This window comes from Bos taurus, chromosome 26, assembly GCF_002263795.3.
Source record: "Bos taurus isolate L1 Dominette 01449 registration number 42190680 breed Hereford chromosome 26, ARS-UCD2.0, whole genome shotgun sequence".
In the NCBI taxonomy this organism is placed as follows: domain Eukaryota; kingdom Metazoa; phylum Chordata; class Mammalia; order Artiodactyla; family Bovidae; genus Bos; species Bos taurus.
In genome coordinates, this window is record NC_037353.1 from 31,973,665 (window position 1) to 32,117,843 (window position 144,179).

A 144,179-nucleotide genomic window follows, 5' to 3' on the forward strand; every position below is an offset into this window, starting at 1 on the left:
AATCCTTGAATTTGGATCCCACCACAATTATGTACCAATTTCCTTTTTTGGTTTTGGTCATCTAGACCTATGCCATGAAAATGTTCCATTTTAGCTTAAGGACTCATGTCCAGGGAGGCCTGATGTGTTGTAGTCCATGGGGTTGCAAAGAGTTGGACTTGACATGACTTAGTGATTGAACAACAACAGTTCATGTCTTGCACTAATAATTAAGAGCACTTTTTGTCAAATCTCAGCTCCCCATATAATAGCAACTTCACCATCTTGGATAAGTTCCTCTGCCTCCTGACCATCCATCCCTTCCTCTGGAAACTGAGAATGATAGTAAGGTGGATCTCATAAAGTCATTGTAAGGAATGCATGCAGATTACCAATAGGCCCAGTCTGTCCAGGGAGAAGGCAATGGCAACCCACTCCAGTACTCTTGCCTGGAAAATCCCATGGACTGAGGACCCTGGTAGGCTGCAGTCCATGGGATCGCTAGGAGTCGGACATGACTGAGTGACTTCACTTTCACTTTCCACTTTCATGCATTGGAGAAGGAAATGGCAACCCACTCCTGTGTTCTTGCCTAGAGAATCCCGGGGACAGGGGAGCCTGGTGGGTTGCCGTCTATGCGGTCGCACAGAGTCGGACACGACTGCAGCGACTTAGCAGCAGCAGCAGCAGTCCAGGTCTAAGAGGCATCCTAGTATGCAGGACTCAGGGCTCAGACAGGAAAGAAAAATGCCCCCCACCCCACTAGGATGAGTTGGTCATTTTATACAATGCATTGCATGTGAAACCTTTAGCACCACGTTTGGCACTTAATAAATGTGATGCTAGTGTTAGGTAGGTAGAATAGGGAAAAGGAGTCCAAAATGGCGGTGGCTAAACGACAAGGAAGGTCAAAGGAAGGTCCGAGGACCAGAGTGAAGACTTCAGGCAGAACAAACTGCACTCCTGGCTAAGCCCAATTTGCATAGGGCAGGCCCAGGTGGAGGAAAAGACGTATAAAAGGAGGAGCCAAAGTGCTCTCTCTCTCTCTCACTCTCTCTCTCCTGCATGCATGGGCTCTATCGCTCTCTCTCTCCCCTGCCCCCCACCCCCCGCCACGTGCATGCGCGAGCTCTCTCTCTCCTCTCTCTCTCTCACTCTCTCTCTCCAACCCTCCCCCCCACCCCACTCTCACTCTCTCTCTCCTCTCTCTCTCTCCCCGCACACTCCTCCACTCTCTTCAAGTCTTTAGGTTGGCATGTCCTCACATTTCGAGGATGGATTCTCCTGCTATCTTCTAAATAAAATAGAGCTGTAACACTGATTTGCCTAAGAGCTATAACACGGTTTGTCCAAGACCCAAGAGCTGTGACGCGCCAAGGGCTTTGATGTCCGTTGCTCCAATTTTTGTTGTGACAAGACAAAGAACCAAGGAACATACACTCCGGTGAGACTAGCAATCATTATTTATATTTACTTCTTCTTTTCTAGGGCTTCCCTTGCGGCTCAGTTGGTAAAGTATCCTCCTGCAATACAGGAAACCCTGGTTCGATCCCTGGGTTAGGAAGATCCCCTGGAGAAGGGAAAGGCTACCCACTCCACAATTCTGCCCTGGAGAATTCCATGGACGGTATGGTCCATGGGGTTGCAAAGAGTCAGATATGACAGAGACTCACTTTCACTTCTAAACATGCCTATATTCCTACTCTCCAAGCCTTTGTCTTATTGACTAAAAAAAGATGTAAAACTTGAGAGTTGTGAGTTAAGTTTTATTTGGGGCAAAATGAGGACTGCAGCCCAGGAGGCAACATCTCAGATAGCTCTCAGAGACTGCTCCAAAGTGGCAGTGGGGGAAAGATAATATATAAGGTTTTGGTGAAGGGGGAGTTCAATACCATGAAGCACTCATTTTACAAAAGGCTTTTTGTTAGTCATGAGGATCTGATATCACCATGAAGGAATTCAGTGCTTCTCTAGATATGAGGAGATGCAAGGATTGAGATCATAAAATCTGTTCCTAGAAACATCGAACTATCTAAAGACCTGTCCCACCAGATTCCCTGGAGCACAAAGAGCCTCACTCCACCCTGAACTCCCTCGGGGGTTGTTGAAGTTCAACAGCTATGGCAGCATGGGGTTCAGAGGCAGATGGCGAATGCCTTTGTTGTTCAGTCATTGGCAATGTTCTTGGTAAGTGTCAATTTGTAGTTGACAGTCCCCTCCTTCCCCCTATAGTCCCATTGTCCTCCACTGGAATCTCTTATTCCCCCTCCTTTTGCTTGTCTAAGTCTTATTCATCTCATTCCCTGATCAGACTGGATACTAGTGAGGGTGGGGCTTGTGTTTCAGACTTGTGTCTCCTGCAGCACTTGGCCGAGTGCCTGTCACCTGGTCGAGGGGTGACTGATACATGTTTGTTGGTTTATTAATTAATGTCCACTTTTCACCTTGGGAAAGAATTTACATAGGTAACTCTATCAAATGATCAGAAAACATACTTTTCCTGCAGGTATTTGTTGCCTAAGAAATAAACTCATGCCATGGTGGCAAGATCTCAAGTCAAAGTATAAAGTACTAAAAATTATACTTGCTGTATAACAATTGTTGTTGAGTTGTTTGAATATTTCCTCAAGGATCACACTTAAAAGGGGCAGGGCGTATCATTCAGAGGAATCAGACTTTCTCTTTAGTTCTTTGTAAAATAGCTCAAGGAGTTTTTGTTGGCATTGCCAGAAGAAATTCTGACACTGCAGGGTCATTCTTTTGTACTCACTGGAATGTTTTAGAATGTTCTTTTTGGAAGAGCTTGTATTTCACTATTTCCTTTGTGTAAATATAACACTTAATTATAAACACAAAGAAACTATTCTCTGAGAACCAAATTGCTTATTAAAAGATTTGAAATGGACTTGAGTTTCGAAAGGAAACAGAAGAAATTGAAGACATGTATCTTTAAACAGTAATTACACAGTTGAAAATCATATACTGGACATAATTTTGCAGATTCAATTTACTTGTCATTAGAGGAAAGATCGAAGCTTAATCTTATAAATTTAAAAGTGTCTGGATGTATTTTTTTTTTCAAAACTTGACTTAAAATGTGATACTTCAAATTGGGGAGTTGTGTTCCTTATTCCATAGCTCAACTGGCAGCTCTTTGGAGAGAGAAGCCCACTTTTATGGTGGCAGTCTCAGAAAAGTTTAAGAGCAAACAATCCTTTTATTTTACTTTTGTCTTGCCATCCATCACAATTGGATCCCTGTGGAATGCCGATTATTCAATTTTCAGAATCATGCTTATTATATTTTTCATCTCATTCCAGAGTTCATTGAATCTGAGACCCAGCCATAATATGCAGAAGCAATTGCTATTGTTTTCTCCCATTAATACAAGCATATGTTATTTTCCTCTGTTCCAATTCTTAAAATAAAATTTGCATTAATAAGATCTCCAAAACTGAATCCAGAATGACTGACAGGGTCTGAATCTGATTTACAGGGCTGATAATTCTTATCAGGTCAGGCTTAGGGGAAGAAGGGTTTAAGGTCATCATGGTCTTTGTCCCTTTAGGGCAAAACAACCAGGTCAAACAGCCTTGCAAGGATGCTTTAATACCAAATCTTTCCTCAAAGGAGGCAGGTAGCCACAGGCTCCCTGGTCCCAGAAATCTTGATTACAGAATCTGTAGTAATCATCAGCCACAGAAGATCTAAATACCAGGGCCTTCTATGATCTGGAAACTCTCCCATCTCCTAGGCCATTCCCATCTCCGTCCGGCCACATACACTTGCATGCATGCTCTATTTCAAGATAAAGAGGTAAAGCAAAGCAAATCAAACAAAAAAACAAAAACAAAAAAAAACCCAAGAAAACCCCACATAATAAAAAAACAAATTTTTGGTACGCTGAATTAAACACATTTTGTGTAACTGACACATTTTTCAATAACATATGGCAGGACTGAGTATTCGACTGATAGCAAAAAGGTATTACAGATTAGTGGTTAAGAATATAGGCTTTAGCACCATTTACAAGAGCCAGGATAATGGAAGCAACCTAGCTGTCAATCTGTAGACAGATGAATGCATAAAGGAGTTGTGGTACATATACACAATGGAATATTAGTCATAAAAAAGAATGAATTTGAGTTGATTATAGTGAGATGGATGATCCTAGAGCCTGTTATACAGAGTGCAGTAAATCAGAAAAAGAAAAATAAGTATCACATATTAACATATATATATGAAATCCAGAAAACAGTACTGATGAACCTATTTGCAGGGCAGGAATAGAGACACAGACAGAGAAAACAGACTGGACACAGTGGGGGAAGGAGAGGGTGGGACGAATTGAGAGAGCCGCGCTGACATTTATGTCACATATACACATATATGCTACTGACACTTATACACTACCCTGTGTAAAATTAGACAGCTAGTGAGAAGCTTTATATAAAACAGGGAGCTCAGCTGGGTGCTCTGTGATGACCTAGAGATAGGGGTTATGGGAAGGAGGCTCAAGAGAGAAGGGAAATATGCACACTTATAGCTGATTCACATTGCTGTACAGCAGAAACTAACACCATGTAAAGCAATTACCCTTCAATAAAAATTTTTTGAAAGAGAATATGGGCTTTACAATTGGACAAACCTGGTTTTTAGACCAGGGCCTGCCACTAATTAGGTCAGTGGTCTCATGAACTAAGAAGACGTAGTCTCTGCATTTAAAGATTGAAGCTCATTGCACATTTCTGCCATTGCTTTTTAAAAAATCATTATTTTAAAAATAATTTATAGCTTTTCAAAATTATTTCTTAAAATGGTAACTAATTACCTTTAACGAACTCTATGCAACTATTATTTTCATTTTTGCCTCCTCTTTCAATTTGTATTCATCTACATTGTCATACTGATATGGTTGCAATCACAATTCCCATATTATTTTCTCACTTTATACTTTAGTTTAAACATCTTCCATGTATCCAAATCTTTCTAATTATCATTTCAATGAATGAATTACTTTCATCATGGTTCATACACCATAATTTACTTAACAATTTCCAGAGTGCTGCACATAGACATTGCTTCCAATTTTTTTCTTGCTGGTATTGATAATGCTGTTAATTAACATGCTTATGCATACTGCTTTTTTCCCCCTCTAATGAGTTATTGACTCTTACGGGAGGAAAAGGAGCCATCATATGTTTTGAAACTGACTGCTGGAGTCCATGAAACAATATTTACATCCTTTGAAATATGGCCATGTGTAAGCTGCAGAGTTCTCTCTGGTTTCCAGCTAGAAAGGAAGACTTGGGACCCAGTTCTTATCTGCTGTCCCTTTTGGAGAGACCTGTGAAAACTGTCCAGTGGCACTTGCTGTTCAGTTGCTAAGTCATGCCCGACTCTTCATGACTCCATGAACTGCAGCACCAGGCTTCCTTATCCTTCACTATCTCCCACAGTTTGCTCAAAATGTCCATTGAGTCGGTGATGCCATCCGACCATCTCATCCTCAGTGCACAGTGGCACTTGGGCAAGCCCATATATTAGCGTTCCTCTTTATTTTCTTTTAAACATTGTTACAGGAGTTTGAGGGCAAAGTAGCTAGCTTTTATATAATTAAGTCCTTATAATGCCAGATTCTGGAGGCAAGATAGAGTGACCCCCCCTTTCCCACATCAATCCTTTACAAGCCAGTGTTTTCCTATAATAGTGCTGCTTAAATAACCACCCATTCAATTTAAAACTCAATTGCAAACCAGAGAGCGCCATTTCTGTTTAAATGCAGAACATCAGGCAGCAAATAGGACACCAAATCAGAAAGGACTATGAACAACTTCAACCGCATTTAGAAACATCATTTTTAACACTGTGGCAAGTGTTGCCAATTTCAGGCCCAGGGTAGATAAGTCCTTAAAGTCTGTATTGTTTTAAACTAAACTTCATAAAGGGTTCAGTGGTTTTCATCTTTTACGGGAAATGAGAGTTATTACAAATGCAAAAAAATTCAATTTAAATTAAATTTCAGCCACACCTGCAATAATGCTTTAAAAGGGAAGATGGAGTCTGATGCTATTTACCAAAGACATCACCAGGCTTGGGCAACTGAGCAAGTACAGCCTGAAAATGTCTCACGAAACACAATTTAGGTCATTTTTATTCATTGTGCTATGCAGAGTCACAGACTTCAGAAAAACACACTAATAAAACATCATACTCTGCTTAATGGTCTCCCCTCATTCGGCACCATAATGATAAATGAAATGCCATTAGCATAAGGCAAGTCCATTTCTTGTAGTCTGTGGAGCCCAGGACTGTGACAGAATTGGAATGCAGAGAATTGATTGTTCACAGTTCAAAGAAAAAATGTACTGTGTTTCCTAACTCCATGCCGAAGCCTACACTGAAGTCCAAGCTCTGAGAAGGCTCGTGATCCCCAGGCTGTGAACACGGAGCGCTCAGACTGAGGTACGTGGACTGGAATGTTGCTTCAGAAGATTTTTTTCAAAAGTAGCATTTGAGAAAGACCAGAAAAGCAGAAAGCTGGATGCTTCCAATAGCCTCTCCCTTGCTCTGCAAGGATCCCTTATTCAGTTATTCTAAAAACATCTTCAGTTACGTTCCATTCTTACCATGGGCCATGTACTCTGCTGAGCCCTGGCAATACAGATAGATAAAAGATAGACAAGGTTCTGCTCTCCTGGAGCTTACATCCTAATGAGAAAGACATTAGGATAAACAAGTTTAAAATGACACTTTTAAAATACTTTTCACTGCCTGGAATTATTTAGCAAGATAAGGGAGAGCGACTTCACTTTGACTTTTCACTTTCATGCATTGGAGAAGGAAATGGCAACCCACTCCAGTGTTCTTGCCTGGAGAATCCCAGGGATGGGGGAGCCTGGTGGGCTGCCGTCTATGGGGTCGCACAGAGTCGGACACAACTGAAGCAACTTAGCAGCAGCAGGTTTATTAGATTTACCAAATAAAAATATAGGATACCAGTCAAATTTGAATTTCAGATAAACAGAAAATTTTTTTCAGTAAAAGTATATCCCAAATATTGCATGGGATATACTTGCACTAAAAATGATTCATTATCTATCTGAAATTTTAATTTAACTAAGCATCTTATATTTTATCTGGTAACCCACAGAGTGGGTAGTGAGTGAGTGCAACATGAAATAGGATTGTCTGGGAAAGTCTGTCTTCCAAGACCTTTTCAAGTTGGGAGCGACTTGCATTTTAAATGTCTGTGTGATAATAACAAATAACAAACCAGATATAGAACTTGCTTGTGTCAGGCACTGCTCTAGGTATTTACATATTATTACCTTAGCTAATTTTCACACCACCATTTAACAGATAAGAAAACTGAGGAACAGACAGGGTAACCAACTCACCCAAAATCACTTTAGTAAGTCCACCATTGAGAGCATGTCTTTCTTTCTTTTTGTGACAATTTAGCTATAATGCTATTGTCTCTGAAAAATTTTTTAGTATAGTTGATTATAGTATTATGTAAGTTTCCGGTATGCAACATAGTGATTCATGATTTTTAAACTCTATATATACTCATTATAAAGTATTGGCTATAGTGCCTATGCTGTGCAATAATACATCCTTATAACTTGTTTATTTTATACATAATAGATTGCACTTTATCTGCTACCACCAACCTTTCCTCCCCTTGCCCCTGTCCCCACTGGTAACCATTAGTTTGTGAATCTGATTCCTTTCTGCTATATTCACTAGTTTGTTTTATCTTTTAGGTTCCACATATAAGTTATGTCACACAGTATTTGTCTTTCTCTCCCTGACTTATTTCACTAAGCCTAATAGCCTTAAAGTTCATATATAGGTCATTCATATATATGTCATATGTCCATTCATCTGTTGCTGGGCGCTTCTATATATTGGCTATTGTAAATAATGCTCCTATGAACATGGGGTGTGTGGATCTTTAAAAAATTAGTGTTTTCTTTTTCTGTGGCTATATACCCAGGAGTAGTATTGCTATATCTTTTGAGTGTTTTATTTTTAGTTTTTTGAAGAACCTCCATACTGTTTTCCACAGTGGTTGTACCAATTTACATTCCCACCAACAGAAGTCGCCCTTTCTTTCACATTCTCACTGACAATTGTGATCTTTTTGATGATGGCCATCCTGACAAATATAAGATATTATGTGGTTTTGATTTGCATATCTCTGATTTTTTTTTTTTTTTTTTTGAGTATGTAATCACTCAGTCATATATGACTGTTGGTGATTTTTTGGACTGTAGCCCTTCAAGCTCCTCTGTCCATGGGACCTTTCAGGCAAGAATACTGGAGCAGGTTGCCATTTTCCTCTTCCAGGGCATCTTTCAGACCCAGGGGTTGAGCCCACATCTCCTGTGTCTCCTGCATTGCTGGCAGATTCTTTACAGGCTGAGCCATCAGGGAAGCCCTACTCTCTGATGATTAGTGATGTCAAACTTTTTCATATACTTGTAGGTCATTTGTAAGTCTTCATCACAAAAATGTCTGTGCAGGTCTTCTGCCCATTTTTTAATCTGGTGTTTGTTTTTTGGATGTTGAGTTGTATGAGCTGTTTATGTATTTTTGATATTTATCAGTCATATCATTTGTGAATATTTTTTCCCTTCAGTAAGTAGTCTTTTTGCTTTGTCAATCATTTCCTTGGTTGTGCAAGAGCTTTCAGTTTAATTAGGTCCCTCTTGCTTATTTTTGCTTTTGTTTCTTTTTTGCCTTAGAAGGCAGATCCAAAAAAATAATGCTACAATTCATGTCAAGGAGTGTTCTGCCTATCTTTTCTTTTAAGGTATTTATGTTTTCTGGGCTTATATTTAGGCCTTTAATCCATTTTGAATTTATTTTTATATAGGGTATTAGAAAACATTTTAGGAATTAACCTGCCTAATGAGGTATAATACCTATACTTGGAAAACTATAAGACACTGATGAAAGAAACCGAAGATGACACAAAGAGATGGAAAGATATACTGTACTCTTGCACTGGAAGAATTCATACTGTTAAAATAACCATATTACCCAAGGCATATTACAGATTCAATGCAATCTCTATCATAATACCAATGTTATTTTTCACAGAAGTAGAACAAATAATTTCAAAATTATATGGAAATACGTGTATGCATAAGGCTTTCCATATGGCACTAGTGGTAAAAATCTGCCTGCAATACAGGGACATAGGAGATTCTGGTTTGATCCCTGGATCAGGAAGATCCCCTGGAGGAGGGCATGGCAACACACTCCAGTGTTCTTGCCTGGAGAAGCCCATGGACAGGGGAGCCTGGTGGCCTACAGTCCATAGCATCGTAAAGAATTGAACATTGTGTCACTTCAGTCATGTTTGACTCTTTCCAACCCAATGGACAGTATCCCATCAGGCTCCTCTGTCCATGGGATTCTCCAGGCAAGAATACTGGCATGGGTTGCCATGCCTTCCTCCTGGTGAATCTTCCTTACCCAGGGATTGAACATACAACTCCTGCTTTGCAGGTGGATTCTTTACCACTGAGTCTTCAGGGAAGCCTGTGTAGAAAAACAAATGACTCCAAATAGGCCAAACAATCTTGAGGGAAAAAATAGAGCTGGAAGTATCAGACTCCCTAACTTCAGACTATCCTTCAAAGCTACAGTAAGCAAAGCTATGATACCAGCAAAAAGCAGACATGCAGATCAATGGAACAAAATAGAAAGCCTAGAAATAGAGTAACACATTTATCATCAATTAATCTGTGACAAAGGAGGCAAGAATATACAATGGATAAAAAGACAGTCTCTTTAATCAGCGGTGCTGGGAAAAACTAGACAGCTACATGTAAAAGAATGAAATTGGAAGCATTTAATTTTACTGATATCATGGAGGTTTCTCAAGACACTCTGTCATTCTGGCCAGCTGAGGAAGAGACTGTCTTCTCCCCTATCAATATACTCTTCCAACTCCTGCTGCTGACATATATGGGGTTATTTAACAAACTAATGCATTTTTATTTAAAGTCACTTTCATACACATTTTTCTTGGAACGCCATCTAAATCCTATGAATTAAATGTTATCATTTTCTTCATTTTACAGATGAAGAAGCTAAGGCTTGGAGAAGTTAAGTCACATACATGATCGTGATCCCGTGCTAGTATAATAGGCAACAGAACAAACTCTTGACCACAGATCTGTAAGATCATCCTCCTAGCATCAAGCCTGCATCTAGTAGGTACTCAATAAATACATGTTGAATTGCATTGAATATAGTGTACTTGTGGTGTAAACACCTAATAATTAGCTTTTTCTATTGTAATGTAAGTGCCTGATATCAAGCCTTTGATTGCTAAGCAACCACTCAAAGACATCCATCTGGAAAAAATATATTTGCATCTATACAACTAAATAAAAAGCCAAGCTGCCCCATCTCTGAAGTTCCCCTTTTAGAGACCTACATAAGTGACCTTTTGACCACCTGCTTTTCCCTTCCTGTGCTTCAATTCCCACTCTCACATTTTAAATTCACCAACAGAGTGAACACACAAAATCCTAGGCACCCCACCTTTGACTTCAATAAAAGTAGGACCACAGGTCCACACCTTTTCTCTCTCTACCTACAACCTCCCTGTGTGGCCCTGGGCATGTCATGTACCCTCCAGGCCTAGAAAACCTTATCTTTTCAAAGTTTCCCAATGGTTGTTGCTGAGCTGTATCTTACAATCATAATAAGATCCACAAAGGCTGGTCTAGCCACAATGCTGGCTCTGGCTGGAGAAGGGTCTTTAGGGGCTCCCTCAAGTAGTATGGAGCCCTGGTGAGCACCCACAGGCATTTCTAGCTGATTGCATCACTTATCAATAGGCTGTTACTGTTGTTCAATTGCTAAGTCGTGTCTGACTCTTTGCAACTCCATGAGCTGCAGCACACCAGGCTCCTTTGTCCCCCTCCACTATCTCCCAGAGTTTGATCAAGTTCATGCCATCGAGTTGGTGATGCTACCTAACCATCTCATCCTCTGCCTCCCTCTTCTTTTGCCTTCAATCTTTCCCAACATCAAGTTCTTTTCCAATGAGTCGTCTTTTTGCATCAGGATGAGACTGACATAAAAGAGTGCTTTAACAGCCCTTCACTGGGTGTTTTCTTTGCAGAGAAGCTGGTGTTGGCCCCGTGAAGACCAGTTGCTCAAATGACTTCACAAACTCAGGTGCAGGTGGTCCAGAGGGCTGCATGCCCAGACCTCCCACAGAGGTTTAAACATGTTAGTCAGGGCAGAAGTGTTACTGTTACTAGTTTTATAACTATATGAATAATGTAAGCCCTTGCCCTTTCTCAACCAAATCACTTGAGGACTGTGAAGTATAATGCCAAGAAAATCACCCAGATGCGAGCCTGGATTTATATCCATCATTAGCCCAGCTCCTAAGGCGATGAGATGTGTGATGATGGTGGTCTTCTCCCGTTTGCCTCCACAGACGTCAGCCTTGGTTTCACGTGGGATGGGTTAGCCTTTTGGTCATTGAGAAAAATGCACCTGATTTGTGTGGCCTTTCTGGGTAGACGCGTTTTTTCCTTTTGCAGAAGAGCCATTTTCATTGCTTCCATACTGGATTGATTTCTGGCCTCTGTGATTTCAGCAGCCCAAGGAGGTCTTCTCCCCTGAGGAACAGTACTGTAATTATCCAGATTCCAGATGAATGAAGAGGCTGAGGGACGTTTGTAGAACGGGTGGGGCAGAAGGTAAGGCCCAGGGCCTTTAGAGGATGAGTGATAGAAAGTCATGAACAGTGAGATGGTGTTGAAAATCCAAAGTCCCCATCTTTGCCGGCTCCCCCTCTGCCTACCTGTTCTCTGCATCCTATGGGTTGAATTGCAATGTGTGGTATACTTTAAGAATCACAATAACAATTGGTTTCTCTTGCACAGATCCTGTTCTATCAACCACAAAAGCTCTGGGGTGAGCAGGGTTGGGGTGCTGAGCCCACAACCACATGAGATGAAGATTCCGAAGGACAGGACCTTTCAGCAAGCAAACCGCAGACAAGGCTCAAAGGTAAGTACTCGAACTCCCGGTTCAGTGCTATTCATTTCTACGTCGAAAAGGTGAGTATGGTTTGTATACATGTGCCGATTGTCTCAAGTCACACACTCAGTCTGCACTACAGAGACACCGGGCACTCCTCACAGGCATGTTCATCTCCCCTTCAGGAGTTCTCTGTGCAAAGGGCACCAGGCTCTCACCCCAAATCAGGCCCCCGTTTCTAGCTCCTAGCCCCACTCATGGACTTTGAAGCTGTTTTGGTGCCTCCATTCCAGACAGTTTGGTCAACCAGCCCTGGGTGGCAATCTTCGCTGAATCTTTCTTGGAGAGAAATTCCCCACCCATGTTCTAATCTATAGTGCATCAGACACCACTTTTCTGCACGGATGGTGGACAGAAATGCCAGATGCTTGATGAGCGATGGGCATCTCTTATAAAAGATAAAGGATGATGGCTGGATCTGCTTTGAATAAGTGTTTCCTATTGATTTAGAAGAGGCTTCTGAGGTGGCTCAGTGGTAAAGAATCCAACTGCCAGTGCAGGAGATGCAGGTTGGATCCCTGGCTCGGGAAGATCCCCTGGAGGAGGAAGTGGGAACCCACTCCAGTATTCTCACCTGGAGAAACCCACGGGCAGAGAAGCCTGGCAGGCTGCAGTCCATGGGGTTGCAAAGTGTTGGACACGCTCAGCGACTAAGCACGCGTAAGTGTTAGTTTAGAAAAGCAGCAGTGAAGGGGGGACTTCCCTGGTGGTCCAGGGGCTGAGACTCTGCACTCCTAATGCAAGATCCAGGGTTCAATCCCTAGTCAGGGAACTAGATCCCACATGCTGCAACTGAGCTCATATGCTGCGACTAAAGATCTCACATGCCGCAACGAAGATCGAGATCCCACGTGCTGCAACAAAGACCCGGCACAGCCTAAATAAATAAATAAATACTTTTTAAAAAAAGGAAAAGGAAATAAAAAAGCAGCAGGGGCTGAAAATGCAAATATTTGGGGTGTGATCAATAAACCTCTGAAGAAAAAAGGAGGCTAAGGCTTGAGGTCATATCCAGGCATTTATCACAAACATGCAATGTCAAGTAAGACTGCATTAACTGCTGAGGGCAGAGGGAGGGAAAAAGCAATGAATCATGACTATGAGGGTAGAAAAAGCATTCGCTTTAGAGTAGCAGAGTCTAAGGTTTGAGTTGAGGCTCTGTGGCACATTGGCTATCATTCAAGTCACTTGAAAAAAACAATCCGGAAGAACTGATGTTGAAGCTGATGCTCCAAAACTTTGGTTGCCTGATGTGAAGAGCTGACTCATTGGAAAAGACCCTGATGCTGGGAAAGATTGAGGGCAGGAGGAGAAGGAGGTGACAGAGGGTGAGATGGTAGGATGGCATCACCGATTCAGTGAACATGAGTTTGAGCAAACTCTGGGAGATAATGAAGGCAAGCCTGGTGTGCTGCAGTCCATGGGGTCACAGAGGGTCAGAAACGACTGAGCAACTGAACAGCAACAACAACAAGTCACCTGACCTTTCTTGGTTTATTCTTGTTTTACAGATAATTGTTATGAATCACTCAACAAATACATTGAGCGTCCATAACGTGCCAAACTCTGCTCCAAGAAGTGAAATACAGAGAAGATACCTCCTTCAGAGAGCTTCTATTCTAGGCAGGAGAGACAGACTAAAGAAACACAGGAAATTATCAGACATTGATGGGATACTAAAGTTAAAAAGCTGATGTGATAGAGAACGGCTGAGAGGAGCTTGGGTTATATTGGTCAAGAAAGGCTTTTCTGAAGAGCTGACATTAAGAAAGCTTCTAGTCATGCTGAGAGCTATGGAGTAGGTGCTAGGCAGAGTCCACAGCTAATGCAAAAGCCCTGAAGCCCTGGGGCTTCAGAAGGGGGTGTGGGGCGGGGGGCGGCATAAGCAGGACGTTGGAACATGAGGTCAGAGCAAGGGGTTTGGACTAGATTCTAAATGTGAGGGGAGCTGTTGGAGTGTCTTGACTAGGAGAGTAACCTGATCTCATTTGTGTTTTTTAAAAGATCTCTTTGACCCCTGTGTGGACAACAGATCAGAAGAAGCAGAGAGCCTGGCTGGGAGGCGACTGCAAGGTGAGTTGGTTGTGATTGTGAAGACAGATGGACAGATCATGTTTTGAAGGTGAAGTCCCCAGGACATGCTGATGGATTGCGTGTGATGGCTGAAGGCAGAGAAATCAAAGATGGAATCTGAGGTTTCTTTTCAGTTTAAACAATCAACAGTTGACAATTTCATGTGTTGAGGAGGAACCAAAATAATGTATGTAAAAGCCGTCCTGAGAATGTGTGACATAGTGCCTCAGTTAATATGGACTGAGTGAGTGGGGTGAGTATTGGGGTAGGGAGGAGACTAGACAAACCTGAAAGGAAAAGGTACCCAGGTGCATGAAAATACATGGAGAGATGCTGCCTTCGGCTAGCTGAAGATGTCCACTTATTTCTGCAGCCTGGCTTGATTCCCTGCAGCACAGGACACTGGGCAAAATTCTATGGGGAATCAGGAGATGCCCTAATCAGTGAAAAGCAGGACAGGCAGGGGGATTTCTGGAGCTAAGGGTGCAGTGGAACATAGCTATGCACATAAATAATGTCAGGTGGAGGTTTTTCCAGTACAAAGCAGACATCTGCCCCTGTACGGCCAACTCCACACCCTTTTAGTGGGGACAGAAAAATGCTGAGTTCCAAATGGAAGAGAGCAGTCACGTGACTCTGGCTCATAGCTCTAGGTCCTTTTTTCATCTTTACCCTGCTTTGAGATGCAATAGAGCTGTCAGTGGGGGCAGATTAGAATCAGGGGCTGGACTCATCTGGAGAGACTGACTTTCCAGTCCCAGCTCAGCTCTGTGCTGGGCAAAAGTAGTAGATGTTTATGTCTTTTCTCACATTTAATCTTCACCACAACACTGTGAGATTGTTATTCCCATTTTATTAATAAATGCTCTAAGCCTCAGAGAGGTCAACTCATTTATCCAAGGTCACACAGCTTGAGTGCATGGTTTCTGCTCTCATGGAGTTTAGAGCAGATCATCCTGTCTCATTCCTTATTGAATCCCCACTGGCTTACACACAGCAGGGGCTCAGTGAACATTTGTTGATTGGATAAATAGTGGCCCCAAAGCTGGTGTTTAATCACAAAGCCACACTGTTCCCTTTGAAGTGTAGATCGAAAAACTGCCTTCACCCCAAGTTTCTCTCTGTGGTAATGAGATAAAATCTGCTCTCTAGAAATCCAGTGCACAAGTCTTAGGAAACTTTGGAAAGAGCCTACCTTGGGGCTCATTCTCACTGGCCCCACCAAGTGAGTCACTCTGGAGTGACGAGGTCTTATGAGAAAGGCAGGCTGGGCTCCCTAGTTCCCCGAACTCACCAGGGGATTGGCACCTACAGTCCTGGTGTTTGTATTTGGATTACATTTGATGGCACACTGAATTGGTGACTAATTACAGCATGCCCAAATAAGGTACTTTAATTATAGCTTCTTTAATTCCAAGGAGAGCTCCGCTTGGAAAACAGAGGGACAAATTGGATGCAGATCTGCTTGTTCTGATACCTAAGCATGGCTTGGAAAATGAATTACCAGGCAAGTCAGTGGTTCATTCCATTAGCTCTTCATAAGACATTGCTTCGTAACTGCCTGCTGGGGAAGCCTCCCAAGGGAGGGGCTTTGCAGTCTTCGCAGTCTGATTACCAGAGTTGGTGGCCTGGCCAACCCTGGGGACATACGTGGGTGTTCCAGGAGGCTGACTTCTGGCCTGGGTTCAGCCTCCTGTTTCTTCTCTCTGGGAACATTTACCCAGCTGTCATGGACATTTTAGGAGGACTTTGCTCAGTCAGCTTAAAAGGCGGACTCTGATGTCTTCTGTTGGAAATCATTTACTTATCTCCGTTACCTCTTGAACTGTATAAATCCAATTCAGAGCTTTTTAAAAATTTATTTTCAAAATTTTTAATTGGAAGATAATTGCTTTACAATATTGCATTAGTTTCTGCCCACCACGAATTAGCCATAGGTATACATATGCGGAGAAAGCAATGGCACCCCACTCCAGTACTCTTGCCTGGAAAATCCCATGGATAGAGGAGCCTGGTAGGCTGTAGTCCATGGGGTCGCTAAGAGTTGGACACGACTGAGAGACTTCCCTTTCAGTTTTCATTTTCATGCATTGGAGAAGGAAATGGCAACCCACTGCAGTGTTCTTGCCTGGAGAATCCCAGGGACGGGGGAGCCTGGTGGGCTGCCGTCTATGGGGTCGCACAGAGTCGGACACGACTGAAGCGACTTAGCAGCAGCAGCAGCAGCAGCATACATATGTCTCCTCCCTCTTGAACCTCCCTCCCACCTTCCACCCCATCCCACCCCTCTAGGTTGTCACAGAGCTCTAGGTTTGAGCTTCCTGTATCATATGGCAAATTCCCACTGGTTATCTATTTTACATATGATAGTGTATATATGTAATGTTACTTTTTCAATTTGTCTCTCCCTTTCCTTCCCCCATTGTGTCTAAAAGTCTATTCTCTATGCTAGACTACAAATGCTGTAAGGAAAACTAGGTCAGTTTGATGGTTAAAGGTAAATGTTGGTAAGTATATTATTTAAATCACTTTTAATTCTTCCTACAAGATGAATTTGGAAAGGCCAATATTTTAGTCACTTCTTTTTTCTTTCTCCCACAGTAGCCTTAAGACCTAAAATCGGTTAATTTTAGATTTTCATTGAAGACAAAAAGTCATTCCATAGCCCCAGCTCCTTCTTGTCCCATGCTCTTTCCTCCAAAGCAGAATTATTTGGAGTTCTCTTGGGTCTTTTCTACCTGTCACTATGACTGTGATACCAATGATGAGAAAACCTTGGTATGTACCACGACTACAGTGTCAGACAGGTTCATGTAAGTGATCTCACTGACTCCTTATAGCCAGCTCTGAAAGGCACACAAGGCAGCTATTGATACTCTTCTATTGCAGCTGAGCTCAGAGAGGTGAAATCACAGCCATATCAACTAGTTTAAGACAGGGTTTGCAAGATCAGATGCCATCCCCAGATTTTTTTACTGCTATACCAGTCAACACCTTGGTTTGAAAACAGCGCGTTGTTTCGTAGCAGCCCACAGTGTGTGTGCCTCAAGCCAATATTCATAGAAGGCCTCCAGCTAATTCTTCGTGTTTAGATTAGGTTAGAAACCTAGGCCAATTTAAATGAACAAATATCTAAGTGCCTTATGTGTGTCTAGCCTGGCTATATGGTGGCATTCAGGGTTCAGAGAGTAGAATGCATATCACCTATGGATTTAGATTCTGGATGGACCTGACTCAAATCACAGCTCTTCTGGGGACTTTGAACAAGCTACTTAAACATTCAAAACCTTACTATTCAATGAGATAATGTAAAGTGGCCTGAACCTTGAAAGTGCTTAATTTATGGTAGCAATGTTTTATGTACATCATCTCTTTCATCCTTACAGCACTCTTTATGCGGTAAATACTATTCTCATCCCCACTTTATAGACTGATAAGCTGAATTGATTGGCCAATGGTTATACCACTGCATTTTGCCTCCAAACACAGCTGGGGCTGTTGAGGCTTCTTGTGATTAAGACAGGGGCTGTCCTCCTGTGCTTTTTATAGGTGTACAACTCTGTGGCGTGATTTGGGCTAGAGAGAGGGATCTTTGACATTGAGACTCATTCCTGCCCAATTAAAGTATACTGGTTGGGAATAGAGGGTGAAGGAAAAGAGCAATATTTGCCACATTCACTTACTCCTATTTACCAAAAGCATGCTGATGCTGGTACAATTGGTCCGTCGTATCTGCAGGGTTCTGAATCCACGGATTCAATGAACCGTGGATTGGAAATATTAAAAAACAAAAGTCCAGAAAGTTCCAAAAAGCTGAACTTGAATTTACTGCACTTTGGCAACTATTTACATAGTATTTACATTATATTTACAATTATTTACATAGCATTTACATTGTATTAGGTATTATAAGTAATCAAGGGATAAAGTATATTGTAGGTTATATGCAAATGCTAGACTTTTTATATAAGAGACTTGAACATCAGCAGATTTTGGTGTCTGGGCTGGGTCCTGGGACCTGTCTCCCATGGCTGTGGAGGGAAGACTGTATAATGATTAAAATACAGATTCACTTGAAAACAGGCCTGAATTCAGAGTTCCTTTTGTTGTTATGTGTTTTTCAAGTAATAGACTCTGAAACCCCAACTATCTCATGAGGGGATGGTTGAAAATTTTGACATTAAAACCTAAAAAAGGCTGAGAACCACTGCCCCAGGGCACTTCTTTTTCAGGTGAAGGATCTAGCCGGGGAGCTGTTACCTTCTGGGAGAATCACAGGGGCCTTTGAGAAGCTGAGGAAATATAGTTATTCTCTCCACACACAAAAAGGCTATATGCACACACCCACGCACAGCTTTGTATACGATTTCAGTAAATTCACAGATATCCTCTCTCCTCACATTCCCCAGGCCATTTCCAGATCAGGATTTGGACACAGGCATGTGGTTGACTCTGAGTTATCGCCTGCTTAACTTGTCTGAGGTGCAGCAACCTCTTCTATCAACCTGGGTAGAAGGAGGTGACCCCCGAGAAGATGTGCCTAGCTGCTCAGTGTGCACCAGCCCAGCACCAGGACAGCCAGACAGGAAAACAACCGAAGAACTAAGCCAAGGGGAGTGAGACGCCCATGCCCAAATGAGCTCCCAGGCCCTGAGTAAGTGCCATTTAACTGCTCATTTTATAGGCTTTTTCATTACCCTCAATAACACACACTTTGTGGTGCCCTTGAGTGAGTGTGGGAAGGGCTATTGGAGCGACTTGTAAATGTTAATGGCTCCTCAGACCAGCTTGCCTCTGGCTAATTGCTGGTGGGGATGGATGAGCCAGCAGGTTCCCCACCCTCCTATTAGGACAGAGCTGAAGCTCCCAGCTGAAGCTGGGCTTTCAACCCTATGCGGTCTTGCCCATTTCCCCTCAGGCAGGGAGGCTGCCCACCCTGTTGCGTGGACCACACCTTGATTTAGAGCCTAAGAGGGCACTTTGCATGGGAGGATGGGGGATAGACTCACCCCCCACCCCCAGCCGTGAGCTCTGAGAGCTCTAATACCTTGCTAGAAAAACTGTGGTCTGTGAGTTAGCAGGGCTTCACTTGTGGCTCAGCTGATAAAGAATTGCCTGCAATGCAGGGGACCTGGCTTTGATTCCTGGGGGGTGCTTATTAAAAATGCAGAATCTTGGGTCCCCCTCCAGACTTAGAATTTGCATTTAAGAAGATCCCTGGGGTGATTCCTGTGTGCGGGAAAGCTTGGGAAGGGTGGAGAAGCAATGTTCTAATAATGGAAGTCCCCCACACGCTTGCCCGTGGAATTCAGAGAACTTCAAATGTCCCTTGGGGAAGATTTGACTCTAAAAATAATGCAGTAGGAATAATGAGGACCAACGCATTTCGCGTATTAATGCTTCGCTATCCACAAAGTGCTCGGGCGGAAGCAGGACAGAGTCTGTTACATGATTCTATTGCAGCTCCATCCTCCTTGCTAAAATCCATCCCACCTCTATTTTCCTGGATGACATCTGTTTTAAGAAGAAAACAGTTGTGGGTTTGAATCCCAGCTCTATCATTCACCAATTTCATAACCTTTTGTAAGCTCCTTATCCTGCTAAGTTTCCAGATTCTTATCTATAATGGGAATGATGATAACTATCTTCTTTCTCTTGGAACTATTGTTAGGATGAAATTGGATAATGCATATCAAGAAAATTAGAGATACCAAGGGAACATTTCATGCAAAGATGGGCTCGATAAAGGACAGAAATGGTATGGACCTAACAGAAGCAGAAGATATTAAGAAGAGGTGGCAAGAATACACAGAAGAACTGTGCAAAAAAAGAGCTTCATGACCCAGATAATCAGAATGGTGTGATTACTCACCTAGAGCCAGACATTCTGGAATGTGAAGTCAAGTGGGCCTTAGAAAGCATCACTACGAACAAAGCTAGTGGAGGTGATGGAATTCCAGCTGAGCTATTTCAAATCCTGAAAGATGATGCTGTGAAAGTGCTGCATTCAATATGCCAGCAAATTTGGAAAATGCAGCAGTGGCCACAGGACTGGAAAAGGTCAGTTTTCTTCCAATCCCAAAGAAAGACAATGCCAAAGAATGCTCAAACTACCACACAATTGCACTCATGTCACACGCTAGTAAAGTAATGCTCAAAATTCTCCAAGCCAGGCTTCAGCAATACGTGAACCGTGAACTTCCTGATGTTCAAGCTGGTTTTAAAGGCAGAGGAACCAGAGATCAAATTGCCAACATCTGCTGGATCATCGAAAAAGCAAGAGAGTTCCAGAAAAACATGTATTTCTGCTTTATTGACTATGCCAAACCTTTGACTGTGTGGATCACAATAAACTGTGGAAAATTCTGAAAGAGATGGGAATATCAGACCATCTGACCTGCCTCTTGAGAAACCTGTATGCAGGTCAGGAAGCAACAGTTAGAACTGGACATGGAACAACAGACTGGTTCCAAATAGGAAAAGGAGTACATCAAGGCTGTATATTGTCACCCTGCTTATTTAACTTCTATGCAGAGTATATAATGAGAAACACTGGGCTGGAAGAAGCACAAGCTGGAATCAGGATTGCCAGGAGAAATATCAATAACCTCAGATATGCAGATGACACCATCCTTATGGCAAAAAGTGAAGAGGAACTAAAAAGCCTCTTGATGAAACTGGAAGAGGAGAGTGAAAAAGTTGGCTTAAAGCTCAACATTCAGAAAACGAAGATCATGGCATCTGGTCCCATCACTTCATGGGAAATAGATGGGGAAACAGTGTCAGACTTTATTTTTCTGGGCTTGAAAATCACTGCAGATGGTGACTGCAGCCGTGAAATTAAAAGATACTTACTCCTTGGAAGGAAAGTTATGACCAACCTAGATAGCATATTGAAAAGCAGAGACATTACTTTGCCAACAAAGATCTATCTAGTCAAGGCTATGGTTTTTCCAGTGGTCATGTAGGGATGTGAGAGCTGGACTATGAAGAAAGCTGAGTGCCGAAGAATTGATGCTTTTGAACTGTGGTGTTGGAGAAGACTCTTGAGAGTCCCTTGGACTGCAAGGAGATCCAACCAGTCCATTCTAAAGGAGATTAGTCCTGGGTGTTCATTGGAAGGACTGATGCTAAAGCTGAAACTCCAATACTTTGGCCACCTCATTCGAAGAGTTGACTCATTGGAAAAAACCCTGATGCTGGGAGGGATTGGGGACAGGAGGAGAAGGGGATGACAGAGAATGAGATGGCTGGATGGCGTCACTGACTCGATGGACGTGAGTCTGAGTGAACTCCAGGAGTTGGTGATGGACAGGGAGGCCTGGCGTGCTGCAATTCATGGGGTCGCAAAGAGTTGGACATGACTGAGCCACTGAACTGAACTGAACTGAACACTTAGCTCAACACCTGGCCTTGGGTGAATCCTTGATAAATGGCAGTTCCATGATTTTGTTTCTCTTGCTATTTTTTGTGTAAATTCTCACAAGACCAAACTCTGCAAGGGTGAAAGCTGAGGTTTTCTTCTAACTGCCCACCAGTTTCTTACCAGCAGTAGTAGATTTCTTAAAACAGAATGAAAGTTTGATCTTCACAACACCTAGGAAGGTAAGCCAAGCACTATTTTCCCCAGGATATGCCTTAATAATCACAAGAACTCTGAGAGCCAGGTTTTTTTTCTCCTAGCTTGTGGATGATGGAGACTGGGATGGAAGGAAATTTGCCCGCGGTCACACAGCTAGTTACCATCTTAGGCCACTTGTTCCCCTGAATTCTTTAAGGAAAGTGAAAGTCACTCAGTTGTGTCTGACTCTGCGACTCCATGAACTGTAACCCACCAGACTCCTCTCACAGACTGTATCCCGCCAGGCTCCTTGTCCATGGAATTCTCCAGCCAAGAATACTGGAGTGAGTTGCCATTTTTTTTCTCCAGGGGATCTTCCTGATCCAGGGATCAAATCCAGATCTCCCACATTGTGGGCAGATTCTATACTGGCTGAGCTACCAGGGAAACCCCAGTTCTTTAAGAAAAATAATTTATCATCAATCCATGTCCCACTTGCTACCTTGAAAACTTATCTGCATAGACTATTGTTTCCCAAATTCTAGTCTTTGACCCACTGCTTGCACCCATTTGAATACCACCCAGGCTATTTTCTATTTTACCACATCAACTCACTTTTTTACTTGAATGTATTTTAAAAATAAAACAATGGAAATCTAGCATTACTTTGACTATGTAGTCTGTGCAATTCTCCAGGGCAGAATACTGGAGTGGGTAGCCTTTCCCTTCTCCAGGGGATCTTCTCAACCCAGGGATCAAACTCAGGTCTCCCACATTGCAGGTGGATTCTTTACCAGCTGATCCATAAAGGAAGCCCAAGAATACTGAAGTGTGTAGCCTATCCCTTCTCCAGCAATCTTCCCGACTCAGGAATTGAACCAGGGTCTTCTGCATTGCAGGCAGATTCTTTACCAACTGACCTATCAGGTAAGCCTTTTCAATCATAGAAAATAACAATAATACATACAAGGCAAACAAAACAGGGTTCTTTAAATTCTAGGCAGATGCTGTTGCTCGCAGAAGACTGTGCCCAAGGGAGACCTTTGCTGTTTGCCTCCAAAGTGAGATTAACAAGTGATGGTTGGTGCCAGCATGTCCTCGACATCTGAGTCTGCTTTTTGACATAATTAGGAGGACTGGGAAACAAAGAACAAAGCCATGAAAGAGAAATGCACTTATAACCATGTGATTCAGTGCATTTTAATGCTCTCAGTGCATGAGTGAAGTCGCTCAGTCGTGTCCCACTCTTTGCGACCCCATGGACTGTAGCCTACTAGGCTCCTCTGTCCATGGGATTTTCCAGGCAATAGTACTGAAGTGGATTGCCATTTCCTTCTCCAGGGGATCTTCCCAACCCAGGGATCGAACCCTGGTCTCCCGCATTGTAGACAGACGCTTTACCGTCTGAGCCACCAGGGAAGTCCCTTAATGCTCTCAAGGTATCAGTAAATCATTTCATATGCCCCCAGGAGTTCCATTACCTGGGAACACCATTTTATTACATGTTATGCCATTAGATGCTATGGTTACTCAATAGCAAGGGACATCCAGATGGCTCGGTGGTAAAGAATTTGCTGCCAATACGGGGGATGCGGGTTTGATCCCTGGGTCAGGAAGATCCCCTGGAGGAGGAAATGACAACCCATTCCAGTATTCTTGCCTGAAAAATCCCATGGACAGAGGAGCCTGCTGGGCTACAGCCCATGGAGTTGCAAAGAGTCGGACACAACTGTGTGACGACAGAGACCCAACAGCATCTCTTGTTATCCAGTAGCATCCAATGGGATCTAGAGAGGAATGTCTTGATTCCCCAGTCAGTTAGTCTAGATACAAGTAAAGGACCATGGACTCTGGAGCAAACTGCCTGGTTTTGCATCCCTCGGACTTCCCTAGTACCTCAGATGGTATAGCATCTGCCTGCAATGCGGGAGACCCAGGTTCAATCCCTGGGTCGGGAAGTTCTCCTGGAGAAGGAAACAGCAACCCACTCCAGCATTCTTGCTTGGAGAATTCCACGGACAGAGGAGCTGGGTGGGGTAAAATCCACGGGGTCATAAGAGTTGAACGTGACTGAGTGACTGACACACAACCACCACTGACCTTGGGGATGTGACTTTACCACTTTAGCCACAGTTTTCTCATCATAAAAAAAAAGGACATTCAAAGTGTACCTTAAATAACTGTTGTGAGGATTAAATACGTCATGAAGCCCTTTCAACAGTACCTGGCCCTTAGTAAATGTCATGTAAGTAAACACTAGTTCCCCTGCAGCTACTTCTTCAGCCACGGCTGATGTTTGATGTACTGGGTCCAGAATGTAGCAAGCCAGTCCTTGCCCATGATTCATGTTATACTTCTTCACCTGTTTGAGGACTACTGTTCAGGTTTATTCCCCTCCTGAGTCCCCAGGCTAAACAGTCTCCAGTGCTGGAGTCTTCTGGAAAGGAAAGAACAATGGAGCTGGGAGGGAAGGACTTCAAAAGAAGGTGACATTTCTCTGGGGGGAGCTGGCATATGCAAGGCTTCTGCTATGTACCAAGCACTTGGACATGCCGGCTATGGGCTCCCTTCCAGAAACCTGTAGTTGGTGCTATTCTCCAGATAGTTCTTTGTCCCTGCCTTCCATGAACAAGGTAAGAAATTAGGTGTATCCATAAGAAATCAGGTGGAGCCATGTGAATGTGATTTTCTGTGGCCAATGAAATGTAAGTAGAAGTAATGAGTGTCAGAGCAGGAAGAAACTTTCAGAGCTAGTGAGTGAGTCACCATATCCCCCTTTTCCTGCTTCAACGATCTTGGGAGTTCTAGAGTAAGTATGACATGAGTGAGCTCCCAGCCAATACATGATGTAAAGTGTGGCAGAGGAAAAAAAAAACAAACAAACAACTTTGTTGTTTTAAGTCATGACAATTTTAATACTCCAGCAAAACCTACCTTATCCTGATTGAGACAAATCTCTAGGTGCTGACACATAGAGCAAGAATTTTCTGTCCTTCAGTCCAAACTAGAGACTGAGTCCAGGTTTCAGTTGGCAGAGAGGGAAGGCATGCAGTACCTATAACCACACTGACTTTTTCCTCTGTCTCACTTCTCCCCTGATCAGGGTGTAATAAAGTAAGTGAGGAACTTGTGCTTAGAACCCTTCCTCAGCTGCCATCTCCTTGCAGAAACCTGAGAAACCATTTTCCCTCTGAGCATATTTCTTGCTAAACCTCTGATTCTTGCTGAATTTCAGGCAAAGAAAGAACCCCTTAATCATTATCTTAGGCTCCTGCTTGCCCTCTGAATCTCCTTTACCTCATCTCCTTATCCGGCTTGTGCCTGAAAAGTTTTAGAGACAAGAAATTTACCAGCCTCATCATTAGTGATAATCATAAATCTGGGCTATATGAGACTTCCTGTGTTATTGGACTGAGTGCTTGGCTTACCTGAAAGGTGACCTTTTAGGTCACCATTTTAAAGATCCTTATTTTGTTGACCATATAATTTATCATCCTAACCAGGAAATGTTAAGAGTGAAAGGGAGAAATAGTAACAATTATGCTGGACAATAGTTTTAAAAGCAACTCTTGGACAGACCAGGATGGATGGTCTCTCTTGGCTTCTATGATTCAGAAAATGGTGCACATTAAATTCCATGGGTAAGACTGGATCCTATCTTTGGTGACTAACCTTGACTTTTGGTCTACCCCTCTCCAAAACTGTTGACTATCAATCTCTTTGGAATAATCTCTAGTTCTCTAATCAACTCTCCTGTGAGAATTTTAGTCCCAGAGTCATTTCAGAGGGAAAGCATGTACATATGGCCATCATTTCCAGCAATTTCCCCCACAGGCACTTCATATTCCTAACTACTGTCTTGATCAGATGCATATTTAATGCCTTGTGATGGAGACACAGATGCAAACTGCTCAAGCCTTCCTGGAGCTTTCGAATGCTGCCAGGTCCCAGTACAGTTGCTGTGAGAACTACCGGACTGCCTGAAGCTACACTCTCCATGTCCCCATAAGACCCGGACTCTCAGGAAACTTACTCACAAGGTAATAGAGGGAGAGGCAGGGCTTATTAAGTTTCCTTCCGCAGGCTGTTTGATTGCAATTCTGCCCTGGGCATAGGCTCATTTGCATAGTTGATTTATAGCTTTCATTTGAATATTACAGTTACTTCACATAAACCATTACTTTGGTCTCTCTGGATTTTTATTTTAACAACCCACTCAGTACCACATGGAACTCATCGAGGCCAGGAGCCTCTGATATGAGAAAATTTACCTTCCTCTTTCCCCTGGAACAGAGGGATATGGAAGGTGGAGAATGAGCAACCCAATAAGTTTCAGAAAGGCTTGATTCCTGCTCCAGGGCAGTCTGACAGTGACACACAAGTCAAGCACATTCAGCTTCCAGAATCTTTGATAATTGTGGTTTGTTTTTTGCTGTTGCTTCTCTACGGGGTGCTTTCTCTAAAAGGTGCCTCTTCTCTTCTTTCCTTTGTTTCCAAAAAACTAGCTAAAATTTGCTGAATGCCTACTCTATGCTAAGCACTTAACTATTAATATTTAAGCAGATTACGGTAGTGCAAAAGGCAACCTTGTCCCAGCCCTCAGGGAGGTTATATTATTGTCAGACAAATTGATAGCAAGAAAGAATCACACATTTAATTCATTGTGCTAATGTGCTGTGTTCTAAGTGGCTTCAGTAATGTCCGGCTCAGTGTGACCCCATGAAGTGTAGCTCTCTAGGCTCCTCTGTCCCTGGGATTCTCCAGGCAAACATACAGGAGTGGGTTGCCATTTCCTCCTCCAGGGGATCTTCCCAACCCAGGGATAGAACCCCTTTCTCTTATGTCTCCTGCATTGGCAGGTGGGTTCTTTACCACTAGCGCCACTTGGGAAGCCCTTTATGCTAAACATCTACTTTTCTGACCATCAGAAATCAGAGCCTCAGGATATAGTGTGAACCATTTCGCTGTGCCATACAGCCTGTGGGACGTGCCCTGAGCCCTCCGCAGTGAAAGTGAGGAGTCTTAACCACTGGACCACCAGGGAATTCCCAGAGAGGTTTTGATATTACATCTCTTCTGTGCGGTGCACATGAAAGTTGTTGTTCTTTTTAACATAAGAAATTGTGCTTGGTTTCTCCCATGTCTGTTGTGTGACCCTGAGGATGAGATGGCTGGATGGCATCACTGACTCGATGGATGTGAGTCTGTGTGAACTCCGGGAGTTGGTGATGGACAGGGAGGCCTGGTGTGCTGCGATTCATGGGGTCGTAAAGAGTTGGACATGACTGAGTGACTGAACTGAACTGAACTTAGAACTTTGGAGAAATACCTCCTCAATAGGAGGCTATGCCCTCTTCAAATGTACTGGAGACCACAGTATCCTTTAGCTTTGTTGCTCAGTCTTTTAAATCTTCTAGTTTACATAGGTATGGAATTTTTACTGAAGATTTTGCTGAACATCTACTTTTTAGATGATTTAAAAAATGTGGTATGATGGCTATTTATATGACTTGTGACAGATCAATACTCTCACCAAGAATGGTGGGGAAAGTTGTATAATATTTTAAAATATAATCTATTTGAAAGCACTGGGGATATTCTAAGGTTATAAGAACTTGAGAGGTCAAGATGTAGGAATGTGAATCTGACATAGTTTTTCCCCTGAGGCACTTCCCTTTTTGTTTTTTTAAAGCTGGAGAGAGAGTGCTTTAGGGACACAGCGCAGTGCAGTTGAAAAGTGAAGTGGCACTTTCAACAATCTAACACTACAAAAGAGATTTTAAAAAATGAAGTTCAGGACCCTCTAAAGGTGAGGCATCATGCAAAGTACCCAAGGTCTTTAGGTAGGACTCTTCAAGAACTGCAAGATAAAAGTAGCACTTAATTAAAGCTAGACCAAGCCTTACAAAGTCTAAAACAGCCTTACAGAAGTGTTAATAAATTCCCCTCACTGGATTGAGGTTTTATGCCACCGCTCCAGTTACCTGCCAAGAGGAAAGGGTGAATATATTAGTAATTAGTGAACTGGAAGGAATTTTAATAGAAAGCATCCTTTCAGGCCATAGAAAAATAAAACATAGAGCATAAAAATGGAATAAGAGACATCAAGGGCATGGCATATAGTCTAACACTCATGTAACTCAAGGCACCAAAAGGCAGAAAGGAGGAAATGGGGGCAGAAGCCTTATTTAAAGAGAGAATGAAGGATAATTGATCAAAGTTGATGACAGACAGCAAGCCATAGTTTCAAGAATCTCTACTAACCCCAAGCAGGATAAAATTAAGTGAAACCACATGTTATAGATAAAAGACAGTGAAAAACCACTGAAGACTAAAGGAAACAGAAAATATTAAATGTGATCAGGAAAAAGTCACCGTTTAGGATCAACAAAGCATGACAGCAAATGTGTCTACTGAAACAATGAAAGTCCCCCCAAAACAGAATAATATTTTCATCTTGATCATTCTTCTGAAACATATTCTTCTGCTGTGTTATCTTTTTTCTAATTTATGTATTTTTATGTACATAGAAGGTTATTTATGTTTCTTGACCCTGGAGAACTGGCTCTCTGTGGGGGATGACCTATGTGTCCCAGCTGTACACTCCCCAGGAAGGTTCTGGTCTGCTTTTGTAGACTCAGTTCATTGGGCTGCCCAGATTGTAATTTCCTTCCTGCTGATGTAGGCCCCCTGGTTGGGAAGGCTGGTCTAGAGGCTTGTGTGGGCTTCCCGGTGGGAGTGACCAATACCACTCATTGGTGGGTGGAGCGGTGTCTTGGCTATCTGGTGAGCAGGGCCAGCCAGGTCAAGGGGCATTTCTAGAGGGCTATCTCAGAGAGTCTTTGGGCAAGCTGTCTGCTGCTGGGTGAGGCTGTATTCCTGTCTTGTTTGTTGTTTGGCCCAAGGTGTCCCAGCACTGGAGCCTCCTGGAAAGCTAAAGCTGATGACTATCACCCAGGACCTCTGCTGCCAGTGTCACTGTCCCCACAGTGAGCCACAGCCACCCTGCCTTCCAGAAGACGCTCCAAGACCAGCAGGTAGGTCTGGCCCAGGCTTTCCTGAGGTCAGTGCTTTTGCTGTGGGTCTCAGTGCACCCAAGACCTGGCATACACCCTCCAAGAGTAGAGTCTGTTTCCCCCAGTCCAGTGGAGCTCCTGTGCTCAAGCCCCATTGGCTTCAGAGCCACATGTTCTGGGGGTTCCTCTTCCTGATATCAGACCCTCCAGGTTGGGGAACCTGCTGTGAGGTTCAGAACTCTCTTGTGGGAGAACTTCTGTGATGTAATTGTTTTCCAGTATGTGGGTTGCCCACCTGGGGAGCATAAGGTTTGATTATATCCTGCGTGCATTCCTCTTACCATTTCATTGGGTTTCTTCTTTATGTCTTTGGATGTAGAATATATTTTTGGTAGGTTCTGGTCTTTTTATTGATGGTTGTTCAGCAATTAGTTGTACTTTTGGTGTGCTCACGAGGATTGAGCTCAATCCTTCTACTTTGCCATCTTGTCCCTATGGAGGAACCCGAGGTTAAGGTACGGGACAGGCAGAGTGCAGGTGAAACTGCCTAACTCAGGTTGGGACTTGAACTCACTGTCTTTTAATTGAAATCACACACCTGAATCCAGGACTTAATGAAGCTCAGGTTCTGTATGTCTTGTTGCAGAAAGAAGTCTGTAAGAAAAAAAGTAATGGGTAAGAAGTGGATTTATTTAGAGTGGTATACTCTCCAGAGACAGAATGCAGTCTGTCTCAAAAGACAAGAGGGCTTGGAGAGGAACACACTCCACAGACAGAGTGTGGGCTATCTCAAAATGTGAGAGTCCTCAAAATACAGGGCGGATAGTTTTTGTGGGCTGGGTAATTTCATAGGTTAATGAGGGGGAGGATTATTCCAACTACCTTGGGGAAGGGATGGGGATTTCCAGGAATTGGGCTACTGCCTGCTTCTTGGCCTTTTTTGGTTAGCCTTGAAGCTATCATGGCCCCTGTGAGTGTGTTGTTTAGCATGCTAATCTATTACAATGTGTGTATAATGAGGCTTGGACTTCCCAGGTGGTAAAGAACCTGCCTGCCAATACAGGAGATGCAAGAGAGGCAGGTTTGAGCCCTGGGTAAGGAAGATTCCCTGGAATAGGAAATGGAACCCCATTCCAGTATTTTTGCCTGGAAAATTCCATGGGCAGTGGAGTCTTGCGGGCTACAGTCCATGGAACCACAAAGAGTTAGACATGACTGAGCGACTGAGTACAGAGCATAATGAGGCTTAAATTAAGGTCTACTGGAAGATGAATCTTTCACCATTTTGAGCCTAATTCATTCTAACCCGTTATGTCATATCCTCAATGCTATGCCACTCTTTTAAAGGTTGTGCCCTCCCCCTTCTGTCCTGTTTCACAGGTAATCTGGATATCGCTTGATACTCTACAGACTGTTCTCAATGGATTGCCCTTCTTTGCTGGGCTGCAAAGCTTCCAGGATCTTGGCAGCTGGGAAATGAAAGGCAGAGGATGAGAGCAAGGGGCAGGAACAACACATGGGTGTGTGCCCATGGTGGGGGTAGTGGGGGAGCCTGCTTGAGGGACCTAGTGATGCTGGGCAGGCTAAATCTAAATTAAAGGTCAAAGTTCTTGCTCTACACAAAGGAGTAAGATACAGAGAGGAAGGCATAGAGAGAAACAAGCAGTTTATTAAAAGGCCAAAACTTCTCAAAGAATGCACTCAGAGAAGAGTGAGGATCTTTCTCAGTGAGACACATCCTTATGTGTTTTCTGAGCCCCTTTTTATTTCAATTCCTTGATTGGGTGGGGGTTTCTTAGATTAGGGGTAGAATATTCCTTAATTGGAAAGTGGAGGCAAGACTATGATTTCACCTGTTTATATCAGCCTTCTTTCTTGAGCATTGGGCTCCTGAAACCATAGTACATGTGCTCTAAAAGCCATTTTCCCTTCAGTTTTCCTCTCCTAGTCAAGTACCAGGTACGGAAGTTGTTCAGCAGGCATCCGCAGCCTGGTTGCTTCTACTGCCGTGCTCTGCCGTGCTCAGCAGTGCTATGCGGGGGTTTAATGGGTAGGGTTCCCCTTTTCAGGTGTCACAAAGTTTAACCAGAGTTTAATTTATGTTCTTGTTGCTGATGCCTTTTCTCCGCGTTCACGATCTCATTAAGTGCAAAACAGGAAGGTGCCTTTTGCATAATGTCTATGTATGAGGAAGTGGTCTTTGGGTCTGCGCTGTGTTTCCTGCCTCATTGAGACCAGAATAATATTTTCATAGTGCTAAGGGATAATAACTGCCAACCTAAAATTCAACAACCAGAAAAAATATCCCTAAAAATGGTTGGTGACATGAAGTGAAATTTGCTCAGTTGTATCCGACTCTTTGTGACCCCATGGATTATACTGTCCATGGAATTCTCCAGGCCAGAATACTGGAGTGGGGAGCCTTTCCCTTCTCCAGGGGATCTTCCCAACCCAGGGATCAAACCCAAGTCTCCAGCATTGCAGGCAGATTCTTTACCAACTGAGCTATCAGGAAAGTAGTAAATCTAAATGAGTGCTAACTACAATACAATAATAATGTATTGTGGAGATTTTACACACACACACACACCATATATATATACATCATCACCTAGAAAGTGATAAAAAGAACAACTTGGAATGTAAGAAGCCAAGGATAATTAGAATATCTGGACAGAATAACCACTCAAAATTGACAAAAGAAGCACAACTAAGAAGCTAATAAAGAAGGGAAACAGAATTGTGAATAAACACTTGGTTAATCCTAAACAATGTAAGATAGGAAAGGAAAAGAGACTTGAAATAGGTGGGAAAGGTAAATATAAATCCAGAAATATCAGTAATTATATACTTACTGTATCATGTAACTTTTTTTTTTTTTAGAGTTGACATATAAGTGAGATCATACAGTGTTTGGCTTCCTGTGTCTGACTTATTTCACTTAGCATAATGCTGTCAAGGTCCATATTGTCTCAAATGGCAGAATTCCTTTTCTTTTTAATGGCTCAGTAATATTCAATTGTATATGAATGCCAAATTGTCTTTATCCATTCATCTGTTGATGGACATTTATGTTGTTTTCACGTCAGTATTGTAAACAAGGCCGCAGTGATCATGGTGGTGCAGGTATCTGTTCACGATAGAGTTTTTGTTTTTTCCGATAGCTAGAAGTAGAATTGCTGGGTGACATAATAGTTCTATTTTAATTTTTTGAGGTACTTCCATACTATTTTCTATAGTGACTGTGCTAATTTATATTCTCGCTGTATCTGCTGAGTTCTTAATTTCAGTTATTGTATTTTCCAGTTTCAGAATTTCCATCTGATTCTTTAAAAATTTTCTAGTTCTTTATAGATTAGAAATTATAAAATTTTATCTTTTCATCTAAGTTTTGAACATATTAATCAGGATTGTTCAAATACTATGATAATTCTAATATTTGGATCTCATGGTAAACTTATATTATTTTTTTTCTCTTAGGTTTTGGTCATTTGGGCTTTTTTTTTTTTTTTTTGGTCATTTGGTTTAGTCTCTTGGTGTTAGTAATTTTTTTTGTCAGACATTTTGTGTGAAAAATTGTAGGGATGTTCTGCGACTCTAGATATCTTCCTCCAGAAAGAATTTGATTTCCCTCAGACTGATAGTTAACATCAGAGCAGATCATCTTAATTCAGTCAGAAATTAGGTTGATTCGAAGCTGGATTTTGTGACTGCCGTTCTGTTTTCAGTTTTGATAATAGATTTTCCTGGCTTGTTGATGGCTACCTTCTTGCTGTGTCCTCACAGGGTGGAGAGAGAACTTGGCTATCTCTTGCTCTTCATATAATGGCACCAGTTCTATCAGAACACATCTTATAAACTCACTTAACCTTAATTAGCTCTTTAATGGCTGCATCTTCAGTACAGTAGCTTCAACACATGAATTTGAGGGGCACACATTTTAGTTCACAGCATCTGCCTATTTCATGATTTAGCAATTCCACTGCTCAAACGTACTCCGTGTAAATGTGGCACCAAAAGACACAGTTAAGTGTGTTCATGGCAGTAATTTGCATATTAACTACAAGCTGGAAGCAACCAAAAAAAAAAAATCTATGGTAGTAGAAGTCAGGATTATTATCATCATGTTTCAGAACTTTAAACATATTATTCAATTGAATCATGATTTCCATAGTTGCCATTACATAGGCAGCTGTAAAATTTAATACTCCTTTGGAGGTAATGCTTTTTTCTCTTTCTACGTTCAAGATTTTCTCTTTGTCTTTCACTTTTGTCAATCTGACTTTGAGGTTCCTCACATGTCCACTATGCTTGGTATTTGTCCTGTTTTTTTCTTTCTTCCAGTTAAATGAGTCTATCTTCTCTGGATCCAGTATTCTGTTAAATCTATTCCTCAAGTTTCCAATTTTATGTACACTTGGTTCTTTTTTTAATTGATTCCTATTCTCTGATGAAATTATATTCCTTTTCTGTTCTTTTTTTCTTTATACTTTTGAACATATTAATGATAGTTATTTTGAAGTCTTTGCTCACACCCAGAAAGTACATCTCATTATTTGTGGATTTCTTCTGTGAACCTGCTTACTTTCTAAACTTTATTTGTAACCCACCAATCAATACTCACAGCACTTTCATAGTCATTTGTGGATATGTGCAGAGGGGTGAAATGTTTGAGTCATTTGGTGCACATACTCCCAGATAAAGTAGAAAAAGGTAGTGCTCTGACTTTTTGTTTTATCTCTCATACTGTAAGCAAGTGTACTTTTTGTGATTTACTTGCTACATTTATTTTTGTGCTTTTGTGCTTTATTTGGTGACTTAGCAGTTTCAAATGATCCCCAAGCATAATGCTAAGGTGCTGTCCTGTGTTTCTAAGTGAAAAAAGGCTGTGATGTACCTCATGGAAAAAATAGGTGTGTGGTACAAACTTTGGGCATAATATGTGTAGTACATGATGGAAAAGCAGCTAAAATTGTGTATTCAAAAGTGTAGTGAAAAAGTATAGCACTATTGTGATGCTAGATACCAATGAAATTTACCATCATGTTACTCAGGGTGTAACAATTAGCTAGATATGAAACACTTGGCTGCTCCTGGTGGCTCACACCTTTCAAAAGGCAATGTGGCATGAAAAATGTCAAATTTGTAGGCGAAGAAGTTCTGTAGATAATGAGGCTGTGAAAGAATTTTAAGACACTTGCTAAATCTTATACAGGAAAAGAGTTCCATGGAAGAGCAAGTTTTCAATGCCCCTGAGGCTGGCTCTTTTTATAGGACTATTGTCCATCAAACCAAATAATGTAAAAGGCATTTTTGATTGAAAAAAATTACCAGAGGCTGGAAAAGAACCTATCTGCATGTTTTCACTTGGAGAAACAGTTTAGTATTCAGCACTCAGTGTTCATGGCAGATTTATAGAACAGAACTATGACAAATAATGAGGATTGAGTGATTCTGAATCATCTATGGATCTACTTTTATAATTTATTTTTCCCCTTTGCTATTGGTTACATGATTCTATTTCTACATCCACAGTAAATTTTAATTAAATATCTTAAAATACTGTATAATTCTAGATGACATTGTCTTTGACAGGTAAATTTACCCTTTCCTTTGATAGGCAAATAGCGGGGTGCTAATCTACTTAATTTAGCCACAGGTCACAGAGTTCAAGCTGGGTTAGTTTTGTTAAGTCTAAGCCTCAGTCTGATTTCTTCCTATCAGGAATTTCAATCAAGAGCCTAACTTTTCTTCAACTCATTAATGGCAGAAAATTTTACTCCACTCTCTGGAGATTTGTGTCTTGGCATTTTGATTCCCCACCTTTGAAGCTTCAGACTTGGCATGTCTACTAACAAGTAGACTGGTAGTAGTTTGAGGCTCCTTGAGTCTTAGACTTTGTCACTTTGGCCTAATAATAACCACCAAGACTTATTCTACTAGTTTATCTGTCCCACAGAAGTGTCCCTCTGCCAGATACCAAGGCTGGATTTGCAGACTGTAGAGGTGTCCAGATAAGTAAGTACTCTGGGAAAAGCAGTTGCAGATAATCAGTGTTGCCTTGCCAAGGCTGCCATAATAGAGTACCGCAGACTGGGTGACTTAAATAAGAAATCACTTTTTTGGTCACAATTCTGGAGTCTGTGAGTCTCAGATGAATGTGTTAGCAGTGTTGGTTTCTTCTGAGGCCACTCTCCTTGGCACATAAATGGCTGCTTTCTCACTGTTTCTTCACATGGTCTTCCCTCTGAATATGTCTGTCTCCTAATTTCCTCTACTTATAAAAACACCAGTTACAGGACTTTCCTGGTAGCCCAGTGGTTAAGATTCCACACTTCCAATGCAGGGGGCATGGGTTCGATCCCTGGTTGGGGAATGAAGATCCCCCTTGCTTCAAGGCATGGCAAAAAAAAGAAAAAAAAATTAAACACCAGTCACATTCAATTAGGGCTCCCCAAATGACCTTATTTTAACTTAATTACCTATTCAAAGACCCCATATCCAAATACAGTTGCATTCTATGGTACTAGAGGCTACAACTTGAACATATGAATTTTAGGAGGGTGTAATTCAGCCCATGGGGTTTTCCAGATTACACTGGTGGTAGAGAATCTACCTGCCAATACAGGAGATGAAAGAGACTCATGTTCGATCACTGGGTCAGGAAGATCCCCTGGAGCAGGAGGTGGCAACCCAGTCCACTCTATCATTGATGACAGAGGAACCTGACGGGCTATAGGCCATGGGATTGCAAAGAGTCAGACATGACTGAACGGCTGAGAGTAATTCAGCCCATAACAAGGACTTTCTACTCCTGTCCATATTTCTCAGGACCCTTCCCCAGAGTGACTTTTTGTCTCCCAGGCAGTGACAGGCTACGGCGAATTCCACTGTGCTTTTCTGATTTGAGGTTCAGGTCTTTCTATCCCTGCTTTATTCATCTTCAAAATTCAGTAGATATTTCAGTAGAAAAATGTCATGTGTTTGAAGCCCCTCGGTGTTCCATTTCTGTCACTCCCTCCTTGTATGTCTGCCCCAGGCTCTGTCCCACCAGTTTTCCTGCACTTGTCTCAGCATCAGCCCTCTTCCTGGGTCAAATCCAAGTTACCAGCCTCTGGCCAACACCCAGAATTTGCCAGTGTCCTCAGGGGCAGCTGCAAAACCTAGCTCAACTCTGCCATGTATGACCCCTTTGAATTTCACTCCTTCCAGTCTTCATGGTTTCTGCAGTTCTTGAATGCCTTTAAATGTATGACTTTTGCAACAAGCCTGTCAAGTTTTTCTTATTTTCCATGGGATTGAGGGCTTGTATGAATTCTTCTATGCTTTCAGGAGGCCAGATCAGTGGTTACTTTCAAGGGGAGGGATGGGTTGTGACTGATAGGTGATATGGGAAGAGTGTCTGACTTTAACACGGGAGTTGGAGTTACAGAGGTATATTCATTGTAATAAAATTAATTGTGTTGTATAATTAGGGAAATATGTTCTGGCATGTATATTTCCAATAAAATATGTATTTAAAACAAAACAAAAACAATACACAGAAGGAAAAAAATAAGTTATGTGCTGAATAGGTTTTCAAAACTCCAATGAAAAGTAGCTTTAAAGGCAAGTGAAGTGAAAGTGTTAGTCACTCAGTCATGTCCAACTCTTTGTGACCCCATGGACCACCAGGCTCCTCTGTCCAAGGAATTCTCCAGGCAAGAATACTGGAGTGGGTCACTATTTCCTCCTCCAGGGGATCTTCCTGATCCAGGGATTGAAACAAGTCTCCTGCATTGCAGGTGGATTCTTTACTGTCTGAGCCACTAGGGAAGCCCCTTCCTAAAGGGGTTCCAGTTCTTCCCTCTGTTTCTCTGCTCTTGGATTCCTACTCTTTCCCTATCTTTTCCTATGAGGAACTCCACTCCTCTTAATGTTAGGTGATTGGCAACTTAGTTGCCTCTGTCTTATGGTAGAATTTCCAAAGCCTGAGTCCTTGTATCAGGAATGGTTTGCTAGAAACTTGGTGGGACAAATGGAGATACCTGCTGGCATTCCAGGATGGAATGGGAAGGGAAGGAAACTAGAGGCTCTTGGACTCACAGGCTTGGGTGGGGACAGATGATATCTTCCTTCATGCTTTTCCTGGCAGGATGGTTTGCAAATACATCTGCTTAATTAACTTCATAGGTGTGGATCCACATGCATACCTCCATCTCTGAGGACATTATTTGTTCTCAAGGACTGTACATTCTCAAGTTATGAAAGGAAAAAAGTAACTTCTAAAGTACCTGTAAGCTGCACAGTCCTTCCTTTCCGGCAGTTAGTAAATCCAATTATGATTCTTTCCTCCTTTCAGATGGAAACCTTTGGGGCCTGCTGGAATAAGGAAAATAACAAATGCCTCTGCATAAAGGCTTTCTCAGTTGCACAAAGAAACACTGTGAAATGTCTAGTCCAGAAGGGGATCCTCCACCCCAGTCTCCATTTGGGGACGGTTTAGTTATGACTGTGGTAAGTGCAGCACAGGCGACATATGAAGTGTCATGGGAGTGGATTAAAAGGGCTACACTGGAACTTCCCTGGTTGTCCACTGGTTAGAACTCCGTGCTTCCGCTGCAGGGGGCATGGCTTCCATCCCTGGCTGGGGAGCTAAGACCCTGCATGCTGATGCCAATCCTGCATACCCCAGCCAAAGAAAAAGTTACAAAAAAGGGATGCCTTAGTGGGAGACTCTCATGTTGGGCCCATGTGTGACCTCTACCTCTGCTCTCAAGGCCACTCTGTTCATGTGCCCATCATCCCAGGTCTGGGGTGGTTGGAGTGGAGGTCTGGCTGATGTCAATGGCTGAGTCATTTGTCTACTTGGATGCTCGGTGCCTCTTCCATGGTGAATGCTTTCTATTTGGCTTCAATGTGACATGCAGGTTTCTTTGGTTCCACACCAAGAGGTCCATCCACATATCTCTACTATGGATATCCTTATTATCAATCTTTCCAATTTTTTCCCTTCTGTGTTTCTGAGCAGCCATCCAAGAAATATGTCCTAATCTTGAGCTGCTTCTTTTTCCACACAAAGTGGATAACCAAGTACATTGATCACAGTTTCACCCAATGAGAAAATTTTCACTCTTTTCTGTCTGTCAAGGCCACTCCTGTAGTGTAGCAATTGCCCGTTGTTAGCACGCACCCACATACCAAGTTGACCCACTTAGAATCTAAGCTTGGGTTTTTGCTGGCTATATAGGACCTTCTCTGTGGCCATATGTGCAACTAGAGGTGCCACTTATCCAATTGTGGTAGGTAACGTGGGACTTTGGACTACCTGCCTATGCAGATTATTTGTGCTGCTTGTCCTGCTCTGTCTGATTTAGTCCAAGACGTATCACTCCTGTATTATGGATGGGCTGCTGCTGCATCTATCTGACTCTATGACTTATTGGACTAGCATAATAAGCTCATAGTGGGCAGTTATGGACACATGGTCATTTGGTGCCCCATGGTCAAACATTCCATCTCTACCAGGACCCAGTAATGTGAGAATAGTTTATCCTAATGTGTATGTTTCCCTGTGGATGTCATGTTCCCAAACCCCAGGGCCTGGATTGTGGTTTTCCCACTGATACCTTCTATAAAATCCACACAGCATGTTTCCCTCTACATAGATACATCTGATTCCCTCAGGGTCCATGGGGCCATATGGTTCAATTTACAGGGATGTTTTTATTGCAGCCTAGATGTGCTGCAGGGCTCTTTCCTGTTTTGGCTGTACTTAAAGTTGGCATCTTTCCATGTCATCCAGTCTACAGGTGGAGCAATATGCTTGGTGTGGAATGTACTTTCTCTAGAAATCAAAGAGGTCTACCAGATGCTGTGCTTCTTTGTGGTCGGGGATGCAAGATGAAGCCATTTGTCTTTTACTTTGAGGGGAAATCCAAAAGTATACTTTCGATCATTAGACACCTAGAAACCTTTCTGAAAAGGAAGACCTTTGAAATTCATAGGGTTTATCTCCCATCATCCCTAGCAATATATCTTGCCACCACCTCTAGCACTGCTATCACTTCTTGCTTGTACTGCTCAGTCAATGTGATGACATCAATGTAATGGATCAGCGTAACATTCAGTAGGATATCCCCAGAGTCCAGCTCTCCTTAGACTGTATTATTACAGAGGGAAAGAGTTAATATAGGCTTAGGGCAAAACTCTGAGTATCATTGTCCGTTTTTCCTCTGCATATAGTCCCTCTGACTCTCACACTCAACTTTAGCTATTTGTTGGCCGCTTTTAGTTTCTCTTCATCCCCAGCAGGATATCAGTACAACTTGTTGGTATCTAGCCAACTCTGCTGTCCTTATAGGTATTGGTTCCCCCATATCTTTGAAGTGCCTGGATTATTACACTAGCAAGGGCATCCTTCTCCATCAAGACATTTTCTCAGGTTACCACGATGAATCTTCAACAGTTGGGCCACCAGCTTCTGCCAGGGACTATTCACATCTCATGTCCCACTCAGGATGAGATTCCCATTATCAGCTAGGTAGTGATTGTGCCCATCCCCAGCTTTCTCAGATCACTTCCGGCACCACCTGGGTCAGTTCAGGTTCTCTGAGAATAAGACACCAAGATGGGATTAGATGTACACAAGAGATTTGTTGGAAGAAACAACTGGGAAGGATAAAGAAGGAAGGAGCAGCAGAGAGCAGATTGAGACCTCAGACCTCAATACAGGGCTGACACCTGAGAAAGAAGAGGGTAGAAAAGAGGATTAAGGCTAAAGAGTACCAACAGTGAAGTTCTGGCCAGACCATTAAGGAGTCCCTGAGCAAGGTTACCCATTGGAAGAATCCTTGCCTAAGGCCATGCAGCCAATGACCTTGAAGTTGAGATTTGAACTTGGAGTATCCAGAGTGCATGCTGTTCTCATTCCACCATAGCTGCTGTAAGTTTTCTTCCACTAGTTAGAACCGGCAGTCCCCTGCCATTTGGGGCTTCTCTCTGTGGTTTCCATAGAACTAGACTCAAGGTTGTATTTTTTTTCAAGTTCACAACTCCTGGATCTTGTGTCTTAACCAACTCTCATCACATATTCAGCTCTTCTGTTCCCCTGCTGTCAGGAGACTCTAGAAAACTTGGATAAAAAAGACTGAGGAGCATGTTGTTTAGTTGCTAAGTCCTAGCCAACACTTTGTGACCCCATGGATTGCAGGATGCCAGCCTCCCCGGTCCTGCACTATCTCCCTGAGTTTGCTCAAATTCATGTCCATTGAGTCGGTGATGGTATCTAATCACTTCATCCTCTGCTGCCCTCTTCTTCTGACTTCAATCTTCCACAACATCAGGTTCTTTTCCAATGAGTTATTTCTTCTTACCAGGTGGCTGACGTATTGGAGCTTCAGCATCAGCCCCTCCAATGAATATTGAGGGTTGATTTCCTTTGGGATTGACTGATTTGATCTCCTTGCTGTCCAAGGGATTCTCAAGGGTCTTCCCAGCACCACAGTTCAAAAGCATCAGTTCTTTGGTGCTTGGCCTTCTTTATGGTCCAACTCTCATGTCCATACAAAACTGCCAGAAAAACCATAGCTTTGACTATATGGACCTTTGTAAGTGGGGTGGTGTCTTTGCTTTTTAATATGCTTTCTAGGTTTGTCATAGCTTTCCTTCCAAGGAACAAGCGTCTTTTAATTTCATGGCTGCAGTCAGCATCTGCAGTGACTTTGGAGCCCAAGAAAATAAAATCTGTCACTGCTTCCACTGGTTTAACTCAGATTAGTGATGAGGACTGAGTTGACACTAAGGAGAGGAAGTAATATAGAACTTGAGTTTTATACTGTCTGTTCCAACACACACATATCCATCCTATAGACATCTCTGCTCATTCTTGACTCAGTGAAGGTAAGATCTGGCAGCATCATGGATAAAGATAGGTGGTTCTATAGGGTCTATTGGTTCTAAATCTCTCAGCAACCCTGTAGGATGGAAATGATGTTTTCAGAATCACAAAAATAGTTACAGATGGAGAAACTGAAGTACACATTAGACACATTAAGTAACTTGCCATTCACTGAACTACTCAATCAGTGGTGGTTCTAAAATTTAGCACAATTGAAATAACATTAAAAAAGTCACCCTAGCACCTACTGTCATAAGCCTGCCTCCCTTCACATCCCCTTCACTTCACGGAATGCAGTCTTATAGAGAGGAAAAAGCATAAGCTCTGGAGTTAGGCAGACTTGGGTTCTAAATGTCAATTTCCACACATGTGTCCTTAGGCAAGTTAAGCTCTCTGAATATCAGTAAAGAGAGTTAATTATACCTAATCTATAAAATTGACAAAATATTTAAATTTGTGCATGCAAAGGGAGCTAGTACAGGCTGAATGGGTGTTAGGGGCTTAGAAATATTCATTCCCATCTTTGGGAGAGTTTGTTATGATGGACAGATCTACCTCCTCCATCTCCCAAGGCAGTGAGCAGCTTATCAACAGAGGCCTTCCATGACAAAGTGCTTCTGTGAATCTGAGAAATTGAGGCCTCACCGTGTGTCAGCTTTGAGGTTGCCACTTGGAAGGCAGTTGTATCAATGTGTGTGAGTTGGTCAATCGTGTCTGACTCTTTGCAGCCCCATGGACTGTAGCCCACAAGGCTTCACTGTCCATGGCATTCTCCAGCCAAGGATATTGGAGTGGGTTGCCATTCCCTTCTCTGGGGGATCTTCCCAACCCACGGATCAAATCCAGGTCTCTTGCATTGTAGGCAGATTCTTTACCAGTTTAGCCACCAGGGAAGGAAGCCTCAGTTGTATCAACAGCAATTAATTTCCTCAGTCCTGGCTTTCCTGTTAATTATTCTGAAAATGTACTCACATTCTGTCAACAAGACTGTTTTCAAAATCGCAGCCATTTTTCATCCTTAATAAAGTCTCCTTCCTGTCTTCTCCCTTCTGTTTCACAGTTGCTAACATCTTAATCCTGGAGAATTGAAAGAATATGGAAAAATAGAAAGTAGAGAGCTCCTTTCTCCACATTCTCTAATCAAAATTACTTCCTAAATGAGGAACTGACCTCTCCTTTATCCTCAGATGCAGCAACTTCACATTCTCTGCCTTGTTCCATCTTCACACCAAGGTTCCAAGTCAGCTGTGATGAGGGTATTCCCACTTTAGATGTGAAGAAGTTGGTGCTGAGAGAGGTTACTTACTTTGGCCAAGATCACACAGTAAATTTTACCAGAGTTAATCTTTGAGTCCAGTCTGTCTGATATAAAAATCCAGCCTAAAATCACACACACACACAGGTCTGAACCCACAATTTACTACATCCTGTGTCTGATCTATTGTGTGGAGAAGAAAGAACCTCTTTTCTCTGTCAGCTCACGTCCTCCATGTCCACCATCTCCCACTAATTCTAGTAAATGCTCAGGAAGCAGTAGTTGTGAATTAATTTTATTTCTTTGTAGACAAGAAAGGTTTTGTGTTCAACACAGTCTAAAGAGATCAGGTCAGTGGCCTATCTCAAAAACAGTAATGACATTAATTTAGTATGATTAGAAGAATCAAAAGCTATTTCTATTTGTGAATGGGGACCATGCCATTTACTTTCTCTGGATCCCCAAAGAGCTGTGCCCTCACAAATTAATGAGATAAAATGCAACGAATTAGGGAGCACACTGGTGCTGAGAAGGTTCTTCGCAGCAGGTTAGGGACTCATCTCAGCACTACCATTGAGTACTTATGTGACTTAGCTTTACTGAGCCCCAGTTTCCTCACCTCTAGAATGAGAAGTTGACCAGGACAGCCCTCCAGGTCTTGCAGTCTCTGGGTCTATGGCCTTCAGCCATGCCTTTGAGACTATGGTATCTTCTAGCATGTCTCCATGCTTGGGGACAGGCTCTTGGCATTAGTATGCCTCTCTCATTAGACATCCCCATTGCAGGGCAAAAGCACCTTTTCTTTTCTGCCATTTCTGATAGTGCAGATTTTAAAATCTAAAGGAGTCTCTTCTCCCGGAGTCTCTTCTCCCATTTATTCTTTTTGCAAAGAAATAGGTTCTTCTATACAAAGAAGATGAAGTCTCCTTGCCGGGGTCCAGCCCCGGTGGATCCAGGGAATTCGAAGCGGGGACGGCGTTGGTGAGGATCAGGAAACAACTGCTTAATTAAACGTTAATTAAGGATATAAAGAGTAATAGAATAAGGATAGCTCAGTGAGGAAATTCAGTGGAAAAAAGAGGCTGAAATAAGGATAGCTCAGTGAGGAAATTCAGTGGAAGAGAGAGGCTGAATAATTCAGCCAGAAGGTGAGAGAAAGAACAACATGGGGAGACCAAGTTTCCGTTAACAAGGCCCGCACTTTATTTTTCAAAGTAGTTTTTATACCTTAAGTTATGCATAGAGGATAATGGGGGAAGGGGTAGAGTCATGCAGTAAGCCAGGCTTTCTTCCTGCAAACTTATCATATGCAAAAGTTTAGGTGATTTGCATCATCTTCTGGCCCAGAGGCCTGTTAACATTTTAAGACCCTTTCTTCAGAAAACTTATTTTTCTCTAAAGGTGATTAGGCAGGCGCCACCCTCCGAAAGCATTAAAGTTGATTTCCTATAGGGCAAAGGTGTGGTGGGCTACAATAAAAAAGAATTAACTCAAGGGTCCCAGGTTACAAACATTAACGCTACTACTTACACCAATTATATTAATCAATACACTGCCAGGGACACAGTAGGTAAGGGATATGGAGACTTAGCAGCAAACATTGGCCCAACAAGTGAAAAACCTTTCACCAATACAATTTCTAATCAATCTTTTAACTACTCAAAGAAATCTGTGTTTAGACAGTTTAGAACATCTCCTGCCTCTCACAGTTGGGAGGCTCTGAACAATCACATGTGGCTGGAAAAACCTATTCAGGCAGGCTAGAGGATTTCCAAAGGAGTTTGTAGGTTGAAGCACTGTCACACCCAGGAATTATTAACTGGAGCTGTAAGCTAACTCTTTTTCAGAGAGAGGTAGTGGGGGACAGCGCCCCCCTAAAGTCAGAGGTGTAGGTGAAAGCACAAAGCAGAAAGTAGGCAGACTCTGGTTTTGGGGGTAGATGCTCAAGAATTTCCAGGGGGACTCCTGAGGCTTGATCCCGCCTTTGCGTATGCCGAGCCTCCTTCCTCATGACCTTTGCCATCTTCCCCAAAGATAGTAATACATATTACTTTTCCTAAATTTTTCAGAATCCTATTTCTGAGTGAGATTCTGAAGGTTACTGCCAAGTAACCCTTCCTTCAAAGAACTCTAATGGGCAAGATGGAGCCAATACTACTTCAGTCAGAATGAAGTCTGTTCTGGGGTTCAACTGTGATGGAAATGATGTTCAGAGGCAACCTTTAGTTTTCCTCTAAAGGAAAGGTAAAGGATTTTATTTTATTTCTGAGGGTGAAGGAAGTTATTGTTGGTATCTTGAAGCCATCTTTGTCCCAGATGAGAGTCAACTCCCTGACCAGTTAAATGAGCTTTAATTACTAGGAATGTATGCAAACATTTCTTAAGTGCATCTGTTTCAAGAGCTTTTGATCAGAGATGGAGCCAAACTCTGGAAAAGACTAATATATTAAATGCCTCTTTTTCCTGAAGGGAGAGAATAACCGATGATTCCTGATGCACATCATGAAGGTTGTTCTCTAAATGGTAATGAGGCATCACTAGGTAAATGTTGGCTGGGAATCATTGGGAAATAAAACATTTCCATGCAGTCCAATCCAAGGGCGTGGGTGACTTCAGGGAAGAGAGACTCATCTGAAGAAAGGGAGGAACCAGACATAGCAGTAGAGACAAAGTGCTGGGGAAGAAATTCCAGACTTGGTCAGATCTGGTGAGCCTCAGGCTGGGTAGAGGCCAAGGATATCATGCACTTCCCAGAACAAGCAGAGAAAGATGCTCGACTCTCCTGCTTTACTGGTCTTGTCCCAATCTTTTGCCAGCATATCATGGAGAAGAGTAACAGTGGAAGAATCTGGCATGCCGTTTCTGTCAATATAGGAGACAAACACAGGAGGCTCACTGTGAGAAAGAAAGGTCCTTGCTCCAGGGTGGCTCTGGGACCTGGTGTCCTGTGCAGAATGCAACCTGCACAACCACGCATGGCAGTCCTGGCTCCTCACATCCCCTCAGGGATGCTATTTCTTTGCTTATTTATTTGACTGTGTTAGGTCTTAGTTTTAGCACTTGGGATCTAGTTCCCTGACCAGGGATTGAACTGGGGCGCCCTGCTTTGGGAATACAGAATCTTAGGCCCTGGACCACCAGGGAAGTCCCTGACATGTTTCTCTTGAATCAGGAACTTATCCTAGCCTGGAGCGCTCTCCACCCCCCCCCCCCCCCCACTCCTGCACTTTGCTACCCTGCTGCACATTCACCTCCCTAATGTCTGCTCAGACATTAAGGAAATGGCAACTCACTCCAGTACTCTTGCCTGGAAAATCCCATGGACGGAGGAGCATGGTAGGCTATAACCCACAGGGTTGCAGAGTCAGACACGACTGAGCGACTTCACTTTCACTTCAATGTCTGCTCAGACACCACTTTCTTAAGTTGCAGCCTGGATAGGTGCCTGGTTTAGGTGTCCCTGCCTTACCACTTATAACTGAACACATTTGCCTATTCTTTGGATCTTCCCTGTGAGCTGGGAGCTTTTAGAGACCCCTGATGGTGTGGTTGCATCACTTCAGGGCTATCCACAGGGCTGCTCACAGAGGGAGCACCTGGTAAATGTTTGCTGAAAATTGAAGGGAAAGGGAAGGGGGGGAGAGACAAGAAGAGAGAAGTAAAAAGAGAAGAGGGCAAAGGAAAGGGGGAGAAAGAGAAGGGAGAAGTGGAGAGACAGAAAGACTCAACAGAGCTGGGTTGCCCAGGAAGTGGATCAGGGCAGCCCCGCTGGCTGCCTGTCTCAATGTCCTTCTCTTCCTTCACCCCTTCTTCCCCCCATCACGACACGACACCCCGTTTAATTAAATTCTGTCTCCAACAGAACTAGCTTGGGCCAAACCTCCTCATCTACAAGAAATGTGCCAAGCCTGGGCCCTGCTTCTCTCCTCTCGCAGAACTGTGACCTAGGATTTCCAGCAACAGTGTCAACGTCCAGACTGATGGCAGTGGGTTTAAACCAGCTAAGACCCCAGGTCGTGGTGGGGGGCTCCTTATTTGAGTTTCGCAAGATCCTTTTAATCCACGGAGAGCTAGGAGACTCCTGCAGGCTGTGTGGGCTGCAAAGTAAATTGTTTTTCAAGCTTATTGAAGGCACCTCCTTGGGGAAATATCCTCTTTCTGCCTAAGTTGAGCCTCACAGTCTTGCTCTGGGGCCTCCTATTTAGTGGAAAAGGGAGGGGTTTTTGGAAAAGGGTTTGGGGTCAGGGGTCTCCTTTCAGGCTGATAAGAGAGAAATTCACTTGGTTGCTGGGAGGGTTGAGAATTTCATTTAAGTTTTCATTTAAACTTGTGACTATTAACTGGCAACAGCATTACCTGGGGAGCTGGTTTAAAAATGAGCAGGTCAAGGTCCTGGCTCCATGGACTCTGATTCACTGGGTTTGGAGGGGTCTCTGCGATTCTGCCTATTGAACAGCCCTCTTCCTCCTGCTTAATTCTCCTTCAGAGCCTCAGGGAGGGCCTGGCCTGGGGAAGGCTGTGGGCTGGCAGCTCTCAGTGCAGGGAAAACTTGGTGGCTGACTTGGATCCTGTAGGAGCAGGAAAAGGGTTGGTGGAATCTCCAGCCACATAGCTTCTGGGGAGTGGGGGGACACTGACCATTTTTCACTTAGTGGGTTAAAATTCTGTTTGCACCTGAGTTTTCTTTTCCCTGGGACTCTTCCTTCTTGCTGGAAACACTGACACTGGCCACACCACATCCCCCTTACATTTTTTTTTTTTTTCTTCATATCATCTATTTACTCATTGGCTGTGCTGAGTCTTTGTTGCTGTGAGCGAGCTTTCTCTAGTTGTGGTGCACAGCATTTTCATTTTGTTGGCTTCTGTTGCTGCAAACATGGGCTCTAGAGTGTGTGGGCTCCACTGGTTGTAACACATAGGCTTAGTTGCCCTGAGCCATTTGGGGTCTTCCTGGACCAGGGGCCAAGCCCATGTCCCCTGTATTGGCAGGGGGATTCTTCACCACTGGACCACCAGGGAAGTTTCCCCTTATGTCCTAAGGTGGCTCCACGGTGGGGTCAGATGCAGCTGTCTCCTGTACAGACACATGGAGGTGTGTGAAGTAACAACTCCACACTAAGCCGGTTTCTCCCAAGGACTCGTAGCTACTTAGATGCTTTATTGGAGAAGAGGGTGGAGGTAAGAGGCTGAAGACCCCTCTGGTGGTTCCTAAATGTGCACCAGCCAGGACAGACTGAGAGGAAGGGGAGTGGCAAGCAAGGACAGAGGAGGAAAGCAGGATCTGGGACCCCGTGTCCTTATCTCTCTCAGCTCTTAATCAGCTGTGGGACTTGGGACCACGGCTGTCATTTACTCCTGCAAATGAAGAACCTGCTGCCGGTGAGTGCTCACTGTTGAGTTCCTTTATTCCCCACACTTGTCTTCTCTGAAGCAATGCTTTTTGTGTGTGTGTGGTTGTTTTCTCCCATCCCACATTCCCTACCTCTCCAGCTTTGTTTCCTATTTTCCTAAAAACTGCAGGAGAATTAGTGAGTTCTTTTTAAAAAAGACTTTTTAAAAGTTGTGTGCCCTTCTGTAAGCAGAATATTCAATCAGTTATTTATTGCTTTGCCTCTCTACAAAACCCAAGCGAGATGACAGATAAACCAGATCAACCGTAAGACCTTGACTCTGGGAAAGTGAACAGAACATTCTTTCCAGGCACTGCCTGCATGGTCTGGACCATTCCTGCAATGTGTCTTCCTCCACATCTGCTCCTGCCACTACAGCCTCCTCCCTGCCTCTGGCCTCAAGAGTCTTTTCACTTGCTTCCCTCTCCTGTTTAAATGGCACCAAGGTTCAGGGGCTTTTCTTGATTCAGTTGGGTCTTAGCTCGGTTTCCTCTTTAGAGAGAGTCTTTCCTCAGTGTCTACATCTTAACCATTCTCTCACTGCTCTAGGTTCCTCTTGTCATTCATTCACTAAGTCGTGTCTGGCTCTTTGAGACCCCATGAACTGCCGCACACCAGGCTTCCCTGTCCTTCACTATCTCCCAGAGATCACTCAAATTCATGTGCATTGAGTCGGTGATGCCGTCCAACCATCTTATCCTCTGTCAGCCCCTTCTCTTCCTGCCCTCAATCTTTCCCAGCATCAGAGTCTTTTCCAATGATTTGGCACTGCACATCAGGTGACCAAAGTATTGGAGCTTCAGCTTTAGCATCAGTCCTCCCAATGAATATTCAGTGTTGATTTCCTTTGGGATTGGCTGGTTTGATCTTCTTGCAGTCCAAGGGACTCTGAAGAGTCTTCTCCAGCACCACAGTTTGAAAGCATCAATTCTTCAGTGCTCAGCCTTCTTTATAGTCTAACTCTCATTTGGGAAGCTGGCTAATCATGTGGAATCCCAAGTTTTAATCCTTGACTTAATGGGTCTATGCTGGAGGGTCTGGTAGTTTTTTGAAAAGCTCTCCAGGTAATTCTTATGTGGAGACAGCATTGAGAACTTCTAAGCACTGTGGGTTCTTGTTATTATTATTTTTAGATATAGTTGACAGCTTCAGGTGTACAACATAATGTTTTGATATTTGTATATATTGTGAAATGACCACAGAGTGTCTATTATGATGAGCATTGTTATATATTGTCTCACCCATTCCAGTACCCAGTAGATTGCAATAAAATGGCCACACATTCTTCCTCAAACTGTATCCACGCCATTGTATCTTTGAAGCATCTTCCATCCAGAGATGGAGTAATCCTTATCTCTGGGCTGGCCTTGTGACTGACTTCGATCCACAGATGTTACAGACACCACACTGTGGACCTTCAAAGGCTAGTCTAGTGGAGGAAGAGTGGACAGGTAGAACAGACAGAAGTCATTCCCACTGAAGCCCTCTAGACAAAGCAGCTGGTAACTAGCACCACCTTCCAGATGGGAGTCAAGCCAGCTTAGTCCTAATTGAGGTCCCTAATGATTACAGTTGTATGAGTGACCCCAGATGAGAAAGGCAGAACAGGCCAAGTGAGCCCTACCCAAATTGCTAACCTGCAGAATTTAGGGAAAATGGTTATTGCTTTAAGCCATGAAGTTTTGGTGCCACTTGTTATGAAGCAATAAACAACACAGAATGTAAAGCTTCATAAGGGCAGAGACTTTGTGGTCTTATTGTTGTTCTGGTCATTTTTTCAGTACCCTCTCCCTGTTACCTAGTTCAGAGCCTGTCCAGGCTTGTGGTAGGTGCTCAATAAATATTTTCTAAATGGGTCAGTGATATGTGATAGGACTTTACAAAGAGCTGTTTTGCACTTTACTTAGAGTCCAGCTGGCAGCTTGGGACACTTTCCTCAGTATTTAGAGTCAGCTAATGAGACAGAATATGACTCTTCTCTCCTCCCTCAAGAAACCTCTTAAAGTGCTACAGGGAGACTCCTTTCTTGGTAGGTCATTTCATAAAAAGGTTGTTTAGCATAAATCTTTGCTGATTCAGGAAATCCATTTTCTTTTCACATCCTCAGATTAAACATTCCTTAGTTCAGAGTTATTAGAGAAATTGACTGCTTCCTTCAGTCTTCTGCTGAGAAGAGCATCCAGGTAACTGAGGGTGTGAGGACACCGACCTGAGCAGGTGGTCAGGTTGATGGTGGAGCTGGGACCAGTGGAGAACAAGGTGATGCTGAAAAACCAGTGAACTGGCTGGTGATGCTGATGTAGCTCCAGTCCCTGTTATCAGCAGACTGGGGGTTTGAGTAACAAGCTGCTCAGTTGCTAAGTCATGTCTGATTCTTTGTAACTCTGTGGACTGCAGCATGCCAGGCTTCCCTGTCCTTCACCATCTCCTGGAGTTTGCTCCAAGTCACGTCCATTGAATCACTGATGCGATCCAACCATCTCATCCTCTGTGCCCCCTTCTCCTCCTGCCCTCAATCTTTCCCATCATCAGGGTCTTTTCCAACAATTCCACTCTTCGCATTAGGTGGGCAAAGTGTTGGAGCTTCAGCATCAGTCCTTCCAATGAATATTCAGCATTGAGTTCCTTTAGGATTGACTGGGTTGATCTCCTTGCTGTCCAAGGGACTCTCAAGAGTTCAAAAGTAACAGTTGTTAGCACTCAGCCTAAAAAAAGATAGAAACTAGCATCATGTCAGGTCCTTTAAACATCCAAAGTATTTTGAACCTCACAATGGTGAAGAGGGCAATACCAATTCCACTTTCTAGATGGGGAAATGAAGAAAAAAAAAAAAAAAGTCCCAGGGCTGTCATTATAAGACTAAGAGATGGATAATGTGGTGACCTAACCTAGATATGTGTGCTGAGCTAGTGAGCTGGGTTCCCACTGAAGCAGACCTGGAAACTGGGATTCACGTGATCTCAGGAAGCACAAGTAGGAAAGTGGGGGTGTGAGAGAGGAAAGGGAATAAGGAAGGACATGTTAGCTGATTACCTGTGGGCACCTGGAATTCAGTCCTGCGGAGACCTCTGGTGCATAGTAGAGGCCATCCGTGCTTCAGACCTGCCCTGCTCCAGGAAGCGAGGAAGCTGGAGGCGACATCTACCTGCTTCAGGCTCCTCAGTGTAGGAGCCTCCCCTGCCCCTCCAGCCAGAATAAGCCCTTAGGCAGAGCATGATGGGGCTGAACATGGTGAGCTCGGCTATAAGGACAGTTGTTTCTAAGAGTCCATTCTGAGCAGGGAAACCGACAAGCTGGTGGGTGGGATGTGCTGGCCCTGGGAAGTGTTCGTCCAAGCTTTTGCCCCAATCTCCCCCCTGCCCCCAAGGCCACTAAGCCTACCTTCTCAGGTGCCGCTTTGGCCTCAGGATTCTAGTCTTCAGGTCTCAGAGCTGTCTTAAGGTGGCAGCGCAGAGGAGAGTACCCTGGCATGAAGGGGGATGCCCTGGCATCATCATATTCAATATCATGGCCAACACTTATGAGTGCCACCTGTGTGCTAAGCAAGGATTAGGTCATTTAATTCTCAAAACATCATGAGACAGATGTTGTCATGAGACATATTAGTGTCTGTGTGTTCCAATAAGACTTTATTTACAGACACAGGTAGTGGGCCAGATTTGGCTGTAGTTTGCTAACCCCCAGTCTACACACTTCAAATCACCCTTCAACCCACTATAATGTGATATTCAACACCTCTTCTCCATTACAAGGGCTCTGGAAATGTTACCAATGGCTTCCGTCAGGAGATATATTTTGTATCTGAGAAAACAGGCATAAGAAGATAAAATAATTTGCACAAATCACACATTTAGATGAACTAAAATCCCAGCTCTGTCTGCAGACCCCTCCACATTCTCAGTGCTACCATATATGGCCTCCTGTAATAGGGAGAATAACAAAAAGTTATAGGTCAGATGCGAACTGGTATCCTGGGGCACTCTCTGAGTATCTGATGACTTTGATCCAGTCATTCAACTTCTCTGAAACTTAGTTTTCTCATCTCTAAAAGGGACTGAAGAAAGTATCCCAATGGGGCATGTGCGTTTTGGTGGCTGGCACTTAGGAGGCACTCCGCAAAAGTATCCTCTCTTCTTCTTGTTATGGCCCAGTCTTCTCTTGAGGAAACAGCTTTCTTAATTTCCTCCGTGATGCTTAGGGCTTCCCTCATAGCTCAGTCAGTAAAGAATCTGCCTGCAATGCAGGAGACCCAGGTTCAATTCCTGGGTCGGGAAGATCCCCTGGATAAGGAAATGGTAACCCACTCCAGTATTCTCACCTGGAGAATCCCATGGACAGAAGAGCCTGGTAGGCTACAGTCCATGGGATTGCAATAGTTGGACATGACTTAGCAACTAAACCCCCGGTGGTGCTTAAAGGGGGACCCAAGGCTCGCCCTGATTCTGTGCTGCTTTGGGATTTTTGACCTAAGAGTTCATATAGATCTCATTTCCTATCTAAGAGGTGAGCATCTTGAAGCAGGAAGCAGAGTTTAGCCTTTTGTTATTGTTGTCCTTGCATTCTCTAGAACATGGGGTTGGTGCTGGCAACTGGTTAGTGTTTGATAATGACTTCTGATGTTTTCTGTTAGTAAGAAAATTAAACGAGAAGCATTTTGAATATAGAGAAATGTACAGACAACCCAATTCTGGTATCTTTAGAGGACATTTTCTATCAGTGCCTGTATAAGCTGAGCTCCGTACAAACCCCCAACCTAAGTGTTTGGGGCTTGTGATCAGCAGGAAGGACCACTGTCACCAAGCTGGACTTTTGTCATAAGTGTTAGCCAGTCTTTGCCATCAAATCAATGAGTTTCCATGATTCTCCTAGAGGCAGTAGCCTCATCAGTAGGGACACAATAAGACTGATAGCAAGCAACATTGGCTCACCATGGTAAATATTTTATAGTATCTTTTTTTTTTTTTAACCACCCTGTCCTCTTAAAAAAATTTTTTTTTTTTTTTTGGCTGCACTGGGTCTTCATTTCTTTGTTGAGGCATGCAGGCTTCTATAGTTGTGATGTGTGGGCTTCGTTGCCCCCTGGTATGTGGGATCTTAGGTCTCCAATGAGGGTTTGAACCTGTGTCCCCAGCATTGGAAGGCAGATTCTTAACCACTGGATCACCAAGGATGTCCCAACAGTGCCTTGCTTAATGCAGACCCAAATTCTAAGATACAGGTGGAATGATTATAGTTGAGGTAGCTGAGGTACAGAGAGGGTAAATACCTGGCCCCAAAATCACACAGCTAGGAGGGGGTAGAACTTGAAATATGTTTCATTTGCAGGTTTCTTTCTTTCTTTCTTTGTTGGCTCTGTTCATATTGGGCTTTTATAACTTTCCATTCTTCTATAGCTCTCCAACCTCCTCCCTTCCTGTTGGATGACACATTACATCCTATAGGTGAAAATGTGAGCTTGTGGAGCTGGTTTATATCCAGTCTTCATAGGATGACCTTGCAGATCTTGGCTCAGAACCACTGGGTCAGCTACTAATTGACTTTATGGTAAATCAGATCAGATCAGATCAGTTGCTCAGTCGTGTCCAACTCTTCGTGACCCCATGAATCACAGCACGCCAAGCCTCCCTGTCCATCACCAACTCCCGGAGTTCACTGAGACTCACGTCCATTGAGTCAGTGATGCCATCCAGCCATCTCATCCTCTGTCGTCCTCTTCTCCTCCTGCCCCCAATCCCTCCCAGCATCAGAGTCTTTTCCAATGAGTCAACTCTTCGCATGAGGTGGACAAAGTACTGGAGTTTCAGCTTTAGCATCATTCCTTCCAAAGAAATCCCAGGGCTGATCTCCTTCAGAATGGACTGGTTGGATCTCCTTGCAGTCCAAGGGACTCTCAAGAGTCTTCTCCAACACCACAGTTCAAAAGTATCAATTCTTTGGTGCTCAGCCTTCTTCACAGTCCAACTCTCACATCCATACATGACCACAGGAAAAACCATAGTCTTGACTAGACGGACCTTTGTTGGCAAAGTAATGTCTCTGCTTGTCAATATGCTATCTAGGTTGGTCATAACTTTCCTTCCAAGGAGTAAACATCTTTTAATTTCATAGCTGCAGTCACCATTTGTAGTGATTTTGGAGCCCCCCAAAATAAAGCCTGACACTGTTTCCACTGTTTCCCCATCTATTTCCCATGAAGTGGTGGGACCGGATTCTATGATCTTTGTTTTCTGAATGTTGAGCTTTAAGCCAACTTTTTCACTCTCCACTTTCACTTTCCTCAAGAGGCTTTTGAGTTCCTCTTCACTTTCTGCCATAAGGGTGGTGTCATCTGCATATCTGAGGTTATTGAGATTTCTCCAAGCAATCTTGATTCCAGCTTGTGCTTCCTCCAGCCCAGGATTTCTCATGATGTACTCTGCATATAATTAAATAAACAGGGTGACAATATACAGCCTTGACCAACTCCTTTTCCTATTTGGAACCAGTCTGTTGTTTCATGTCCAGTTCTAACTGTTGCTTCCTGACCTGCATACAAATTTCTCAAGCTCTCCTTACTAGAATGTATGCTCCAGAAAATGTTTATAGCATTCACTACTATATCCCTTGTGTAGAACAGTTGCTGCTACACAGTAGGCGCTCCATAAATATTTGCTCAATGAATAAATTCACTGTTGATTTCATAGCTTAATTATCAGAGATACCATCTTGTTTCTAAGCTAACTGGAAGCACCTCCCTCCTCCCTCTTCTCTTCCTGCAAATATACATTACTATACTTTATCCTCATGAGATTATTGTGCTTAACTGGTTAGGTCTCATACGTGAAGCCATAAAGCACTTTAGATGTGTAATCCTTATAAAAGTGGAGTCCTTATATGTTCCATGCTCTATGTAGCTGTGATCTGAGAACCCAGTCCAAAGCACTGAGTATTATAAAAGAAAGCTCAATTTTTACTTGTGTCCCTTGAAGAACATTAAATTTGATCCAATTAATAATCTATAACAATGTTTCTGGAAAGTATCTTCTCTTTCTTTAATTCCTTCCCACTTGCTATTTCTCTGGTTATACCAAAGTCTTTCTTAATGTTTAACCCATCTGGCTTTTTTTTTTCTTCCTTATGGTTACAAAGGGTAAAAGGCAGGAGGGATAAATTGAGAGTTTGGGACTAACAGACACACTACTAAATATAAAGTAGATAAACAACAAGGTTCTACTTTATAGCACTGCTGCTGCTGCTGCTAAGTCGCTTCAGTCGTGTCTGACTCCGTGTGACCCCATAGACGGCAGCCCACCAGGCTCCCCTGTCCCTGGGATTCTCCAGGCAAGAACACTGGAGTGGGTTGCCATTTCCTTCTCCAATGCATGAAAGTGAAAAGGGAAAGTGAAGTCGCTCAGTCGTGTCCGACTCCTAGCGACCCCATGGACTGCAGCCTACCAGGCTCCTCCATCCATGGGATTTTCCAGGCAAGAGTACTGGTGTGGGGTGCCATCGCCTTCTCCGACTTTATAGTACAAGGAACTGTATTTGATATCTTGTAATAACCTATAATGGGAAAGAATCTGAGAAGAAAAAATTTATCTAACTATATATATGAATCACTTTGCTGTACACCTGAAACATAGCATCGGAAACCAACTATGCTTCAAACAAGATGAGAGACCAAAAAAAAAAACAAAAAAAAACAGTGCGTGGTACACAGTAAACACTCAATATTCTTAGTTGCTTCTGTTGTTATTATGGGCAGCAATAGTAGTAACATCATCTAATTCCTAATTGTATGCAGTAAGTATCTGAGAATCAAGAGACTAGAAAGGAAACTCTAGAGATAGCAAAGGGAAGGAATGAATTTTAGTAGACAAGATCAAGCCTCTCTCTATTTCATAGGCATACAGGAGAGTGATGAACTGGGGGAGGTGGGGAAAGGTAGAAATTTCATTACAGAACCCTGCACCTGTCAATGACACACGAAGTATTATAAACATGTATTTATTAGAGAATTCTCTTCTCTTTGCAATGCAGTCCCGGTACATATTTTCAGTATATTCTTACAATGATGCTGCTTTTTTGGACCAGCCACGTTCAAGTGTTTTAAAATTTCATCTAACACCACCTTGAGACTCCCTGCTTGTACTGTCTGACCTTCTCTTTTGATTTTCTTCTTCCATTTTTATAGCTTTCCCACTGATCAGTGTTAAGTCTCTCAGAGACTCTTCTGAAGGTCTCCTCTTGGCAATTTTCTTGCTACATGGTACCAAAAACATCTTTTTTAAGCCCTCTTTGGCATTGAGGAGAGGCAGGTTGAGGCCAGTTCAGTCTTTTCTTTTTACAAACTCCAGTTTCACAAACTCCAGCAATGACAGGGCATGGGGTAAACTGCGCAGAGATAATTGCTGCTCCTGGGGTAACTGCCCAGGTGCAGTATCCTCCGACCACAGCCGTGAAGCCCACCAGAGAACTGGAGTGAATGCTGTGAGCATGGGGGGACGGGGGTGGGGGCAGGGCTAAGAGACCTAATTTCATCTGAGCCCAGGGTGACTAGATGAATCCTAATTTGGAAAGGACTATAATTGAGTCTGTCTGGACTCTGTTTCCAATGTATAAAATGGAAGCAATTTAATAAAATTTAGCATTTCAGGGATATAAGATACAGTCTGGAGAGGGACTAGGGTTTTTGCATTATAAGCCTGGAATATCCTTTTTCTTTACCTATAGGATCTCTTTTTCCAATTATATTTTTCTCATAACACAAATGTGATCTGATTTCTAAAGGAGTCCCGAGTTAAGAAAATCCAAACTTACAAATAAGATGCAATCAGAAAGTGTTGATTTGCTTCTTCATTTTATTCTCGATTTTTAAAAGTAGCTTTTAAAGTTGTGAATTTTCCTGGGTGCCCTGCGTATCCGTCTCGGAGCATTAACTTTCTGCTCAAGTCTTACAGGAGTTGGGGTGATGTGAACAGAGAAAGAACAGAGAAACTGAAAGCTAAGGCAGTGGGAACCACTGCCAGTAAAGCTCAAGGTGAAATGAAGATGAAAATGTGTCTGCATTTTAACTTAATGCAAAAGGGAAACATAGTGAGCTCCTCGGGAGGAATTTAACATGCATCCTTGTTAATTCTGCAAGGAGAGGCCCAACCTTAAGGCTGGTCTCTGCTAATCTGGTGAACTTAGAGAGGTACATTTTCTAGAGGTCTGGCAAGTAGGTAGGAGCAGATGGAGGGGATGAAGATAGAGAAATAGTTCTTGGTAAAGTGATCTAAGGACACCAAACTAATCCCTATCCAGGGTCCTTAATGTAAAGGGCAATACCATCCATCTTTAACTTGACAATTTCCCAGGGATCTACTGACCCTTTCATGGCAAGAGGCAGTACAAGGATGTGGTTAAAACTCAGGTTATGTAGGCCATCAACCAGGATTTGAGTTCTGCATATAGATTACAGGTCATATCAGCTTGGGTGAGTCGTTGGAAAAATGGAGCTTTTAAATTGTGCGCACCATTCTTCTGAGAATATAAAGCACTTAGTATAGAGCCTGGTACTGGGTAACTGCTGCCATTATTATTTTCATTATTATTGTTAATTTTCCCTGGGACACATAAGAGGATTTCTCTTCGAAGAGTGGAAGTTTCCATGACTATTTCTAAGTATGGACTTGGCTTGCATTTCCATTTACCTCAGCTGGTGCTCATGCATCACTGGAAATCTGAGCTGCAAAACCCCAGTGCCTCAGTCTGCATCTGCCTTTTGCAGGAAGAGGATCTCTGCTGAGATAATAGTGCCACCGGATGAGAGGCAGGTGATTCACCACCAAGCATCCGCTACTTACTCACTTTCACTACAGAGGAGCCAGGCATCCCACACACAGTGGGCTCTGAGCACGGAGCCATGGGGCCTCGCTGGGGAGGGAGGTTAGAGTGGGGTTAGAGCTGAACGCTGAAGCCCAGCCTAGGAAGAGCCACTCCCTACCTTCCGGCTGGGTTCTCGGAGTGACGTCCTGCCCCTCCTTGTGTCTACCCTAGAGTCAGACAGTCAGCCAAAGCCAGGAGTCTACTTCCTAGATCTTTGGAAGTCATGAGCTCGTCTGTGAAATGAAGGTAATAATGGCATTTACCTTAATGGCTTGTAATGAATAGCAAATAAGATCTTGGCCCAATGTAAAACTTCAGTTAATAATAATAATTATTGTGTTGTTCCTTTGACTTAGAACTCCCCCTCGCCTCCCCTCTCCCCATCCTCCTTGCCTGGCTGATCCTCCCTGGATGGCCCTGGTCACAGTGAACACCTCTCCCCTCACTTCATTCCATTTTCTTTATGTTTCTCATCAGCATGTGCAGACCTTATGGCAAAAGTGCTCTTGTCTACGAACTTTATTATGTCAAACATTATTAAAATTTGCATCGTGAAAATATTCATTAAGTAATGAATTTATTCATTTATTCAAAGATATGTATTTAAATATCAGCTGTATATGAACACTTCCATATATGCTGATGATCTGGCAATAGACAAAAGAGGTAACAGGTAAAACACTGCCTTCATGGTACTTGCTATAGAGGATGAGGTAGATACATGTACACACATAAAAATGTGTGCAAAAATAGGTGTGAAGTTTAAAGAATAAGGCAGACCACTAACTTGAAAAGATACCTGCACCCCCCTGTTCACTGTTCTATTTACAATAGCCAAGATATGGAAGCAACCCACATGTCCATCAACAGACGAACGGGTAAAGATGTGGTATATTTACACAATGGACTATTAGTCATAAAAATGACTGAGATCATGCCTTTTGCAGCAACATGGATAGACCTAGAGAATATTATGTTTTGTGAAATAAGTCAGAAGAAATACACATGTGATATCACTTACATGCAGAGTCTAAAACACAGTACAAATTAATGTATATAGCAGAATAGAAACACATTCAGATATAGAAAATGAACTAGTGGTTACCAGAGGTGGAGGGCAGTGTGGAGGGGCAGGATAGGGGTATAGGATTAAGAGATACAAACTGCTAGGCATAGAAGGATCTGTAACAAGAATGTATTATGCAGCAATGGGAATTATATCCGTTACCTGAAACTTTTACTGGAATATACTTTATAAAAATACTGAGTCACTGCTGCACACCTGAAACTAACATAATACTGTAAATCAACTATACTTCAATAAACAGAGAGAGAGAGAATATGACAGACAACTTGGTACCTACCTCTCAAGTGAAGAGAGGTAGAACGTTTTTCCCTTAGAAGGACCTCAGTGTGCCTTCTCAGTCACACCTGCTCCAGTTCCCCCAAGCCCAGAGGGACCAGTCATCCTAGCCAGTATGCTAATCATGTGTCTGCTTTTCCTTACAGTTTTACCATCTACATATTGGACTTGATCCTATTTCAATTCAGTTGTCTATTTCAACACCATACTTTCAATGTAATATGGATGTATTATCTATATATTTTCTCTGACTCCTTGCACTCGACATTATGGCTTCAGAGATGATCTTCACTGATCCCTAGGGTTGTAGTTAACTCAGCTGTCACAGTTGGGTCATGTTACATGTATTGTTTTCTTGCACTGAATGTGTACATTCTATTATTGGTATATTTGGGCTATTTCATTTAAAAACATCACTTTCATGCTCCACTGGCAATTCTTGAAATTGTCTCCTGCTTCCCACATGTAAGAGTTCCTACGGGAGTGGAAATTCTGGGTGTTTTTTCAGCTACTTGAAAACGTCTAGAGGATGTAGCCTCTTCCTTTGGGTCCTTATTGCTGCCTCTCACAGACAGGATGGTCAGAGTTGGCTTAAAGGACATGGATAAGTGGATCCATGTAGTTCAAACCTGGAATTGTTCAAGGGTCAACTAGAATTTGAGTAGCCTGGTGCTGAAGTTTACAGATGAAATTAAGTCCCCAAATATCTCAAAGTCACTGTCGTTGGGAGGAAGCTGTGGGAATCAGCCAAAGAGCTGAAAGAAAATCTTTTTCTCGCTTCCACATCAGTGCAGGCTATCAGGCGCCAGTATATATATTGATACATCAACTGATTCCTTACTGTTGGGCTATTCAAAAAGATCTTCATTTTTCTCTAGGTCAAGAAGGGCAATGCCAGGAATCTCTTTCCCATCCTGGCATGCAGATGGAGAGCCTCAGAGTCTCTCATCCCCTGGGTACTAGACTGAGGCTTCTGGCACCAGTTCTGGAAGCAGACTGCAGGCTTCAGGCAGCTCAGAGGCAACCGAAGCCATCCGTGCAGCCAGGCAACAAGGGAGGGATTACAGGGCTTGATGAGCTGTGCAGAGAAGGCCTCTGGCAGAACAAAGTGGGATCTAGAGGCCTTGCCAGGTCATGCAGAGCATTTCACATCTGTGATCCAGGTCAGACAGGGCTGCCAAGGTTCGCTGTTGTCCTGGCTGTGCCAGCACAGAGGAAATGAGCCTGGCTTGCTGGCTGCCTGCGCCCAGTGGAGTACCCACTCCCAACGTGCGGGGCTGATCAACTCTAAGGTCTTCGTTGCCCTTTCAGGGAGGCCAGTAAATCCTTTCCTCCCTGGAATGAGATTTCTTCAGGGGAATTGTGTCCCTGGTGTCTCACAGAAGGTGATGTTCACTGACCAGGCTAGCAAGAAGGCTGCATATTGGCATGTTGAACAGAGGGATTGTTCCCACTTCAGAGCTTAGAGGATAGGTCAGAAGAGCCCTTCTTGGTCTCAAAGTGTCTTGGGACCAGATGGGACATCTTGGCCCACAGTTGCTGTTTAAGCATTCTCCCCATTTGGAATAAACAATAGAGCAGCTTGGCTTTCAAAGGGCAGCCAGACCTGGTGGAGAGGCTCTCCAGATGGTGGAAAAAAAGCCAGGAGTGCTCCAGGCATGGGACTCTGGTCGTTCAAGAAGCTTGGACACGCCAGATCACAGGGCACCAAGAACCCCAACCTTCTGCTGCCTCTGCTCTCTTGAAAGTCTGGATGAGTTTTCCCTTCAGGATAGAGGAGCTTCTCCTCTGGAGCCTTCTGAGGCTACTACAGAGAGGATGGGGTGATCATGTTCAATGAGAGAGGGAGCACTCCTGCTCAGCTTCAAGGCCTTCTTGGCCTTTGAGTCTACTGTCTGTGGTGTCTGTCTTACCCTCAGAACTCTTCTCAGGACTTGACTCCCTTAGTCCAAATTTTCCATTCCCTAACCTTTCCCACACTATGAGGCACAGGTGAGAACCTCAGCACCCAAACTCTCAAGCCTTCTCACTCTTAGACAAAGCCCTCTCATGATGCCCTGGTCCTGTAAGAGCAGTTAATAATAAAAGAGCTTGTTGACATCCTTAACCATGTGCGTCTGACCTCAGGTGAGAGGGTGGGGCATGATCTTGGTGTTTAGAGAGCATGGTGAGAATCCCTGCTCTGCCACTTCCTAACTGGGTGTCTTGGGCAAATCGCTCAATGATACAATAGAAAAAGAGTCTTGAATTTCCTAGGCTGTTGTGAGGTCAATGAGATTTTTCTAAAGAGAGAGTGGGAGAAAGAATGAACAAACTGAGCACAACACCTGAGTGCCTAATTGATAGTGTTTTTCTAGTGGAAAATGTTCATATGCACAGTTTTTTCAAAAATTTTACATAATTTCATGAAAACTCCAGGTTAAGATGCTTACGTACAGGTCATTATATCCAATGACTTATTTATTTTTTTTTTTTTTTAGCTTAGGAAAATGGGACTAAGCCCCAAGAGAAGTTACCCCCTTATGGTCACTTAGTCACTTAGGAGCAGAGCCAGAGCTGGGAACTGGGACTCCCATCTCCAGAGCTCTCTGCCTGGCTGTTTGCCTTACAAGGAGCCAAACAGGCCTCACGGTATCACCTACCATCTGCTAAATAAGAGTGGTTGGCAAGAGATTCTCCTTATGCTGCAGGGAACAGAAAATTGCTCAATTCATTTCCTCATAGACAGTGGTGAAAATCTCATTCAGGAGAAAAATGGGAGTGTGTGGGTGATCAATCTGGTGCCACCCTGATGTTAGTCCTCGTAGAGGACAGCCTCAGTGTAATGAGCTTTCAACTCCTTTGGGCTCCATTTGTGCTGGTCATCTTCTCTTTGTCCCTCCAGATCTGGTATCTTTCATCCCCACTCTGCTCTTTGACTTGGAAGCTGAAGTGTAGACCACACCAGTAGGCTTCCTTGCCCTTTGGCTTATGGTTCAGTTCAACCAATCAAGAGCCCCAGGGGGAAATCAGAGAGAAGAAGGAAAAGTGGAAATAGTGAATGGTTTCTCTCTATGTGAGGTCGCCTCCATCTAGCCATGTGGCTCAACACAAGGTGACTGCTCCTCACAAGGTGACCTGTTCTAGATGACTTTGTCCTTTGGAGCCAACACAGCCCTTCCTTCCCTCTCCCCTTTGGACTCTTTTCTTTTTACCTTGGGGTGTTATAACATCCTTTGTGGGTTTCCTAGATCCTGTCCACATCTTTGTAAATACTCCCTTTGTAAATGAACTATCTTTGGAATTATCCTGAGTGTGCCATGTACTTTATTTTGGGACTCTAACTGATACACTGGTCATCACCTTGTGTCAAACCAAGATCTAGCTAGAGGTAAACTGTGTTGATTAGGAAGAAAATCCTGTATAAAGTAACACTGTCTTTCTGAATATGCCTTCTTTCTTGCTGTATCTCCCTTACTTAGGCCTCTTAGTATTCTGGCTAGAGAGATTTGTTGATGATTGGAATGGTGTCTTATTTATCTTCCATGCTGTGGGAAAAGCACATGATATCAGAAATGACAGATGAGGTGAATAGAGTGGGGGATTTGGTTATCTGGTCAACCTCAGTCTCTCTCTCTCTCTCTCTCTCTCTCTTTCTCTTCCTTTTTATCTTGTAAATTTCATGGGGCTTCTTTTCAGTTTCTGACTGAAATTTACAAAAGCAACCTGAAAAGCTATCAAGTACTGTGACTTTATAACCTAACCCTAAACCTAACCTTAGTAGTTAGGAAAACTGAGTCCTTAAGATATGAAGACATGATCAGTTAAAATATAAACTGTCATTATAGTTGGTAGAATTGGTGAGTCAAGCAGCTTAAATTTACAGTCATCTTTTTTTCTTCTTCTTCTGTATTTTCTTGCTTTTGTTCTCAATAAAAAACTAGATAGTAAGCTTTTTGAGGACAAGAAATATGTTTTAAAAATTAATTCATTTTCATATTTACAAGTATTTATTTGGCAACTGCTGTGTGCCAGGCACTGGAGATGCAATGGTTACATATCATAAAGAAAGATATCACTATAGTTAAAGAATATACAGTTTAACCCAAGGCAAACTTTGACTGTTGGCTGTCTGGCTATTTTGTTAATAAAGTTTTATTGGCACACAGACATGCCCATTTATTTACTATGTCTATGACTGCTTTCAAGCTACAAGACAGAGTTGGGTAGCTGCAAGAGAGATTGTATATCTTGCCAAGCCCATAATATTTACCTGTAGCCTTTTATAGAAAGTTTGCTGACTTCCGGCCTAGTCATGTACCTTCCCAGTACCTGGTGAAGGAAAAGCCATAGTTTTTGCCCCACTCTACAAATACTTTAAGGTTAGAGCAACAGATTATTCACAGCTGAAAAGCATCACCATTGTTATGATAGTAGGAAATAATCCTTAGTGGATTATTTTTAATCTTTGCATTTTAAAGACTTTGCTGAAATTTCTAGATGCTGTTGACATACGAACAATTTTCTTGCCTTTTTTTTGGTGGATCAGTGTGAATTCTATACACCTGTGCAACTGTGCAAGAAGTTTCAAAGACGAAAATATTCTGATGCATGAGGTTGGGGGGAAGGATTGAATAGAACCTTGATTGCTACCATTCCAGAATGTGTCATCTGGTTTTCTGCTGCTCTTAGTCTTCTCTAAACACACTTATGCTGTGAATTTTTTTCAACTTTTTGTTCATAAATACTTGAAGAGAAGCAATGAACTCAGAAGTCCCTTTTAACCATTTCCTTCTCATTTGTATTGAACAACACAAATGTGTGGCTATGGGATTCTCTGGGATTGAGGCACAGTTAGAAGGAAGAGGGTAAAAGCCAGTGTCGTTGGCATGGTCTGGGGTGTCCATCCTCTGTGTAGCATGTCTGAATAACACCCAGAATGACATTTAAATAGGTGCAAGGTGTTCTCTCTGATTCCTTCTGGGTTTAGGATGTTTGTCTTGTTTTTAGAACTGTGTATTGTACTGAGTATTATTAAAATTTGAAAAGAAAAGAAATGCAACTGATTCTCCAAATGAATAGTTGGTTTTTTTAAATTAAAATTAGAATGCTAGTGAAAGAAGCTGTGGCATTCCCTAAAGATGAGGGAAGGACAATGTTGTAGATATTCTAGGGAAAAATAAAGGAAAAAGAAATAAACAAGGATTGGTCTAGGCACATTGTAGGAAAAGTTGACAATTCTGATTTTGAATTACTCAGTGTCTAAAACTGGCTTATACATACTCTTCTGGAGCACAAACACAACATCTTATGAATGGAAATTTACCCAGAACAAGGTAGACTTATGACCACTTATCGTCTCAGTTATTCTTTAGCATGATTAATTCAATTCAGAAGGAATTTATTACTTTGTGTTCTAGGTACTGTGATCATTCTAAAAATATAGTAGTGATGCAGTTAATAATTTAATTGCCATACATAGTTAGAGTGGGCTGTAAAATCCAGTGAAAGGTGGAATTACTAAGAGATGGAAATAATACAGAAAATACTTTGATATTAGATTAGTCATTAGAATGATAAGAGAGGAGGCTACTCCAAAAGATAGGACTTAGTTGAAAAGTTACATGTGGTTGGATCATAGAAAACTAGCTCTTAGTAAGGAGGTGGAAAAGCCACCCAAGATTTTAAAAATTAGTGTGATACTGAAGACAGTGGGGAACCATTAAGGTTCTGAGGAGTGGATTGGGATGCTTGTAGTTTCTGTCTAACATTGAGATGCTAGCTGTGTTTGATGGCTTGGAGAGATGAGAAATTGGAGGTGGAGAGGCCACTTAGATGGGCACTGAAACAATTCAGGTGAGGATAAATGTTATTATAGAAATAAATTTTCTATTGCGATGCCCTAAGCAGGCTGGATGGGTGCCTGTCAGAATATGAATGCGAAGGAGATAAGAGTATGGGACTGAGTGTCTGATTATGTGGAAGTGGTTTACAGAGAGGGCTTCAATATGGAGAGACACGTATATAGTAATGTGTATCCCAGTCAGACTGTAGCCAAGACACACTAATTAAGATAAAAAATCAACACATTTCCAGACCTTTTGTACTGAACTAGGTTGGTTGGGCTCTGTAGGACCTAATTCAAGAATGCCCCTCTTCCAAGAAGAATTTTCTAGCCACAGAAACAGGTCTTATTTGCATTGTTTAAGCAGTTGTAGAAAAAGTTGTAGAAAAAGGGCAATGTCTTTTATGTCTTTGTTATCCACTAAATATTCTAGTGTAGTATCGGGCATACAGTGAGTGATGAGATACGCATGCAGAATGAATCTCCCTGATAGATAACTTGAAACAATAGGTCATGTATACATCAAAGCTAGCTGCCTAGAATGGTGAGATGTGAAGAACAGAGATTCTCCAGAGTCAGGGAGATAACCATCAGGTCTATCCAGACATAGCTTGGAGAGTTCTTTAAAAAATTCAAGAGTCATAACAGTGGTGGAGGAGGGATTCTTTGGAGACTGGGAATGGTGTCCGGAGGGCTCCTGCAATGATGCCATCAGAGTGCTTTAAAGCATTAAGTTGAAGTGCTAACAGATCTGAAATATAGATGGAACAACATATGAGGTCAATTCTGGTGATTTTAATCAAAGGGGAATGATGCTTATTTGTCCATGGGTTCATGGGAAAAGAATTTAGAACATTAAGAAGTGGTAGAATTTGTTAATGAGGGCTGTCTTCACAGAGTGCTGAAAGGATGTGGCTGAAGATTGGGAAACTTTTCAAAATTAATTATTTTCCAATATTGCCTGTGAGACTGAAGTCAAACTTCCTCTTTCCCTCTGCTCCGCCCCTCACCCCCCCCCAGCACAGGGTTGCCTTCCTTTGTGGGACATAAACTACACAAAGACTAGTGTAGTTTAGCACTACATATCACTTAATATACTTAATATTGTGTAAAGTGTACACAATATTAAGTGTACAATATTAAGTGTATCATACACTTAAAGTGTATGTGTACTTTAGCACACATATCACTTAATATTGAAATATTAGAAGCATTCTTATTAAAATCAGAAATAAGAGAAGTTTGGCCATTATGATTGCTACTATTCAACATTATAATGGAAGTTCTAGACAATACAATAAGACATGGAAAATAGGTAATAATTACTAAAAAGAAAGAGATACAACTGATACTATCTGGAATTTATGTGAAAATCTAAGTAGTTGTTAGGTAATTTTGAATCTTCCATTAGAACTCAGGAAAATTTAGCAAGTTCAGTGGATACTGTTCATCTATCATCTATCTATTTCTATACATTGGTAATAGTTATAAAGAATACTTTTCTAATATGAACATGAGGGAAATTATAAAACTTATTGAAGGATGGAAAAGAAGACTTGATGAAAGAGAAATATGCCATGTTTGTGCTTAGGAAGACTAAATAAATTCTTCATAAATTAAACATTTAGTACATTCCCAATCAAATTTCTATAGAACTCAACTAATTAATTCTAACATCTTTGTGGAATAGAAAATGTTTGAGTTATTTTTTTTGAAAAAGGAAAACAGTGACGGGGATATGTCTTGTTAGACATCAAAATATGCTATCAAACTATAATAATGAATAAAATATGATATTGGGATGGAGGTAGACTTTTTAAAAAGTTCAGTGGAATACATAAGGATCCAGAGATAAATTAAACTAGGGATAAAGATATTCTAGAGATAATGCTTCACATAACTGAGAAAAGACTTTGGGGCAACTGGCTAGCCATCTGAGAAAAAAGAAAATTAGATCCATATCTAAAACAGTGTGCAAAATTAATTCCAGATAAATTGAAAATAAAAATTTATAAGCATCATTTAAGAAAATATAGGAAAGAGTTAAAAATAAATATTGGGACATGGAAGATTTTAAGGTAAACACAGAAGTTCATTAATTTGACTTTATGTGGATTAACTAAACAAAATTCAATACCGTATATGTTGCAAACATTTTCTTTCAGGGTTGTGGGTAAATACTTGAAATATATAAAGAATTTCTATTAATAAGAAAAATTGATGAAGAGGCCAAGAAATATGAGCAGGTAGTACATAGAAAAAGAAATTCGATGACCAGAAACATGAAAAGATAGAAAACTTCACTTATCACTAGAAAAATACAAATTACACAGCAATGAAATGTCAATTTTACCTCACCAATTTGGAAAACAAGGAGGAAAAGAAGTAAGATAGGGAGAAAAGAAGACCATGAAGATTTTTGTATACACTGTTGTTGGTGTTGATATTGATTGACATAGCCTCTGTTGGAGATAGAGTTCACAATGTTTTTCAAAACTTAATATGTATTTCCTCTTATTTGGCAATTTTAAATCTAAGGATTTTCCTAGAAATATATTTCCACATGTACACAATGCAAGGTATACATTGCAATATTCCTTATTATAGTGACAAATTGTGTATGATTAACTGTCCCATCAGGTAGGTACAGTAATATATGAAATATAACACATCCATTCTATGAACCATTGTACAGTAATGAAAAAGAATGGGGTATCTATGTATACCGTCATAGAAAGATCTCTTAATACACATAGTCATTTGAAATAAAAAGCAGTTCATAAAACAATTCACAATATAATGCTGTTTATATAAAAAGCAAATGAAAATACCTAATTCTAAGTTGAAGCGTATCTACATATGAATGTGTAGAACAAGGTGTTCATATATATGTGTATATATATGTGGTGATGTTTAGTCTCTAAATAGTGTCTGACTCTTGTAACCCCATGGACTGTAGCCTGCCAAGCTCTTATGTCCATGGAATTTTCCAGGCAAGAATACTGGAGTGGGTTGCAATTTCCTTCTCCTATGTATGTATGTATGTATATATATATGTGTGTATATATGTGTGTGTATATATATATATATACACACACACCAAAGTGCATAAAATTATTTCTGAAGAAGACTGTGAGATTGGAGTAGCAAAGACGATCTTTTGGTAGAATTATTTGTTTGATTTTTGTAAGAAAATTGACCCAGTCTCCCGTATTGAAGGCAGCATCTTTATTGTCGGAGCCACCAGGGAAGCCCACTTGTATGATTAACAATAATAAATTGCTTAAGAAGTAAATAAAAAATCTAAGCACACAAGTATACAAGATTATGGCTCATGCCTACAAAGAGCTTGATCTAAGCATTTTTTTTAACATTATATAATTGTGCATTCCTCCTTTCCAGCAATCTTCTTATTCCCCTTTTAGGATTTATCCTTGGAAATGTCAATGCCAGAGACTGATCTGTTAGTTAATTAGGTACATTTCTGAGTATACAATTACTTGAAAGGATAGCTGATGTTGCATCTCACATCCAGACCTTGGCTAATGTGTAGATCATTAACTCAGGTCTGACTCACATTCATTTTTATGAAGATATAGGAGAGTTCTTCTTATCTTTTTTAAATTAAAAAAAATTTTTTTAATCTTTTAAAAGATTTTTAGGTCTCCTAAAATTACTAAAAAATTTCAGCTCTTCAGAGATTTGAATTTACTATTTCACACTAATTTTTTACCAGATTTTTTACATTATCCTGAGTTCTCTAATATTGATCACATCACTGAATAGAATCTAGCCTTCAGCCAAAATAATTGGACTTTTAATTATACAGTCAAATAAGCCAGAATGACCATACCTAAAAACTGGTTTTGCTCAGCACTTTCTTTGCAAAACAAAAACGTTGTGCAAAATCAATAATGGCAAAACTTATCTGTGGGAAGAGGCACTTTAGTATGGCTGTCTCTTTTAAAGCACCTCCTCACTCCGTTTCTGTGGGCTTCACCAGACCTGCCGAACCAGGCGCAAACTGTCCAGAGAACTTTGCTTTGTAATCTTTGGAAAATCTGGCGTTTGAATTTTAAAAGGAAAAGTAAAGTAGGTAGTCAACTGTCATAGTTTGCCCCATCACATCCTTGAGCTGCCACAAGTTCAGTTTGGTTCAGCAACATCGCTGAGTGCCTGCCAGGTCCCAGGAAGAACAGCAGGAACTCGGGGGTGAATATGAGTCCCATAAGACCTCCCCCTTGGGCTGCTCACACCCTTGTGGTCACAGAAGTGGGTTATAGAGAGAACAACTGAGCTGCATAAACCATTCCACTTAGTCAACACGTATTTCTTAAGCCCTTATGTGTCAGGCAATGTGCTAAGCCCTAGGGGACACATGTACAAGACCCTCATACTCATGAGTTCAGTCTAGAGAGGATGAAGGGCAATGAGAGTGTGAAGATACTGTGTGAAACGTGCTGTCATGGTGCTTTTGACATACAGCATCCTATGGGGGTAGGATCCTAAGGGGGTAACAAGCCTATTCCTGGGGGTCAGAAAAGGCTTCTTTAAGGAAAAGAGAATTAAAACATGCAATCAGATACTTGAAAGATGAGTAAAAGTTTGTAAACCAAGAGACAGGGGAGGGAGACAAGGGATTATGGTGGGGATGACCTTGTGCCCAGCACTGTGATGGGCCCCTGGGAGACCTGCCCTCACAAAGGCGTGCATCCCTGTCTTCATCTGTTCCCCACTCAGACTAGAATTCGTCAGCCTGTTCTCCTTCCTTTGCCTCTGACCATCATCCCTGACTCCTTCTCCTGTTCCCTAGAGGCTCCCTCCCTCGTCCATTACAGCCACAGACCCTGGACTCTGCTGTCTCCCCATTTCTACTCTAAATGACTTGCTCCTCCTTTCACATCCCATCACCATCCAAAGAGAGCGAAATAAGTGACGTCACTCCATATTTAGGTAATTTCTTTTACAGTGGCTGATTCTTGTGTGCCAATCCATGCCCTTGTAACAGCAGGGTGCTTATCTTCCCCAGGCTGCTCTGGGATGCTGAATCATCATAATAGCCCCACTTACTGTCCTTGCTCTCTGTAATGAAGACAGTTAGGAAAACCTTTCCCTACCCCCAGCAACATCTTTTCTCCTGTGGCCTTATAGACACTTTCCAATTTGCAATTGAATTTGGCATAATCTGTACTTCTTAAGGGCTATACTTCACTAGGGAAAGCTTCTGAGCTTATTCTAATAACCTCTTATTATGAATAGCATCTATTATACTAAGGAGTTTTCCAGAACCTTTACTTAGATGATGAGCAGACCTCCCAATCACCCTTCTCACACTCACCCTCTCCCAATTAGAAAAATACGTAATCATATATATATACATAATCTCCTGGCATTTGGCATCTGCTTCATAATTATTTAGGAACGTGACTCAGCAGTTTGGAAAGAGGTTGGAGGAGGGGAGGGGAGGAAATTTGCCCTTGACAGAAGAGAAGAGAGGGAGAGGAGGAGTGAGGAGCACTATGAGTTCTCTGGGCAATCATTTCCCCAGTTTTCTTCCTTTATGTCAACTAAACATTAAGTTCTTCCAGGCTGGTGGCTGCATTATATATCGAACTGTCCTCAAATTGCATCGTCCATAAAACCTTGCAAATAGTAGATTAGCAAACGATTTTTGTTCACAATGATAAGAAGAGTAGAGAAAAAAAAAATCCTAAGTAAAAGAGATAAAAGTATGTGTGGGAGGAAAAGGCAAGTGCTGATGCTGGCAACTTAGGTCAGAATATATATATTTTAAATAAATAGCAATACCCAGAAGTGGGGTTGCGGGTTGATATGGTTGTTCTATTTTTAATTATTTGTATAATCTCGATAACTTTTTTCCCCTCAGTGGCTGCACCAATTTACATTCCCACCAACAGTGCACAAACATTGCCTCTTCACATCTTCACTGGCTATCTTTTTTTTAAAAGTTTATTTATTTTTTAATTGAAGGATAATTGCTTTACTGAATTGTGTTGATTTCTGCCAAACATCAACATGAATCAGTCACTGGAATCTTTTGTTTTTAATAGTGATGGGGTTCGGGACACACTACCCCAACACATGGTACCTTGGCAGAGTCAGTATTTCAGGCTGAAAGAAATTGAGAAATGGCATGGACAGAAAGGATTTTCTGACCTTCCCCTGAAGCAGGTGGTAAAGTCCTCATGTGACAGCTGCCCTCCTATATTCAGAGAAGCAGCATCCTTATCTTCCAAGATAAAGGGACACAGAGAGGAATCTGAGTGAATGGTCTTTGCTAAATTTTCCTGAGTTTACTATACTGAGCTCACCTTTATCCTTTATCATCTGTTTCCATAGCTCTTCACCAAACCTAAGCAGAAAAACACTCACCTTTAACCATTTCTTTAGGTCTTCATTTCTTTATGAAATTTCCCATGTCACATAAAGCTTACTATAAAGTGGTACAGTTTTCTCTTGTTAATCTGTCTTTTTTTACAGGGGTCCCAGTCAAGAATTTAGAAGGGTAGAGGAAAAAGATATTTCCTCCCCTATAATAGCCATCCTAACAAGTATGAGGTGTATCTCACTGTAGTCTCTTTTTCCTTTTTTTGGCCGCACTGGGTCTTCCTTGCTGCGCACAGACTTTCTCTAGTTGGTGCAGCAGAGGCTACTCTTTGCTGCTGTGTGCAGCTTTCTTATTGTGGTGGCTTCTCTCTCGTTGCAGAGTTCAGGCTCGAGGCATCAGGGCTCAGCAATTATGGCACATGGGCTTAGTTGCCCCATAACATGCGGAATTTTCCTGATCCTTGTCTCCTGCATTGGCAGGCAGATTCTTGACCACTGGACCACTAGGGAAGTCCTCCTTGTGGTTTTGATTTGTACTCCCCTGATAATTTGTAATGTTGAGCACCTTTTTATAGGTTTGTTGGACATTTGTGTGTCTTTAGAGAAAAGTCTCTTCAAGTCCTTTGCCCATTGTAAGATAAAGTTGTTTGATTTTTTTTTTTTTTTTTTTTGCTATTGAGTTGTAGAACTTCCTTATATATTTTGGAAATTAACCACTTATCAGAATATGATTTGCAGTTATTTTCTCCCATTGCACAGGTTGCCTTTTAAGTCTATTGATTGTTTCCTTTGCTGTGCAGAAAGTTTTTAGCTTGATGTGGTCCTACTTATCTATTTTCGTTTGGGTTGCCTGTGTTTTTGGTGTCATTTTCATGAAATTATTACCAAGACTCATGTCATGTAGATATTCCCCTAGGTTCTCTTCTAGGAATTTTATATGTTGGGATCTTGTGTTTAAGTCTTTAATCCATTTTGAGTTGATTTTTGTGTGTGGTTTAAGATACAGGGTCTCATTTTATTGTCTTTCATGTGATTGTCTTCTGGATATATAGTCAAAAGTGTCAAAATCAGGATCTCAAAGAGATACTTGCCCTTCAAGGTTCATTATAACATTATTCACAATAGTCAAAGATACAGAAACAATCCAAGAAATATTCTAGTGTATGTATATGTCACATTCTCTTCCTCCGTTGACAAGTTAATAGATAAAATATGGTATATTCACACAATGGAACATTATTCAACCTTAAACAAAGATGGAAATCTCCCATTTGCAATAATGTGACCAAACCTGGGAGATATGCTAAGTGAAATAATCCATCACAGAAGGACAAACACTGCATGATTCCACTATATGCAGTTCAAATAGTCAAACAAATGGAATCAAAAAATCTAATGGTGGTTGCCAGGCGATGGAGGGAGCAAGAAATGGAGAACTGTTGTTCTGTGGGTATAAAATTATAGTTTTACAAGATGAATAAAGTTCTAGAGATTTGCTGTCCAACATCATGCCTCTAGTTAACAGTATGGCATTTAAAAATTTAAGGGAGTAGATCTTAGGGTAAGTATTCTTGAAAGTGAAAGTCACTCAGTTGTGTCCGACTCTGTGACCCTATGGACTGTACAGTCCATGGAATTCTCCAGGCCAGAATATTGGAGTGGGTAGCCTTTCTCTTCTCCAGGGGATCTTCCCAACCCAGGGATCGAAGCCAGGTCTCCTGCATTGCAGGTGGATTCTTTACCAGGTGAGCCACAAGGGAAGTATTCTTACAACCCACAAAAAGCAAAAGTATGCAGGGACATTTTTGGAGGTAATGTATAGGTTTATTACTTTGATTTTAGTGAGGGTATCATGGGGATTATGTGTATGTCCAATTTATAAAACTGCATACCTAAAATATGTGCATATTTTGTATATCAGTTATTCCTCATTGTTGTTCAATCACTAAGTCATGTCTGACTCTTCGTGATCCCATGGACTGCAGTATGCCAGGCTTCCCTGTCCTTCACTGTCTCCTGGACTTTGCTCAGACTCATGTCCATTGAGGCGATGATGCTATTTAATCATCTCACCCTCTGCAGCTCTCTTCTCCTTTTGCTTTCAATCTTTCCCAGCATTACGATCTTATCCAGTGAGTTGACTCTCCACTGTAAAAAAATAAATAAATAAAGTTACTTTTTTTTCAACCAGTAATTTAACAGATGGGAAAAAGTAATGAAATATTAACCTAAACTCTGATGTAGACACACATTCTGTGAAATGGGCATTCTGATTCTTAGCTGGCAATATAAATGGGTATTATTTTAACGCTTCGGAAGCAAATGGCAAATCACATTATATTTTTTATGTCTTTAATCTCCATAGAATTCTATTTCTATGATTTATCCTATGGAAATGCTTGGTTAGTATTCATATTGAGAAAATATTCAGTTCAGTTCAGTTTAGTTCAGTTCAGTTGCTCAGCCGTGTCCAACTCTTCGAGACCCCATGAATCACAGCACGCCAGGCCTCCCTGTCCCTCACCAACTCCCGGAGTTCACTCAGACTCACGTCCATTGAGTCAGTGATGCCATTCAGCTATCTCATCCTCTGTTGTCCCCTTCTCCTCCTGCCCCCAATCCCTCCAGCATCAGAGTCTTTTCCAATGAGTCAACTCTTCGCATGAGGTGGCCAAAGTACTGGAGTTTCAGCTTCAGCATCATTCCCTCCAAAGAAATCCCAGGGCTGATCTCCTTCAGAATGGACTGGTTGGATCTCCTTGCAGTCCAAGGGACTCTCAAGGGTCTTCTCCAACACCACAGTTCAAAAGCATCAATTCTTCAGCACTCAGCCTTCTTCACAGTCCAACTCTCACATCCATACATGACCACTGGAAAAACCATGGCCTTGACTAGGCGGACATTTGTTGGCAAAGTAATATCTCTGCTTTTGAATATGCTATCTAGGTTGGTCATAACTTTCCTTCCAAGGAGTAAGCGTCTTTTAATTTCATGGCTGCAGTCACCATCTGCAGTGATTTTGGAGCCCCAAAAAATAAAGTCTGACACTGTTTCCACTGTTTCCCCATCTATTTCCCATGGAGTGATGGGACCGGATGCCCTGATCTTTGTTTTCTGAATATTGACCTTTAAGCCAACTTTTCACTCTCCACTTTCACTTTCATCAAGAGGCTTTTGAGTTCCTCTTCACTTTCTGCCATAAGGGTGGTATCATCTGTATATATGAGGTTATTGAGATTTCTCCCGGCAATCTTGATTCCAGCTTGTGTTTCTTCCAGTCCAACGTTTCTCATGATGTACCCTGCATATAAGTTAAATAAGCAGGGTGATAATATACAGCCTTGATGTACTCCTTTTCCTATTTGGAACCAGTCTGTTGTTCCATGTCCAGTTCTAACTGTTGCTTCCTGACCTGCATGCAGATTTCTCAAGAGGCAGGTCAGGTGGTCTGGTATTCCCATCTCTTTCAGAATTTTCCACAGTTTAGTGTGATCCACACAGTCAAAGGCTTTGGCATAGTCAATAAAGCAGAAATAGATGTTTTTCTGGAACTCTCTTGCTTTTTCCATGATCCAGCGGATGTTGGCAATTTGATCTCTGGTTCCTCTGCCTTTTCTAAAACCAGCTTGAACATCAGGAAGTTCACGGTTCACGTATTGCTGAAGCCTGGCTTGGAGAATTTTGAGCATTACTTTACTAGCATGTGAGATGAGTGCAATTGTGCGGTAGTTTGAGCATTCTTTGGCATTGCCTTTCTTTGGGATTGGAAGGAAAACTGACCTTTTCCAGTCCTGTGGCCACTGCTGAGTTTTCCAAATTTGCTGGCATATTGAGTGCAGCACTTTCATAGCATCATGTTTCAGGATTTGAAATAGCTCAACTGGAATTCCATCACCTCCACTAGCTTTGTTCGTAGTGATGCTTTCAAAGGCCCACTTCTCTTCACATTCCAGGATGTCTGGCTCTAGGTCAGTGATCACACCATTGTGATTATCTTTTTTATGTTGTGAAGATCTTTTTTATACAGTTCTTCTGTGTATTCTTTCCACCTCTTCTTACAGCTCCTGGTCTTGTTTTTGTTGACTGTATAGAGCTTCTCCATCTTTAGCTGCAAAGAATATAATCAATCTGATTTCGGTGTTGACCATCTGGTGATGTCCATGTGTAGAGTCTTCTCTTGTGTTGTTGGAAGAGGGTGTTTGCTATTACCAGTGCATTTTCTTGGCAAAACTCTATTAGCTTTTGCCCTGCTTCATTCCATATTCCAAGGTCAAATTTGCCTGTTACTCCAGGTGTTTTTTGACTTCCTACTTTTGCATTCCAGTCCCCTATAATGAAAAGGACATCTTTTTTGGGTGTTAGTTCTAAAAGGTCTTATAGGTCTTCATAGAACCGTTCAACTTCAGCTTCTTCAGCTTTACTGAGAAAATATTACCAGTCCTAAAATATTTATTTCACTATCATTTGTAATAAGTAATATTAGAAACAATCTGAATGTTAAACTCTGTGGGAATGTTTGAATAGACCAGAGAATATCCTCATGATTCTATATTATGTAGGAGAGTGAGGTTAGCAAAACCCTGGAGGATGAATTCTACAACACCTCTCCTTCAGGGAGGTGACTGTCTTATTTCTTTAATGGGACAACTCTTGCCTAATTAGGTCATTGTAGTTTCTATCTGTGGCTATAGCATTGTGCCTGGAATATGGTGGACATTTCAAAAATGAGTGCTAGTAAGGTGCCATTAATATTTGTGAAATCTGTATAAAAGCAAGGAGAAGTGTGTATGCTATGGTAAAAGTGAAACAATATTGTATTTCACTTTTGTTGTTGTTGTTAAGTTGCTAAGTTGTGTCTGATTCTTTGCAACCCCATGGACTGTAACCCTCCAGGCTCCTCTGTCCATGGAATTCTCCAGGCAAGAATACCGGATTGGGTTGTCATTTCCTTCTCCAGGGCATCTTCCCGACCCAGAGATCGAACCCAGGTCTCTTGCATTGGCAGGTAGATTCTTCACAACACTTAGCCACCTGGGAAGCCCAGGATTTCACTTAAAAAAAAAAAAATAGTTATAAATAGAAAAATGGACTGAAGGATATGTGAAAAATGCAAAGTGAAAATGTATTATTAAAAGAACTCTAGTGGTTTGTATTGGAGAAGGCAATGGCACCCCACTCCAGTACTCTTGCCTGGAGAATCCCATGGACGGAGGAGCGTGGTAGGCTGCAGTCCATGGGGTCTCTAGGAGTCGGACACGACTGAGCGACTTCCCTTTCACTTTTCACTTTCATGCATTGGAGAAGGAAATGGCAATTCACTCCAGTGTTCTTGCCTGGAGAATCCCGGGGATGGGGGAGTCTGGTGGGCTGCTGTCTCTGGGGTCGCACAGAGTCGGACATGACTGAAGCGACTTAGTAGTAGTAGTAGTACTGATTTGTATTTGTCTCTCATATTATCTAATAATTTTACAATTTTATTGAGCTATAGTTGATTTACAGTGCTGTTTAATTTCTACTGTACAAAAAAATGACTCAGATATACATATATATACATATATATATATATATATGTATTTTTTCCTATTCTTTTCCATTATGGTTTATTACAGGATATTGAATATAGTTCCCTGTGCTGTACAATGGGCTTCCCTGATGACTATGCAGTAAGACTTTATTGTTTATCCATCCTGTGTGTAATAGTTTGCATCTGCCAATCCCAAACTCCCAATCCTTCCCTCTGCCATCCTCAGCGCCCTTGGTAGTCCCAAGTCTGTCCTCTGTATCTGTGAGTTGTTTTTGTTTTATAGATATGCTCATTTGTGTCATATTTTAGATTCCACATATAAATGATGTCATATGGTATTTGTCTTTGACTTATTTTGGTTAGTGTGATAATCTCTAGGTCCATCCATATTGCTGCAAATGGCATTATTTTATTCTTTTTAATGGCTGAGTAATATTCTCTTGTATAGATGTACCACATCTTCTTTATCCATCTTCTTTATTCAGTGAATTGACAGATTAAATTGCTTTCATGTCTTGGTTTTTTTTTAAAATATTACTGCTATGAACATACGGGTGCAAGTATCTTTTTGAATTACAGTTTTGTCTGAGTGTGTGCCTAGGAATGAGATTGCTGGATTGTATGGCAACTCTAGTTATTTGAGGAACTTTCATACCGTTTTCCCTAGTCACTGAATCAATTTACGTTTCCACTAACAGTGTAGGAAGATCCCCTTTTCTCCACACCCTGTCCAGCATGTATCATTTGTAGACATTTTAGTGATGGCCATCCTGAAAGGCATAGGTGGTACATTATTGCACTTTGATTTGGACTTCTCTGATAATTAGTGATGATAAGCATCTTTTCATAGAGAAATGTCTTCATTTCTTTCTTTCAATAAATGTCTATTCAGGTCTTATGTCCATTTTTTGATTGGGTTATCTGTTTTTGGTTATTGAATTGTAGGAACTCTTCCTGTATTTTGGAAATTAGGCCCTTGTTGGTCACATCATTTGCAGATATTTTCTCTCAGCCCATTAATATTTCTTTAATAAGTATAAAAAATTTTAACGATAAAGACAAACCATTTAGTTTATTGAAAATGATTATTCCTACATTTTCTCATCCTTTTTACAGGTTACCTCTCTGGGTATTCATTAAATTAGTCCCACTGGTAGAATAAAAACTGTACAAATCTGTTATGGGTGGTAGAAAAGGCACAGAACTGAGAGTTGGGGGATTTGGGTCTCCTCCTTCCCTGTGACCTTGGAAAACTCACTCAACTTCTTTGATCTCTTGTTTCTTCCTGGAAATGGCAAGAGCAATAGTTGACAGATCACCTCATTAACTAATAAGTACATCATGTAAGATTGAATAAAGACTTTGAAAATGATAAAGTGATTTACAAACATACATTACCTTTCTGTTTCAAGTTTTTACCTTTTTAAAGCTTAAACTGTCCCTTTTAACTCCTTCTTGAAGATGAAGCCAATTGAGTTGGACACTGATTCATTATGAACTATAACCCTTTTCATCCTTATTTCTTATTTGTCTCTACTCTTTACAAAGAAAATCAATATATAGATCTCCCATAGCATTTATTTTCTCCTTTTTTTTTCTTTCTAAATGAATTTCAACTGGGAACATCTGCTGTCATGTTAGGAGTGACTAAGTTTGATATGACTTTTCTCAATTTAGATATTTAGGCTGATCAGTTCTCGCTTTTTTATCATTTGCTGTCAACTGGTCTTACAAACCAAAGCAAAGAGGCAGGAAAGGAGACAAATTTCTAATACTCTAATGGCCAAAGGATGACATTACCCATGAACTCAGAGCTGTCCAGGCAGGAAACTGCATTTATGTCATGGGTAAAGCAGTAAATAGCACCCTTGATGATTGGTTGATCATTTCCAGATGTTATGTTAGTTTGCCCACACTTATTAGTCATTTTGGAGTGATGGTCATCTCCATAAGCTGGCACGTAACTTTGTTCATAAATAAAACATATGTCTTTATTCTTTTAAAGGAATTCTCATTACCACCTCAAAGCTACTGCAGTTTGGGGGACTTTGAGTATTATACTTTTATTTCCTCTGCCTGGTACAACTGCCTCCCCTTAATATCTCTGCCTATATGAATCCTAATGCTTTATCCAGGTGAATTTACTGATGTCAGATTCTTTTAACTGAAATCATACTTGCCTCCATCTTTGAATCCTCAACTGAGGCACTCTGACTTTTTCTTTTTTTTTAATATAAATTTATTTATTTTAATTGGAGATTAATTACTTTACAATCTTGCATTGGTTTTGCCATATATCAACATGAATCCGCCACAGCTATACACGTGTTCCCCATCCCAAACCCCCCTCCCTCCACCCTCCCCATACCATCCCTCTGGGTCGTCCCAGTGCACCAGCCCCAAGAAACCAGTATCATGCACCGAACTTGGACTGGCGATTCGTTTCATATATGATATTATACATGTTTCAATGCCATTCTCCCAAATCATCCCACCCTCTCCCTCTCCCACAGAGTCCAAAAACTGTTCTATACATCTGTGTCTCTTTTGCCGTCTCGCATACAGGGTTATCGTTACCATCTTTCTAAATTCCATATATATGCGTTAGTATACTGTATTGGTGTTTTTCTTTCTGGCTTATTCACTCTGTATAATAGGCTCCAGTTTCATCCACCTCATTAGAACTGATTCAAATGTATTCTTTTTAATGGCTGAGTAATATTCCATTGTGTATATGTACCACAGCTTTCTTATCCACTCGTCTGCTGATGGACATCTAGGTTGCTTCCATGTCCTGGCTATTATAAACAGTGCTGCAATGCACATTGGGGTTCACGTGTCTCTTTCCCTTCTGGTTTCCTCGGTGTGTATGCCCAGCAGTGGGATTGCTGGGTCATAAGGCAGTTCTATTTCCAGTTTTTTGAGGAATCTCCACACTGTTCTCCATAGTGGCTGTACTAGTTTGCATTCCCACCAACAGTGTAAGAGGGTTCCCTTTTCTCCACACCCTCTCCAGCATTTATTGCTTGTAGACTTTTGGATCGCAGCCATTCTGACTGGTGTGAAATGGTACCTCATAGTGGTTTTGCTTTGCATTTCTCTGATAATGAGTGATGTTGAGCATCTTTTCATTGTTTGTTAGCCATCTGTATGTCTTCTTTGGAGAAATGTCTATTTAGTTCTTTGGCCCATTTTTTGATTGGGTCGTTTATTTTTCTGGAATTGAGCTGCAGGAGTTGCTTGTATATTTTTGAGATTAGTTGTTTGTCAGTTGCTTCATTTGCTATTATTTTCTCCTATTCTGAAGGCTGCCTTTTCACCTTGCTAATAGTTTCCTTTGTCGTGCAGAAGCTTTTAAGTTTAATTAGGTCCCATTTGTTTATTTTTGCTTTTATTTCCAATATTCTGGGAGGTGGGTCATAACGTAAGACCAGAAACTATAAAACTCCTAGAGGAGAACATAGGCAAAACACTCTCTGACATAAATCACAGCAGGATCCTCTATGACCCACCTCCCAGTCTGACTTTTTCTGAATTTTATTTAGAAAATGTGTAACTTTTAAAATATTAAAATTTTACTATATTAAAAAATAATTTCTGTGTATATATATACACATATATAAAAACATTGTACCTAAGTATTGTGTATACTGTAAAGGTATAATATATACATGTATATGCATAATATATTTATATGTCTCTATATATTATACATATTTGTCTTTATGTGACATATTTCTTTGAATTATCACTTAGAAAAGAGATGGCTATTTCCTATTTGAGTCCTCATGAAGTCTCATGTTAGAATGTTTGTCCTTCTCCCAGTTATTTTATTTTGAATAACAAAGGATTGTTTGGGGAAGACAAGGCATCTCAACCTTGGCTGCATATTCAGATCACTCAGAGGACTTAAAAATTGCAGTGTCCAGGCTGCATCGCAAGCTATTGAATCAGAATCTATGGAAGTGGGTCCTGGCATTAGTGGGTTTTGTTGTTGTTGTTTTTAAATTTTTATAGGCATATAGTGTTATGTTTGTTTCTGCTAACATAAAGTGCATCAGCCATGCATATTCATATATCCCCTCTGTTTTGGATTCTCTTCCCATTTAGATCACCACAGAGCACTGAGTAGAGTCCTGTGTGCTATATATAACAGATTGTCATTAGCAATCTATTTTATACAGAGTATCAATAGTGTATATATGTCGATCCTAATCTCCCAATTCATCCCACCTCCCTCTTCTTGGTATTCAAACATTTGTTCTTTATATCTGTGTCTCTATTTTTGCTTTGTAGATATCATCTACACTATTTTTTTTTTCAGATTCCACATATATGCATTAATATATGGTATTTGTTTTTCCCTTTGACTTTCTTCACTCTGTATAACAATCTTAGATCCATTCAGGTCTCTACAAATGACCGAATTTCATTTCTTTTTATGGCTGAGTAATATTCCATTGTATGTATATGCACCACATCTTCTTCATCCATCCTTCTATTGATGGCCATTTAGGTTATTTCCATGTCCAGGCTATTGGAAATAGTGCTACAATGAACACTGGGGTGCATGTGTCTTTTTGAATTATTTTCTCTGGGTATATGTCCCGTAGTGGGATTGCTGGGTCATGTGGTAGTTCTATTTTTAGATTTTTAAGGAGCCCCCATACTGTTCTCTGTAGCGGCTGTACCAATTTATACTCCCACCATCAGAGCAAGAGGGTTCCCTTTTCTCCCTACCCTCTCCAGCATTTATCGTTTGTAGATTTTGTGATGCTGGCCATTCTGACTGGTGTGAGGAGATTGTAGCTTTGATTTGGACGTTTATAATAATTAGTGATATTGAGTATCCTTTCCTCTGTTTGCTTTGTTTTGCCATCTCTATGTCTTCTTTGAAGAAATGTCTATTTAGGTCTTCTGCCCATTTTTTGATTGTTGTTTTTTTTTGTTTGTTTGTTTTTAATAGAGCTGCATGAGCTATTTGTATATTTTGGAGATTAATCGTTTGTCAGTTGCTCCATTTTCTCCCATTTTGAGGGTTGTCTTTTCATCTGCAGAGCATGTAAAAAACACTAATGCCGGGGCTACAGTAATTAAGACAGCATGGTACTGGCATCGTTGTTTTTTATTCACTAAGTTGTGTCCGGCTCTTTTGTGACTCCATGGATGATAGCCCTCCAGGCTCCTCTGTCCATGTGATTTTCCAGGCAAGAATACTGGAGCGGGTTGCCATTTCCTTCTCCAGGGATATCTTCTTGACCCAGGGGTCAAACGCACGTCTCCTGCATTGGCAGGTGGGTACTTTACCACTGTGCTACCTGGGAAGCCTGGGGCTGGTATTAGTGTTTTTTAAATGCTCTGCAGGTGATTCAGTAGCAGTAATTCTGAAAATTACTGTTAACCTGAAACAAACTTAGTGCTGGAGCTTGATGTTTATAAAGGTCATCGGATGGAAGCAGGGATTCAACACAGGTTTAGTGAGTATTCCTGAGGAGAAAGTCTACATCATTGCCAATGGTGGCTATCATTACTTATTTCTTTAAAAAAAAAAAGCTTAAAAAAAATCAGTTTGATAAGAAATATCATTATTATAAGTTGTACAAAGCTCAAACATACATCCACAGGATAAATGAAAAGTACATTCTTATATTATGCTAGATGGTTTTGGTGGCATAGGATAAATCTCCAGTGGCAGAATTATGCATGGAATCAGAAAGTGCCATAGTTGGAACAACTTAGGCAGCAGTGAGTATGACATGCGAGAAAACTTCATTAGGTGATTCAAAAGGGATACTAGTGATGATTAGGACAGTGATGTCAAAGGTGCATATGAAAAGTTTGAATAGAATTGTTCCATGAAGTTTGAGCATAGAAAAAGTACTATTTCTGTATCACTGTATTAGGTAACATGAATTTAAATATCTATTGTAAGTAAAATTAGAAATGAAATATTGATCATTTCAACCACCCTCTAAGCATTTAAAGATTAAAATTCATCAAACACTGTCAGTGGGAAAATGGAAGCATTGCCTTATACTTGGGGTCCCCTTATTTTGTTGCATTCATGTTTTTATTTTTCACTTGCTAAAAGTAAAAAGTCTCCTTAAGAATGGAGACTACTTCTTATTGATTTGATTTTACACATACCTAATCATAGACACAGGTTTTGTGGGAACAGAAACACATTTGTGGATAGCCTTATTTTAGAGAGAAAATTACATAGTGACCTTGAGATATTATTAGGACTTCTGCCAAGACTACTCAAGTGAGGGCTGCTGAGGTGTAAACCTCATGAGCTTCATGGGAAATTCATGCCCTCATCCACTCTGGTGCCTAGCACTGGTGTCTGGCTAACCAGCCACAGGCATTACACAGCCATTTAAGTTGCATTGCTTTCCTTATTCAAAGAACCTGTGAAATCCTAAGATGGTTTCAGAGCATGCCATGTTGGTCTCTATATTTTCTAAGAAAGCAGAAGCAATTTTCTGCTCTGGAGCAGAGTGGTCGGGTAGCACAACATTGGCTGAGTATTAGATGACAAAGATGAGTGCAATTTCACTCTGGAAAACTGAGATAGGGCAAATGTAGCATATCAAATTTGAACCTAGAAGCTCTTAGGATGGAGGTGGGAGGCATGAGGCATCTGACAGTATAAAAATAATGTGATCCAGCAGAGGGCTTTTCTTTCTGCAGATTCCTATCTCTTGTACACTCAAACAGACTTAATGAAAAGTTTTAGAACTTATTTATTGTCAAACAGGGAATGGGTGAGTTATGTGTGGACACTCTACAGGCAAGGACTCCATCCCATTCATCTTGGTGTCCCTAGCACCAGCATCACACTGGCTGGCTGGTGCTAGAATGTTTATTGAAATTGCACCAGAAACTTGAATGCAGTCAGTGAAGTTATCATCAGTATGAATAATCAGGTTCTGCATTTTAACATGGCACATAAAATTCATACTTAGGCATTCATTTCCTTATTCTCTTTTCAGCCTGGAATTCTACAGATGAGGATGAGGTAGGAGAAAAAAATAGCCCCTGATAATGGGCTAGCCAGAATGGATGCTAGCCAGAATGGATGCTATCCAGAATCCAAACCCAGGAATACAGAATCTGGGTACATTCTCTGGGCAGGAGAATTGGGTGAAATTTCAGAAAAGTTTTTTTCTTTTTTTTTCATATCATTGTTTGACACTTGGAGCCTCTTGGTCTTTGGCTAGAAATTTAAATTTCCAACTCAATAAACTGAAAGTATAAAGATAGAAAACTTTCCCGTCTTTCATACACATTAGACGTTTACCTGAAGGCAGTATCTGAAGCTGCTTAAAGATGACTAAGGGGATTCATGCTGAAGATAGAAGTGACCATGAGGACCAGCTGGTGAGGACCCTGACGTCCCAGAGAGGAAGCAGAGAAGCGGCAGCACAAGAAGAACGATCAAAACACATGGCATGGAGAGTGGCAGGAAACAGAATATCCAGATCCTAGCAGCCCTCTTGATATTTCATGGTAGTTCTGAAGCCAATTCAAGCATCGTCTTGGGAACAATCCTTTTGACAACATCAACATGAAAAGGACACAAACATTCTCTATTCTGGTGAAAGAGACTTTAGGGAGGTCTGGGATATATAACATAAATCCCATGATTGTCATTTGGGTGCAGGCAGAGAGCAGTAGCTGCACAAAGGGAATGGCTGAAGTTTGGGTTCTATTTCAGTCTCAAGTGATACAAAGTCTTAGAATTTCTGTTTGTGTCTTTTTCTAGTAAGGGTGATGTTAGGGGGTACTTTCATGGTCTCCTTCTTGGAGATGAAGTAATAATAAAATCAACACTGGAGATTTCACATATATGCATCTCATCTGATCAGGCAGGGAATCCTTGAATTCTAGAATCTTGCTCTTGTAAAACTGCAATGACAGTGACAGCTGTTTCAAAACCCTTAGTGACATTTCCTGGAACACAGACTACACTGCGTTGAAATCTCATTTGACACATTTTAGGCCTGGTGGTTTTAAATGAGGGAGAAACACACACACACACACACACACACATTGTTAAATATTACTGCAAAATTTCACTTTGCTTAATGGGCAATAAAATAATACAGTGTGTTCAGGTGGCTCAACCTTCCGCTTTGACCATCTGGCCTGATGAAGATACTCAGTGAGTCTTGTCTTTTGCTGGCTTTCGCTCCACCGTCTATTGATGAGTAGGTGACTGTCAGCATAATTAGCTCCTACTTGAAACCTGCTTAAATGTCCTGATATCTATCCAATGATACCGTGATCAAAACAAAACACCACAAGAGAAAGGACTCCAATTAGTCAAGAATGTTGTCCTTATTCTTATTGTTTGAAGAGATACCTCAAGAATATTGTTTTTTTTTTTTTTTATTCAAACAAAATGCTCAAAAGAAATAGCCACTCATTCCTTTTCCTACAACATTCTGGATAAGGTTTAGGAAGGAGCACTGACATCTCGAGGAAGAGAGCCCTGAACTATCAAAAAGGGAAAATGCTACTGAAAATCTAAAAGAAACTACAAAAGCAGTAAATCTGTCCTGCTTAGACCAATAGACTCTTAGAATTTCTAGAGAAAACTGACAACCAAAAGTTTAAAAAATGAGTCACTGTATGGAAAACTTACACATTCTTTTTCTGCAGAGGATGGAAATACATATAGAAACATAGTCATTTTGAGGGTATAAGCTAAAAACATTTCTTGGTTTTCCTTTTCTCTTCTTGTGATAAGAACACTTTGGCCATCTTATCTTATACTTTTGAGTTTACATGAAGATGATTTGAAGAACTAGATAGCAAATGAATAAAGATTTTTATTTGGGACCTCTTCTCTAGGCAGTTTGATTTAAAACCACACACACACATACACACAGAGAGAAACTTAACACTTGGCTATGATGGACTAATTTGATACCAAATTAGTCCGCATAAACAACCAGCACACACACACACACACACACACACACACACACACAGATACACACAAAAAATCTGAATAACATATACAAGGCAATTGTTTTTAAGCATTGGATGCCAGGCATGGAAAACCACAATCCCTGAGAAAACTGAAACTGCTAAGGTGAGAATTCAGGGCAGCTAAAAGAGCCGTATTCTCCAGGGCATTCACCATAGAGAAGAAAGCTGCACCTTGGTGGGTGTGTGGGCTGGGGGTGAAAGTTTGTTTGCATAGGCATTCCTTATGAATCCTCGATTGAAGACAGGGTGAGATTACATGGTGGGGCATATGTAAAACTGGATGTTAATGGCATTGAGAAAAGAATAGAGATTCTAGATATCAAGCAGTGCTGGGTAACATTGGAGTTTCAGCCCAGTTAGAGTACAGAAGTCTTGTTAACACTCTAGCATCTGGTTAAGACATCAGAAAAGTCTTCCCTTACAAGTAAGGGTTGTATTTTAAAATAAGGTTCACTCTAGATCTGCCTTCGCAGAATCTAAAAGGATAGACTAAAACAAAATTAATAGAACATTAGGAACTTTTGGAATAATATTAGACACTTTTTCAAACATGTAATTAACACCTCAGCAGCACAGAAACTTTGAAAATTAATGGCCAAAGATTTTCTATATTTGTTGAAAAACACTGGTTACAGATCTATGATGTTTGATGGACTCACAACAAGAGAAATAGAAAGTGACACGTAAGCACTCAGACTCAAACAGCTGAAATTAAAAGTAAAGAACCAAAATATCTTGAGAGGAGACAAAGAAAAATACATACAGGAGAATGATAAGAATAAATGAAAGCTGATAACGTTAGAAAAATAGAAGTAGAAGATGAATCACATTTTAAAGGTGAAAATAGAAAAACCTGACATCACATATTCTATATATGGAGAAAATGTCCTTCATAAATAAGAGTGAACTATAGATATTTTCACAAAAATAAAGGCTGTGAGAATTGATCATCATCAAACCTGAAAGATACTCTTCAGGCTGTCATTCCACTATCTTCCTAAATAATCTAAAAAAAAAAAAAAATAAGCTATGTGAATGAAGGAATTCAATGACACCACAGGACATAAAGTCATAATACAAAAATGAACTGTATTTCTATATATTCACAATAAACAAAATAACAATTTTTTTAATTTAAAAATTGTATCATAAAAATATCCCAATATGTATAAAAACCCTATAGTAAAAAAATATAATAGATTGCTGAAAGAAATTAAAGAAGAGTAAATAAATGGAGGATTATATCATATTCATGGATTGGACAATACAAATTATTGTCAATTTTCCTTCAAAACTGTCAATCATCCTTCAAAATTAAAGGAGAAGTAGATATTTTCTTTTTTTTAACAAAGTGACATGTAGATTCAACAAAATCACAATCATGATTCTATCAGCTTTTTTAAAATTGACAAGTTAATTTACATAGCAATGCAAAAGATCTAGAATAGCTAAAATGACCTTGAGAAGTAAGTTGGAGTGCCTATGTTATCTGATTTTAAGATGCCTGGAGAATCCCAGGGATGGGGGAGCCTGGTGGGCTGCCGTCTATGGGGTCACACAGAGTCGGACACAACTGAAGCGACTTAGCAGCAGCAGCAGCAGCAGAGATCTATTGGAGAAGGAAATGGCAACCAACTCCAGTATGCTTGCCTGGAAAATCTCACGGATGGAGGAGACTGGTAGGCTAGTCCATGGGGTGGCGAAGAGTCAGACACGACTGAGTGACTTCATTTTCACTTTTCACTTTCATGCATTGGAGAAGGAAATGGCAACCCACTCCACTGTTCTTGCCTGGAGAATCCCAGGGACGGGGGAGCCTGGTGGGCTGCTGTCTGTGGGGTGGCACAGAGTCAGACATGACTGAAATGACTTAGCAGCAGCAGCAGCAGAGATCTATAGTAATCAAGGCAGTGTGATATTCTGTAAATATACATATTTAGTTTAAAAAATTGTATAAAATAGATAATCAAGCAACTCATGAGACATAAGTAGAAATCTAGAAAATCCTCTAATATGTCATGAACATATTTAGAATTTGTGAATTCTGACAATGTAGGGTTTGCATTCCATATGCTAAATCATTGGAATAAAAGATTGCTCTTTTGGGGTTGAGAAGAAGCAAATCCAAGTTAGAAGAGTGACCAATGGGTAGGGAAGAAGGAAAAAAAGTTCCACTGTGATTTTAGCACTTTAAAAGCAGAACAAAATATAAAAGAATGATTTGTATTATAAAAGTCAATAAAACCATTATTGCAATGATCTACAAAAAAAATACACATTTATATCAGTGGAACATAGTAGATATTCCAGAAATAGACCCACACATGTAGTTAATGGATTTTCAGCAAAGGTAGTAACATAATTCTACACAGAAGGAAAATGTTATTTATTCCTATGGGAAGAAAATGAACCTTAACCATGCCCTCACACCATATAAAAAGATTAATTCAGAATAGAACACGGACTTAAAGTCAAAGCTAAGCAACAATATCAAGCATCATGGTGAGTCATGATATAAGACAGTATATATTATATTATTTCATTTATATAAAATGGGCCACAGGCAAAACAACAGGCTAAATATTCAATGGAGACAGAATTTAGAGTAGCAGTTGCCTTTGGGGGTAGACATTGACTGGAAAAGGACATCGGGATTTTCTGAGATGATAGGAAATATTTTTATCCTGATTTTGCTGGTGGTTGCTTAGATTTACATATTTTTCAAAGCTCACTAAATTGAATATTTCAAATATAGGCTTTTTATTGTTTGTCAATTGCATCTCAATAGTGTTAATTGGTGGCATAGATGGTAAAAAATCTGCTTTCAATTCAGGAGACCTGGGTTTGATCCCTGGGTTGGAAAGATCCCCTGGAGAAGGGATTGGCTACCACTCCTATATTTTTGTCTGGAGAATTCCATGGACAGAGAAGCCTGGTGGACTACAGTGCACGGGGTTGCTAAGAGTTAGGACAGAGTGACTTAACACTTTCAATGTTGATTTCAAAATATGATTTAGAATGTTTCCTGTGGAGGAATATTAGAGGACTTTCTTTCCACAAAGCTTTTTTGACAATTCTAAGTCCATTCTGAAGGAGATCAGCCCTGGGATTTCTTTGGAAGGAATGATGCTAAAGCTGAAACTCCAGTACTTTGGCCACCTCATGTGAAGAGTTGACTCATTGGAAAAGAGTCTGATGCTGGGAGGGATTGGGGGCAGGAGGAGAAGGGGACGACAGAGGATGAGATGGCTGGATGGCATCACTGACTCGATGGACATGAGTTTGAGTGAACTCCGGGAGTTGATGATGGACAGGGAGGCCTGGCGTGCTGCGATTCATGGGGTCGCAAAGAGTCGGACACAACTGAGCGACTGAACTGAACTGAAGTCCATCCTATATTGACAGCAGAATTCATTGAGATCATTGAGCTGAATTCTGTGTTCAGTGTAGTTTTCCCAATATACTGTCAATGACTGTTAACAAAATGATAGATAGGAAGATACATAGACTGATTCACAGTGGTTTGCTGTTAGAAAAAAACATTGTGAAGAAACCAGCGGCATTGGATTTATTTGCTAGAAATTATTGATAGACATTTCTGTTGACCCAGTTCTATGAAATGCAGTTCAATACTTTTTATTAGAGGTTTTCTATGGCTCCTCTTTGGTGGAAACATAAAAGAGAGATAATTATGTTTTAGAAATTCCAATAAAAATGTAGCCATAACATAGAGTTATACTGTGATCGTAATTGTTGCACAGCAGTATGAAGAATGGCCATTCAAAGCTAATTTGATACCACAAGAAACTGTGGAGACAAAATGCATTCTAGTTGGTGATATGATATGTAGCAAGGAAGGGGAGCAGACTGGGAGTGGCTTGAGGGAATGATCAATTCCGGATAGTGTCAATATTATCCTCTTTGTTCAGTGACTTCAACTTTACCACTCACCTATTGTTTCCAAATGACTGAAATGAATCTGGACGTGGGATCATGGTGACTGAAATTGTCCTGTGGTCAGCGGCTGGCCTGTTTGCACTTGAATGTCAATTCAATTCCCACCAAGGCTTAGGGAGATGTGGATTTAGTGACAGATGCATCATCTTGGGAACAGACAATGGCAAATGACAGTAACAAATAGCCAATAAATGTTCAGTTTGAAAGGTGTCCATTCACAGAGGAAAAGGGAGAAAAAAGCAGGTTGTTTTTGTTTATTATTTGACGTGTGGTCGGGTCTCCCAAGTATAAGACAGTGCAGAGTTCTGTAGCTATAAATGACTGGTGCTGAGTGAATCTCAGAAAGCACGGATTCAGGTTGGCTTCAGTAAGGGAGAATGTCAGATGTTGACTTTGCAGATTATTTGCCTCATCTCAAACTCTGAAGCCCAGAAAGCTGGCCAGGATTGCTTTAGAAGAACGGCTTGCAGCTGAGATTTTTCTGGCAATCAGAATTGCAGTTCATGTCACCATTTGGACTAAAGCTGAATGTGGACAGAGAAGCTGCTCAGATGAAGGAAGATGAAAAAATGCAGTCTTGTAATGAATAATTCTTCAAAGGCACATGCTTGCCCTTCAGTGGGGTATGAATATTTTCATAACTGTTTCTTGGTCAATTTTCAGGGGGATAAAGGTTACGTGTATGGAGATGTGATCTGAGCTTTGCCCTGGAGCTTGTTTCTCTACATTGTCTCTTGGACCAGATTCCTATGAATATATTATTATGTGTTTTGAGAGGAAGGCTATCAGGGTGAATAAATATGAGAAAGCCAACTTGTGCTCCTCTTTTTTGGCCTGTTGTAGAATAAGTTGGTAAGAAGACTCTCTTTCAAAAGTCCCGCAGTAGAGAAATCTGTTTCCTTAACCCTTATCACCCTTCCTGAAGGCCCCAGTATCTCTGATGCTTGTTCACCTAAACATCTGTGCTCTTTAGTTTCTTAACCGTCCAATCTCTAGTGATCTTTTTTTTCTGTTTGTCCTCATCTTCTTATGTCTAAACTCTTTCATTCCCTATTTCAAGCATGTTGTTCTCTGACCATCACCTCCTAGCCTCCCAACTTGCCTGCTTCAGAGCTTTGACTCCAAAAATTGTGAATGAGGCTGTATTATTAGTAGTACAATGGGGGCTTGAGACCTGGTCTGTTAGGCTTCAAATTCCAGCATTGAATAGCAGTGGTTGTGTATACAAGTTCTTAGTCTCTCTTTCCTTCAGTTTACTCCCTGATAGCTCAGTTGGTAAAGAATCCGCTTGCAATGCAGGATACCCTGGTTTGATTCCTGGGTTGGGAAGATCCATTGGAGAAGGGATAGGCTACCCACTCCAGTATTCTTGGGCTTCCCTGGTGGCTCAGTTGGTAAAGAATGTGCCTGCAGTGTGGGAGATCTGGGTTCAATCCCTGGGTTGGGAAGATGCTCTGGAGAAGGGAAAGGCTACCCACTCCAGTATTCTGGCCTGGAAAATTCCATGGATTGTTTATCCATGAGGTTGCAAAGTGTTGGACCTGACTGAGAGACTTTCACTTTCATTTTCAAGAGGTAAACAATAATAACAACTACCTCTCAGGGTTACTGAAACAATTCAATATGTTAATTCATATAAAATGCTTCAAACAGTGCCAGGCATGTGTCATCTGCTCAGTAAATGCGGAGGCCACCTCAAGTTCTCCAGTTCACGGAGGGAGCTAATACTTCTCACTCTCCACAGCTTCACTCTTGTGTGTCCATAGTTTACTTCTTAAATAGTGTAAATTGCATTGTCCATCTTTATAATTATTTCTTTCCAAACACCTTAATCCCTTCGTTCTATTATCCCCAATATATATGTGTACATATGTAGCAAAGCTCCAAGCTGATTAGAACCAAACACCAGCTTTACGACTTCACGTGAACAAGGAAGACTGCAGGTGGAAACCACCAAGAGTGCTGACTCTATTCAGCTGCAGTTCATGAATCAACATCTCTAACAAATCCATAACACCACTTGGCAATCTAACTGCACTTTCTTGTTTCCAAATTATCTGTTTCATGCATGCTCTTTTCTTCTCTTACCCTCCACTGCCATCATGGACTATTCCTTAGCTGATGACTTCACTTCATGGATCACTGAGAAAGCAGAATCAACAAGGAGGAATTTTATCTTCTTTTCCACCACCAAATCCCCTGCTTCACTTGCCTCTGTGCTTACACTGACTCTTTTCTGTTCTCAAGATTCAGAGGCCAATTAGGCGTGTCAGCCTGATTGAACCCCCTCTAGTCTCCTTAGGCACTTGGGACCATAATAGTTCCCTGTCTTTCCTATATCATCAATTTCTCTTTCTCCCTCTCAGATCATTGTCATCATGGAAATAGTCTAGTGTTTCTTCTGTAATGAACAATTAAAAAAAACTTCTTTCAAAGCCCCAGATGGATTTCCTGGTGACTTCTACTAAATATTAAAGGAAGAAATTATGCTAATTCTCTTTCAGAAGATAGTAGGACAGGGAACACAGGGAACACTTCCTAACTCATTCTAAGAGGCCAGCATTACACTAATATTAAAACTGGAAAAAGACATTAAAAGAAAATAAACTACAGTCTAATATCTCTCAATAACATAGATGCAAAGATCCTCAACAAAATATTAGCAAATCCTATCCAACAATGTGTAAAAAGAATTATACACCACAACCAAGTAGAATTTATCCCAGGGATACAAGACTTTCAACTTTGGAAAAATCAGTTAATGTATCCAATCATATCAACAGACTAATGACAAAGAATCACATGGCCATATCAATAGATGCAGAAAAAGTATTTAATTAAAATCCAGACCTATTCATGATAAACACTTTCAGATCAACTATACTTGAATAAAATTAAAATATTAAAAAAGGCGTTCAGTAAATTAGGAATAGGGATGAACTTCAAACTGATAAAGAGTATCTACAAAAAAATCTACAGCTAACAACATACTTAATGGTGAAAATCTTGAAGATTTCCCATTAAGATCTGGTACAAAGCAAGCTTGTCCCCTAAATCATATTGGAAGCCCTTGCTAATGCAATCAGACAAGACAAAAAAGCAAAGGAAGAAAAGAAACAACAATGATATATCATTACATACCTATTAGAATGGCCAAAATCCAAATACCAACACCAGCAAATGCTGACAAGGTAGGGATTAGCATGAACTCTCATTCACAGCTGGTGGAAATGCAAACTAGTAAAGCCACTGTAGAAGATAGTGTGGGGTTTCTTAGAAAAATAAACATCTACCATAGGACCCAGCAAATTGTGCTGCTTGTATTTACCTAAAGGGGTTGAAAATGTATGTCCAAACAAGAAACCTACACATAGATATTTATAGTAGCTTTATTCATAATTGGCAAAAAAGTGGAAGCAACCAAGATACCCTTCAGTAGGTGAATGGATAAATAAAAACTGGTACATCAGTTTTTGGTTGTACCAAAAACTGGTACAACTCATTTATCCAGAAATGGGTTTAGCATTAGAAAGAAGTGAGCTTATCAAACCATGAATAGACCTGGAAGGATCTTGTTTCTAAGTGGAAGAAGCCAACCTGAAAAGGCTACATACAATACTATTCCAAAGCAAAACTATGGAGGCAGTAAAAAGATCAGGGGTTTCCATAGTTGGGCAGGGGTGGTGGGGGATGAAGGACAGAGAGCACATAGGACTTTTATGGTAAACTCCGTATGATATGATGATAGACATGTCATATACTTGTCCACACCTACAGAAGGTACAACATCAAAAGTGAACGCTACGGTAAACTATGGACTTTGGGCACTTATGATATGTCATTGTATGCTTATCACTTGTAACAAATGCATTACTCTGGCAGTGGGGGAGGGGGGCGGGTGGAGTGTTGAAGATGGGGGAGGCTATGCATGTGAGGGGATAGGTGTATTTGGAAAACCTCTGTACCTCCTTCTTAATTTTATTGTGAATCAAAAATTTCTCTGTAAAAAAGTCATTTAAAAAAACCCCAAACTTCCTTGACCTACATTTTCTGCTAACTACTGTCTATTTGCTTTCTTTCACAGTACAACTGTTTTGCAACTTGTATTATGAAAACTTTCAGATATATATATAAAAGAACTACAAAATGAACCTGTGTGTACTCTCCATACATATTTAAAAATTTTAAACTTTTGGTCATATTTTCTTCATTATTTTTTGCTTTAACACTTTAAAGCAAATATCAGACCTTATGACATTTCACTTATAAATATTTTAGTGCATCTCTTAAGTGCATTTTCTTACATAACCATACCTAACAGAATGAACAAAAATTCTTTACTGTCAACTAATATCCGGCTTAGATTCATATTTCCTCAATTATTCTCCAAATAGCTTATGTTGGTTTAGTTGAAAAACAACCCAAGCAAGTTTCCTACAATGCATTTGATTTTTATCTTTTAAATAGAATTCAGTCTTAAAAAAGTTCAATCTAAAACATGTATTGTTTTTCTATGCTATGGTTGGTTGTCCTGTAAAATGCCCCATGCATGTGTGCATGCTAAGTCTCTTCAGTTGGGTCTGACTCTTTGTGACCCTATGGACCATAACATGCCAGGATCCCCTGTCCTTGGGATTCTCCAGCCCCATGCAGTGTAATTCCTAAGATAACCCCACTTCCTCATCTGCCTTTTTCCCTCCAACTCTCCTGGTTGGGTTTTCTGCTCCCACATCCTGTGACAACAACTCTGTGATGTACATGTTACCACTGCCAACCAGCATGTCTCTTTTCTCACTTTTCTTGGTGTCTCAGCATCATTTGACAGCTGACCTTCCCTGCTTCTTAAAATTCTGTCTTCTCTTGGCCTCTGAGATCCATATTCTCCTATATTTCCTCTCCTTTCAGGCCTAGCTCTTCCTCAGTCTCTCTCTCTTTTTTATTTTTGCTATGACTGACCTCCACATATTGGAGTGGCCACTATTTAGAGCTTCAGCTTGGGTCTCTTCTGCTTCCCTGTGTGCTTACCTAATCTCTTGTTGCTGTTCAGTTTCTCAGTCATGTCTGGCTCTTTGTAACCCCATGAACTGTAGCACACCAGGCTTCCCTGTCCTTGCCACCTCTCAGAGCTTGACTCATGTCAGTGTTACCATCCAACTATCTCATCCTCTGTCATCCCCTTCTCCTCCTACCTTCAATCCTTCCCAGCATCAGGGTCTTTTCAATGAGTCAGCTCTTTGCATCAGGTGGCCAACATATTGGAGCTTCAGCTTCAGCATCAGTTCTTCCAATGAATATTCAGGACTGATATCCTTTAGGATGGACTAGTTGGATCTCCTTGCAGTCCAAGGGACTCTCATGAGTCTTCTCCAACACCATAGTTCAAAAGTGTCAGTTCTTCAGTGCTCAGTCTTCTTTATGCTCCAACTTTCACATCCATACATGACTAGTGGAAAAATCATAGCTTTGACTAGACAGAACTTTGTCAGCAAAGTGATGTCTCTGCTTTTTGATACACTGTCTAGGTTTGTCATAACTTTTTCTCCAAGGTGCAAGTTTTAAATATCATGCATACTCAGGGAGATAGTGAAGGACAGGGGAGCCTGGTATGCTGCAGTCCATTGGATCGCAAAGAGTCGGACATGGCTCAGTGACTGAACAACAATGAAAATGCATAGTTAGCTCTCAAATCTATGTCTTCTGGCCTAATTTCTTCAAAGTTAGCAAGTTAAAATTTTACCTTCTTGCCTGAACTTACATTTGAATGTTTAACAAGTATCTCACAATTTAACTTCTCAAAAGCAGAATACATCTTTCCAGCATTCTCTGATCATGAATCCTCCTTTCACCCAGTTCTTTCAAATTTCAGTACTTACTACCATAAACTATCCAATTTCTTAAGCCTTGATTTTAGGAATCATTGTTGGTTTCTCTTTTTTTCCTTAACTCTCACTTTTAATCCTTTAGTAAGATTTATTGACTTCAAAATATACCCCAACCCTGCCCTCCTTTTTCTCTTTCCACAGATACCCCAGCCCTTCTTCTCTAGATTTATCTCTGCATTCTCAATTGGCTTTCCTGCTTCTATTTCTTCTTCCATTCACTCCATCTTTCCAACAACATCTAGGGTAAAAATCTTAAGGATGTAAATGAGAACATGTTATCTTCTTGCTTATCCTCTCACTCCCCGCCCCCATAATGGCTCCTCTGGTGGCTCAGAGGTTAAACCTCTGCCTGCAATGCGGGAGACCTGGGTTCGATCCCTGGGTCGGGAAGATCCCCTGGAGAAGGAAATGGTAACCCACTCCAGTATTCTTGCCTGGAGAATCCCATGGACGGAGAAGCCTGGTGGGCTACAGTCCACGGGCTCGCAAAGAGTCGGACACGACTGAGTGACTTCACTTTCACTTTCATTACTCTGACCTACTTTTGTATCCTGTATTCTATCATTCTCTTCCCCAGCCAAACTAAGCAGGAATCAGAATATTGGAGAATAGGAAAATCAACTGCATTGGCGAGGGTGGTGAGAGAACTTCACAAGGTTACCATGATGCTTCAGCTAAGCCCCTTCTGATACACACTCTTTAAATTGACAGATGTGTGTATTCATGCAGGGGCACAGATCGTCAACTGCAGGTCACCACAGCAACATCAATCTTTCTCTTTATCCTTTCTTAAAGGCATTGTTTCAAACAGCAAAAAAGACAATGCTCTTGTTCTCTCTTGGCTCCCTGCTGCTGCTGCTGCTGCTAAGTCGCTTCTGTCATGTCCGACTCTGTGCGACCCCACAGATGGCAGCCCACCAGGCTCCGCCGTCCCTGGGATTCTCCAGGCAAGAACACTGGAGTGGGTTGCCATTGCCTTCTCCTTGGCTCCCAGTTCTCTTCTTCTTCTTCTTCTTTTTTTTTTTTTACTGAACTCTTGAACCTGTTATTATGTAATTATGTCGTCATTTTGTGTGTTTCTATGTGCACCTCCTTCTTCTCCATTGGTCTCTAAGCTCTGGGAGAGAGGGTTCATATCCATTCTGAACACCACATGCTTGCAGCGTGTAACTGTGCCTGATACATAAATATTTTTGAATGAAAAAATGCACGAATATCGTCCTGTGTGACTCAATTGATTTCTTTGCTCTTATTGAGAATCCTGTGCCCATGTGTTCTTTAAGAACATGTACAAATCTGAAGTAGATGAAGGGATGGTATGTGTATGCCATATGAGGATCAGCGGAGATCATTTTGGGAGAAAATCTGAGAAAGACTACATCTGCTTTTCCTTTTCTCCTGAGAAAATACGAAGATGTTCTACAAGTGGATAGAAATGTCTATTCCAAATGGTCATAGGCGGCTAAGAGCCAGGAGTTTTTCTGGTTTAAAAAAGTTTTAAACAGTTGTTGTCACTGTTTAAACAGACCTTGGGTTCACTGGAATCATCAGAATCTGTGGCTAATGACACCCTCTCATGGTTGGTTCATGCCAGGCTCACTGTAGTCCAAATTTTGTGTTCACCTTTCTTTTGCTTTCCTTTCTGTATCAGTCTATTAAATCCTTAGGCATGCATAAAAGCATGTATTTTATTTGATTGGTTTTTAAGTTTATAGAAAGTGTGTCAAACTGCTTCCAATCTTTTGTATTGCCATTCTTTTCAAGGCTGTATTGTATTTCATTGAGTGGTTATAGGATGTTTATTCATCTGTTCTTCTGCTAATGGACATTTGGGTCAATATTATACAGCTATCCTTTTGAGCTTGTCCTTGGCCTCCAGAATTCAGTGAAGCCAATTTCTTTTAGGTTTCTAGGTAGTGAGAAATGTGCTAGATTCTATGGGAGATGTCAAGAGGTGTAAGAAATGTGACTGTCCTTTGAGGGTTCACACCCTGGAGATAAGAGTCTGAGAGAGCAGAATTTGCTAAATGCTGCAGAGGCAGCTCACAGTAGAGTCAGACAGAGGGGAATAAGAGAGATTTTATTTAAAGTTCTAGGCAGTTTTAATGATGGATCAAGGTGAATGTGTATGAACTTGTTTGGTGGGAAAAGGGGACAGTTGAAGAGAGAAAGTATTTCATGAGTGGGAATAATGTAGAGTAGAGGTAGGAAAAGCTACAGAGAATCTGCAAGACAGTGATATCCTCGGGGCAGGTAAGGGAGTGGGGTGGTTGAAGCCTGAGTCACAGGATAGACAGAAGGTGCAGTTCAGGAAGGAGAAGTTTATTAAGGAGGAAGAGAGGTAGGATTTCAACCTTGAAAACTTTACAGGTTGGGAGGAAGAGTTGAGCTTTTATTCCATTTACAGTTGAGAATCACTATAGGGCACAGAGTTGACCACTTTGGAGGCTCTCCAGGTGCATCTGTGTGGTGCTTGAAGGGGGAGGTCTTGATGGGACCATATCCTCTTTGGGACCTCTTACAGTTATGCTAAGACAAGTGTGTATAGTAGCTGGGAGATGTTGTGGATATTTGTTTTGCTTTTAGTTTCTTTTTTTTATTAATTTTTTAAAATATAAATTTATTTATTTTAATTGGAGGTTAATTACTTTACAATATTGTATTGGTTTTGCCATATATCAACATGAATCTGCTACAGGTATACATGTGTTCCCCATCCTGAACCCCCCTCCCTCCTCCCTCCTCGTACCATCCCTCTGGGTCGTCCCAGTGCACCAGCCCCAAGCAACAAGTATCATGCATTGAACTTGGACTGGCAATTCATTTCATATATGATATTACACATATTTCAATGCCATTCTCCCAAATCATTCCACCCTCTCCCTCTCCCACAGAGTCCAAAAGACTGTTCTATACATCTGTGTCTCTTTTGCTGTCTCGCATACAGGGTTATCGTTACCATCTTTCTAAATTCCATATATATTCGTTAGTATACTGTATTGGTGTTTTTTTTTTTTTTTTTTTTCTGGCTTACTTCACTGTGTATAATAGGCTCCAGTTTCATCCACCTCATTAGAACTGATTCAAATGTATTCTTTTTAATGGCTGAGTAATACTCCATTGTGTATATGTACCACAGCTTTCTTATCCATTCATCTGCTGATGGACATCTAGGTTGCTTCCATGTCCTGGCTATTATAAACTGCTGCAATGAACATTGGGGTACACGTGTCTCTTTCCCTTCTGGTTTCCTCAGTGTGTATGCCCAGCAGTGGGATTGCTGGGTCATAAGGCAATTCTATTTCCAGTTTTTTAAGGAATCTCCACACTGTTCTCCATAGTGGCTGTACTAGTTTGCATTCCCACCAACTGTGTAAGAGGGTTCCCTTTTCTCCACACCCTCTCCAGCATTTATTGCTAGTAGCCTTTTGGATAACAGCCATTCTGACTGGCGTGAAATGGTACCTTATTGTGGTTTTGCTTTGCATTTCTCTGATAATGAGTGATGTTGAGCATCTTTTCATGTGTTTGTTAGCCATCTGTATGTCTTCTTTGGAGAAATGTCTATTTAGTTCTTTGGCCCATTTTTTAATTAGGTCATTTATTTTTCTGGAATTGAGCTGCAGGAGTTGCTTGTATATTTTTGAGATTAGTTGTTTGTCAGTTGCTTCATTTGCTATTATTTTCTCCTATTCTGAAGGCTGTCTTTTCACCTTGCTTAGAGTTTCCTTTGTCGTGCAGAAGCTTTTAAGTTTAATTAGGTCCCATTTGTTTATTTTTGCTTTTATTTCCAATATTCTGGGAGGTGGGTCATAGAGGATCCTGCTGTGATTTATGTCGGAGAGTGTTTTGCCTATGTTCTCCTCTAGGAGTTTTATAGTTTCTGGTCTTATGTTTAGATCTTTAATCCATTTTGAGTTTATTTTTGTGTATGGTGTTAGAAAGTGTTCTGGTTTCATTCTTTTACAAGTGGTTGACCAGTTTTCCCAGCACCACTTGTTAAAGAGATTGTCTTTAATCCATTGTATATTCTTGCCTCCTTTGTCAAAGATAAGATGTCTATAGGTGCATGGATTTATCTCTGGGCTTTCTATTTTGTTCCATTGATCTATATTTCTGTCTTTGTGCCAGTACCATACTGTCTTGATGACTGTGGCTTTGTAGTAGAGCCTGAAGTCAGGCAGGTTGATTCCTCCAGTTCCATTCTTCTTTCTCAAGATTGCTTTGGCTATTCGAGGTTTTTTGTATTTCCATACAAATTGTGAAATTATTTGTTCTAGCTCTGTGAAAAATACCGTTGGTAGCTTGATAGGGATTGCATTGAATCTATAGATTGCTTTGGGTAGTATACTCATTTTCACTATATTGATTCTTCCAATCCATGAACATGGTATATTTCTCCATCTATTAGTGTCCTCTTTGATTTCTTTCACCAGTGTTTTATAGTTTTCTATATATATACATCTTTAGTTTCTTTAGGTAGATATATTCCTAAGTATTTTATTCTTTTCGTTGCAATGGTGAATGGAATTGTTTCCTTAATTTCTCTTTCTATTTTCTCATTATTAGTGTATAGGAATGCAAGGGATTTCTGTGTGTTGATTTTTTATCCTCCAACTTTACTATATTCATTGATTAGCTCCAGTAATTTTCTGGTGGAGTCTTTGGGGTTTTCTACGTAGAGGATCATGTCATCTGCAAACAGTGAGAGTTTTATTTCTTCTTTTCCAATTTGGATTCCTTTTATTTTTTTTTTTTTCTGCTCTGACTGCTGTGGCCAAAACTTCCCAAACTATGTTGAATAGTAGTGGTGAAAGTGGGCACCCTTGTCTTATTCCTGACTTTAGGGGAAATGCCTTCAATTTTTCACCATTTAGGATAATGTTTGCTGTGGGTTTGTCATCACAGGAATGCAAGGATTCTTCAATATCTGCAAATCAATCAATGTAATACACCACATTAACAAATTTAAAAATAAAAGTCATATGATTATCTCAATAGTTGCAGAGAAAGTCTTTGACAAAATTCAACATCCATTTATGATAAAAACTCTCCAGAAAGCAGGAATAGAAGGAACATACCTCAACATAATAAATGCTTTTAGTTTCTTTACCCAAGTATCTTCCTTGATACTTTCTATAGAATTTGCTGGTCTGCTAGGTGGCCAGTGTTTGTAGAAAGAGACAATGATTTTTGAATGTTCTACATTAAGTCTAACACAAGGTTTTTTTCTCTTAAAATACTGCACATCTTAGCATGTCTTGTTTTTAAAAAAATTTTATTCATTTATTTTTGGCTGTGCTGGGTTGTCATTGCTGCATGGGGTTTTCTCTAGTTGCAGATGGTAGGGGCTAATCTTGAGTTGCAGTGCTCGGGCTTGTCACTGTGGCTTCTCTTGTTGTGGACCATGGGCTCTAGGGTGAGCAGGCATCAGTAGTCATGGGCTCAGTAGGTGTGGCTCCTGGGCTCCAGAAAACAGGCTCATTAGTTGCAGTACTTGGACTTAGTTGTCCCACGGCATGTGGCTTCTTCCCAGATCAGGGATTGAACTCATGTCTCCTGCATTGGCAGATGGATTCTTTACCACTGAGCCATCAGGAAAGCCCCTTACAATGTCTTTTATCAATATATTTTCCCATTTCATTTAGCTTATGCTTTCCAATTTCTCTATCTTTTTATGTTCTTTCTCAAGAGTTTCTCAAGCATAATACAAAAGCTTTTATATACACATATTTGGTATGTATAATATATATATTAGAAAATTTGTGAATTTTTGCCTAACTAAAAAAAAAAAAAAAAAAAAATTCCCTAAAAAACATGATGCTGTTAAAGTGGTGCACTCAGTATGCCAGCAAATTTGGAAAACTCAGCAGTGGCCCCAGGACTGGAAAATGTCAGTTCTCATTCCAATCCCAAAGAAAGGCAATGCCAAAGAATGTTCAAACTACTGCACACTTGCACTCATTGCACATGCTAGCAAAGTAATGCTCAAAATTCTCCAAGTCAGGCTTCAACAGTACATGAACCATGAACTTCCACATGTTCAAGCTGGATTTTGAAAAGGCAGAGGAACCAGAGATCAAATTGCCAAAATCCACTGGATCATTGAAAAAGTCAAAGAGTTCCAGAAAAATACCTACTTCTGCTTTATTGACTACGCCAAAGCCTTTGACTGTGTGGATCACAACACACTGTGGAAAATTCTGAAAGAGATGGGAATACTTACTTGCTTCCTGAGAAATCTGTATGCAGGTCAAGAAGCAACAGTTAGAACTGGACATGGAACAACAGACTGGTTCCAAATCGGGAAAGGAGTACGTCAAGGCTGTATACTGTTACCCTGCTTATTTAACATATATGCAGAGTACATCATGAGAAATGCTGGGCTGGATGAAGCACAAGCTGGAATCAAGATTGCCAGGAGAAATAACAATAACCTCAGATATGCAGATGACACCACCCTTATGGCAGAAAGTGAAGAAGAACTAAAGAGCCTCTTGATGAATGTGAAAGAAGAGAGTGAAAAAGTCGGCTTAAAGCTTAACATTCAGAAAATGAAGATCATGGCATCTGGTCCCATCACTTCATGGCAAATAGATGGGGAAACAGTGGAAACAGTGAGAGGCTTTATTTTCTTGAGCTCCAAAATCACTGCAGATGGTGACTGAAGGCATGAAATTAAAAGACACTTGCTCCTTGGAAAATAAGCTATAACCAACCTGACAGCATATTAAAAAACAGAGGCATTACTTTGCCAACAAAGTTCCATCTAGGCAAAGCTATGGTTTTTCCAGTGGTCATATATGGATGTGAGAGTTGGACCATAAAGAAAGCTAACCGCTGAAGAATTGATGCTTTTGAACTGTGGTGTTGGAGAAGACTCTTGAGAGTCCCTTGGACTTCAAGGAGATCCAACCAGTCCATCCTAAAGGAGATCAGTCTTGGGTGCTCATTGGAAGGACCGATGCTGAAGCTGAAACTCCAATACTTTGGCCACCTGATGGGAAGAACTGACTCATTGGAAAAGACTCTGACACTGGGAAGATTGAAGGTGGGAGAAGAAGGGAATGACAGAGGATGAGATGGTTGGCTGGCATCAGTGATACAATGGCCATGAGTTTGAATAGGCTCCAGGAGTTGGTGATGGACAGGGAAGCCTGGCATGCTGCAGTCCATGGGGTCATGAAGAGTCAGACATGACTGATCAACTGAACTGAAGGAGAAGGGTAGATTTGCTCTCTTGTTTATTTTAAAGATCTCTTTTCTGGAAGTTCAGTTTAGTTCAGTCAAATCAAATTCTCATTAAAGATACTTGAGTGGAAAGCTCACTCCCAGGACAGAGCCTGCAAAGGGGAACCCTTGATCCCCTAATTGTCTAGATTTCAACTCTAAAGTGTTTATTTCTGTATTGGAATATGAGCATGTTCCTTTAAGAAGTGGGTCAGGCATAGAACACTGAAAAGCTCAAATAAGTGACTGAACCAGAATCACCATGAAATCAGGTCATTAAGTCACTGTGACACCACAGCAGGCCAGAAGCAGCAATTTTGTAAATTAATACCTGAAGTTGAGCTGAGATGGGTTAAAAGCATTGATGTGATCTGATCTAATGTGGGAAAATGAAGTCGTGTTCAGGACTTCAGGAAGAAGTAAGACCTCTAGACTCAAAATCATCCTAGGGGCAGGCATGGGTCTGACATGTTTCTCACAGGTGTTAGGTGGATGTTGGCTAGTTCTTTTGGCTTAATGGATGAAAGGATTCATCCATTCCTCCTCATTCATTCATTCATCCTCTCCTTCAAGGGAGAAGGCTAGAAATTTTCTAGTTATGAGAAGGCATGTGTTTAAAAGTACAGAATTGAAAGGCATCTATATCTGGGTGTGCTGTGGATGGTGGGTGTCCCTGGGTATTTTGTATAAATGCTCCATGGCTCAGTCTCCTATCCCCAAGGAAAGGAGAAACATGCTGACCTCGCAAGTCTTAATGCTATAAAGTTTTATTTATTTTTATCCCCTTGTAAATATAAGCTCCACAAGGACAGGGACTTGGAGTGATTTATGCAGTGTTGTATCACCACAGCCCAGAACAATTTAACATTGCCTATAGTTATGTTGAATGAATAAATAAATGTATAAATAGGGTTATCACAACAAACTGTGGAAAATTCTTAGAGAGATGAGAATGCCAAACCACCTGACCTGCTTCCTGAGAAATCTGTATTCAGGCCAAGAGGCAACAGTTATAACCAGACATGGAACAACAGACTGGTTCCAAATTGGGAAAGTAATATGTCAAGGCTGTGTTTTGTCACCCTGCTTATTTAACTTGTATGCAGAGTACATCATGAAAAATGCTGGATGGATGAAGCTCAAGCTGGAATCAAGTTTGCCAGGAGAAAAGCCAGGAGAAATATGAATAATCTCAGATATGCAGATGACACCACCCTTATGGCAGAAAGTGAAGAAGAACTAAAGAACCACTTGATGAAAATGAGAAAAGAAAGCGAAACAGTTGGCTTAAAACTCAACATTCAGAACACTAAGGTCATGGCATCTGGTCCCATCACTTCATGGCAAATAGATGGGGAAACAATGGAAACAGTGAGAGACTTTATTTTTTTGGACTCCCAAATCACTGCAGATGGTGACTGCAGCCATGAAATTAAAAGACGCTTGCTCCTTGGAAGAAAAGCTATGACCAACCTAGACAGCATATTAAAAAGCAGAGACATTACTTTGCCAACAAAGGTCTGTCTAGTCAAAGCAATGGTTTTTCCAATATTCATGTATGTATGTGAGAGTTGGTCTATAAAGAAAGCTGAGCACCGAAGAATTGATGCTTTTGAACTGTGGTGTTGGGAAAGACTCTTGAGAGTCCCTTGGACTGCAAGGAGATCCAACATGTCCATCCTAACGGAGATCAATCCTGAGTATTCATTGGAAGGACTGATGCTGAAGCTTAAACTCCAATACTTTGGCCCCCTGATGCGAAGAACTGACTCTTTTGAGAAGACCCTGATTCTGGGAAAGATTGAAGGCATGAGGAGTAGGGAATGACAGAGAATGAGATGGTTAGTGGGCATCACCGACTCAATGGACGTGAGTTGAGTAGGCTCCAGGAGTTGGTGATGGACAGGGAAGCCTGGCGTCGCATGGGATTGCAAAGATAGGACCCTACTGAGTGACTGAACTTAACTGATAAATAGGATTGTTCTTTGGGCTCAATGAGCCCACTTTAAAGTGTCTACATACAAAGGTCCAAAAAATTTATTGGACTAAATGTCTGTGCCCACTTCTTTCTTTTCAGCTGGGGAAGGGGCACAGATTGTGGCTAGATACTGGAGGAGGAGATCCATATTTGCACTTCTTAATGGTAACTATGAATTCTCTGATCAGAAGTGAGGACAGGGACCCAATATTTTCTAGCATCATTTAGGGAGATACATATTTATATTTCTCTTGAATCCCATTCACTCATAGCCTGGTCATCTTTTTCTTACATACTCTGTTTAGTCCTGCTCCTTACTTTTGCTCTGACTCTGCATCCAACTAAGAATCATTTACCTTCTATCTGGCCTCCCAGGTCCTACCTAACCCTCTGGCAGGGCCCATTTCAATCTCATCCCCTCTGTGAGATCCTGCCTGCTACTTCCCACCTCTGGCAGATTTCCTTGACTTATTTTGTTCTTTTGGCATACATTCAGTGCAGACCATACACTTCCTGGATCCTTCAGGGCAGAGCAGCACAGGCCATGAGGACATAGGTCTGATCTACTTGGACTGGAGATTCTTCTATTGACTTTTGTTGTTATTCAGTCACTCAGTCATGTCCAACTCTTTGTGACCCATGAACTGGAGAACACCAGACTTCCCTGTCCTTTACTATCTCCTGGAGTTTGCTCAAACTCATATCCATTGAGTTGGTGATGACATCCAACCATCTCATCCTCTGTCACCCACTTCTCCTCCTGGCCTCAGTCTTTCCCAGCATCAGGGTCTTTTCCAGTGAGTCAGCTCTTTGCGTCAGGTGGCCAAAATATTGGAGCTTCAGCATCAGTCTTTCCAGTGAATGTTCAGGGTTGATTTCCTTTAGGATTGACTGGTCTTTTGACTAACATGTTTCAAATTCCTACCAAATGCCTAGCTCAGTGCAAAGTGCTGGAATAGACACTAACAATGTGTTAGGAACAACTTTGAAAAGACCAAACACAATGAGAACTCTGCTGCTCTAGGTTTTGGCTTAAAAGAAGAGGGGGACCTTCAAGTCCTAGAGATTTAGCCCTTATTATCTGGATCTGTATGCATCTTCCTTTTTCTATTGCAAAAGCTTTAGTAATACAATAGTCCAGACAGGTTGTGAGATTTCCCTGCACACATGCTGAGGAGCTTCTGCCTGCTGGTATGGTCAGAGTACATTGCAGTGTGATGGGAAATGGGGATTTTACTTGAATCTTGTGGACTTCATGAATTTTCTAATAGAATAATCATAGTCAGTTCTTTTCAAAGTAGTGTGAATTTTTCGAAGTAAGAGTTACATAGAACCTTGGTATATAAATGGATAAAGAGTGAGCAGCTCCAGAGAGTGTATGTTCTAGGAAAGGTTGGAGATATCAGAGTCCTGACTCTTCATCCTCCTTTTTCTTTCAGAATTTTGTTAATGTCCTTTCATAAAATTTAGAGGTCATGATCCATAGTGGAAAATGTAAGATTTAAAAAGTCTTCAAGGCCAGGTGGTGGGTTGTTATTATTTTTTTAGATGACTTCTAGTTGAGCTATTTCAAATCCTGGAAGATGATGCTGTGAAAGTGCTGCACACAATATGCCAGCAAATTTGGAAAACTCAGCAGTGGCCACAGGACTGGAAAAGGTCAGTTTGCATTCCAATCCCAAAGAAAGGCAATGCCAAAGAATGCTCAAACTACTGCACAATTGCACTCATCTCACACACTAGTAAAGTAATGCTTAAAATTCTCCAAGCCAGGCTTCAGCAATACATGAACCGTGAACTTCCAGATGTTCAAGCTGGTTTTAGAAAAGGCAGAGGAACCAGAGATCAAATTGCCAACATCTGCTGGATCATCAAAAAAGCAAGAGAGTTCCAGAAAAACATCTATTTCTGCTTTATTGACTATGCCAAAGCCTTGGACTGTGTGGATCACAATAAACTGTGGAAAGTTCTGAAAGAAATGGGAACACCAGACCACCTGATCTGCCTCTTGAGAAACCTATATACAGGTCAGGAAGCAACAGTTAGAACTGGATGTGGAACAACAGACTGGTTCTAAATAGGAAAGGGAGTACACCAAGGCTGTATATTGTCACCCTGCTTATTTAACTTATATGCAGGGTACATCATGAGAAACGCTGGGCTGGAAGATGTACAAGCTGGAATCAAGATTGCCAGGAGAAATATCAATAACCTCAGATATGCAGATGACACCACCCTTATGGCAGAAAGTGAAGAGGAACTAAAAAGCCTCTTGATGAAAGTGGAAGAGGAGAGGGAAAAAGTTGGCTTAAAGCTCAACATTCAGAAAACTAAGATCATGGCATCTGGTCCCATCACTTCATGGGAAATAGATGGGGAAACAGTGGAAACAGTGTCAGACTTTATTTTTGGGGGGGCTCCAAAATCACTGCAGATGGTGACTGCAGCCATGAAATTAAAAGACACTTACTCCTTGGAAGGAAAGTTATGACCAACCTAGACAGCATATTGAAAAGCAGAGACATTACTTTGCCAACAAAGGTCCGTCTAGTCAAGGCTATGGTTTTTCCATTGGTCATGTATGGATGTGAGAGTTGGACTGTGAAGAAAGCTGAGCACCGAAGAATTGATGCTTTTGAACTGTGGTGTTGGAGAAGACTCTTGAGAGTCCCTTGGACTGCAAGGAGATCCAACCAGTCCATTCTAAAGGAGATCAGCCCTGGATGTTCTTTGGAAGGAATGATGCTAAAGCTGAAACTCCAGTACTTTGGCCACCTCATGTGAAGAGTTGACTCATTGGAAAAGAGTCTGATGCTGGGAGGAATTGGGGGCAGGAGGAGAAAGGGACAACAGAGGATGAGATGGCTGGATGGCATCACCGACTCGATGGACATGAGTTTGAGTGAACTCCGGGAGTTGGTGAAGGACAGGGAGGCCTGGCGTGCTGCAAATCATGGTGTCACGAAGAGCTGGACACGACTGAGCGACTGAACTGAACTGAACAATCCCTTCAGGGAAAAAGAAACTCACACTGAGTGAACTCTTTTCTTATGCCCATTCCTTTGTACACTATTTCATTATGTGTTCATGCTTACTCTAGGAAGTTGGTTTTGATATACCCATTTCACAGATGAAGAAAATGAACCAAGAGAGATTCAGGATTTTGCCCACAATTACCTATGTTTTAATGGTTTGAGCCAAGATTCAAACCCAGTATTTCTATTTAAAAAAAAAAAATTATTTATTGATTTGGCTGTGCCAGCCTGTAGTTGCAGCATTTGGGATCTAGTTCTCTGACTAGGGATTGAACCTGGACCATCTACATTGACAGTGCGGAGTCTTACCCACTGGAATAGAATACCAGGGAAGTCCCAAATCCAGGTCTTTCTGACTTCGGCATCAGAGCTTGTCATCACCTCCACCCTAGCACTCTATTTCTCCTGGAATGGTCAGTGGCAAAGCTACTCTCAAGAGCATGGAAGACAGAGGACATTTTTAAGATCACAACCCTTCCTATTAGTCTCTTTTTTCCTTGGTCTGTGCCAAAAATGAAAGCCAATATTTTTGGTAAAGAACAAGTCTATTGTCACACACACACACACACACACACACACACACACACACACAGTGAGTAGGACACTGGTTGGGGTGGGGGGTGGATGGAACAGGAAAGAGAGGAAGAGAGAAAAGAAGGCTCCAGGACTTGTCTAAGGTTAAAAGATCAGCATCGAAGGATATTAGATTTCCTACTTTAAAAATTTGCTTGTAAGATTGACTTCAGTGAGAGTCCCATGTTTCTGGGGAAAAGTGAGTATTTTGGCTGCCCCAGAACCTGATGGTTTATATGTGTCCCAGAGATGGAACCCATGGGAGGTCTGCAAGATGGTGAAGGAAATGACATCCCACTCCAGTATTCTCAACTGGATAATCCCATGGACAGGGGAGCCTGGTGGGCTATAGTTCATGGGTTGCAGAGGAGTCAGGCATGTCTTTGCAATTAAACAACAGAGATGGAACCCATGGGAGGTCTGGAAAATAACTTCCTGTTAGAGCTCTCTACATGCTCAGTAATTTCCGATTCTTTGTGACCCCATGGATTGTAGTGCATCGGACTCCTCTGTCCAAGGAACTTTCCAGGCAAGAATACTGGAGTGGGTGGCATTTCCTCCTCCAGGGGATCTTCCCCACCCAGGGATTGAATCCAGGTCTCCTGCATTGACAGGCAGATTCTTTTGCACTCAGCCGCTGGGGAAGCTCCACCTGTTAGAGCTGGTTGTCTACTGAAGACACACAGGAGGTGCAAAGTTCTGCTCTCCAGACTGTCATACCTGCCAAGTACGGAAGCTGTTCTTGGGTGGGAGCCCTGAGGAATGGCATCAGTTGGGGCCTCCAGTAATGCAATTACTTTTAATCAGCCTTTAATGAGGATATAAGCGGCCTCCGCTTACCTCTGTGGCAGAGAGGCAACTACACATAAACCTCAATTACTCAGACATTTAAAAATCAATTTCAAATAAAATGTCCAGGTGATGGAACTAAAGGGATTAGAAGGCTCAGGATGTGTGCACAGGCCTGGCACGGCTTGTCAGTGCAATGGAGGTAGACAGCTCCTGTAACTCAATAAAGCTGGCCGGCTTTGTGCCCCGAGGGGCTTAGGGGAACAGGTCTTATCTCCCAGCTCCTCCCAGAAGCAGAGGAAGATTCCATTGTCAAAGAAGAGAGCGCAAAATGACTTCTGCATGCTCAGACTATGGCAAATGTTATCCTCATTTTATTTTATAGTTGGTGAAGAGGAAATGTAGCCTTAGGCTACCACTGAAGCCCCCTCCCTCCTAACCTGGCCTCCAACTGGCCTAGCAGATCAGATATATTACTATTTCTGTGGACAATCTCGACTTTTTTTTTTGCCAGTCATATCTCCTTATCATCCCCATCAACCTGCTGGTAATTTAGCTCAATAAACTTTTATCGAGCGTGTACCATGTAGCAGGCACTGTGCTGAGAAACACGGGAACACAAAGGTGAGGACATTGAAGTCTCTGCTTCACTTTACAGGGTAGAAGAAATGAGGCCAGCTCCCTGCCTGGTCAAGGTTTACAGTCCTCCAAAACCAAGGTGCTTGTCTATTTAGACATGGTAGGCTCTTTCATGTCTGAGCCTCAGTCCCTGTGGACAGAACAGAGCCCTGGGGATCCACTGCTTAGCTATTCTTTTGATTCTGTGTGTTCAAGATGTTTATTCCAATTACTTTCTTCTCCTTTGATATTTGCCTTAATTTCTCCATGTTGTAAGGTAACATACTTTTTTGGACTGTTGTGTGGATTAAATGAGCTACAATATTGTTATTGTTGTTCAGTTGTTAAGTCATATATGACTCTTTGCTACCCCACCAAGCTTTCCTGTCTTTCACTATCTCCTGGAGCTTGCTCAAACTCATGTCCACTGAGTTGGTCATGCCATTTAACCAACTCATCCTCTGTTGCCCCCTTCTCCTCTTGCCCTCAATCTTTCCCAATGAATCAACTCTTTGTATCAGGTGGTCAAAGTATTGGAGCTTCAGCTTATTGTAGTGGGTACAAATAGAGTTGCCTGTGTGGTACTACCATTCCTGTATTGAGAATTATCACCATTCATATTGTATTCAATGGTGTCCCTTGGAGTTGTCAAAGTATAATGTTACAAAAGTTAAAAACATGACTCACACCAAATGGAATGAATCTGAATCAAAAATCTATTCAGCTTATTAATTCATGAGGAGATCATTAGGATGGCAAATCTGGTTCAGATGAGAATCAGGAAGGGAATTATACAGTCACTCAGTCAAGGGGATACTGAAATGAGTTTGTTAATAAGTTATAAAACTGGTTAATGACTTACAGAGCAATACAACTATAGCCTTCTGGTTTTCTATCTTACAGAAATTGACCAGTCAGCAAACCCAGGTCTCTCGCATTGTAGGCAGACGCTTTACCGTCTGAGCCACCAGGGAAGTCAATCAAATACTAGTAAATAGAAAATTCAAACACAGGCAGATTCTCCCAGGTCACAGATGTAGCAAATATTTTAAAGGTCTAGATAGCAAGTATTTTTGGCTTTCTAGATCATACAACCTCTACTGAAGCTACTACCTCGGATACTGTAGCCCCCAAACTACCTTAGGTAATAACCAAATGGATGTGGTTGTTCCAGTAAAATTTTATGTACACATACATATGGCTGATGTTCATAGCTTGCCAACTCCTACCCAGATGATTAAATAGCCAGGGAAACAATGCCTAAGTGTGACACTGAGGGCACATGAAGTTATCTACTAATAATTTTGGTTCATTTTTCTTAACAGAATCAAATTGAATGGGGCCTCCTGAAATTGCTGCTGCACCCCACCCCTCAACCACCTATATGGATTCAGCAGAGCATCTATGTTTATTCAGATGGACCACATTCTCTCCCTCCCTGTCCTCATCAGTATTGTCTGGACCATGGTTGGCACCTGACCCAAACTCAAAATCTGAAATGGAAGTAAATAATTCTTATCCAAGGCTGGTTGCTTTTATTTATTTGGCTGTACTGGTCTTAGTTGCATCATGTGGGATCTTTAACTGGGGCGTGTGGGATCTAATTCCTCAGCCAGGGATGGAACTTGGGCCCCCTGCGTTGGGATTGAGGAGTCTTAGCCACTGGACCACAGGGAAGTCCCTAGTTGCTTTCTTGAGTGAAAGAAGTATATACTCTGGGGATGATGGATGAAGTAATTTTCTGCCACCTAATCCAGAAAGCAAAGGAATTGCGGTCAGAAGAAACCTGCTCACTGCCTCTCTGTGCCTCAGTTTCACTCTCCACACAGTGAGGGTAATAGTGGAAGAAATAGCTGAATAAATCCCTACCTCATGGGATGGTTGTATAGTTTAAGTGTGATAATGTGAGTAAAGCATCCAGCTTAGAGCACAGTGTGTGTGCTGTAAAAAGTGACTTCTCTTGCCTTTGATCCCTTTCCTAGCCTCTCCCATGGCTCCAATGCTAAATGGCTTTAGTATCGATATAGAAATTTTGCTGATACCACTCCTCTGCCTCCTCTGTGCTTGAGTTCTGCCCTTTTTTCTTGACATTGATGTTTTCTTTCACCATTGAGATCTAACTTTTAACTTTACTCAAACTGCTTCTTGTAACTTCCTGCTTTGTGCTTGAGGAACTATCCTGACTTCTCTCTTTTCTTCTGTGAGTGAGGAGGAGCAGAGAGCACCAAGCAGAGTAAGAGTGTGGCTGAATGCTTTAAATAGGTGATCTCTAAACCTCGTAACTATTCACTTTTAGGGACATATTATCTATTTTTACTTTATTTACATAAAGTCAAATTTATTGAAATGAAACTTACAAAGGCAAAATTCAAAATTTGGGGTGTGCAGTTACATAAGCTCTGACAATCACTTATGTAACTAACATCACCCTGAAATATTTCCGTGTGCACCTTTGTGCTCAATCCTGTATCCTCTCCTTCGATTCTGCCCTTGTAATTTTGTCATTTAAAAAATTTCATATAAATGCAATTTTGTATCTGGTTTCTTTCACTTAGAATAATGTTCTTAATGTTCACCCACCCATGTTGGAGCAGGTAAAGTAGCTCATTTCTTTTTATTCTTGAATAGAAATCCACTGTATGGTTGTATAAGTGTTTTTTTTTTAATGGAAATATAGTTGATCTACAATGTTATGCTAATTTCAGCTGTACAGCAGTGACTCAGTTATACACACATATATATATTCTTTCTTAAAATATTCTTTTCTATTATGATTGAATATAATTCCCTGTGCTACACAGTAAGACCATTGTTTACGCATTCTAAATACAATAGTTTGCATCTTCCAACCTCAAACTCCTAATCTATCCCTTACATACCACCCCTCTCCCACTTTACAATCACAAATGTGATCTCTATGTCTGTGAATCTGCTTCTGTTTTGTATAGTTTCATTTGTGCCATATTTTATTATTTCATTTTTTATTGAGGTAGTTAATTTACATTGTAGTGCCAATCTCTGCTGTGCAGCAAAGTGAAAGCGACTCCGTTATAAACATATATACATTCTTCTTTTAAAAAATATTCTGTTATGGTTTATCCCGGGAGATTGGATATAGTTCCTTGTGCTATACAGTAGACCTTGTTGTTTATCCATTCTAAATGCAATAGTTTGCATCTACCAACCCCAAACTCCCAGTCCATTCCTCTCCCTCCCCACTTCCCCTTAACGACAAGTCTGCTCTCTATGTTCATGATTCTATTTCATAAATAGATTCATTTGTGCCATATGTTAGATTCCACATATAAATGAAATCATATGGTATTTGTCTTTTTCTTTCTGACTTACTTCACTTAGTATGATAATCTCTACTTGCATCCATGTTGCTGAAAATGGCATTATTTCATTCTTTTTTTATGGCCATAGTACTATATGGCTGAGTATTCCGTTGTATATATGCACCACATCTTCTTTATCCATTCATCTGCAGATGGATATTTCGGTTGTTTCCATGTCTTGGCTTTTGTAAATAGTGCCACTATAAACATAGGGGTGCATGTATCTTTTTCAATTATAGTTTTCTCCACATATTTGCCCAGGAGTGGATTTTCTGGATCACATGAAACTCTATATGTTTAGTTTTCTGAGGAACCTCCATCCTGCTCTCCACAGGGGCTGCAGCACCTTGCATTCTCACCAACAGTGTAGGAGGGTTTCCTTTTCTTCATACTCGATTTTTTGATGATAACCATTTTGACTTGTGTGAGGTGATTATCTCATTTAGTTTTGATTGCATTTCCCTAATAATTAGTGATGTTAATAATTAGTGATGTTGAGTATCTTTTCATGTTCCTACTGGCCATCTGTATATCTTCTTTGGAGAAATGTCTATTAAGGTCTTCTGCCAGTGTTTTGATTCGATTTTTTGTTGTTGAGTTGTATAGGCTGTTTGTATATTTTGGAGAGTAAGCCTTTGTCAGTCATGTCATTCTGGTCAAAAAAGGAAAAAGTAATTACACATGTCAAATAATTCAAATGAGTCATAGGGATTGTTTTAATTAAAACCAAATTTTGTTGCAAAAGAATTATTTTAACAGGTATACAGCATGCCTATCACATTGTGGTTAACAAAAAATGTAATTGGATTAAGTAACTTCTGACTGGTTAAGAGGGTAATAGATGTAGGAACAGACAATCTGGGCTTTTGTGTGGTATTTTTGATACTTTTCTATTTATTTTGCTGCTTGGCAAAAATAAAAGTCCAAATTATTCCTGGGCTGTTTCATAACTGATAGATGAACTTGGCCTAATTGTTGATCCATAGAGAATGGTTGGAAATACCAATACCCTCAAGGTTAAATTTCCCAACTTTTGTTGTGGAAATATTTAGTCAACTAATGATCTCCTCCTGCTGTTAGCTTTGGCAGAAACTGCAACCCTTGTTCTGAAAGGAACACAAAATAATTCTCAAGGGGAACAAATACCTGTGGAAGCGCCCAAAGAACTAAAATGAAGATTGCACAACGTGGAGGAGAGATTTTAAACTTCTTACTGAAAGAAAAATGAAAAAATAATCTGCAAACACAGGGATGTACTTCCATGATTTGAATGAATTAAGCTGAAAAAACCCTCACATCCAGAGATCCAAAGGACTCGTTGGAAATCTTAATGTCTCTCTTCCAAGTAAACTCTAAGTAGCCTGAAGAAACTTTCATTTGAGGTCAGTCTCATCCACTCATCCATCATCCATCCACCATTCATCCATCATCCCCCTATCCATCTAGCCATCATCCATCATCCATCCATCTCAATATATACTGGACATCTACTGAGGAGAATACAAAGATGTCAAGACAGGCTGTTACCTTCAAGAAGCTTAATGGAAGCACCACAGTCTGGTCTTTGTAGGTTTGTTTTAGCTAATATTTATTGGGATGGCCAAAATGTTCATTTGGATTTTTACATAAGAGGGAACAGAAAAAGCCAAATGGACTTTGTGGCCAACCCAATGCTTAGCATTAACTATGCAACAGGCACTCTTCCCTAGTGGCTCAGTTGGTAAAGAATCCACCTGCAATGCAGGAAACCTAGGTTCAATCCCTAGATTGGGAAGATCTCACAGAGAAGAAAATGGCAACCCACTCCAGTATACTTGTCTGGGAAACCCAAGGACAGAGGAGACTGACGGGTTATAGTCCATGCGGTTGCCAAAGTATGACATGATTTAGCAACTAAACCACCACCACATGCTTAAACAGCAGGACAAATATCTCATTTAGTTTTTACAACTGTTCTATGAGAACACTGTATCATTTTCCTTTCAGGAAACTAAGGTATGGAAAAATTCTATACTAGTGTGTACATATACAGTAGCTAGCAGCAGATCTAAGCCTCGAATGAAGTCCATGTGACTTTAAGGTCAGTATCATGCTTTTGTCAGGGGCTTCCCTGATAACTCAGTTGGTAAAGAATCTGTGATGCAGGAGACCCTAGACTTCCTGGGTCTGGAAGATCCATTGGAGAAGGGATAGGCTACCCACTTCAGTATTCTTTGGCTTCCCTTGTGCCCAATGTGAGAGACATGGGTTCAGTCCCTGGAGAAGGAAAAAGCTACCCACTCCAGTATTCTGGCCCAGGGAATTCCATGGACTGTATATAGTCCATGGGGTTGCAAAGAGTCAGACACGACTGAGTGACTTTCACATCACGCTTTTAAATTTTAGATTATGAAACTAGTTTACATAAGATACAAATTTAGACCATGACTGTTCTTGTCCTAAAGTCTGGCAAATAGTGATAGTTATATTTTTAGAATGTGAAAATTATAATCATTATGTGTTTGTATGTGTTCCTTGGAGTGTCTTGAGAGTTTATGAAGAAGTGTGCCATATAGGCAGTATTAGTGAAGAATGTGTATCTTGCACCTAAATAGCTCACTTTTGGAGAAGGCAATGGCAACCCACTCTGGTACTCTTGCCTGGAAGGTCCCATGGGTGGAGGAACCTGGTGGGCTGCAGTCCCTGGGGTCGCTGGGAGTCGGACACGATTGGGCGACTTCACTTTTGCTTTTCACTTTCATGCATTGGAGAAGGAAATGGCAACCCACTCCAGTGTTCTTGCCTGGAGAATCCCAGGGACGGCGGAGCCTGGTGGGCTGCCATCTAGGGGGTCGCACAGAGTTGGACACAAGTGAAGCAGCCTCAGCAGCAACAGCAGCAGCAGCTCACTTTTAGTTGCAAAAAGCTGAGATCCTCCATTTGAAAGCTATTCCATTTGGTCATCAAGGGTTTTTGGTCTTTATGCTATCAACAAGAATGTCCTAGTAAGTGTCTGAAATCTTAGGAGTAGTAACAAATTTATTGAACGAGTTCTTAACCACATGGTTTGTGAGGATTCTGACCAGAGAGTGATAGTATGATGGCACACTCAACTGGGAGTTGTTACAAAGGTGTGAGCAAAGCTAAGAGGAAATGATAAGGGTTGGTTAAGTACCCTGGGCTTAGTAAGAGGGAGGTCTCTTTTCCATGTTCTCCCTTTGCTCCCCTGGAATGAGGAGGGAGGAAACCATGCCTGGATCCCTGAGAGAGTTATAGCTGCAACTCAGGCTGCAGATATGGAAGAGGACTGCCTGCCAGAAGTTGGGAGGCTTTGGGAAGAGGAGCTCAGGCAGCAAAGAAAGAATGACAACAAATACATTCTCTTTCCTCCTGCCCTCCAGTACCCTGATGTCTCCATTGGCCAGAGGTCAAGGTGAAGTAATGCAAAAGTGCCCCTTCCCAGAGCACAGAACAGGACAGGGAAGAGTGGACAGAGGATCTGGAAAGGCAGATGGACTTAGTCAGCAGGAGGGCTGAGTCAGGAGTAATTTGTCGCTAATCACATTTAAAGTAAAGCGGTTTGCAAATTACTTTCTTTTGTAAATTAAAGCAGATTCAACATTACCCCTGCAATAGTTTTCTCTTATTCACTTTCATTTAGATTTTCTTTTATGCTTCTGAGATAAAAGGGAGGACTTACAGCTCCCTAGTGGGCTGGGGATTATGTATAGCCCTTCTTATCCTCAGCAGGATGTGTCTAATCTGGGAATGTCATCACTGGGACCTATGACAGGAAAGGGTACTTGAATAGACCCCTAGTAATAGGGGAAAGGAGAATGAGGATGTGTATGCTCAGAACACTGGAGAAGAGAAAGGAGCAGAAAAAAGGGACAACAATTAAAATGCAATGGCATTAATATTTTGCCTAGAGCTGATGCTCCAATGATTAAGAAGCCTCCCTCTCTCTCACCCAGGAAACTGGACCCAGTTGTAATGGGAGGAAAGGAGTGACATTACAGTTTTTCATTTTGTGCAGAGGCTAGTCACACACACATGCCTCTCAGAGTAGATTATTAAAGTGAGTCCAAGCTGCCATTATCATAAACAGGAGGTAGAGAGAGGACCGCTTGAGGAAGGATGTTTTTCCTTATCCCAGAGTCTGCCTGTTAGTAGAGGGCATGCTGAGTGGGGGACAAAAATCTCCCTCTGGGCTCTGAGAACAAGTTTCCAGGGGATTTGAGAGAAGGAAGTCCCACAGTGCTATAGGTATGTTCATAATTATCTATTTCCCTGTCAAGAAATTGGCTTTCATCCTTCATTTCTGGCTGGATATTAAGCATCTTCTCGAGGCAATTTTGAAACTCTCTCTGCACACACATGCACACACACAGAGCTGACAGGGCACTATGCATGATGGGAAACTTGAAAACTGAACTGGGGCATACTGCAGTAAGTTAAATACAGCAAATATATCCTTGGCAAGATTTGAAAAAAAATCCTGGATTTTCCCCAGAAATAATTTCATAATAACAGAAGTGAAAAAGAAGGAAAAAATAAACTAAATAAACTAAAACTTCCAAGTCCATCTCAGTCACAGGGAACGTCCACTTAAGTTTTTCAAGAAGCTATTACCAAAATCCTAAAATCCATGCTGAATTCCAACGAACCTCTTTCCATTCCAAGTCGCTACTTACTGGTAACAGCATTTCTATTATCCATGTTGAGCAATGGCTTATAGAAGAATAAGGGATTTAGAATCCAGTATCTGAATTCAGCAGGCTGTTTCCAGTAAGTAATCTGAAACACCAAGAAATGCCAAAAACATAATTACTAATCCAAATAGCCCTTTGTATTTGCATAAATAGAACTAGAGATCGAACTCTGGTTAAGAGAGATCATTTACTCTTATGTTCATAGTTTTAATGTGACATGAACTGTAATGATTGCTTTTTACATTGCACTGTCACCATCATTTGAAACATCCTGAAAAGAGAGAGATGATTGACTTGAAATGTAGTAGCAAGGTAGGTGCAGTCTTTCTCTGCAAATCCTTGGCTTAAAACTTGGGGAACACACAGGAAATTGTTGAAAGAATTTCAGCTTAGCTTTTCCTGAGGTTTTCATTCAAATGTCAGTGCTTTTATATGAAAGAGGCCTAGTGTTCGTCAGGACTCAAAGGGTTTGGGAGGGAGGGCATGAAATCTTGCTGTATCTCTTGCTTGAATTAACACAGTGATCACTCCCTTGGTGGCTCAGATGGTAAAGAATCTGCCTGCAATACAGGAGACCTGGGATTGGTCCCTAGGTCAGGAAATCCCCTGGATAAGGGAATGACTGTATTGCCTGGAGAATTCCATGGACAGAGGAGATTGGTGGGCTATAGTCCACGGAGTCGCAGAGAGTCAGATGTGACTGAATGACTAACACTTTCACTACCAATTCTGGTCCACACATTTTCTCCAGTTTTTCCAAGGTAGGGATCATTTTGTCCGCTCCAGATGACTTGCAAAGTTCTTGAAAGACCCAGGAAGACTGAATTGTATTACTATTTCAAAATCCTAGGAAACACTGAAAAGGCAGTGGATCAAAGAGGTCAGGTTCTGCAAAGAGTGTTTGCAGAAACAAACCTGGCTCCATAGCTTTCCCACCAGTGTCACCTGTCTCTAATAACTCAAGCTCAAAACTTAGGTCTGCTTTCATTTTTCCTATTTTCTTCAAAGGAACTTAGTTATGAAGCCCTTATCATTGCATTCAGCAGCTTGCAATAGAGAGCTAACCCAGTGAACCACGGTATAACAGGGAAGCGTTACTGGTTGTCCAACTAACACTCATTCCATTCCCCTTCTCTTTTGCTGGAGAAGCCTCTCCCACTGCAGAGACTGAAAGTACCATGACTTGCTAAGGTGTAAGCATGAGACTTAGCCATGGTCTATACAAGCAAGTCTGCTAGGAGGTCTCTGGAAACAGTTTTCTCCTCCTAAGGCAAACAGACACAGGACACACATTTAAGAATGGTTACAATTAGAAGAACTGACAGTACCAAGTATTGGAGAGAATAGAGAACAACTGGACCTCTATTACAATCCTTTTGAAGATAATCAGTTTCACATGTGGAGAAGGCAATGGCACCCCACTCCAGTACTCTTGCCTGGAAAATCCCATGGACAGAGGAGCCTGGTAGGCTGCAGTCCATGGGGTCACTAAGAGTCGGATGTGACTGAGTGACTTCACTTTCACTTTTCACTTTTATGCATTGGAGAAGGAAATGGCAACCCACTCCAGTGTTCTTGCCTGGAGAATCCCAGGAACGGGGGAGCCTGGTAGGCTGCCGTCTATGGGGTCGCACACAGTCAGACATGACTGAAGCGACTTAGCAGCAGCAGCAGCAGTTTCACATGAAAGATGAATATATGTTCATCAGAAGTATTGGCCTGTAATTTTATTTACTTGTGATGTTCCTGTTTGGTTTTGGTATCAGGGTGACATTGGCCTTGTAAAATGAGTTTAGGAGTGTTCCTTCCTGTTCAGAATTCTGGAAGGGTTTAGTAAGTACTGGCATTCATTCTCCATTAAATGTTTAGTAAAATTCACCAGCAAAACCATCTGGTCCTGGGCTTTCTTTGCTGTGAGGTTTTTGATTATCAATTCAGTCTCTTTACTTGTTGCCAATGTGTTCAGATTTTCTACTTAGTGATTTAGTCATGGTGTATTGTATTTTTTTTTCTTCGAGGAATTTGTCTACTTCTTTTAGGTTATTTAACTTGTTGGTGTATAATCATTTATAACAGTCTTTTACAAACCTTTGTATTTCCATGGTATCAGTTGTAATGCATCCTCTTTGAGTTTTGATTTTATTTGAGTCTTCTCTCTTTATTTCTTAGTCTAGCTAAAGATTTCTGAATTTCATTTATCTTTTCAAATAATCAGCTCTTAGTTTCATTGGCCATTTCTATTTTTTTCCTGGTCTCTATTGCATTTATTTCTGCGCTAATCTTTGTTATTTCCCTCCTTCTACTAACTGGTTCAGTTTGTTCTTCTTTTTCTAGTTTTTTAAAGTGTAAAGTTAAGTTGTTTATTTGAGATCTTTTTCCTTATTTCAGGCATTTACTGCTGTAAACTTCCCTTTTAGAACTGTTCTGTAGCATCCCATAAGTTTTGGTAAGTTGTGCTTTTATTTTCATTTATTTGTTGATTTTCCTTTTGATACTTGGTAGGGTTTCAATCTTAAAGTTGCTAAGACTTGTTTTGTTCCCTTGTGTGATCTATCCTGGAGAATCTTCTGTGTGCACTTGAGAAGAATGTGTATTCTGGTACTATTTAGTGGAATGTTCTATACATGTCTGTTAGGTCCAAAAAATGGTTCAAGTCCAACATTTGCTATAGATTTTCAGTCTGAATGGTCTACTCTTGAAAATAGGGTGTTGAAGTCCTCTACTTGTTCTTAGTCACTTAGTCATGTCTGACTCTTTGTGACCCCAAGGACTGTAGCACACCAGGCTCCTCTGTCCATGGGGATTCTCCAGGCAAGAATACTGGAGTGTGTTGCCATGCCCTTTTCCAGGAGATCTTCCCAACCTAGGGATCCAACCCAGGTCTCCCGCATTGCAAGTGGATTCTTTACCATCTGAGCCACCAGGGAAGCCCCAGACTACTGGAGTGGGTTTCCTAGCCCTTCTCCAGAGGAATTTCCTGACCTAGGAATAGGAATTGAACCGGGATCTCCTGCATTGCAGAAGGATTCTTTACCAGTTGAGCTACCAGGGAAGCCTGTTGAAGTCTTCTACTCTTATTTTATTTGTGTATGTCTCCTCCCTCAGATCTATTAGTTTGGCTTAATATATTCACATACTCTGATGTTGGGTGTTTATATATTTATGATTGTTACATCTTCTTGATGAACTGACCCCTTTAATACAACAATGGTTTCTTGTTACCATGTTTGGCTTAAAGCCTTTTTGGTCAGATATAAGTATACCTACTACCACTTTCTTTTGGTCTCCACTTGCATGAAATACCTTTTCCCATTTCTTCATTTTGAGCCTGTGTGTATTTTTAAAGCTGAAGTGAATCTATTATAGGCAGCATTTAGTTGTTTCTTATTTTTTATCCATCCGTTCACTCTGCATCTTTTGATTAGAAATGTTAATTTAGAGTAATTATTGTCAGGTGAAAGAAGGCTGAACGCCGAAGAATTGATGCTTTTGAACTGTGGTGTTGGAGAAGACTCTTGAGAGTCCCTTGGACTGCAAGGAGATCCAACCAGTCCATTCTGAAGGAGATTAGCCCTGGGATTTCTTTGGAAGGAATGATGCTAAAGCTGGAACTCCAGTACTTTGGCCACCTCATGTGAAGAGTTGACTCATTGGAAAAGACTCTGATGCTGAGAGGGATTGGGGGCAGGAGGAGAAGGGGACGACAGAGGATGAGATGGCTGGATGGCATCACTGACTCAATGGATGTGAGTCTGAGTGAACTCCGGGAGTTGGTGATGGACAGGGAGGCCTGGCGTGCTACGATTTATGGGGTCGCAGAGTCGGACATGACTGAGCGACTGAACTGAACTGAACTGAACTGAAGGACTTACTAGTGGCATCTTATGAATTGCTTTCTTGCCAAGAACGCACTGATGCTTATTATACCCATTATCTAATCCTCCGACTACATGAAATAGTAGGTAGCTCTTTGCTATTGGGTTCTTTGAGCTCTTTGACATTGGGCTTAACAATATTTTTTTGGATCTGTCTCCAAAGGCAAGAAAAGCAAAAATAAGCAAACTAGATGACATTAAACTGAAAAGCTTTTACCTAGTAAAGGAAATCATTAACAAAATGAAAAGACAACCTACTGAATGGGAGAATACATTTGCAAATAATATATCTAAAAGAGGCTAATGTCTAAAATATATATAAAGGAGTCATGTAACTTATTATCAAAGGAAACAATTCAATTTAAAAAATGGGCAGAGGACTTGAATAAACATTTTTCCTAGAAAGACATACAGATGGCCAGACACATGAAAAGATGTTCAACATCACTAATCATCAGAGATATGCATTCTAAAACCACGATGAGGTATCATCTCACACCTGTCAGAATTGCTGTCATCAAAATGATCACAAATAATGTATTGGGGAGGATGCAGAGAAAAGGGAACCCTTGTGCAATGTTGGTGGTAATGTAAACTGATAGAGTCACTATGGAAAACAGTATGGAGGCTCCATTTTAAATAAAATTAGCACTAATATATGATCCAGCAATTCCACTTCTGGGTAATTATCCAAATAATACGAAAACACTAATTTAAAAAGTATGCGCACCCTATGTTCTTTGCAGGATTATTTTTAATAGCCAAGATATGGAACCAACCTAAGTATCCATTGGTAGATAAATTGATAAAGAAGATGCAGTATGGGTGTATATATAATATATAATGCATAGTATAATATAGATAATTATATATTATATATATACCCATACCACATCTTTTATATATTATATATACACATACCACATCTTCTTTATCCATATATATATCAGATCAGATCAGATCAGTCGCTCAGTCATGTCCGACTCTTTGCGACCCAATGAATCACAGCACGCCAGGCCTCTCTGTCCATTACCAACTCCCGGAGTTCAGTCAGACTCATATCCATCAAGTCAGTGATGCCATCCAGCCATCTCATCCTCTGTCGTCTCCTTCTCCTCCTGCCCCCAATCCCTCTCAGCATCAGAGTCTTTTCCAGTGAGTCAACTCTTCGCATGAGGTGGCCAAAGTACTGGAGTTTCAGCTTTAGCATCATTCCTTCCAAAGAAATCCCAGGGCTGATCTCCTTCAGGATGGACTGGCTGGAGATATATATATATATATATATATATACACACACACATATATATATGAAGTGAAGTGAAAGTTGGTCAGTCGTGTCCAACTCTTTGCGACCCCATGGACTATTCAGTCCATGGAATTCTCCAAGCTAGAATACTGAAGTGGGTAGACTTTCCCTTCTCTAGGGGATCTTCCCAACCCATGGATTGAACCTAGGTCTCCTGCATTGGCAGCAAATTGGACACAACTGAGTGACTAAGCTCAACACACACACACACACTCTCACACACACACACACATATTTATATTAGAGAGGGTTGCTGTTTCCTTCTCCAGGGGATCTTCCCAATCCAGGGATGGGACTTGCATCTCTTTCTTTGCAGGCAGATTCTTTACCAACTGAGCCACCAAGCACCAAGGAAGCCCTATATATGGAATATTACTCAGCCATAAAAAGAAGAAAATTTTGCCATTTATGACAGCAAGGGATGGACCTAAAGGGTATTACTCTAATTGAAATAAGTCAGAGAAAGAAAAGACCATAGGATTTCACCTATATGTGGGATCTAAAAACCAAAACAGAAATAGACGCTTACATGCAGAAAGCAAACTAGTGGTTGCCAGAGGGGAGCGGAGTATGGGGTTGGAAAAAATAGGTGAAGGAGAATAAGAGGTACAAAGTTCTAGTTACAAAATGAATAATTCATGAGGATGTAATAAATAGCATAGGGCATACAGTCAATAATATTGTAATAACTTTGTACGATGACAGATGGTTATCAAACCATGATGATCAATTTGTAATATTTTTAATATATAATATTTGTAATAATTTGTAATAAATGTCAAACCAGTATGTTGTACACCGGAAACTCTATAATATTGTATGGCAACTATACCGCAATTAAAAACAGTAGGTGCTACCTTTAGACTAGGGTTTCTTAGCCTTAGCCTTGGTACTATTAACATTTGGGGGCTAGATAGTTCTTCATTAGACTGGTTAGCAGCATCCCAGATATGCCAGTAACTTCCCACTACCCTCAGTTATGACAATCAAAAGTGTTTTCAGACACTGTCCCTAGAGTGGATGGGCTTCATTATTGTACCCAGTTGAACACTGTTGCATTAGACAGAATTTACAGATAAGGGGCCCAAGGTTTGAAGAAGTCAATTACTAGCCCAAAGGTACTTTGCTGGTAAAGGACAGTGTGAAGATATCAGCCTAGATTTGCTTGTCTTTAAACTCTTGAATTAATATTCTTTATTGCATATTCAAACTTGACTTCTTCCCTTCCCCACATACATCATTTGGACTAACAGGCTGAGGTCCTCCCATCAGAAGCAGAAGATGTACTGATTTCTCATTCACCTCATTGCACAGTCATTTGTCGGGAATGCCTCTCCCCAACTCAGCCTTTACCTCTCTGCCAATTCACATCTTGTGCTATTCTGGATTAATGCATGGACCAGTTTAGCCAACCCTGCTAGAGAATGGGGGGTCATCCTTAGAAATATTTGATGAGTAGATCCTCAGAAAAAATCTGGATTTCTTACCAGCCTAGCCATGTGAATCTTCAGAGTCTCTGCCATTTTATTTGTAAAGGAAAAATGTTATTTCACTCCCCACTCTCCCCAAAGATGAATAGTAACTCACACCAGTTACAGAATCATAAGTAGTTAGGGCTCCAGGAGCTTAAAAAACTGTCACACTGAACCATCTCAGTCTACAGATGTAAAGGTTGAGGCCCATTAAACAAAATGAGAAACTCAAAATCATACACCTTGAAACCCCAAATCCAGGGTCTTTTGTATTATATTCTTCTCTTTCTAGAAATGACAAAACTCAGAAGCATGAAACTATTTCAGAGGTGATTTGAATTATTGGTGAATTATACATAGAATTATATTTAATGGTTCTATTTCCGAATAATATTTTATAGATGAAATCCATTATTTTTAAAATTACTCTTCTAAAGTGACAAATTTCATTAATGGCTCTGCAGTTTCTTTTAGCATTTTCTGTGTTTTAAGCACTTATATGCTGAGCGCTCTCTCTCTCATTTAACTCTTACAATGTAAAGTAGGTACAATGAACATTATATCAGCTAGGAAACAGGAACCACTGTAAGATTCTGAGCAGAAGGAATTTGACTGGGGAAATTGGTTCTATCAGAGTGGGAGAGCTAAGAAAGTAATAAGGGGGCAGGAAGTCAACTCAAGAGATTATCAACAACAGGAAGCTGCTTCTCTACTCCCTGTGGGGCTGGAGGCACAAGAGAAGGTGGTGTCACTGAGTTCAAAAGTGGGGCCCTCTGAGAGGAAGGGGCCCTCTATGAACTGACACTGGAAGAGATACTGCTATTTCCAGAGATCTGACAGGAAGTGGAGAGACAGAAGGGGGAGAATACCTTGATATCTCTCCAGCCCCCACCATCCAGCCTCCCACCAGTGCATCTCATTAACTGGACCTACCTAGGAGCCAGGGAGCAAGGGACCCTGGGAAATAAGATTCCCTGAAACACAGGGCAGATGAAGCATAGAGAATGGATTTAAGGACAGACAGGCACTGACCTATACAATTATCTTTACCAACTTCCTTGGTTTTGTGCCTCTCAACTCAACAGGTCCCTAACAAACAGAGGCAACTGGCAGGAAGACTCTCTGAGGGGAGTGATATACCACATTGCTGTTTCCAGTGTTTTCTCTGTCCCTTCTCTTTATCCTAAAGAGAAAAGGAGGTTTGAGTCAAAGCAATAGAAACAAGCTGGTGCTTATCTTTTGATGATTTAATTGAGGGGGAATCTATCAACCAACTCATCCAGGAGTCCACAAGCCAACAAGTTCAGAAGTTTGGGAAACAATAGGCAGTAGACAGTTATTTTCCAAAAGGAAACACTAACCAGTCATATGAGTGACGAGGGCATGAACAGAATCATATTGTGTACTGAGTTGTGTCTCCAGAATTTATATATTGAAACCGCAGCCCTTTATGTGAGGTCATAAGTGTGAAGGCCTCATCCAATATGTCTGGTGTTTTTATAAGAGAAGGAAGAGGTGCCTGGGATGCCTGTACACAGAGAAAAGGCCATGTGAGGACACAGAAGGGGGCCATCTGCAAGCCAAGGAGCAATGCCTCGAGAGAAACAAACTTGCCCACACCTTGGTCTTGGACTTTGAGCCTCCAGAACTGTGAGAAAATAAGCTGCTGTTGTTTAAGCCACCTGGTCTGTGGCATTTTGTTATGGCAGCCTGAGAACACTACTCCAAGGCACCAACACAATATATCAAATAAGAATCAATGCTCATTGCTGCTTTCAAAGACAGGGCCAAGAGGTCACCTGCTATGAGCTGCCTACTCCCTGAAATTATTTGCTAAGCAACCAAGTCCTTTTCAAAACAAACTTTTTTTTTGTTTTATATTGGAGTATGGCCTATTAACAGTGTTGTGATTGTTTCAGGTGGACAGCAAAAGGACTCAGCCATACATACACAAATATCCATTCTCCCCTAAACTCCACACCTCCCCCCATCCCCAGCATTGAGAAGAGTTCCCTGTACTACATAGTAGGTCCTTGTTATCCATTTTAAATACCCATCCCAGACTCCCTAACTGTCCCTTTCCCCCAGTCTCCCCCCCTGGAGCCATAAGTTTGTTCTCTAAGTCTGTAAGTCTAATTCTGATTTGTAAATAAGTTCATTTATATCATTTCTTTTTAGATTCTGCAGATAAGGAGTATCATACAATATTTCTCCTTCTTTGTCTGATTTCACTCAGTATGATAATCTCTGGGAATCATGTCCTTTCTATAGTCAGAGGTGAGGTTTAAACACACACCCGCAGGAGAAAAACAAAGAGCAATAGTTCAAATTCATATGCAGGTATAAATGATTTTCTTGAGAGCAAGCTGTAAGCAATGGGAAAAAGAATGAGGAACTGAGTGTTGGTAACAGAAGAGGTTCTGAAGAGGTGTATGGTCGGGGGAGGGACCTGGGGCACTGAAGGTGATGTTTTCCAAATTTTAAGACTTGGTTGGCTGAAGTCCTGCTGAAAGATTTATTTCCTCTTAAAATCTGATTTTCAGAAAATATCCAATGCCATATATAGAAGCTGGAAAATCTAATTTTTGGATGTTTCTCCAGACCACTGTGCTTAGGAAATTATTAAAACTGTCTAATTTGGATGCATTTCCTTAAAATCCCTGACTCATCAAGACCTAAGAATTCTGTGTCAGTTTAATTATGGGTGTATTGTTTCATTGAAGACATTAAAATGAAGTTCAAATAAGCCCCACGTGCTCAGGTATGCCATTCCAGTGTGGGATCCCAAGAGCTGCTGTGTGATTGGTTTTGGGCAAAACACTTTGAAGATATTCTGGGATTGGCATTGCCCTTGGGTCCTTCTGGAGCCTGGGCAGCAATCTGGGATCAGCTTGGGATTAACTGTTTTCACGTTTTTTCCCAGAGTCCTGCCCAAATCCTATGAGTCATAATTGAATTCCAAAAATATGCTCTTCCCTGGAGAATGAGACAGGGAGGCGGAGAAAGGGTCAGGGGCTATCTAGGGAAGAGAAGTTGGGTTTGCAGGTGAAGGTCATCTTAAGAGTAAGCAAAGGAGAGAACAGTAGCAAGGCTTGCAGGGAAGAGAAATCTATGCGCACAATTATCAGGCCACTTCCAGCTCCAGAAACCAATCTAGGGAGAGTCTGTGCGGCGATTTGTTAACATCTTTGGAAACCCTGCCACTCAGAGTGGGGTCTCAGACCAGCAGCATCAGCAAACCTGGGAGCTCATCAGACATCCAGACTCAATGAATCAGAAGCTACATCTTAACAAGACCCCCAGGTAATTTCCATGCCCAAGAAATTTTGAGATGTGCTTCACAAAAACATTGCTTAAGCCAGATGGATGTTTAAGGAGGATGAAAACATTGTGCCAGGGCTTGAGTCTACACTTGGAGCTTCATTTCCCTCATGAATAACAAAGCCAAGGGGAAAGGATACAGAGAACAGAAAGAGGTTTGGGCTTGTCACAGACCTCACCCTCACCCTTCACTAGCAACAGTAGACAGTACCCACTGTGGTTGTAAACTGTGTCTGGACTGCAGGTGGAAAAGGTTGCCAGGGCTGCCACTGCTGCTATTGTCAGAAATATGCCACTCTGGGGCAGGCTCCATTGAAGTTCCCTGTTCTCCCTTCCAACGCTGTTCGTCCGACTTCTCTGGCCTGTAAGAGGTGGGCTCCAACCCACTGCTGCAGGGCAACCATTCCTGGTGCTGGGGAACCTGAAGCCAGAAGCTAACACTGCCACATAAACTCACAGGCTGCAGACTTGATGTGATCACCACTTAGAAATATGGTAGCGTTTTGCTGTATGTTGAAGCCCTACTCACCCCATGTAACTGTATTTGGAGATCAGATCTTTAAGGAGATAATTAAGGTTAAATGAAGTCATAAGGATGGGGTCTTAATCTGATAGGATTGGTGGCTTTATAAGAAGAGGAAGAGAGAGATGGATCTCTCTACACATGTGTGGAGAAGGCAACAGCAACGGAGAAGGCAATGGCACCCCACTCCAGTACTCTTGCCTGGAAAATCCCATGGACGGAGGAGCCTGGTAGGCTGCAGTCCATGGGGTCGCTAAGAGTCAGGGCACGACTGAACGATTTCACTTTCACTTTTCACTTTCATGCATTGGAGAAGAAAATGGCAACCCACTCCAGTGTTCTTGCCTGGAGAATCCCAGGGACAGAGGAGCCTAGTGGGTTGCCGTCTATGGGGTCTCACAGAGTCGAACATGACTGAAGCGACTTAGCAGCAGCACACATGTGCACTGAGCAAAGGCAGGTGAGGACTCAGTGAGAAGGCAGCTATCTGCAAGCCAGGAATAGAGTGCTCACTAGAACCTGATCCCAATGAACCTTGATCTTGGACTTCCAGCCTCCAAAACACTAAGGAAATTAATTTTTGTTGCTTAAATCACAAAATCTATGATATTTTGTTATAGCAGTCTAAGCAGACTAAGACATATTTGTCCAAGGAGAATGGACTATTGGAAACTAGAATCTTGATAAGAAAGGGGACGTTTTTGAATTCAAAGCTTGTCTGCTGACACTGGACGTGTTGATTATCTGTCAATGATCAGTTGCTAGTTATGGCTCTCAAGGACATATCCATCTCAGTCAATTTGAGCACATGTGTCTTAGGCTTTTTATTATCCTACTTGTAGTAACACATACACCTGGGAGAAGGGAGGATATATCAACACACACCCTGGCCTCTTTAGGGTGGCCAAGCATGTAATTTTCCCAGGACTCAGGGTTGTCCTGAAACATAGAGCTAAAACCAGGAAAGCTCTGGGCAACTGGTACAAGCAGATCACCCTAAATGGGCCACGTTTCACCTATTGAAAGACCAAAGGTGGCGTGTAGTAAGGAAATAGATACGTTATTGAAAGGTAAGTAGAGGCTGATCTAGTTTCATCATTGTGACATCACCTCTTGATGCCTAAATTTCTCTCCCTATGAGGTGAGGGACCTGATTACTCTAAGGGATGTTCTAGTGCTAATATAATTTCTGATTTGTGGGTTGTTCTGTCTTGGAGAGTTGGAGAGATCAAATTGTATCACTCCACAAAATAAACAAAGGAGAGGAACAAGGCTCTGAGCTTGGTGCAAGGATATACGTGTATATAAGGCACTGTCTTCATGGAGCTTACTGTCTGCTGGGAGTGAGAGATGATGAATTAACAGATGCAATGAGAGCTGGGATGGAAATAAGACAGTGTTGTGATAGGTAATGATCAGGCATCTTCTCAGAAGCAGCAATGTTGTTTCAGCTGAGATTGAAAGAGAGAGATAGGAGAATAAACGAAAGACTAGGGAACAGTAAGGGCTTCCCTAGTGGCTTAGACAGTAAACAATCTGCCTGCAATGCAGGAGATCCAGGTTTGATCTCTGCATTGGAAAGATCTCCTGGAGGAGGGCACGGCAACCTACTCCAGTATTCTTGCCTGGAGAATCCCACAGACAGAGGAGCCTGGCAGGCTACAGTCCAAGGAATCGCAAAGAGTCGGACATACTAAGCAACTGAGAACACAGGGAACAGTAAACACACAAGGATCTGAGATGGGAAAGAGATTACAAAATTAAAGAAACAGAAAGGGATTGCAGTATGAATAAACCAAGTGAGTCAGAGGTAGTGGAAAGAACTGACATTGGAGAGCCAGGCAGGGGCTAGGTCCCACAGACTTGTCAGCCATGACAGAGAGTTCATTCAGATTTTATTCTAAGTGTCAAGGAAGATGAGCAAAGAGCCTGAAATTGTTTGAGTTACACGAAATGGCTAATCTTACAGAATAATTATTCTATAATTCTGAATTACACATATAATTACATGCAAAAAGAATATAATAAAACAGGAAGCACATAACATTTCTGTTCTGTATGTCTGGTTCTAATTAATGGAAAGAGCCTTCAATGGATTGACATAAGCTCAGGATCCATACGTTTGCCTCATCACTTTGAATGTTAGAATCCATTTCAGCATGACTTTCATGGAAAATGACAAAATGAATCTGAGGTTTAAATTACCCAAATCTTGTCCTTTGGGAGCAGAAGGTTTCTTGGCACATATCTTTACAGTTAAGATCTAATTGTTATTGATGCACAAATGGTTTTATTGGCTGCATCTCCAAGAAAGTAAAACACAGTTTACTTTTCCCCAATGCCAAATAGTGTTTGAGTAAGCACTCAAGGAGATACTACCCCTGATGTTGGATCTTTACAGAAGCTTGAATTAATGCAAGAAGGATCAGAAATTGTATCTGTTTTGGTTTAAAGTTTATCCCCCACATATTACAGAGGCATTTGAGACCACTTCAAAAATTAAATACTGCACAAAATAAAGCAATAAAGGGAAGGGAAAAGAGGGTACAAATCTCTTTATCCCTCAGAAGGAAATGACTTTACAATAGACAAATTCATTGACTGAATTCTGTCCCTGAATTTCCTGGGAACTGAGGAAAGAAGGGGAGTGGTGTGATGCTTATTATCTGATAACAAGAAAATATCAGAATCACTCTGTAGAGACAAACCTTTTGCTTTGAACCCCACTGAAAGAGGAATTTATACTGTAGATTTTTGTATAAGAGACATTGGTTATCTAATGGACAATGCGATCTGTAAAAATATTAAAGGAAAGACAGAGATGTAGTTTAAGAAATGTTTCTTGGGCCTGCTATCTGCAGAAGTTAAGAGTTGTATAAATCCACAATGCCATTTTTGTAGGAAGCCGAGGTATTGTGGTCCCCGTACTTTGCTTTATGACAGGGAATCCACTTAAAGGACTTGGAAGAAAGAAGACATTTCTTATGCCCATTAGATCCTTTCTAGCAAATTACAACTCCTTAAAGCAAGCTTTTGGTAGGCATTGACTTGCAGTCAATTTCAGAAAGTACAAATCTCAGAGAACGCAGAGAGTGGAGACTATTAGTCAAAATGTACTCTGAATGGCCAGTCATGAAAGAGGCTGGGTTGGCCCTCTAGGGTAGGAGGTTAAGATGTGGAATTGTTGTCTTGTCCAGAGACCGTCTTATTTCAGCACAGACTTGCTGGAAAAAAGTGTATCTTTTTCTTGGAAAAGAGCTGTGATTATTCTCAAGTATTTGAACATATTCTTTGTGGTGAGTCCAAATTTTGATCCTCTGACCCATGAAGAAATACAGTGTGGGTAGATGTAAAGGAGAGTGTGACTTTCTGCTAGGTGGAGCAGGGGCGGGGTGGCGGGGAGTGGGGGGGAGGGGGTGGTGGTGGTGGTGGTGGTGGTGGTGGTGGTGGAACATTCCCTGGGGATATCTGCCTGATTGTACAACTCCTACCACAGCTATTTAAGTCAAGCCTACATAGTAGAGCCACAGTGTTGCCTTTTTATACGTTCTTATCCATTGACTTCTAATTTGTCTCTGTGGCTTCTTTAACTCAAGGGCTATTTCCTCTTTTCATTAGAATTTTTACTATTAAAATTTAGATTCATTAAGTATTAATTTATTTTTTCAGATTATAATCTGATATGTATATGTGTGTGTATATATACATATATATATATGTGTATGTATGTGCACAACCATCTTATACCTTTACTTCATTAATGCTGTGCTTCTGCTAAGTCGCTTCAGTCGTGTCCGACCCTGTGCGACCCCATAGACGGCAGCCCACCAGGCTCCCCTGTCCCTAGGATTCTCCAGGCAAGCACACTGGAGTGGGTTGCCATTTCCTTCTCCAATGCATCAAAGTGAAAAGTGAAAGTGAAGTCGCTCAGTCATGTCCGACCCTCAGCGACTCCATGGACTGCAGCCTTCCAGGCTCCTCTGTCCATGGGATTTTCCAGGCAAGAGTACTGGAGTGGGGTGCCATTGCCTTCTCCAAATGCTGTGCTAATTCCTGACAAATAGATTAGCTATTTGGTTAATCAATGAATGAAGCTTAACACAAGCTCAGTGCTGAGGTGCTGTCTAGTTGTACTTTGTGTATGAAGGCCGTGATGTGCCTATGTGGCCTAGCTCTCTCCCCACCTCAGAAGCCCGGGCTGAGAAAGAAGACAGTCTCTCCATATTCTAGTCTCATGGACTGCCTGATTTCCTGGCCCTAAATTATTAGCTTTTTAGTATAGTTGATCTCTGTTTCCTTCAGGGAGAAAATGCCATCTCTCCCTATTTTTCTGGTCTTACCCTCAGGGACTCATCAGTTGGAAAATCACAGACCAGCCAGGATTAGCTGGTTTTTTAATGTCTAGATAGTTTGGTATAATCCTTGTAGAGTACATCATGAGAAATGCCAGGCCAGATGAAGCGCAAGCTGGAATCAAGATTGCCGGGAGAAATATCAATAACCTCAGATATGCAGATGACACCACCCTTATAGTAGAAAGTTAAAGAGGAGAGTGAAAAAACTGGTTTAAAACTCAACATTCAAAAAAGGAAGATCATGGCATCTGGTCCCATCACTTCATGGCAAATAGATGGGGAAACAATAGAAACAGTGACAGACTTTTATTTTCTTGGGCTCCAAAATCACTGCAGATGGTGACTGCAGCCATAAAATTAAAAAGACACTTGCTCCTTGGAAGAAAAGCTATGACAAACCTAGACAGCATATTAAAAAGAAGAGACATGACTTTGTCAATAAAAGTCCATCTAATCAAAGCTATGGTTTTTTTTAATAGTCACCTATGGATGTGAGAGTTGGACCAAAGGCTGAGAACTGAAGAACTGATGCTTTTGAACTGTGGTGTTGGAGAAGACTCTTGAGAGTCCCTTGGACTGCAAGGAGATCAAACAAGTCAATCCTGGAAATCAATCAATCAAGGAATTCAATCCTGAACATTCATCGGAAGGGCTGATGCTGAAGCTGAAGATCCAATACTTTGGCCACCTGATGGAAAGAGCTGAACTCATTAGAAAAGACCCTGATGCCGGGAAAGATTGAGGGCAGGAGGAGAAGGGAATGACAGAGGATGAAATGGTTGGCTGACATCACTGGCTCAATGGAGATGAGTTTGAGCAAGCTCCGGGAGATGGTGAGGGACAGGGAAGCTTGGCATGCTGTAGTTCATGGGGTCGCAAAAAGTCTGATATGACTGAGCAACTGAACAATAACAAACAGCCACTTGGTTAAAGTTCTGTGGGTCTCTGCTGGATACCAGTAATCTGTAAGTTGATCTGAATGATCTGGTGGACCTATGCATACCATTATGCCCTGAGAACCCTAGATAGTAAGATGGTACCCTTAGTTCCTTCCAACCTTGCCAGGGGCATCTATCCTGTAGCTCTGCCCTGTGCTCCTGGAAGTGACCTGACAAAGAAGAAATGTCAGCATCAGTTACTGGGGTTGGGGGATCAGTGTCTGTTCAGTCTCCTCACTCAGCTGTCTTAAGTGAAAAGGGGAAACGCTTCAGCAGGGTTGAATGAATGAATGCTGGGCTAGGTCCCCAAGGTCCCATGTAAATTTCTTAGCTTCACAGTATCGAAAAGAAAAGAAAAAGGCATTTGCAGAAGTCTCTCTCAAAATGATCATTTTTCCTTTCATTACTTGCTTTCCTTCCTTGGAAATGCCCTCAATGTCTTTCCAAAGCATAGATAGAGAAAAATAATTTTCTCTTCTTTCTGATATATTATAACTGATTTGAGGGTTCTCCTAGGACTCACAGAGGTGAATTTCTCTAGGTGGCATAAAAGGAGCCTTTCAGAAAAGGCACTTATAGATGTTCCAGTGAAATCAGACACCTTTGCAACTGATTTATCAAAACCCTTGAGGAGCCATTTCAAGGCAGGTGGCAGAGGCAATAATGCTGAACAAAGGGAGTACATCTAGAGGTAGAACTGTATTGCATGTTCTAAAAAAAAAGAAAAGTAGGAAGCCCATGAGGAACCGTTTTGTTCCTTTTGGTTCTGAGCATGAACCAATACAATTTTTATAGAGCCCATTCAAAGCCAGATGGAGATAAATAAAGGCACTCACTTTTTTCAGTTTTTCATAAGGTAGAATTCTCTTCTGAATTTGAAGGTAATTATGGAGAGTGGCTTTTCTGTACCTTTAAGTAGGCACAGTCAAAAAATCACCTTCTATAACATCACGGTTTTGCAACCGTTAACCAAAGGAAGCATCGTCTTGGAATAAATGCACGCATCAGTGAAAGCATAAACAGCACGCATTATACTTTATATTAAAATCTCTCCTGGTGAAAAGAGAGAAAGGGGGGCTTGTAGCCCAAGAGAACAAAGATACCTTCCACTAGGACATCCAGTCCCAGGGAAGGACTGAGCTGTGGCAGCCTGTTTAATCAATGCAGTGAGTCAGCACCTGGGAAGGAAATACCAGTGAGAACAGAGGGCTCAGAAAGGCTGCCTGCCTTGGTGGAAATAGATGGCTTTCTAGGGAGACAGGGCACTGCCAACTCTGCAGGAGATATACCAAGAAAAAATGGAGTCATTGAATCCTAGAGTGTTCAAAGTGGGCGGGACACCCAGAGCTCTTGTAGTCCAACTTTCCCATATATGGTCCAGGAAACTGAAGTGATGAGACCGGAATAATAGAAGCTAAAATGAAGGGCTCATTATATTCTGGGCCCTATTCATACCATTCTGCATATAATCATACATCATTTAATATTGATACTTCAGTTCCTACAATAACTCATTTAATCTTCACAATATCCTAGCAGTTGGTGCTATGATTTCACTGTCTCCATTTTACAGATGAGGACTTTGAGACAAAAGGAAATTAAAGTCTTAGTCCATTACTTCAATGGGTTGGATGGGGCTCACTCACGATAGGGAGGGAAATCTGTTTTACTCAATCTACTGATTCAAATGTGAACCTCACCCAGAAACACCCTCATTGGCACAGCCAGAATAATATTTCACCAAATGTCCAGGTATCCAAGTTAACAGGTAAAATTAACTGTCACAGAGCCCTCATTCAAAGTTTCTCCATTCATCAAAAATTTACTGATTACTTACTATGTGCCAAGCATTGTTTAATTATGGAGGATATATCAGTGAATAAAATCTGAAAAGATGTTTGTGCTGTTGGTATTTACCTTCTAGTGGGGCAGGAAAGAAAAAAGACATTTTAAATATACCAATTATATTACATGTTAGAAGGCAATAAAAGTAATAGGAAAAAATAGAGTTGGGAGAACAAAAATTAGAGCTTGAAAATGCTGATAAGGGGAGGAGAAAGGCTCACCATTTTAAATAGGACAGTCAGGGAGAAGGTGAAATTTGATTAAAGACTTGAATAAAGAAAGGGAGGGAGCTATATGGATGTGTGAGGAAGAGCATTCCAGGCAGAAGTAACAGCATAAACCCAGAAGCAGTTTTACATGAAGAGTTAAGAATGTTTCCTAATGTCTCAGAAGGTAAACAATCTGCCTGCAATGCAGGAGACCCAGGTTTGCTCCCTGGGTCTGGAAGATCCCCTGGAGAGGGGAATGGCTACTCACTCCAGTATTCTTGCCTGGGAAATCTCATAGACAGAGGAGCCTGGCGGGCCACAGTCCATGGAGCCATAAGAGTCGGACAGGAGTGAGCACACTTTCACTTTTTTCACTTAAGGAGGTGAGTGTGCCTGGAACAGAGGGAGTGAGGGGAGAATAATAGAAGAGAGACCGGAGTCCATCATACCTATTCTGTCCACAGATTCAAGATATTCATAAGTTGTGACAGTCTGGGAAGCTTCTATGCTGCTTGACTTGGTCTAGACTTGGAGTTGAATGGTAAACTCATGGCAGTTGTCACAAGGGCCTCCCCACTGTTCAAGAATTGTGATCAACAACCAGAAATCACTTTACCTGTTAATCCTATTAAGCCCCTTCCATGCATAGAATTCTGTTATGGTATGGTAAGTGTAAGACAATCTCAGCCTCATTTCCAAGGCAAATCATTCAATATCACAGTAATCCAAGTCTATGCCCCAACCAGTAAAGCTGAAGAAGCTGAAGTTGAATGGTTCTATGAAGACCTACAAGACCTTTTGGAACTAACACCCAAAAAAGATGTCCTTTTCATTATAGGGGACTGGAATGCAAAAGTAGGAAGTCAAGAAATACCTGGGGTAACAGGCAAATTTGGCCTTGGAATACAGAATGAAGCAGGGCAAAAGCTAATAGAGTTTTGCCAAGAGAATGCACTGGTCATAGCAAACACTCTCTTCCAACAACACAAGAGAAGACTCTACACATGGACATCACCAGATGGTCAACACAGAAATCAGATTGATTATATTCTTTGCAGCCAAAGATGGAGAAGCTCCACACAGTCAGCAAAAACAAGACTGGGAGCTGACTGTGGCTCAGATCATTAACTTATTGCCAAATTCAGACTTAAATTGAAGAAAGTAGGGGAAACCACTAGACCATTCAAGTATACCTAAATCAAATCCCTTTTGATTATACAGTTGAAATGAGAAATAGATTTAAGAGACTAGATCTGATAGATAGAATGCCTGATGAACTATGGACTGAGGTTCATGACATTATACAGGAGACAGGGATCAGGACTATATCCATGGAAAGGAAATGCAAAAAAGCAAAATGGCTGTCTGGGGAGGCTTTACAAATAGCTGTGAAAAGAAGAGAAGTGAAAAGCAAAGGAGAAAAGGAAAAATATAAGCATCTGAATGCAGAGTTCCAAAGAATAGCAAGGAGCGATAAGAAAGCCTTCTTCAGTGATCGGTGCAAAGAAATAGAGGAAAACAACAGAATGGGAAAGACTAGAGATCTCTTCAAGAAAATTAGAGATACCAAGGGAACATTTCATGCAAAGATGGGCTTGATAAAGGACAGAAATTGTATGGACCTAACAGAAGCAGAAGATATTAAGAGAGGTGGCAAGAATACATAGAACTGTACAAAATAGATCTTCATGACCAACATAATCATGATGGTGTGATCACTGACCTAGAGCCAGACATCCTGGAATGTGAAGTCAAGTGGGCCTTAGAAAGCATCACTACGAACAAAGCTAGTGGAGGTGATGGAATTCCAGTTGAGCTATTCCAAATTCTGAAAGATAATGCTGTGAAAGTGCTGCACTCAATATGCCAGCAAATTTGGAAAACTCAGCAGTGGCCACAGGACTGGAAGAGGTCAGTTTTCATTCCAATCCCAAAGAAAGGCAATGCCAAAGAATGCTCAAAATACCTCACAATTGCACTTATCTCACACGCTAGTAAAGTAATGCTCAAAATTCTCCAAGCCAGGCTACAGCAATATGTGAACCATGAACATCCAGATGTTCAAGCTGGTTTTAGAAAAGGCAGAGGAACCAGAGATCAAATTGCCAACATCCTCTGTATCATGGAAAAAGCAAGAGAGTTCCAGAAAAACATCTATTTCTGCTTTATTGACTATGCCAAAGCCTTTGACTATGTGGATCACAATCAACTGTGGAAAATTCTGAAAGAGATGGGAATACCAGACCACCTGACCTGCCTCTTTAGAAATTTGTATGCAGGTCAGGAAGCAACAGTTAGAACTGGACATGGGACAACAGACTGGTTCCAAATAGGAAAAGGAGTACGTCAAGGCTGTATATTCTCACCCTGCTTATTTAACTTCTATGCAGAGTACACCATGAGAAACGCTGGGCTGGAAGAAGCACAAGCTGGAATCAAGATTGCCAGGAGAAATAATAACCTCAGATATGCAGATGACACCACCCTTATGGCAGAAAGTGAAGAAGAACTAACCAGCCTCTTGATGAAAGTGAAAGTGGAGAGTGAAAAAGTTGGCTTATAGCTCAAGATTCAGAAAACGAAGATCATGGCATCTGGTCCCACCACTTCATGGGAAATAGATGGGGAAACAGTGGAAACAGTGTCAGACTTTATTTTTGGGGGCTCCAAAATCACTGTGGATGGTGATTGCAGCCATGAAATTAAAAGATGCTTACTCCTTGGAAGGAAAGTTATGACCAACCTAGATAGCATATTCAAAAGCAGAGACATTATTTTGCCAACAAAGGTCTGTCTGGTCAAGGCTATGGTTTTTCCAGTGGTCGTGTATGGATGTGAGAGTTGGACTGTGAAGAAAGCTGAGGGCCGAAGAATTGATGGTTTTGAACTGTGGTGTTGGAGAAGACTCTTGAGAGTCCCTTGGACTGCAAGGAGATCCAACCAGTCCATTCTAAAGGAAATCAGTCCTGGGTGTTCTTTGGAAAGACTGATGCTAAAGCTGAAACTCCAATACTTTGGCCACCTCATGCGAAGAGTTGACTCATTGGAAAAGACTCTGATGCTGAGAGGGATTGGGGGCAAGAGGAGAAGGGGACGACAGAGGATGAGATAGCTGGATGGCATCACTGACTAGATGGACATGAGTTTGAGGGGACTCCAGGAGTTGGTGATGGACAGGGAGGCCTGGCGTGCTGCGATTCATGGGGTCGCAAAAAATCAGACTCGACTGAGCGACTGAACTGACTGACTGACTGACCGTGACAGCAGTGTGTTGACTGAACTGTTAAACGGAAGTGGAGGGGGTGCATGAGGGGTGGGGAGGGCAGGCAGGAAAATGAGAGGTGATAGTTTCATCAACATTTAAAGAATATGAAGTACATGGCATTTCTATAATCATTTTCTCTGAATTTCTGAGAAAAAGGCAGGTTTCTGGATAAGGAAAAGTGAATGATGGATTTTCAATGCCCTCTTAGACCTTGATTGTCAAAGTATTGCTTCAGCCACGTTGTTTTTTATTAAAATGTAAGTTGTTGCCCCCAAAGAAATAATATGGCCTCAGATTGAAATGGAAAACAGGAAAGAAAAAATGGGATCCAAGAATCATATTTTCTGTTAGATCCATGGTCCCAGTAAAATTGCAAAGTGTATACCCAATCAAATTTGTGAAGTAAGTACACTGGTTTCTGTTCCTTTAGCCTCTCTTAAGTTCTTCCAACCACTTTGTTCATCTAGAGTCCCAATTTGTATCTTCTTATAGTTCAGAGATCATTCCCCCAAATCTATTCAGTTTTAAATGTGGCCTTTTAGGGAGGTTTTTATTTCTATATTAGATTGAGGGGAAGATTCAACAATATTTAATCAAAACAAATAGGAACAGATTATTAGGTCCCAGGAATAGACTGTTTTGGGGATAGAACATCATCTATAGTCTCACTTAGGTGATTGCAAAACCATCTATTGTCTCAAATTGTCTCACTTTGGTGATCAAATACATACAGCATTATTCTATAAAGAATAAAAAAAATTGGCTTGGATAGGGAATAGATTATCTCTAATTATATGCAGTTTTATATATCTAGTGAGGCATTTTTTACAATGAAATTAAAGGGTCTAGATTCAACTCTCATCAGGAGTAGGGAGGGAAAAATCTGTTACCAAAATAAAGCCTTGAGAAGCTCTTTTGGAATCTGGCAGAGTAAGGAACTCCAGAAATTGGCTCTTCCACAAAGCAATAGGAACACTGACAAAAATGATGAAGATCAAAATGTTCAAAACTCTGGAAATTAATAAAGGACTTTCAAACATACAAGGAACGTTCATCTAAGAAAAATGACTGGATCTCATTAAGAACAATGAGCTTTGTGACATTTTACCTTACCCTATTTCCACCTCTCTCTCTCTCTCCCCCCAGTTCCATGTTAGCCTTGAAGACCAATAGCCTTGTAACCATAGGAGGAGGCATATCAGGTTTCAGTTCATTTCAGTTCAGTTCAATTGCTCAGTTGTGTCCGACTCTTTGTGACTCCATGAATCACAGGATGCCAGGCCTCCCTGTCCATCACCAACTCCCGGAGTTCACCCAGACTCACGTCCACTGAGTTAGTGATGCCATCCAGCCATCTCATCCTCTGTCGTCCCCTTCTCCTCTCGCCCCCAATCCCTCCCAGCATCAGAGTCTTTTCCAATGAGTCAACTCTTCGCATGAGGTGGCCAAAGTACTGGAGTTTCAGCTTTAGCATCAGTCCTTCCAAAGAAATCCCAGGGCTGAATAGGGCCCCTCAACAAAGCCCATCCTCACAGCACTGTCACTACTTGACCTACCTGGCAGCTCTTCAGGAAAGTCCCATGCCACGGGCTAATTTTTATGTGATTTGAATCAGAGGTCATTTAGTGAGGAAAGCTTTTCAATCTCAGGGTGTTTGTCAAAAATGGTCAGCATCAATGGCTTAACACTGGAATCTACATGAGGAGTCAATATCAGCTTGTGATAAACAAGAGGTGGTGAAAAAACTTAAAAGGAAAATTGGAGGAATGAGATGTCCCTAGAGGGATTTGAAAAAGCTCTGAAAAATCTTAGGATCTGGAAGGCTATGCACATGAGCTGGGCTGTCTGCATGCCCAGGAAACAGTGGAGAGAGATGTACCCTCTCTGTCCCAGTGTAAGCAGAAGTGAAGGCTGAGGCAGAGTTGTAAACTGCCAGAGCAGTGAAGACACATCTAAGCACATCACACATCTCTCTCTCTCTCTCACACACACACACACTCAAAAGAGGATGGAAGATGGCAGACTTATTGGTTAAAGGCATTTAAGGAAATCTCTGTCCAGTCATTAGCAGTCACTAAGCAGAGACTTCAGTGGACACACATGTAAAGAAAACAGACTTCCCAGAATTAGTCCAAGGATGTCACTAAATAAGCACACAAAACAAACATCAGCAAGAACAACAACAATGAAATGGGGGGAAATATAATTTCTAGGGTTGCACATTATTTAAAATGTCAAGTTTTCAACAAAATAATTATGAAATGTGCAAAGAAACAGAAAAATATTTTTAAACACAGGAACAAAAGCAGTCAATAGACATTACCTTGAAGAAAAGCCAGATGCTGGGCTTACATAGACTTTAAATCACCTATTATAAATATGTTCATAGAACAAATTTTTATTATCTCTAACGATCAAAGTATAAGGATGATGTCCAACCAAATAGAGAACATCAATAATGTATTTGTTTCCTACTGCTTCTATAACAAATTATCAAAATCTTAGAGGCTTAAAACAAGAAAAACATCATTTTACAGCGCTAGAAGTCAGAAATCTAAAACAGGTCAACAAAACTTCTAAAGGTGGTAGGGGAGAATCTTTGTCTTTTCCAGCTTCTAGAGGCTGCCCACATTCTTTGGCTCGTGGCCTTGTATCTAGCATCTGACCTTTCTTTCCATAGTCCCATCTCCATCTCTGACTGTGACCTCCTACCTCCTTCTGATAAGGACTCTTGTGACTTCATTGGACCCACTTGGATAATCCAGGATATTCTCCCTATCACAAAATCCTTAATCATACCTGCCAAAGTCTCTTTTGCCATATAAAGTACCATAAAATAGGACATGAACATCATTGGGGGGAAGAGGAATTATTCTGCTAATAGCAAGTAAGTGATGCAAATTTTAGGAAGAAAATAAGTCAAATAGAAATTCTGAAGTTGAAAAGTATAACAATTGAAATTTTAAAAATTGCTAGACAGATTCAACAGCAAATTTGAGCAGGCATGATTAAAAATTGGCACACTTGAAGATAGGTCCATTGAGATATCTATTCTGAAAAATAAAAAGGGAATTATTTTAAAATATACAAGCAACTCCTACAGCTCAATTCCAGAAAAATAAATAACCCAATCAAAAAATGGGCCAAAGAACTAAATAGACTTTTCTCCAAAGAAGACATACAGATGGCTAACAAACACATGAAAAGATGCTCAACATCACTCATCATCAGAGAAATGCAAATCAAAACCACTATGAGGTACCATTTCACGCCAGTCAGAATGGCTGCGATCCAAAAGTCTACAAGCAATAAATGCTGGAGAGGGTGTGGAGAAAAGGGAATCCTCTTACACTGTTGGTGGGAATGCAAACTAGTACAGCCACTATGGAGACCAGTGTGGAGATTCCTTAAAAAACTGAAAATAGAACTGCCTTATGATCCAGCAATCCCACTGCTGGGCATACACACTGAGGAAACCAGAACTGAAAGAGACACGTGTACCCCAATGTTCATCGCAGCACTGTTTACAATAGCCAGGACATGGAAGCAACCTAGATGTCCATCAGCAGATGAATGGATAAGAAAGCTGTGGTACATATACACAATGGAATATTACTCAGCCATTAAAAAGAATACATTTGAATCAGTTCTAATGAGATGGATGAAACTGGAGCCTATTATACAGTGAAGTAAGCCAGAAAGAAAAACACCAATACAGTATACTAACACATATATATGGAATTTAGAAAGATGATAACAATAACCCTATATATGAGACAGCAAAAGAGACACTGATGTATAGAACAGTCTTTTGGACTCTGTGGGAGAGGGAGAGGGTGGGAAGATTTGGGAGAATGGCATTAAAATACGTATAATATCATATATGGAACGAGTCGCCAGTCCAGGTTCGATGCACGATACTGGATGCTTGGGGCTGGTGCACTGGGACGACCTAGAGGGATGGTATGGGGAGGGAGGAGGGAGGAGGGTTCTGGATGGGGAACACATGTATACCTGTGGCGGATTCATTTCGGGCAAAACCAATACAATATTGTAAAGTTTAAAAATAAAATAAAATTTAAAAAAAAAGGGGGGGGGGGGAAGAAAAGTTATTCCAGTAAGGAAAAAAAAAAAATTTAACAGATTCTCAGGAATCTTTGGGAAATCCATAAAGTGTATCACCTTATACATAATGGGAGACCCAGAAGAGAGGAGAGAGAAAGGGGCAGAAACAATACTTGATCGTTAACATCTACACATTTCCTCAAATGGAGTCCAAACATCACATAGTCCCCAAGAACTATACTGCCTTGTGCCTTGAGAGGTAGAACAACAGAGTGATAAAAATATATATATTGGGCTCAATTCTATTCTGTAAAATGGAATTAATAGGGATATACTCTTTAGAATATAGGGTATACCTCACCTTACCTCCTTGGGATATACTATAAGAATACATTAAGTAATGTAAATAAGGAGTTTAGCAGAATGTCAATTACAGTAAATTCTCAATAAGTGTTGACTTTTTAATACCTACCAAGTTATTATTATTTCTTATGTACTGAGCATCATGCCAAGCACTTTATACCATGTCTATTTTCAATTCTCATAACAGTCCAGTGAGTTAGGTATTATTATCCCCACTTTCAGATAAGAAAAGTGGACTTCAAAGATCCTAAATAAAGTCCTCAAAGTCATAAGCCATGATTTGAACCTGAGTCTAATGGGGTTGAAAGAGTTGGCAATGACTGAACATGCATGCTAATGATACAGTTGGTTCCTCAAATCACCGACTCAATTGCTGCTCTGGTAGGACAACATTTCTGTGAATTAAAGATATGTCGGGTCTCTCTGAGTCCTTGTGAAACAAATGTAAAAGACTTAAAAATTAAAGTCATTGGAAATCTCCAATATTGAGCATTCTGGTTTTAGACCAATTATGATAATACATGAAGCGTATTGTAGCTTAAGATTTGGTACTCAAAAAAGACACTCAAATGACTAGAATGATGGATGGTAGAAATGATACAGAGGCGCTGTCCCCCCAGATGCATATGTTAAGGCTCTCATCCCTAATGTGACCATATTGGGAGGCAGGGAACTTAGGAAATAATTAAGATGGAGTGAGGTCATAAACATAGCACCTTCATTCAACAGAGCTCTCTTCCCACCACGTGAGGACACAGTGAGAATGTGCCTGCCTGCAAAGGCAGGAAGAGAGTCCTCACTGAGACCCAACTATGCTGGTACCCTGATCTCAGACTTCCTGTCTTCAGAATCTTAAGAAAATAAATTTCTATTGTTGAAGCCACCCAGAGTATGATGGTATTTATGGCAGTTGAGGTAATTAATACAGGAGGGCAGCTGGAAAATGAAGGGATTAATAAAGTCAGATTCTCCTTTTAAGAACATACCCATTCACATGAGTATGGATATGTTAGCAAAGAATGTCAGTAGTCGACTTTATATATAAAGTATGTGTAAGTATGAATCATCACAAATGGAGTTTCTGGCTAAACAGAATTCCTAAGCATTTGGGAAAATGAAGGTAATAAGTCCAGCTGCCTCATTCCTTCTATGTGTGTTTGCTGATGGTTGTGGCCTACTGGGAACAAGGCTAACTATTGATCATTACTTTGGTTGGGGCAGAGGTATCTGTTGGGACTAGATCGGGAAGAGGAGATCTCAAAAGCCCAAGCTCAGCCGGTAAGCATCTGGATTAGAAATGGAATGATTCTGAAAGAAGGGGCAAACCTGTACAATAATTGAATCAGAAGATGAATGAGAGGAATGATGCATAGATTTTAGCCACTTTTGCCAAAATTTGGGAAAGAC

The 144,179-nt window shown here is 41.1% G+C and overlaps 1 long non-coding RNA gene across 1 annotated transcript; it reads left to right on the top strand.

The window, feature by feature from the left end:
- The first annotated feature begins 13,145 nt into the window (after positions 1-13,145).
- On the top strand, positions 13,146-110,703 carry LOC100847832 (uncharacterized). Its single transcript, XR_009493004.1, has 5 exons — positions 13,146-14,136; positions 18,546-18,790; positions 22,479-22,624; positions 28,603-28,734; positions 110,532-110,703. It is a non-coding gene; the product is annotated as an uncharacterized lncRNA (long non-coding RNA).
- The last annotated feature ends 33,476 nt before the right edge of the window (positions 110,704-144,179 follow it).